This window comes from Primulina eburnea, chromosome 17, assembly GCF_022965805.1.
Source record: "Primulina eburnea isolate SZY01 chromosome 17, ASM2296580v1, whole genome shotgun sequence".
Classification (NCBI taxonomy): Eukaryota; Viridiplantae; Streptophyta; class Magnoliopsida; order Lamiales; family Gesneriaceae; genus Primulina; species Primulina eburnea.
The window spans coordinates 27,673,643-27,817,821 of NC_133117.1; the positions used below are offsets into that span (position 1 = coordinate 27,673,643).

Here is a 144,179-nt window from a genome sequence, read left to right on the forward strand (position 1 = left end):
TATTGTGTTGTTGTTTCGTTATCTCTTCACAAGCTATTCACTTTACTATATCTTATTAAGAAGAGTCTTGTAATCTGGAAAAAAGTCTTTTCCAGAACTTTGTTATATTTGTCTTATTTTGTTGTGAATCTAAGAGTTTCAGTAGGCTAAGGGTAAGTCCTAATGAAGTGGGTGTGTACAAGATTTGTACTGTAATAACCAAAGTCTTTTAGTGATACTTTCTGGAAACAAAAGAATGGGAGATGTAGCAGATATCATCTTCTAACTTTTAGAAACAATCAATGTCTACTGCCTACTGTTTTATTGTTTTCACCTCATACCATCAGATCGTTTCCGCACTTTTTGTTGTGATCTGCTGGATATTTATTTAAACAAGATAAGCTACAATCTCTAACAAGATTCTAGCACTCTTTGCAAAAACGTCCAACAAAAGAACGAGTTTATTCACCCCTCTAAACTCTATATCGATCCCCAACAAACTAACTAATTCAACAAATACAAAAAATATCATTTTTTTATGAAATTTTAGTTCTTTAGTTATATTTCAAAATTTTAAAAAGTTCTGTAGGGGGCACTGTGAAGGCCCGAAAATCCTTGCTTGAAAATTTGCGAAAAATTAAAAAAATTTCTTTTTAAAGAACTTAAATTGCCTCATCCATAAAATCAACTGATGAATCAAGTTCAATGTTTAAAAATATAGCAGCGGAAGAAAATAAAGTTTGCCAAAAAAAACAATTTAAGAATATTCAACAACGGATAAAAATGTTTGCATAAAATGGTAAGTGCTGAAAATGAGGTCCTCGGGTGCCACTACTGCCGACCCAAGCTGGCTCACTGGTCCCCGCCCTCGGCCCCCTGCTCATCAGTACCTACAACAATCAAGTCTAGTGAGTCTAAAGACTCAACATGCATATATTGTAGGTAACGAGTAAATACTAAAGTAAAATCTGCATGGGATAAAATATCGTGTCATGAGGCATACTGAAAATGACTTACACTGAGCAATTATAATACGTGCATGACTGAATTAAATATCATAGTAAAAAGTTTTGCTCCTTGGAGCCCTGTACTGAAATGACTGATAATAATTTTTCTGTGAGATTATGGTCTACGCCTGTGGCCCCCTGCAATGAACTGAACTGATCGGTAACTGGCTACCGGGGAGTATTAAACTGAACTGAACTGACCGGTCACTGGCGATCGGGTGGTACCAAACTGAACTGATCGGTCGCTGGCGACCGTGTAAAATAATGATCACATAATAGTGAATTGACCACAAGCAATATCGCATAAATCTCAAAAATAAGTATTTTCTATATTATGCACGTAATAAAATTAAATGGCAAAAAAAAATATCCTGTATTATTTTACCAACTGGATTGGATCGCTCCCAGGCTCGCTGCAACCTAAATATGCCATGAAAATATGCAATAGCTTATACTCGACCAAACTATGCAATTAAGTTTGAAAATGCGATAATTACGTCTAACGACTTCGTATTTAATCATGACTCCGAACCAACCCGAACCAACACTGAACCGACGTATAGTCATGATTAAAATACGCTCTAATGCTCCTAAAATGATGAGGGTCGAAATATAGGTGAAATGGAGTCCAAAACAAGAAACGCTCTTTCGAGAGTCAATTTGGCACATCGCACCGTAAATTCTCGTACGACCTCAAAAATGATCCGAATCACGAACGGTCAAAAACACGACCTTCCTAACTCGATGAGGCACTGTCCAGTCCAAGGCCATAGGCTAAAAGCCAACCAAGAACTCAAACGACGCCTCTGAACCGCGACATGCTTGCTGTCAAGAACATTACAGCAGCTGCATCTCTCTTTTGTTGCTTCGTTTTCGAGACTACCGGCCATTGGGGCTTGAACCACCGACCAGAGACTCTTACCAACATCCCAAGGAATGATTTGAAGCATGGCTAAGGGCCCTAGGCCAGCCACAATTTGCCTCATTCCAGCAACCAACCGAAAGTTACTACCCGAGAACAAATTCTGCACGTCGGGCTCTTGTTCTTGTTTTGCTGTCACGGATCGCTCCGGTGGTCATTTGATTGACCATGACACGATCTAGACATCCAGTGGTAGGGTATGAACCGTGGCTAAGGGCCATAGGCCAACCAAGATCCACACCCATACACAAAACTCGAACACACACATGCTGTCAAAAATCGAAGGGGCCGAGAGGGGAGGGGCTGTTCTTGCATTTGATTTAAAACCGATGCACCATGGACCAAGCCACCAAAAGGAAGACTTAGTCACGTCTTAGGCATGCTAGGGAAGTGATCTAACCATGGCTATAGGCCCCTGGGGTAGCCATGATCAGATCCATTCCTTTTTGACAGCACAACAGCAAAATAGCAACTCAAATGGCGTGAAGGGGGTGAGCTGCTGTCAACGCTGAATTCCAGCGAGTATGGTGTTGAACAAACGGACCAATATAGTCTTAATACATCCTAGTACGTGCCTAGGAGCAGCCTTGAGAGCCTGGAGTCGAACCATAACCTGTAGCAACTGAAACAAGAGAAAACCGTGAAGAGCATCATGAAAGTCGAAAAATTCTGCACATGCATTTCGAAAATGCTTGATGTAAATTTCGGTTTTCTTGTATAAAAATCATGTAAAAGTGATGTTTAAAATAATAGTAGGACTTGATTGAGGTTTGAAAGAAATCTAGACATGCCTTGGTTTTCGTTTGAATGAAAAACGAAAGAATACGACGGCTCGGGGCGGAGGAGGTGGAGTGATTTTCTTTCCTTTTCTTTTCTCTCTTCTTTCTCACAAATTCTCTCGATTTCTTTCTTGGTTAACCCTACTGAAATGCTACTTATTTCGGTGGTGTGGGAGAGGGATTAAGTGGTTAGGGGAGTGAGAGAGATGGGTGCACATTATATGGAGCAAATCAAGACCAAGTCTACCTCATTTTGAAATTTGAATTTTTGTTTGCTATCAAATATTTGTTGGGGGATTCTAGAATGAGGTGGCCGATACTACAAGAATAGGAATGGTTAGGATAAGCTCTAATATTAATTAATTAAGGTTGATCAAAATAATTAAAAAGCATGCATGCTAAACTAACAAAGAATGGGTCAAAAGAGTGAGTTGGCAAATGAATAATCTAGCAACTAAGGGGCCGAAAATTTGAAATAAATAAATGAAGGGAAGTGTTGCTTATTTACTAAATTTATAACCCTTAAAAGCCTTACTTATCCTTTAAATAATTTAGTGAATAAATCCCTGAATTAATTGAACTCAAATGAATTTATTTCTTACTCACCTCAAGTAATTAAAATAAATCCTCAACCTCCTTTTTAACTTAAATCAACTTACATGCTAGCTAAATTAAATCCTGGAAATATTTTCTAAATCTTAAATTTTATCTCTAAACTCCAACTTCAGTCCGGCCTCACTGAAATAACTGAAAGAATAAAATCAAACTGCTGGCTAAAATAATTAACTTCAAATAAATGTATTTAAATAATCATGCAATGAAGGTAATTTAATTTAAAATACTAAAATTATGCATGGCTTATACGTAGACTGATTTTCGGGTTCTACAATCCTTCCCCCCTTAGAAGAAATTTCGTCCTCGAAATTAGAACTCACCGAATAATTCTGGGTATCGACTCCTCATTTCTGGCTCAGACTCCCATGTAGCTTCCTCCTCTGAATGATTGAGCCATTTGACTTTGACTTGCTTAACCAATTTGTTCCGAAGTTTCATCTCCTGTCGGTCTAGGATCTACACTGGTCTCTCCTCATAATAAAGGTTCGAGGTAAGCTGCAAGGCTCAAAGTTCAGCACATGCGAAGGATTCGCCATGTACTTCCACAGCATGGAGACATGGAACACATTGTGTACTTTGGCCAGATTCGGCGGAAGAGCAACACGATAAGCTAGCGTCCCAACTATGTCAAGGATCTCAAAGGGTCCAATGAATCTCGGACTGAGCTTCCCTTTCTTCCCAAATCTCATGACACCCTTCATAGGTGCCACTTTCACAAAAACATGATCGCCCACTGCAAACTCTAACTCTCTCCTCCGCTGATCGGCATAACTCTTCTGTCGACTCTGAGCAGTCCTCATCCTATCACGGATCTTGACTACTACATCTGCCGCCTGCTGAACAATCTCTGGACCCAACTCTGCTCTCTCTCCTACTTCATCCCAATGAACAGGAGATCTGCACTTGCGGCCATACAGTGCTTCATATGGAGCCATACCAATAGAAGACTGGAAGCTGTTGTTATAGGTGAACTCAACCAATGGTAAGTTCGACTCCCAACTCCCAGAGAAATCAATGACGCAAGCACGGAGAAGATCCTCTAAGATCTGAATAACTCGCTCTGACTGCCCATCTGTCTGCGGATGGAAAGCTGTGCTAAACAGCAACTTCTGTGGGGACCCGGACGCTAATCAAGTTCTTAATCATAAATGGGACTAATTAATCAATTAAAAACAGGGTCTAAAATTTTTTTTTTTAAATGCGGAACGTAGTGACATACAACATATATACATATCAGTATATAAAATACAAATCCTGTATTTCAACATTTATTCAAACTAGGGTTTAAAACTAAAGTCAAGTGTTGAACCCTACATCTAGTCCAAGTCCGGTGCCACCACTCTAATCACGATCTAGCTCTTCATCTCCTCGACCCTGGACCTGTCCCACCTGTTGTCAAGTACACATACAGACAAGACAACAGCCGGATATACCGGTGAGAATATAATCCTCAGTATAAATCAATGAAACATGCAATCATATAAACAATATAAAGCATGTAATCAGGTAACATGAATATGTATCATACTCCGAAACATAAACAAGAATCTACAATACTCGTAGCTACATCATTTAAGACTAGACTCAATCCTAGTCTAGGGATCCCGGTTTCCAGATGTGGTATTCCTATATCGAATTCCGTAAAGGAGGGAACCATAATCTCTATTACTCGATATAACCAGTGCCCCGGTATTCCTATATCGAATTCCGTAATAGAAGAATTCCAACCCCTTTACTCGATATAACCAAATATGGTGTTCCTATATCGAATTCCGTAATGGATTCCATTACTCGATATAACCATACATCCAGTGTCCTGACCTAACCGTCAAGGACTATAGCTCTATCGCTAGCATCCTATCCTGAGACATCGTGCAATGTGCCGTGGTGATACCACCACTATCCGGCACGGTGTGTCACAAGACAATTCAACCAATACCTGTTGTCTAATATCAAGAGAACAAGTATATTTATCAAATCAATGCAAATATCCATGCGATAAAATAAAGTATGTGATTTAGGGAAACCCAAGTCTAAACCGACTCAAGTCCATCTCCCAATACCACATTGACTTATACCTTTCTTTGCAGTCTCGGTTTCCTGCTCAGTCGAAGTCCTGAATTCACAGTCTGTCTGGTAATGACAATATGAATAATCTTATTTCAATATACCACTCGAATCAATAACAATCTGATAATTCTTGATTTAATTCAAAATCAACGGCATAACGGTACAATCTCCATATTCCGTCAATACCAAATCACCAGATAACAGTTACAATCCATAACTCATATCCAATACAATCTATAATCAATCCATAATCCAAATCTGTCCGGTATCAACTGATTATAATCAGAAAATCATAACAATTCCATAATCAGTCTATTTCTTAATCTGACTTCGATTCTATGATGTCTACTATGTCAAGAACAACATATATGAGTTCCATTCAATTCTGACAATAGCATAATTTCAAAGCATGTCAAAACGTAGTAAAACTTACGTCCAGTTGTAGCCTACGTTGCTAGGAACTCAGTACCGAAGTCGGAATCAAAATCAGACGGACGGATCGCTCGCAAATCCAATTCTAAAACCAAGAAGCAAAGTTTCCTCTGAACTTTCGATTTTTTTTTCTTAATTTACGTTGCTGATATATATATATATATATATATATATATATATATATATATATATATATATATATATACACGACCTGCACTCGCCAAGTGGTGCTCTTCCGCGCTGCATGTCTCGCGCATATGCGCGACACTACCGGCGCATATGCGCGAGACCTACTGATCTTCGCGGTGAAAGTCTCGGCAGCTCGCGCATATGCGCGACTCGTTTCCGCGCATATGCGCGAAGCCTTCTGGAGTTTCTGCGCATGTGCGCGCAGAGTATCGCGCATGTGCGCGGACCCTTCGGGACGTCTCGCGCATGTGCGCGCGGCGTGCATGCGCATGTGCGCGGGGCTCTTCACACATACACACACTTTTCACACGTACTTGTATTTCGTGTCCCGATTAATCCTTTCGTAATCATATCAAATTATAATTCAATAATTACCGATTACTGGGATTAATTTTCCGGGCATTACATTTCTCCCCCTCTAAGATACGATTTCGTCCTCGAAATCACAAGTAATCGATCATATCAAACAGGAGTATATACAGAAACTGTATCAGAAATGTACATCAGTGAAACAATGTTGGGAATTCCTGTCTTATATCAGATTCAGTCTCCCAAGTGGCTTCTTTCATACCATGACGAGTCCATTGTACTTTCACAAGGGGAATCATTTTCGTTCTGAGCTGTTTTTCTTTACGATCAATAATCTGAATCGGTTTCTCGACATAAGTCAATGTCTCATCCAGCTCAGTCTCGTCTGGTTGAATAACATGTGAATCATCAGGGAGATATTTCCGCAGCATCGATACATGAAAAACATCATGTATTCCAGATAATGAAGGCGGCAATGCTAGTCGATAGGCACGATCTCCTATCTTCTCGAGAATTTCATAAGGACCTACATATCGTGGAGACAATTTCCCTTTCTTGCCAAATCTGACAACTCCTCTGAAAGACGAAATTTTCAGGAATACTCGGTCTCCAGCCTCAAATACCAACGGTTGTCGTCTGATGTTGGCATACTTGGCTTGTCTGTCCTGAGCTGCCTTCATTTTCTTCTGAATCAATTTTACTTTATCGGTCATATCTCTGATCATGTCAGGTCCAGTCTCAGGAACTTCAGAGATATCATCCCAATACAATGGGGATCGACACTTCTTTCCGTACAACGCTTCGAATGGAGCCATCTCAATACTAGTCTGATAGCTATTGTTGTACGAAAACTCACAAAGAGGCAATGCCTCTTGCCAATTAGTACTAAAATCAAGTACCACCGCTCTTAGCATATCTTCCAGGGTCTGGATAGTCCGCTCTGACTGTCCATCGGTCTGTGGATGATATGCGGTACTCAGATGTAACTTCGTACCTAGAGCTTGCTGCAAACTCTGCCAAAAGTGCGAAGTAAACCGAGGATCACGATCTGAAACAATCGACTTCGGCACTCCGTGCAACCTAATCACTTCTCGGACATAAACATCAGCCATCTGATCATATCGGTAGGTCATCTTGTATGGAATAAAACATGCGGATTTGGTCAGTCGATCAATCACGACCCAAATCGCATCACAACTTCGGGAGGATCTCGGTAACTGTGTCACAAAATCCATGGAAATGTGATCCCATTTCCATTCAGGAATGGGCAAACTCTGTAACAATCCTCCTGGTTTCTTCCTCTCAGCTTTCACCTGTTGGCAATTCAGACACTTGGCTACAAATTCAGTCACATCCGATTTCATTTGTTTCCACCAATACTGTGTCTTTAAATCATTGTACATTTTCCTGCCACCAGGATGAATGCTAAAACGACTGTTGTGCGCTTCTGTCAATATTCTCTGTCTCAAATCTGAAACATTTGGCACAACAATCCGATTATTCACATACAAAACACCATTTCGAACCTGATATTCCGATCGATGTCCAGATCTAACCATCGCAATCGAATTCTGTACGTTCTGATCAATTTTCTGCGCCTATTTGATTCTCAATATCAATTCTGGTTCAGCTCGAATTGCATATAATCTTAGAGGCTGACAATCCGTCTCAAAAGCTAATCCAGACAAACAGCAGTCTTCTATCAAATTCGAGACACCTATCGTCGATAAGGATAGTGCACATACCGTTCGACTCAACGCATCTGCTGCTGCATTGGACTTCCCTGGATAATATTTAATCTCACAATCAAAGTCTTTCAGTAAATCCAGCCATCTCCGCTGTCTCATATTCAGCTCTGATTGCGAAAACAGATATTTCAAGCTTTTGTGATCAGAATATATCTCAAATTTTTCACCGTACAGATAATGCCGCCATATCTTCAATGCAAAGACTATGGCTGCCAATTCAAGATCATGAATTGGGTAACGAGTTTCATGGGGTTTCAACTGTCTTGAGGCATAAGCAATCACATGCCCTCGCTGCATCAAAACACAACCCAATCCTCGGTGAGATGCATCACAATAAACGACAAATCCACCAGTGCCTGAAGGAATCGTCAACACAGGCGCACTGGTCAGTCTCTTTTTCAATTCCAGAAAACTGGATTCACAGTCTTCTGACCAAACAAACGGAGCATTCTTCTGAGTTAACTGCGTAATCGGTTTGGCAATACTCGAAAAATCTTTAATAAATCGGCGATAATATCCTGCCAAACCCATAAAACTACGAATTTCTGGCACAGATGTAGGTCTCGGCCAACTAATCACGGTTCAACCTTACTGGGATCAACTGATATACCGTCTCCCGATATAATGTGACCCAAAAACACAACCTGTTTCAGCCAAAACTCGCATTTCGACAATTTAGCATACAGCTTCTCAGCCCTCAAAATGCTCAACACAGTCCTCAGATGATTTGCATGCTCAATCATATTCTTTGAATAAATCAGTATATCATCAATGAATATGATAACAAAATCATCCAAGTATTTCTGAAATACACGGTTCATCAATCCCATAAATACCGCCGGTGCATTCGTCAAACCAAAAGGCATGACAATAAACTCATAGTGTCCATACCTGGTCCTGAATGCTGTCTTTGAGGTATCAGAATCCCTGACTCTCAATTGATGGTATCCAGATCTCAAGTCGATCTTGGAATACACAGATGAACCCTGCAACTGATCAAACAGATCATCTATACGAGGCAATGGATATTTATTCTTTATCGTTGCCTTGTTCAGTTGCCTATAGTCAATACAAAGTCTCATCGACCCGTCTTTCTTTCTCACGAACAGTACTGGAGCACCCCAAGGAGATACACTCGGTCTGATATATCCCTTGGCCAGTAAATCCTCCAACTGTTCTTTCAACTCCTTCAATTCGATCGGTGCCATCCTGTAAGGAGCTCTCGAAATCGGAACTGTCCCTGGCATTAACTCAATGCTGAAGTCTATCTCTCGAATCGGAGGTAATCCAGGAATCTCATCTGGAAAGACATCAGCAAATTCGCACACCACTGGCAAATCCACCAATGATGGGCTCGTTTTCAGTAAGTCAACTGAATATACCAGGAATCCATCCGCTCCCTTCTGCAATAATCGAGTCATATTTATTGCAGATATCAAAGGAATTCTAGCCCTAGAACCCTTACCATAAAATTTCCACTCCTTAGCCATCTCAGGTCTGAATCGAACTATCTTATGGAAACAATCGACTGTAGCCCGGTACTTGGTCAACATGTCGATGCCGACAATACAATCAAAATCAGATAAACCAAGAACAATACAGTCTAAATCAATCGTATGCCCGTCGTACTGCAGTATACACGATTTCACAGATTTCACCGATATCAAACCTGTTCCTAACGGAGACGTGACAGATACTACAGTAGCTAAGGACTCAACAGGCAATGCATGCATTAAAGCAAATCGCTCAGACATAAAAGTATGTGATGCACCAGTATCAATCAATACGTAAGCAGGATAACCAGAAATAAAACAGTTACTTGCAACTACATCATCAGGTGCATCCTGAGCTTGCTCCTCGGTCAAAGCAAACAATCGGGCCTGCTGTCTAGGAGGCTGGCTCGCGGTCTGGCCCCCTCCTGGCCTCTGCTGTGACAGAGTAGACGGTACTGGCTGAAAGGAATGAACGGCAGATGGTCGTCTACCTGCCTGAGCCACTGATCCCGATGACTCGGCTGCCTGCGATCCCTGGGCACCTCGCTGTGGACACACTCGGGCAAAGTGTCCCTGCTGTCTACAGATACGACAGCTGCCAACTACTCCTCGGCACTGATCTGTGGAATGCCTCCCTCCACAAGTACCACAGTACGGTCCTGCATAGCTCTGGCCCTGACCGGTCTGTCTAGAGCCACTCGAACTAGACGAGGTAGTCCCTGATTTCTTGAATTGCTTCCCTCTAGCCTTCAAGAAATCCTTCTTTCCGCTACCGCTGCTGCCACCTTCAAATCTAGGAGGTGGTTGTTGTCCCGGTGCTGGAAGCACAAACGAAGCCTCTTTCTGCCTCATCAGGCCTGCCTCGGCTCCCTTGGCTCTATTCAGGGCATCGGTGAAATTGTTTGGCCTTCCAGTATTCACCAGAGTAAAAATTTCAGGATTTAGGCCATTTATAAACTGGTCTGCAACGGCCTCATCACTCCCCGCCACATGATGAGCAAATCGGAGCAGTGTCGAAAACTTAGCCACATAATCCTCAATGTTTAACTGGCCTTGTTTCAGGTTTGCAAATTCGGCTCCCTTGTCTTTCCTATAAGATACTGGAAAGAATCGTAGATAAAATTCAGATTTGAATACATTCCAGGTAATAGCCGTACCTCTCTGTTCCAATGCCCTTCTAGTCGTGATCCACCAGTGTTTAGCAACGTCATGCAACTGGTGTATTATTAGTTTTACCCTCTTTTCCTCAGTATACTCCAAAGATTCAAACAGTGATTCAATGTCGTCCAACCAACTTTCACAGTCCACGGAGTTCTCCGTACCTTTCAAAGTCGGTGGATGAAATGACTGAAACCGTTTCAGCAATTTCTCCATTGCTGTAGGTGTCACATCCATGGGAGGATTCGAGGTACTCCCCTGTTCTGGCATTCTCCTCGGAGGCATATCTGAATTCAAAAGGATTAGCAATCCCAACAATAATCCTGTTTCAAGCCTCCCTGGATCATCTTACAGCTGATCCATTCCAATAATACACAATACCATATCAATAACAGATAAGTCAGGTAACATGTATTAAAGCAGTAAACATGCTAGCAATCACAAGCAAGGAAAGAAAATCTCATTCTACCCCGCTCACTAGCTCCTATCTCAATCTCAATGATCTATAGCTCTGATACCACCTGTTGTGGGGACCCGGACGCTAATCAAGTTCTTAATCATAAATGGGACTAATTAATCAATTAAAAACAGGGTCTAAAATTTTTTTTTTTTTAAATGCGGAACGTAGTGACATACAACATATATACATATCAGTATATAAAATACAAATCCTGTATTTCAACATTTATTCAAACTAGGGTTTAAAACTAAAGTCAAGTGTTGAACCCTACATCTAGTCCAAGTCCGGTGCCACCACTCTAATCACGATCTAGCTCTTCATCTCCTCGACCCTGGACCTGTCCCACCTGTTGTCAAGTACACATACAGACAAGACAACAGCCGGATATACCGGTGAGAATATAATCCTCAGTATAAATCAATGAAACATGCAATCATATAAACAATATAAAGCATGTAATCAGGTAACATGAATATGTATCATACTCCGAAACATAAACAAGAATCTACAATACTCGTAGCTACATCATTTAAGACTAGACTCAATCCTAGTCTAGGGATCCCGGTTTCCAGATGTGGTATTCCTATATCGAATTCCGTAAAGGAGGGAACCATAATCTCTATTACTCGATATAACCAGTGCCCCGGTATTCCTATATCGAATTCCGTAATAGAAGAATTCCAACCCCTTTACTCGATATAACCAAATATGGTGTTCCTATATCGAATTCCGTAATGGATTCCATTACTCGATATAACCATACATCCAGTGTCCTGACCTAACCGTGAAGGACTATAGCTCTATCGCTAGCATCCTATCCTGAGACATCGTGCAATGTGCCGTGGTGATACCACCACTATCCGGCACGGTGTGTCACAAGACAATTCAACCAATACCTGTTGTCTAATATCAAGAGAACAAGTATATTAATCAAATCAATGCAAATATCCATGCGATAAAATAAAGTATGTGATTTAGGGAAACCCAAGTCTAAACCGACTCAAGTCCATCTCCCAATACCACATTGACTTATACCTTTCTTTGCAGTCTCGGTTTCCTGCTCAGTCGAAGTCCTGAATTCACAGTCTGTCTGGTAATGACAATATGAATAATCTTATGTCAATATACCACTCGAATCAATAACAATCTGATAATTCTTGATTTAATTCAAAATCAACGGCATAACGGTACAATCTCCATATTCCGTCAATACCAAATCACCAGATAACAGTTACAATCCATAACTCATATCCAATACAATCTATAATCAATCCATAATCCAAATCTGTCCGGTATCAACTGATTATAATCAGAAAATCATAACAATTCCATAATCAGTCTATTTCTTAATCTGACTTTGATTCTATGATGTCTACTATGTCAAGAACAACATATATGAGTTCCATTCAATTCTGACAATAGCATAATTTCAAAGCATGTCAAAACGTAGTAAAACTTACGTCCAGTTGTAGCCTACGTTGCTAGGAACTCAGTACCGAAGTCGGAATCAAAATCAGACGGACGGATCGCTCGCAAATCCAATTCTAAAACCAAGAAGCAAAGTTTCCTCTGAACTTTCGATTTTTTTTTCTTAATTTACGTTGCTGATATATATATATATATATACACGACCTGCACTCGCCAAGTGGTGCTCTTCCGCGCTGCATGTCTCGCGCATATGCGCGACACTACCGGCGCATATGCGCGAGAACTACTGATCTTCGCGGTGAAAGTCTCGGCAGCTCGCGCATATGCGCGACTCGTTTCCGCGCATATGCGCGAAGCCTTCTGGAGTTTCTGCGCATGTGCGCGCAGAGTATCGCGCATGTGCGCGGACCCTTCGGGACGTCTCGCGCATGTGCGCGCGGCGTGCATGCGCATGTGCGCGGGGCTCTTCACACATACACACACTTTTCACACGTACTTGTATTTCGTGTCCCGATTAATCCTTTCGTAATCATATCAAATTATAATTCAATAATTACCGATTACTGGGATTAATTTTTCGGGCATTACAACTTCGTACCCATAGTCGAATGCAAACTCTTCCAAAACGAGGAAGTAAATCTGGAATCTCTGTCAGATACGATAGAAACTGGAACACCATGAAGTCGGACTATCTACCGGTTATACAACTCTACATACTGAACCATGGTGAAAGTCGTCTTAATAGGCAAGAAGTGTGCTGATTTGGTAAGACGATCTACAATCACCCAGATAACATTTGATCCTCTGACTGTCTTCGACAATCCGGTCACAAAGTCCATGGTAAAATTCTCCCACTTCCACTCGGGAATGGGAAGAGGCTTGAGCAAACCTGCTGGTCTCTGATGCTCCGCCTTCACTAACTGGCAAGTCAGACACTCGGATACAAAACGTCTGATGTCTCTCTTCATCCCTGGACACCAATACAACAACTGCAGATCTTTGTACATCTTCGTACTCCCAGGGTGAATGGAGAACGGGGACATGTGGGCCTCTGGTAGAATATCTGCTCGGATAGAACCACTTCTAGGAACCCACATCCTGTCTCGGTATCTCACAATACCGTCACTGACTGTATACAAGACACTACCCTTGGCTTCATCTCTCTTCTTCCACTGTGCCAATTGCTCATCTGCTGCCTGACCACTGCGAATACGGTCAATAAGAGAGGACTGGATAGTCAAGGTAGATAAACGGGGAACTCTACCTTGAGGATATGACTCTAGATCAAACCTCTGCATCTCAAGCTGAAGAGGTTTCTGAATCGTCAAATGAGCCATCACTGCGACTTTTCTGCTCAAAGCATCCGCAACTACATTAGCTTTACCCGGGTGGTAGCTAATGTCACAATCGTAGTCTTTCACAAGCTCCAACCAACGCCTCTGACGCATGTTCAGCTCGTTCTGCGTAAAGAAATACTTGAGGCTCTTGTGGTCGGTAAAGATCTGGCACTTCTCTCCATACAGATAATGCCTCCAGATCTTCAGGGTGAATACTACGGCTGCCAACTCTAGATCATGGGTGGGGTAGTTCTTCTCTTGGATTTTCAGCTGTCGAGAAGCATATGCTATCACTCTCCCATGCTGCATCAATACTGCGCCAAGACCGAGCTTCGAAGCATCTGTATACAGAACAAACTCGCCGGGTCCTGACAGTGTGGCCAAAACTGGTGCTGAAATAAGATCTTGCTTCAAAGTATCGAAGCTCTTCTGGCACTCATCGCTCCACACAAACTTCACATTCTTCTTTGTCAATGATGTGAGTGGAACGGCAATGGAGGAGAATCCCTGGATGAACTTCCTGTAATATCATGCTAGCCCCAGAAAACTTCGGATCTCAGATGCATCCTGTGGCACAACCCAATCTCTGACTGCAGCGACTTTCGCTGGGTCTACCTCAATGCCACTGCTAGAAACAATGTGGACTAAGAACGCCACCTTCTCTAACCAGAATTCGCACTTACTGAACTTTGCGAATAACTTGTGCTTCTGCAAGGTCTGCAGCACTGTGGTCAGATGTGTGCTGTGATCCTCCTGATTCTTGGAGTAGACGAGAATGTCGTCTATGAATACTATCACAAACTGGTCAAGATACGGCTGAAATACGCGATTCATGAGATCCATGAAGATCGCTGGCGCATTCGTCAGACCGAACGGCATCACAAGGAACTCGTAGTGGCCATAACGAGTCCTAAAAGCAGTCTTGGAAACATCAGCATCTCTCACCCTCAACTGGTGATAACCAGAGCGCAGATCAATCTTGGAGAAAATCGAAGCTCCCTGCAACTGGTCAAACAGGTCCTCAATCCTCGGAAGTGGGTATTTGTTCTTCGCTGTAACCCTGTTCAACTCCCGGTAGTCAATACAAAGCCTCATAGAGCCATCTTTCTTCTTAACAAACAAGACTGGCGCGCCCTATGGTGAAAAACTCGGGCGAATGAACTCCTTGTCGAGTAGTTCCTGAATCTGCTTCTTAATCTCTGCCATCTCTGTTGGTGCTAATCGGTACGGCGCTTTGGAGATCGAAGCCGTACCTGGCATAAGCTCAATGGAAAACTCCACCTCTCTCTCGGGTGGCATACCAGAGACGTCTTCGGGAAAAACGTCTAAGAAATCTCTGACAATCGGAACATCTGAGGCTGACTGGTTGGGTTCCTCGGGGACCGATACAAAGGTTGCTAGAAACGCCCGACACCCTCTATGCATGAGCTTCCTAGTCTGAACATATGGAATAATGCGCGGTAAAGGAAAGTACCTGTCCGGCTCAAATAAGAACTGCTCCATTCCAGGCGGTCGGACAAGAACAGATCTCCGCTGGAAGTCTATCAACACTCTGTTCCTAAATAGCCATTCCATCCCTAGGATGATGTCAAATTCTGGCATCGGTAGCACAATCAGATCCGCATAAACTAGATTACCGTGCAGCTCCAGATCTATATCTCGGATAACATTGGTAGCTGCCATCTCCTCGCCTGACGGCAACACTACTGAAAAGGCTATATCTAGCCCAATGGTCTTGATCTTGAGAAAGTTTGCAAAGACCTCCGAAATAAACGAGTGAGTGCCCCTGAGTCTATCAAGGCCTTGGTAGCGGAACCCGATATAAAAATTCTCCCTGAAAGATCGGAACTCTAATTTGAATCTCATAGCTACAAGAACTAAACTTATAGACATGCAAAGGTCAAAGTTCTTCTAACTTAAATTCCCAAAATAATACTGAGTAGAGCATGCAATCCTATCGCGGTTCTAAGTTCAAATCTTAATCCCGATTCCCAAAACACGGAAATTCAATAATAACTTAAAGCTCAAAAGTACCTGTCAACAACATAGTCTACGGGTTTGTTTCCGTGGCATGGAGAGCAAAAACTCTGCCTTGGGTAAGCAGATTCCTCTGAGGGCACTGCAGCAACATGTGGTCTGGACTGCCACACTTAAAACACTTTCCTGAGCCAGACTTACACGCTCCAGGATGGCGGCGTGAGCACCTGGGACAGACTGGGTGCTCAAAAGTCCTCGGGGCTGGGCATCCCTGCTGCTGCTGCTGCTGGCCTCTGTTCCTAGGCGGCCCATTAAATGGCCTCTTGTTTTGCTGCTGATGCTGATGAGAAGGAGGACGGTGTGGTACCTGGACTGGGCGCTTGCCCTGGCGATCCCTCTCGATATCCCGCATATCCTGCTCTGCGGCTAAAGCTTTGGAGACAGCCATCTCATAAGTAGTAGGGTCAGACACCCTAACATCACGGCGCAAGATCGGCCGTAGACCCACAGGAAATGCATCATCTTGGCTCTAGCATCATTCGCGATTAGGGGCACAAAATGACAGCCCCTCTCGAACTTACGGATGAACTCTGTAACCGTCATATCACCCTGTCTCAGACTCATGAACTCAGTGGTCAACCTGGTGCGCACTTCCTCAGCAAAATACTTGGAGTAGAAAACCTCCGTAAAGCGTATCCAAGTAAGTGTAGCCAAGTTCAGGGCTACTGCTGCTCCTTCCCACCATAAGCGGGCATCTCCAGTGAACAGATAGATGGCGCATCGGACTCTGTCTGCATCTCCCAGCTCCATAAACTCGAAGATGACCTCGAGGGATTTGATCCATCCCTCGGCAATCATGGGGTCAGACGACCCAGAAAACTCCTTCGGACGCATCTTCATAAACCTCTCATAAACAGCCTCGGGCCCTGTCGGCCTGGCTGCGGCTGCGGCATTGTTCCCCGCAAACTGTGCGAAGAACTGCGTCATCCCAGCTAGCTACTGGGCATTCATGTCAGGTGGAGGTGGAGGAGGAAGAGGAGGTGCCTGCCTCTCCTGTCTCTGATCATCATTGTCCTCGCGACTGTGCTCGCCACCACCTCTCGGGCGTCCAACTTGGCGTCTAGGGGGCATACTGTTCCATACATAACCCGTACGTAACTAACATGCATAATTCCATAATTTATTTTAAATGAATACTGAAATAATGAAAAGATCTGATTGTAACTATTTCATGGAAGCATGCTGTCAAAATAATTCGTGCTTTAAATGAAATGCTGAAATGTAAAACTTACAGACCGAAGACGTGACTTCGTGAGCTTCTCGTGGTCAGTAGTAGTGTAACCCTTTACAAGAACATAGGCTCTGATACCAACTGTGAAGGCCCGAAAATCCTTGCTTGAAAATTTGCGGAAAATAAAAAAAATTTCTTTTTAAAGAACTTAAATTGCCTCATTCATAAAATCAACTGATGAATCAAGTTCCATGTTTAAAAATATAGCAGCGGAAGAAAATAAAGTTTGCCAAAAATAACAATTTAAGAATATTCAACAACGGATAAAAATGTTTGCATAAAATTGTGAGTGCTAAAAATGAGGTCCTCGGGTGCCACTACTGCCGACCCAAGCTGGCTCACTGGTCCCCGCCCTCGGCCCCCTACTCATCAGTACCTACAACAATCAATTCTAGTGAGTCTAAAGACTCAACATGCATATATCGTAGGTAACGAGTAAATACTGAAGTAAAATCTACATGGGATAAAATATCATGTCATGAGGCATACTGAAAATGACTTGCACTGAGCAATTATAATACGTGCATGACTGAATTAAATATCATAGTAAAAAGGTTTGCTCCTTGGAGCCCTGTACTGAAATGACTGATAATAATTTTTCTGTTGAGATTATGGTCTACGCCTGTGGCCCCCTGCACTGAACTGAACTGATAGGTAACTGGCTACCGGGGAGTATCAAACTGAACTGAACTGACCGGTCACTGGCGACCGGGTGGTACCAAACTGAACTGATCGGTCGCTGGCAACCGTGTAAAATAATGATCCCATAATAGTGAATTGACCACAAGCAATATCGCATAAATCTCAAAAATAAGTATTTTTTATTTTATGCACGTAATAAAATTAAATGGCAAAAAGAAATATACTGTATTATTTTACCAACTGGATTGGATCGTTCCCAGGCTCGCTGCAACCTAAATATGCCATGAAAATATGCAATAGCTTATACTTGACCAAACTATGCAATTAAGTTTGAAAATGCGACAATTACGTCTAACGACTACGTATTTAATCATGACTCCGAACCAATCCGAACCAACACTGAACCGACGTATAGTCATGATTAAAATACGCTTAAAATTATGAACTAATGCTCCTAAAATGATGAGGGTCGAAATCTAGGTCAAATGGAGGCCAAAACAAGAAACGCTATTTCCAGAGTCAATTTGGCACATCACACCGTAAATTCTCGTACGACCTCAAAAATGATCCGAATCACGAACGGTAAAAAACAAGACCTTCCTAAATCGATGAGGCACTGTCCAGTCCAAGACCATAGGCTAAAAGCCAACCAAGAACTCAAACGACGGCTCTGAACCGCGACATGCTTGCTGTCAAGAACATTACAGCAGCTGCGTCTCTCTTTTGTTGCGTCGTTTTCGAGACTACCTGCCATTGGGGCTTGAACCACCGACCAGAGACTCTTACCAACATCCCAAGGAATGATTTGAACCATGGCTAAGGGCCCTAGGCCAGCCACAATTCGCCTCATTCCAGCAACCAACCGAAAGTTACTACCCGAGAACAAATTCTGCACGTCGGGCTCTTGTTCTTGTTTTGCTGTCACGGATCGCTCTGGTGGTCATTTGATTGACCATGACACGATCTAGACATCCAGTGGTAGGGTATGAACCGTGGCTAAGGGCCATAGGCCAACCAAGATCCACACCCATACACAAAACTCGAACACACACATGCTGTCAAAAATCGAAGGAGCCGAGAGGGGAGGGGCTGTTCTTGCATTTGATTTAAAACCGATGCACCATGGACCAAGCCACCAAAAGGGCGACTTAGTCACGTCTTATGCATGCTAGGGAAGTGATCTAACCATGGCTATAGGCCCCTGGGGTAGCCATGATCAGATCCATGCCTTTTTGACAGCACAACAGCAAAATAGCAACTCAAATGGCGTGAAGGGGGTGAGCTGCTGTCAACGCTGAATTCCAGCGAGTATGGTGTTGAAAAAACGGACCAATATGGTCTTAATACATCCTAGTACGTGCCTAGGAGCAGCCTTGAGAGCCTGGAGTCGAACCATAACCTGTAGCAACTGAAACAAGAGAAAACCGTGAAGAGCATCATGAAAGTCGAAAATTCTGCACATGCATTTCGAAAATGCTTGATGTAAATTTCGGTTTTCTTGTATAAAAATCATGTAAAAGTGATGTTTAAAATAATAGTAGGACTTGATTGAGGTTTGAAAGAAATCTAGACATGCCTTGGTTTTCGTTTGAATGAAAAACGAAAGAATACGACGGCTCGGCGCGGAGGAGGTGGAGTGATTTTCTTTCCTTTTCTTTTCTCTCTTCTTTCTCACAAATTCTCTCGATTTCTTTCTTGGTTAACCCTACTGAAATGCTACTTATTTCGGTGGTGTGGGAGAGGGATTAAGTGGTTAGGGGAGTGAGAGAGATGGGTGCACATTATATGGAGCAAATCAAGACCAAGTCTACCTCATTTTGAAATTTGAATTTTTGTTTGCTATCAAATATTTGTTGGGTGATTCTAGAATGAGGTGGCCGATACTACAAGACTAGGAATGATTAGGATAAGCTCTAATATTAATTAATTAAGGTTGATCAAAATAATTAAAAAGCATGCATGCTAAACTAACAAAGAATGGGTCAAAAGAGTGAGTTGGCAAATGAATAATCTAGCAACTAAGGGGCCGAAAATTTGAAATAAATAAATGAAGGGAAGTGTTGCTTATTTACTAAATTTATAACCCTTAAAAACCTTACTTATCCTTTAAATAATTTAGTGAATAAATACCTGAATTAATTGAACTCAAATGAATTTATTTCCTACTCACCTCAAATAATTAAAATAAATCCTCAACTTCCTTTTTAACTTAAATCAACTTACTTGCTAGCTAAATTAAATCCTGGAAATATTTTCTAAATCTTAAATTTTATCTCTAAACTCCAACTCCAGTCCGGCCTCACTGAAATAACTGAAAGAATAAAATCAAAATGCTGGCTAAAATTATTAATTTCAAAGAAATGCATTTAAATAATCATGCAATGAGGTTAATTTAATTTAAAATACTAGAATTATGCATGGCTTATACGTAGACTGATTTACGGGTTCTATATGCTAAATATTATTTAAATTTAATATTATGAGTTATATATTATTATCAATGCTATTATTTCATTAGTTTTCATGGGATAGTCACGATTATTTTAAATTGATAATTATTTATTTTAGTGTGCTTCATTTATATAAATTATGATTTATGCATTAAAAAAATCCATAATTTGGTTGATTTTTAAGTTATTATGCCTTACACGTGCTGGTTTGATCATATTTAAAAATTTGTTTCAGTTAATTTCTTTCTATATATTATGCTCGTTATAATTTATTATATACCATAAAATCAAATATTTCAATTTTAATTTTTAGTATATAATTGGTATTTACGTGCATATCACGTACTTCATATTAGTAACAATTAAATGCATACAGCAGATTTCAAGTTAACAAGTAACATCACATAAGAACAACGAAAACATATCACGTTACGTGCAAATACCTGCAGTATGTTACTCTATTTTCACCTTTTCCTTAAACAGAGGCTTAACAAATTACCCTATATTGTATAGCAAAAGGAATGGTACAGAAATTGAAAACAGGGGCTGCCATGTGCAATCAATCAATATATATTTCAGCAATCAAGAAATGTCTACTGCAATAGATAAGGTCATTCTAATTACCATTATTCTTTAATTCAATTTTATAGCTAGTCCTAATTATAATTAACAAGGATACCGAAAAACTTTGCTTCTTAATTCTTAACAATAAGTTCCTCACACTTGAAACCAATAGACAGAAGAGATTGATGCCAGACTACTGAACAGGTCTCAAGACCAAACATGCAACACTTTCTTCATGCTGTTGCCATATGCTTTCTTAAGAATGGGGATTAATCTCTGAGTTTCTGATTAACTTGAAACACCACCTGCATGTACATGCTTAAGTTACTGAAAAAATGCAGCTTGTCTCCACAAAGTCAAAGGGAAATCACAAGCAGAGTAGATATACATAAACGGATAAGAAGCCATGCCAAGCAGGTAGTTTACGTTTTCGTCAAAAATAGGAATCAAACAAACATCAGATGCATTAAAATATGCAGAATTTACCTACGGGTATCAACCAATGTAACATCTCATGATCTAAGTAAAAATAAGTTAAGTAACACCTCCTTAGCCCAAACAAATTGAGACTTCCTAAATGGAAAAAAAACTTGCAGCTGTAGTGGTTGCTGGTACATGCAACAGAACATTATATAAATACGCCTGCATTGCCTGGTGGCTGGTATTGATTCACTAACAAGGAAATATCCGTACTTATTTTAACCGTTATGTCCGACTTTGATATATTTAAGGCAGAACATTCTTCAAAAATATGGCACAAAAAAGTTCAACAATATCTTAGATTCACCGAAAATTACCTTAAACTCGTTCAATTTCAGAACCTACAATATGAACCTGAATAACAATAAAAAATGCTGCGATAAATCGTGTTAGAAGCGAGCTTAAGGAGCCTAAATCGGAACAAAACTAAGCTGGAACACTAACAGCAGCTTTCCGCGGCGGTTGTGAGAGATGGCTTGATCGAGAAGTTTAAAAGTTGTTGCTTCGACTGGAAACGATTTCTGCGATTCAAAGCTTAAATTAAAGCTTCAACTCATGGGCTAGGTGATTGGTGGTCAGCCGACCCATTTCCGGTGGTGTACGGGTGCAGATAGTTAAAGTTTGGCGATTGATAAACCACTAGCTTTGATATGATAATCAGCCGAGGCCATGAATTTTTCAGCCGGGAATTTGCTTCGAAGTCTTGTGGAGGCTATGATTAATCAAGCACATATTGTTCAAAATCAGGTTTTAGCCTCTTCCAAGTTCAATGTTATCTTTACCACATTATAAAAATATTTAACAAAGAGATATTTTATCATCTTGTTAGCATTAAAGCCTTCCACTGGTCAAAAATTTGTTTCCTATAGATGATTATAACATGTACTCAAATCTCCGACAGCTGAAACCAAACAAAATTAGCATTCCAAATCTAAACTTGACATCCTAGAATTGAATTAAGGCACGTTTTTTTAACCCCTATGTATCCGAGCTTTTTCCTGACTACTTCTGTTGGAGGAGGATGGTCTTTTCTCCTTGTTCGTTTCTTAAGTAAATACAAATATAGACTGTATACATTTGAACTTGACTTTCACTTGGTTTTTGTCCCATCAAGTTTCGAATTTGTAACTGTAACATCTACTAATTTTAAAAGCGCGGAAATATTTTTTTTTTATAAAAGCTTCGCAATTTCAAAATAACATTTAAAAATGATCTTAAATATTTGACAATAAAATTGGCGTAGTTTTAAAATTTCCAAACTCCTCTAAAATCAAACGTAAACAAATAAAAATCTTAAAATCGTCATCGTATAAAAAGGTTCATCTCCTCTCAAAATCTCATAATCAAAATGCGGAAAACATGTGGTCCTCGGGTCGTGTCACCCCACCAAGTCTGTCTACTCAGTGTTCAGCACCTACAGTCTTCTCAATAACAAGCTCATCTGCATCACACACGCCTAGTGAGTCTAAAGACTCAACACACCTGTACCGTTAATAACAAGTACATATACAAATCACACAGCAGTGAAAAATATCATACTCAACATATATTTCATGAACTTAAAAACATAATGTAAACGTGTCGTATAAAATCATGTCGTGTCAACTCATGTCGTCTCATATCATGTCATCTCATATCATCGTATACGTGTCAAAACAGCTCATCATGTCATTATAAACTTAAAACATTTTCTTTTACTTGAATTCAGTTCATTAGTTGTGACTTTCGTATCAGCTCTATCGTATCAGCTCTATCGATGGATCCATCTACATGTAACCGTGGTACCCGGCGGCGAGGGACATCAGCGACAGCATTACCCGTCCACTGAGCCCGGGCCTCAGCTCATCATATCATGTCAATGGAAATACGATCGTCGGGCTCCCTCTGGGGCCTTCTCCCGTAAACGGGCTCCCTCTGGGGCCTTTTCCCTCACGATATCTCCAATCATATCATCGTATACATATACATCGTCAGTCACAACCAACTCCCATCCTTCAAAAACATCATCATATTCATCACTTAATAAAAACATAAATATACGTAATTTTTCCTTTAAACCAAGCATGCAACGTATTTATCGTAATTACATAAAAATCATGAACGTGATGCATAAACATTTAAATCATGATAAAATGTGCTCAGGACGCTGCCAAGACCAAAATCTCACCTCGGGTGCAAAATGTCCATTTTGCCCCTGGAAACCCAAAAATTAGCGTTTCACCTCTAGACGTAAAATTTCACGTTTTTGATCTTTTCTTAATTCCATTGACTCTAACATGTCCCAAATAATTATTTAAGCCTACATGAATTTTCACATATTTATATTTGGCTTAAATCGACGACTTTTAAATTAATTCTTCCATATAACATATTAATGAGTTTTAATCCTGAATTAAACCAAACCTTAGCATAAAATTCTCAAATTAAAAACTTAGACTTCTAATAATTATTTGAGCTTAAATATAATTTCATCAAGCTTAAATATAGGCGTTTCAATTAATCCTTTAACTAACCTTTCGTGAGGCGACTAAATCCCGGATAAATCCAAATCTCGTTATTTTGATCCGAAGCTTACCAAACTCTTAAAAATGTCCCAAAACATATTTAAAATCATCCCTAGACATAAACTCGAGCCTATTTCATAACTTAACCGAATTGTTTTAAAACTTAGACCGAGGTCCCGATTTTTAACCCGAATCATACCGAAACTTAACAAAAACTTTCCCAACTTTTTACCACACCTTAAAAACACTTAAAAGGTCCTAACAACCCTAAAACCAGGCTCTTAAACATTCGGACCACCCCTGAAACGCTGCTAGAAAAATCCAGCAACTTCCTTACCCACAAATCATAGTACCTCATTTCCCCTTCTTGCGATCTAGCCTACTCCCGGTTGATCCAGCCCCGACTCAACCCTCCTTAGGCCATCCTAGGACCACACTACACCTACTGAACCCACGCAAAAGATTCCATGCACGCTGGAGTTCACAATTCCTCGCTAAACCTCCCTAGATGCTCGAACAAGACCCTCCTCGATCGATGCAACTCCCTCGTGCATCCTTCAAGTCCAGACCAGCAAGCTTCGAGCTCTTCCAGATCGTGACTCAGACTCATCAGAGACCAGTCCACGGCCTGGAGATGCCCTCACCCCGTCGGCCTCGCCTTTGGTCCAAGCCCCAACCCGAACGAGCCTTCCATCGCAAGAATCACTCGGCCCTTCAGCCTACAGCAACCCACAACCGATCCTAACCCCCAACCGACATCTTGACACATACAACAGCCCCTTAACACTCTAATACAGTAGCCCTTTGCACAAAAAATCAGAAAACGTGAACATCAAATCACAGATGTAAGAAACCACAATAAAACCGAAAATCCTTCATTACAAAAAACTTGGATCGAAACATTTCATGCAATCACACCACCATCAGTATATATTAACGTGTATGATGCAGAAAAAATGATAAAAAGCATGCCTGGAGATGATTTGGTGAACAAATCAAGAAGAGGGAGGCCCAAGAATATTTTTCCTTTGCCAAGAGAGTGTGCAGCCGAAGATTTCCTTTGTGAGAATGGAGGTGACCGAAGCTTCAGCTGGGTTATGATGAAACCGAGTGACTTTTGGATGGAAAAGGGGTGGGTGTCGGTTGTTGGGGGGTTATGGGTAGGTAAAGAGGTGTTTGAATTAAATAATATAGTTAATTTGAGGTTTAGTGGGCACTCATCTTGTTAATTAAATTTTTAAAAGATGTTTAAGTCCAATGAACTTAAAAATTGACCCGTTAAATTCAAACACATTCCCGAAAAATATTTTGTGCTGAAAAGATTTTGAAAATATTAGCCGAACTCTCAAAAAGTCTACCGATTCGATAAAATTTGCGTAGCGTTAAAAATAAAATCTTGCGGGTAAAAATACCCAAATAAAATCCCATTTTTGAGAAATACACTTAAAAACACTTTAACTTAATTTATAAAAATAAATCGTGCAATAAAATAATTTTCCTGAAAATTCTCCGGTCTCCGATCCTCGTTCGAACGTGAAATGGATCTAGAAATCTTAATGCATGAATTTCATGAATTAAATCCTATCATGCATGAATTATGTATAAAATGCATAAAAAGAATTAAACACATAATTAATGAAATAAACATGTATTTACTGCTTTAAAACAATTTAATAAAATACCAAATAAATTTAATAATTTGCATGCATGTGGTTCCCGTGCACTTCCAAATTTTCGGGACGTTACAATCTTCCCTCCTTAAATTGAATTTCGTCCCCGAAATTCGCTTATCCTTGATAAACAAAAAGTTTAGACTCTTAATCCTAGTAACCTAATAATCTACGCTTCCGCGGCGCTACTCTAATAAAATAATAACTTTTTAAGGTGTCCTTATGTTTCCTCGGTCCCGATTGACTCTACCCTCTAAATCCTCGTTTGCGAAACTCAACTTATAACGACCCATGGTGACCTAGTTCCATTTTTTTTATATCCTCGAATTTCATCTTTTCTAAAAATTTCTAACCGTCCGAATTTTATTGCGTCTTACTTTCTGATACTATACCCGGGATGTTCATTGACCTATTATATTCGCATTTATGTAGTTCAACTTAAGAAACCTTAGCACCAAACTTTACTGATCGACTTCTATCTTCGGCAATACACTTAAAAGTTAAATCTTATCTCAGCTCCATAACAAAATTAGCCTAAGACCCTTGAATCGAATATTTATCTTACGGCACAAAACTTACGTAACTTAACCATTTACAAGTATACCCCAAATATAAAATTGTTGCAAATCTTAAACCTCGAATAACGTTAATTTATAAAACCCAATTATATATCATCGACCTTCTACTTATATTTTAAAACCCTTCAAGTCCCAATTACATGCTTAAACTACTTTCCTCATTGAAACAAATGTCGCATTCTTAAGTATCCTCAATGCTTAATTAAGTCTAGTGTATAAAACTTAACAAGTTACTCCATGGTAGCATTATACTAACTTTAATAAATTAATTTCACTTATATCCCATAGAGTTCTAGAATTCTCATGTCAATACTTTAAATTTCTTACTCGATACAAACCTTAATATTCGTCCATCGGTAACCTATGTCGACACAACTACTTCCCTTTCGTTTTATTTCACCCACAAATTTTGTGTGACCATCTATCTCATAAACTTAAAATTCAAGCTTGCGCGACCCAAGTAGTGATAAATAGTGCAACTCCAACGCACATATCCGCTTAGTTCCAGATCTCTTAATGACTTTCAAAATTTCTCAAGACAAGGTGTCTACCTCACATCTTTCATGCGTCTATCAATTAATATAACCATCAATTATACCCAACTCTATAGAAAAATTAAGTTCCAACAAAGGTATAATCTTAACTGTTAAGATCTTGACTAAAACTTATACTATATTAAACCTTAATCCTCCAAAAATAAGTTAACTTAATGTCTAATCTTATAACTTAACTAAATGATCACTTTACCTTAACTTGTTATCACTCTAAATTCTTAATTTTTTTTTTTCCATAGCATTATTCCATTAACACTTATATTTTCAAGCCTAATATTGATTCATCCTATAATGTCCTTGATTGTCATTCTTATAATATCATAACCCAGATATCTCAAGGTTCTAAATATCCCTTCAAACTTAAATCATCAAAATTTCTTGTTATTTAAGCCATTCGATTCTCACTTACTGTTAAGCTAATCCACAAATTTCTTATCAATTGCAACATTAATTCTTAATTTCCTCAAATATTATCAAATTTGTCCTTAATCTCGAAAATTCCACCATTACTCATAAGTTCTTGGCATTACTAATTCCACTTTATAGGTTTCTCGAATTATAAATTTCAATAATTTTAAGCTTATTAAACCCAAAAATCAATTTTCATAACCTCGAAAAATTACTAATTTAACCCAAGTGTCTCTCAAAAGTTATAATTTAATCCTCAAAAATTTCATAATTTGCAATTTGGTCCTTAAAATTCTCGAAAATTACAGTTCTGGCCCTACAACTCTTCGAAATTTGCATTTTTTTTTCCATAAAATTTTCGACTTGGCCTCCTTGAACCTTAAAATTCTCGAAACTCAAAATTTAATCCCAAAGTTTGGTATCTTCGAAATAGTCCCTTAAAGTTTTATTGTTGCACTTAAGTCCTCAAATTATTGGTTAATACAATTAGGTCCTTAAAATTCTCAATCCATGCAATTCAATCCTTAGGTCCCACTAGGTAGAGCATGCATGTAGTGACCCGTTCCAGAATCACCTACTAATTGAAAACTAAGCATGCAATTACTTAATAATTACTAATCAGAGATAAAAGCGGAAACAACTAACAAATGATAGTTATACAACCCAAACGAACTCTAGAACAACTCAAAATAAGGTAAAGAATATCTGGTACAACCATGTCGAATCAAATGATACCGAAACTAAACCAACCGGCTACTCAACGTCCTCCTCCTGCTCCTCCGGAACCATCCAACCTGAGACCTGCCCCGAGGGAATGGGGTGTCCAAGATAAACAAAACCGAGGACGTGAGCGATAAGAACGCCCAGTACAAAAGTATGAGTATACAGACCTATATGAAATGCACATGCTATGATCATGATACCGGGGTAGTCAAGAAACAGGAATCACAAAAGGATCTCAACAATGCTCAGTCTAGAGGCGCCAAGTGGATAGTGTCGCGCGGTCCAACCTCTGGGTCACTGCATCCACTACAAGACAGACGTGGACCTAAAATGTCCCGGACCACCGAAGCCCTCCCGACCCGTCGGCCACTGTGTACTCTCGGTGTCCATGCGTCCACAAGACAGGGCTGAGCGGCCCCAAGATATAGCTTATCTCGAAAGAGATACAGCTCAACAGTAAAGGCTATCTCGAAGGAGATACGGCTCAACATGAAATGCAATATGCATCATAACTCGTGACATAATAGCATGCATCAAATGACATATATCAATGCACCACATAATCATGCAACACATATATGAATGTATACTCAACCAGGATATCTCGGATAGTACTTTCGTACCTCTATCACAGCAATCCTAATCCACTGGAACAACCAGACAACAGGTCTAATCCAAGCCTATTCATCAAGTGAAAACCATCACTAAACTTATCTACCAGACTTAACTAGATAATCCTGAGATAAATACTGATAAAATTCCAAACCTTCGTCCGTCGCTAGCCCGCTGATGCCGCTAGCTCCCAACTAGAGCACAGCTCTGCTACAAGACCAGCAGCTCCCCGCTAGTGCCCAAATCTCGGAACACGACTAGAACCTGTCAGAAACGACTGAAATGCTATGGAACTCTCTGAATTGGCGAGTCAAAATGAGGAAATCCGACCACTATTTATAGGCCATGTTCGGATCCTCCGAACACCACTTCGGAACGTCCGAACGCTACGTGTCCACTGGCTCTTGACAGCTCATGATCGGATCCTCCGATCATACACTTCGGACCGTCCGAACATGCACGTGTCCAGCTGCTCTTGACACCTCATGATCGGATCCTCCGATCATACACTTCGGAACGTCCGAACTCCCACGTGTCGATCAACTCTTGACACCTAATGATCGGATCCACCGAACTCACTTCGGACCTTCCGAACTCTTCGGTGCTTCCGAACCATCTTCGGACCTTCCGATCATGATTAATCACCATTAATCCGTTAATTACCCAATTCGGCATTCGGGCTACTACATTCTCCCCCCCTTAAAAGATTTCGTCCTCGAAATCAGGCTTAGAGAATGATCAAAACGAAATAACAACATCGCTATTATATCTCAATTGTTGTGAATACAACTGATATCTCGATTACAATTGAAAAACATAACATATACAAAGCACAACTCAAAAGAGCTCTGGATGTTCTGAACGCATACGACTCTCTAACTCCCAAGTGGCTTCTTCAGTGCCTCTGCGCTGCCACTGTACTAAGACAAGAGGAATGATCTTATTCCGCAACACCTTGTCTTTGCGATCGAGAATCTGAACTGGTCGCTCCACGTAAGACAAATCTGATTCAAGTTGAACTTCCGAGGGATGCAAGATGTGAGACTCATCTGCTACGTATCGTCTCAACAAAGATACATGGAACACATCATGAATACCGGACAAATACGGAGGTAATGCTAACCTGTAAGCTAAATCTCCCACACATTCTAGAATCTCAAAAGGACCAATGAATCTCGGAGATAGCTTACCCTTGAGACCAAATCTCAAAATCCTGCGAAAAGGCGAAACTCGGAGAAACACTTTCTCACCTGGCTGGAAATAAAGAGGTCGCCGCTTGGTGTTCGCATAACTAGCCTGTCGATCCTGGGCAATCTTAATCCTCTTCTTGATTACTGCAACTTTATCAATAGCCTGCTGGACTAACTCCGGTCCCTCAACATGTCGTTCACCAACTTCGTCCCAGAATAAAGGAGTACGACAACGTCGCCCATACAACGCCTCAAATGGTGCCATACCAATACTACGATGGTAGCTGTTGTTGTACGCGAACTCAATCAAAGGCAAATGATCCTGCCAAGCGGGTCCGAAATCCATAACACAGGCTCGCAACATATCCTCAAGCGTACGGATAGTCCTCTCTGACTGACCGTCAGTCTCCGGATGATAAGCAGTACTCAGACTCAGTGTAGTACCCAAAACTGACTGGAAACTACCCCAAAACCGTGAGGTAAAACGAGGATCTCTGTCACTGACAATACTGACAGGCACTCCATGCAAACGTACAATCTCCTGAATGTACAATCGAGCCATACGATCGAAAGTGAAATCCCGGTTATAAGACAGAAAATGAGCAGACTTGGTGAGTCGATCCACCACTACCCAAATAGCGTCACTATTCCTCGACGATAATGGCAAGTGAGTAATGAAATCCATCGCGATATGCTCCCACTTCCATTCAGGAATAGGTAGATTCAACAATAATCCTCCAGGTCGACGGTGCTCTGCCTTAACCTGTTGACAAACAAGACACTTGGAAACAAACTGATAAACACTGCGCTTCATCCCTTTCCACCAAAATCGTGTCCTCAAGTCTTTATACATCTTATTACTTCCTGGATGAATACTCAACTTACTTCGATGAGCATGAGATAATATCTCCTCCCTCAAATTATCATCTTCTGGTACTACAACTCGATTAGACAAACACAGAAGACCATTAGACTGATAATGGAAACCGCTATCTCCACCCGCTAACCGAGCTAATCTCTGAGTCTTGAGATCAGACATCTGAGCATCTCGAATCCGAGCGAACAAGGCTGGCTCAGATAAAATGGTAGCAACACGAATGCTCTCCATACCTTTCCGATGTTTGAAATTAAATCCCAACGAACAACAATCCTGAATAGTACTAATCATAGCACTGGTCTGAAGTGCAGAAACTCTCACTTTGCGACTAAGAGCATCAGCTGTGAGATTTGCAGATCCTGGATGGTACTTGATCTCGCAGTCATAATCTTTCAGCAAATCCATCCAACGACGTTGCCTCATGTTCAACTCAGCCTGAGTGAACAGATATTTCAGACTCTTATGATCAGTAAAGATTTCAAACTTAACCCCGTACAAGTAATGACGCCAAATCTTCAGCGCGAACACAATAGCTGCCAACTCTAGATCATGAGTAGGATACTTCTCCTCGTGAGATTTCAGCTGTCTGGAAGCATAAGCAATCACATGACCGTTTTGCGTCAACACACACCCTAAGCCTTGAGAAGAGGCATCGGTGTAAACACTGAAACCATCAGATCCTGACGGTAACGCCAAAACAGGTGCAGAAGTCAGAAGTCGACGAAGCTCTCTGAAACTATCTTCGCACTCAGATGACCACTCAAATGGAACATCCTTCCGAGTAAGTTGCGTCAAAGGTCTAGCTACCTGGGAGAAATTCACGATGAAGCGACGATAATACCCTGCTAGACCTAGAAAACTACGGATCTCAGCCACCGTCGTAGGTCATGACCAATTTAGCACTGCCTCAATCTTGCTGGGATCCACAGAAATTCCTTCCTTGGAAATCACATGACCAAGGAATACTACACGATCAATCCAGAACTCGCACTTACTCAGCTTAGCATACAATTGCTTCTCGCGAAGAATCTGCAACACAATCCTCAAGTGCTGGACATGCTCTTCCACACTATGAGAATAGATCAAGATATCGTCAATGAAAACCACCACAAACTGATCCAGAAAATCTCGGAAGACTCGGTTCATCAGATTCATGAACACCGCTGGCGCATTCGTCAATCCGAATGGCATAACTAGAAACTCGTAATGCCCATAACGAGTACGAAATGCAGTCTTGGAAATATCATCATCTCTGACTCTCATCTGATGATAACCTGATCGCAAGTCGATCTTGGAGTAAACAGAAGTACCCTGAAGCTGATCGAACAAGTCATCAATACGGGGTAATGGGTACTTGTTTTTGATCGTCACCCGATTCAGCTGGCGATAATCAATGCACAACCGCATCGATCCATCCTTCTTCTTGACAAACAAGACTGGAGCTCCCCAAGGCGAAACACTCGGGCGAATATAACCCTTATCAAGAAGATCCTGCAATTGCTGCTTCAGCTCTCTCATCTCTGACGGAGCCAGACGATAGGGGGCACGAGAAATCGGTGCAGTCCCTGGCATTAACTCAATGCCAAACTCCACCTCTCTAACCGGAGGAAAACCAGGAATCTCTTCTGGAAATACATCAGGAAATTCACAAACCACTGGAATATCCTCTATACCAACACTACCTGTGGACGTATCAATTGCATAGATGAGGTAGCCTTCCCCGCCCGCCTCTAAAGCACGACAGGCTTTCAGAGCAGATACTACTGGCATCGGAGGTCGCGCTCCCTCACCATAGAAAAACCAACTAGAGCTCTCAGTCGTACGAAACTGAACAAGCTTCTGGTAACAATCCACAGTAGCTCGGTAGGTAGTCAAAATGTCTATACCCAAAATACAATCAAAATCTTCCATCTCCAGAATCATAAGATTCGCAGTCAACTCGTTACCCTCAAAATCTAAAGGACAACCCATCACTAGACACTTGGCTAAAACCGAATGACCCATCGGGGTAGAAACAGAAAGAATGACGTCTAGAGAAACATACGGTAACTTATGACGTTTAACGAATCGTGCAGAAATGAATGAATGAGATGCTCCGGTATCTATAAGAACAAAAGCAGGAATACCGCATAAACAAAAAGTACCTGCTATGACTCTCTCGGTCTCGTCTGCAGCCTGATCCTGGTTCAACGCAAAAACTTGACCTTGGGCACGAGGTCGAAGATTCGAACTACCCACTGCCTGACCCTGCCTCCTCTGCTGAACAGTCGCCTGAGATCCAGAACCAGATCCTGCTCCACCTCGCAACTGAGGACAATTCTTCTTAATATGCCCCATCTCTCCGCACTGATAACAAGCTCCTGCGGCTACTCGGCATTGCTCCGATGGATGGTTCTTCCCACAATGCGCACAAGACTCCTTCTTCTTACCAAAGCGGAAAACACCGCTAGATCGAGATCTAGATCCAGAAGAAGACGACCCAGATTTCTTGAACGACTGAGATCGAGGCCTCAAAGTACTCGGAGGTCTAGAAGAAAGAATAGCCCTACCACGCTGGAGACTGATCTCTGCTTGACGACACCGGTTCACCAACCCATCGTACGAAGTAGGATTATCACAGACAGTGACTCGATCAAAGATCTCCTGATTAAGGCCCTGGAGGAAATGATCATACTTGGCTTCAGAACTGCCACTGATATGAGGAGCGAAGGGTAATAACTCAAAGAATTTCTGCTGATACTCATCAACAGACATACTCCCCTGCTTCAGGTTCAAGAGCTCAATCGTCTTGGCCTGGCGAAGGGCTGGAGGAAAGTACAGCTGCATGAACGCTGCACGGAAATCGACCCAAGTCGCTCTACCCTGAGACTGAACTATTGGCGCAGAATTCGATCGCCACCACCTGCGAGCACGGCCCTCAAGAAGAAAACTAAGGGTCTCCATCTTCTGCTCATCGGTGCACTGGAATGCGTGGAAACAACTCTCCATGCGCTCTAACCAATCCTCCGCATCATCGGGAGTCTCACCGCCAACTAAAGGCTTAGGCCCCATCTGCATGAAACGATGCATATCGAAACGCCTAGGACCATCCCGACGATGACGATGCTCACGATGACGTTTACGATCGTCCTGGTCACCCCATCGACCTACACTCCCCTGACTACTCCCGTCATCAAAATGGTCAGCCATCGCTACAAGATAGAATAGGGAAAATGGTCAACGGAAATCCCAAAACAGAATCTATATCCCAAAATCATACGCATGCTCTGATACCATAAATGTAGTGACCCGTTCCAGAATCACCTACTAATTGAAAACTAAGCATGCAATTACTTAATAATTACTAATCAGAGATAAAAGCGGAAACAACTAACAAATGATAGTTATACAACCCAAACGAACTCTAGAACAACTCAAAATAAGGTAAAGAATATCTGGTACAACCATGTCGAATCAAATGATACCGAAACTAAACCAACCGGCTACTCAACGTCCTCCTCCTGCTCCTCCGGAACCATCCAACCTGAGACCTGCCCCGAGGGAATGGGGTGTCCAAGATAAACAAAACCGAGGACGTGAGCGATAAGAACGCCCAGTACAAAAGTATGAGTATACAGACCTATATGAAATGCACATGCTATGATCATGATACCGGGGTAGTCAAGAAACAGGAATCACAAAAGGATCTCAACAATGCTCAGTCTAGAGGCGCCAAGTGGATAGTGCCGCGCGGTCCAACCTCTGGGTCACTGCATCCACTACAAGACAGACGTGGACCTAAAATGTCCCGGACCACCGAAGCCCTCCCGACCCGTCGGCCACTGTATACTCTCGGTGTCCATGCGTCCACAAGACAGGGCTGAGCGGCCCCAAGATATAGCTTATCTCGAAAGAGATACAGCTCAACAGTAAAGGCTATCTCGAAGGAGATACGGCTCAACATGAAATGCAATATGCATCATAACTCGTGACATAATAGCATGCATCAAATGACATATATCAATGCACCACATAATCATGCAACACATATATGAATGTATACTCAACCAGGATATCTCGGATAGTACTTTCGTACCTCTATCACAGCAATCCTAATCCACTGGAACAACCAGACAACAGGTCTAATCCAAGCCTATTCATCAAGTGAAAACCATCACTAAACTTATCTACCAGACTTAACTAGATAATCCTGAGATAAATACTGATAAAATTCCAAACCTTCGTCCGTCGCTAGCCCGCTGATGCCGCTAGCTCCCAACTAGAGCACAGCTATGCTACAAGACCAGCAGCTCCCCGCTAGTGCCCAAATCTCGGAACACGACTAGAACCTGTCAGAAACGACTGAAATGCTATGGAACTCTCTGAATTGGCGAGTCAAAATGAGGAAATCTGACCACTATTTATAGGCCATGTTCGGATCCTCCGAACACCACTTCGGAACGTCCGAACGCTACGTGTCCACTGGCTCTTGACAGCTCATGATCGGATCCTCCGATCATACACTTCGGACCGTCCGAACATGCACGTGTCCAGCTGCTCTTGACACCTCATGATCGGATCCTCCGATCATACACTTCGGAACGTCCGAACTCCCACGTGTCGATCAACTCTTGACACCTAATGATCGGATCCACCGAACTCACTTCGGACCTTCCGAACTCTTCGGTGCTTCCGAACCATCTTCGGACCTTCCGATCATGATTAATCACCATTAATCCGTTAATTACCCAATTCGGCATTCGGGCTACTACAATGCATCCTAAATAAATTCTACGTTTTTATACTTTCAAAGATCGTCGTAGTTTTCGAATCATTAATCTTTACATAGAATCCTCAAAAATTAATTCAACTAGCAACCACGAACCATCAGTAATTTCTTATAAATTCTACAAGTCCCAAAAGCATTCATAATTTTTAAGGTTAACTTATGACCCATGGGTAGAACATCAATACTACTAACCAAAAATTAATATAGTCAAATTATTTTCAACTTTTCCTAACGCCCAATAGCCAAATACTTAATTATGTCCAATTCCACCACAAAGCCAGCATGCATGAAAATCATATAATTTCTCATTTCTTGTTGTAACATGCATAAAAATTTTAAAGTATCTAATCTCAAAACATAATGACACATAAACATGTACTGCAAAGCATATATCATGTAAACATGCAGGTGATATCATTAAAAATATTTAAAACATTTAAATCATAAAAGCTTACATACTTGAGGCTTGAAGACTGAGCGGCAGAAGCTGATAGTGGCACAACCCTATACAGGACCCTTGCTCTGATACCAACTGTAACATCTACTAATTTTAAAAGCGCGGAAATATTTTTTTTTTATAAAAGCTTCGCAATTTCAAAATAACATTTAAAAATGATCTTAAATATTTGACAATAAAATTGGCGTAGTTTTAAAATTTCCAAACTCCTCTAAAATCATACGTAAACAAATAAAAATCTTAAAATCGTCATCGTATAAAAAGGTTCATCTCCTCTCAAAATCTCATAATCAAAATGCGGAAAACACGTGGTCCTCGGGTCGTGTCACCCCACCAAGTCTGTCTACTCAGTGTTCAGCACCTACAGTCTTCTCAATAACAAGCTCATCTGCATCACACACGCCTAGTGAGTCTAAAGACTCAACACACCTGTACCGTTAATAACAAGTACATATACAAATCACACAGCAGTGAAAAATATCATACTCAACATATATTTCATGAACTTAAAAACATAATGTAAACGTGTCGTATAAAATCATGTCGTGTCAACTCATGTCGTCTCATATCATGTCATCTCATATCATCGTATACGTGTCAAAACAGCTCATCATGTCATTATAAACTTAAAACATTTTCTTTTACTTGAATTCAGTTCATTAGTTGTGACTTTCGTATCAGCTCTATCGTATCAGCTCTATCGATGGATCCATCTACATGTAACCGTGGTACCCGGCGGCGAGGGACATCAGCGACAGCATTACCCGTCCACTGAGCCCGGGCCTCAGCTCATCATATCATGTCAATGGAAATACGATCGTCGGGCTCCCTCTGGGGCCTTCTCCCGTAAACGGGCTCCCTCTGGGGCCTTTTCCCTCACGATATCTCCAATCATATCATCGTATACATATACATCGTCAGTCACAACCAACTCCCATCCTTCAAAAACATCATCATATTCATCACTTAATAAAAACATAAATATACGTAATTTTTCCTTTAAACCAAGCATGCAACGTATTTATCGTAATTACATAAAAATCATGAACGTGATGCATAAACATTTAAATCATGATAAAATGTGCTCAGGACGCTGCCAAGACCAAAATCTCACCTCGGGTGCAAAATGTCCATTTTGCCCCTGGAAACCCAAAAATTAGCGTTTCACCTCTAGACGTAAAATTTCACGTTTTTGATCTTTTCTTAATTCCATTGACTCTAACATGTCCCAAATAATTATTTAAGCCTACATGAATTTTCCCATATTTATATTTGGCTTAAATCGACGACTTTTAAATTAATTCTTCCATATAACATATTAATGAGTTTTAATCCTGAATTAAACCAAACCTTAGCATAAAATTCCCAAATTAAAAACTTAGACTTCTAATAATTATTTGAGCTTAAATATAATTTCATCAAGCTTAAATATAGGCGTTTCAATTAATCCTTTAACTAACTTTTCGTGAGGCGACTAAATCCCGGATAAATCCAAATCTCGTTATTTTGATCCGAAGCTTACCAAACTCTTAAAAATGTCCCAAAACATATTTAAAATCATCCCTAGACATAAACTCGAGCCTATTTCATAACTTAACCGAATTGTTTTAAAACTTAGACCGAGGTCCCGATTTTTAACCCGAATCATACCGAAACTTAACAAAAACTTTCCCAACTTTTTACCACACCTTAAAAACACTTAAAAGGTCCTAACAACCCTAAAACCAGGCTCTTAAACATTCGGACCACCCCTGAAACGCTGCTAGAAAAATCCAGCAACTTCCTTACCCACAAATCATAGTACCTCATTTCCCCTTCTTGCGATCTAGCCTACTCCCGGTTGATCCAGCCCCGACTCAACCCTCCTTAGGCCATCCTAGGACCACACTACACCTACTGAACCCACGCAAAAGATTCCATGCACGCTGGAGTTCACAATTCCTCGCTAAACCTCCCTAGATGCTCGAACAAGACCCTCCTCGATCGATGCAACTCCCTCGTGCATCCTTCAAGTCCAGACCAGCAAGCTTCGAGCTCTTCCAGATCGTGACTCAGACTCATCAGAGACCAGTCCACGGCCTGGAGATGCCCTCACCCCGTCGGCCTCGCCTTTGGTCCAAGCCCCAACCCGAACGAGCCTTCCATCGCAAGAATCACTCGGCCCTTCAGCCTACAGCAACCCACAACCGATCCTAACCCCCAACCGACATCTTGACACATACAACAGCCCCTTAACACTCTAATACAGTAGCCCTTTGCACAAAAAATCAGAAAACGTGAACATCAAATCACAGATGTAAGAAACCACAATAAAACCGAAAATCCTTCATTACAAAAAACTTGGATCGAAACATTTCATGCAATCACACCACCATCAGTATATATTAACGTGTATGATGCAGAAAAAATGATAAAAAGCATGCCTGGAGATGATTTGGTGAACAAATCAAGAAGAGGGAGGCCCAAGAATATTTTTCCTTTGCCAAGAGAGTGTGCAGCCGAAGATTTCCTTTGTGAGAATGGAGGTGACCGAAGCTTCAGCTGGGTTATGATGAAACCGAGTGACTTTTGGATGGAAAAGGGGTGGGTGTCGGTTGTTGGGGGGTTATGGGTAGGTAAAGAGGTGTTTGAATTAAATAATATAGTTAATTTGAGGTTTAGTGGGCACTCATCTTGTTAATTAAATTTTTAAAAGATGTTTAAGTCCAATGAACTTAAAAATTGACCCGTTAAATTCAAACACATTCCCGAAAAATATTTTGTGCTGAAAAGATTTTGAAAATATTAGCCGAACTCTCAAAAAGTCTACCGATTCGATAAAATTTGCGTAGCGTTAAAAATAAAATCTTGCGGGTAAAAATACCCAAATAAAATCCCATTTTTGAGAAATACACTTAAAAACACTTTAACTTAATTTATAAAAATAAATCGTGCAATAAAATAATTTTCCTGAAAATTCTCCGGTCTCCGATCCTCGTTCGAACGTGAAATGGATCTAGAAATCTTAATGCATGAATTTCATGAATTAAATCCTATCATGCATGAATTATGTATAAAATACATAAAAAGAATTAAACACATAATTAATGAAATAAACATGTATTTACTGCTTTAAAACAATTTAATAAAATACCAAAGAAATTTAATAATTTGCATGCATGTGGTTCCCGTGCACTTCCAAATTTTCGGGACGTTACAGTAACCTTCGTGTTATCTTTCAATTACGTACTTTACCGCCGTGGAACAATTTATAACTATATCATTTTCCACGGTGTTGGGATGCAACCAAAGTCCCACATTGAAAAATCTTGTCTTTATAAGTTTAATTATGTAGATTAAAAAAATATTGCCGGCCTGCCTAATTCTCAGGCAATCATTGTTTAAATTTTATACTAACTATATTGTTAGTTGTCAGACTCGGAAACAAGAATAACGTACTCACCAGGCACAAGTGCCGGCATTCTTGTGCAAAAACACACGACTTGTGTCTTGTCCGAGATTTTTAAAAATTGCCAATTCTTGTACCTCTCTGGATTTATATATATGCATTCCCCTCAGAAAATTTGTGCTAGACAACTCCTGAACAAGCCTGTTTCCAAGAGTCATGAAGATTAAATACAAGCTTCCTAAATCTGTAATCTTGATTCTATTCTCCCTTTCACTGGCATTCTCTGATCATCCCCCTTCCAATTCTTCCACCATTTTAACTGTCCCAAGAAAATCTTTCAGCCAAGGATCAAATATAGCAAAACCTGGTTGCGAAACGAAGTGCGGAGATGTAACTGTTCCATTCCCCTTTGGCATTGGAAACAACTCAGGCTGTTCGATTGACCCCTGGTTTGACATAAACTGTGATAATTCCGTCACCCCGCCTAAACTCACCATTACACCGGATAATCTTGAAGTTTTAAACATATCTGATAGTGAAATACGGATAAAAAACTCGGTTGCTGTGAGATGCTACACAGAGTCGGGAATTACCACCAGGGAAAACCCGACAGCCATCGACCTGACAGGATCTCCCTACAGCTTTTCTGAGTTCAACAAGTTTACAGTAGTGGGCTGCGACGATTTGGCTGTGATTGTTGGTACCAGTGGCAGGAACTTTACAAGCGGATGTTTGTCACTTTGCTCACAACAGAGTGATTTACTGGACGGATATTGTACCGGGATTGGCTGCTGTCAGACCCCGATTCCGAAAGGTTTAAAGAATTTTGGATCAGCTCTCGGGAGTCTCAGTAACCATACAAACGTTTGGAGTTTTGATGCTTGTGGGTACGCTTTTGTGGGAGATCAGGACGCGTTTAAGTTTCGGGTTTCGGATTTTTCGGACGAGAATTTTCAGAACATGACGATTCAGGAAGTTCCTATTGTAATTGATTGGGCGCTTGAGAGTGAAAATTGTGAGGAAGCTAAGAAATCTGCTGATTTTGCTTGTAGAAATAATAGTGTGTGTGTTGATTCAGACACGGGTCTTGGAGGATACAGATGTAATTGCACAGCGGGGTATGAAGGCAATCCGTATCTTAGTCCAGGCTGCACAGGTTAGTAAATGTTTTTAAAATTGTTGCATATTGTTGTTTAGAGTAGTTTATATGTTTGACTTTGCAATAAAGAAATGATTGAAATTAGTCATTGAGCGTTGAAAAGGGGGTAAAAACTTATGTGAGACGCTCTCACGAGTCGTATTTTGTGCGACAGATATCTTATTTGGGTCATCCATGAAAAAATATTACTTTTTATGCTAAGAGTATTACTTTTTATTGTGAATATCAGTAGAGTTGACATATCTCACAAATAAATATTCGTGAGACCATCTCACAAGAAACCTATTCTTGAAAGGTAACCTAAAAATCGTCATAGAAAATTAATAAAAATACCCATCAAAATTAACTTCTCTCTGTTTATTTTTTAAAAATGAAATTGGCTTCTTTCTTAAGGAGGGGCCTCTTCGCAAAATTGTAAAATCATGCTTGTTCATTTAGTTTTTTCTTTTCAATATTTTGGGCTTATTGATTCTTAACAAACTTAATGTCGTTGTTTGTGACAGATATAAATGAATGTAATAGCAATCCATGTGATGCAAACGGTATTTGCACAAACACTCCAGGGAGTTTTAATTGTTATTGCAAAAAAGGATACTCTGGAGATGGAAGAAATGATAAACATGGTTGCATTGCTGTAAATTCTCAGTTTCCAGCAATAAAATTCTCCTTAGGTAATTTATTTACCAAGTTTGTGACAATATCACAAATAATATATTTGTGTATATATTATGATTCATAAGAGTGTCAAGTATAATTTAAATATTGTCAATTTTGGTATTCCAGGTTTCAGTATTGGATTGCTGTCCATTTTTACTAGTATCACATGGCTTTATTTTGGAATCAAGAAAAGAAAACTTGTTATAATGAGAGAGAAATTTTTCCAACAAAATGGCGGGTTCCTTATGAAGAAACAATCTTCGTATGTGGAGGGTGGAGTCGAGTCGAGTAAGATCTTCTCAGCAAAAGAGCTAGAAAAGGCCACTAACAACTACTCAGAAGACCGTATCCTTGGCCGGGGTGGTTATGGCACTGTTTACAAAGGAATCCTATCCGATCGGCGAGTAGTCGCCATTAAAAAATCAAGGACCATGGACCAGAACCAAATCGAGCAATTTATAAACGAGGTGATTATTTTAACCCAAGTGAACCATCGAAATGTCGTCAAGCTTTTGGGATGTTGCTTAGAGAGCGAAGTTCCTTTACTGGTTTACGAGTTTATATCAAACGGTACACTCTTTCATCACATACAAAACAGTGCTGAAGCGACTTGGTTTTCTTGGAGTAGCCGTTTGAGAATTGCAGCTGAATCTGCTGGTGCACTTGCCTATCTCCACTCGGCAGCTTCGATGCCTATTATCCACAGAGACGTAAAGTCCAGCAACATTCTTCTAGACGACTCGTATACTACAAAAATATCGGATTTCGGAGCTTCAAGACTGGTCCCTTTAAACCAAACACAAGTGACAACTCTTGTTCAGGGGACCTTAGGCTATTTGGACCCCGAGTACTTCCAAACAGGCCAGTTAACAGAAAAAAGCGACGTTTACAGCTTTGGGGTCGTTCTTGCCGAGCTAATAACTGGGAAGAAGCCCCTTTCACCTACTAAATCAGAAGAAGAGAGGAACTTAGCCACATATTTCATCATGTCCGTCAAAGAAAACCGCCTGTTTCAAATTCTCGAGCCTCGAATCTTGAAAGAAGGTAGTTTCGAGCAGTTGCAACGAATTGGTGAGCTTGTGAAGAGATGTCTGAATTTGAAAAGTGATGAAAGGCCAACAATGAAAGAAGTGACATTGGAGCTTGAAGGGATAAGGAAATCAACCCAACATCCATGGATTCAGAAAGAAGATAGAGTAGAAAATGAGGCCCTTTTAGGTGAACAATCAGGACATGCATTAGATTTGTATCCAATCAGTTTAGTCCCAGAAATTAGTCCTGGAGCACATTTTATCCAAGAAGATACAATGGACAGTCCTATGATTTATCCCATTCCCCGTTAATTGTTTGTTAGATGGTACCCAAAATCGAGTTTCAGTTTGATATGTTAATATTCTATCTAATTCTTTTACAATTCGATTCGATTCGATTCGATTTGGTCCGGTCCCTTTAGAAATATTTACGAGTTTGTGTAGATAAATAATATTTTTATTATTAAAGTGACTCGTGAACAATCGAAACCGGTTAATGTAGATTTGCACGCAATCAATTTTGGTCTCATATTGAGTTCAAGAGCGCATTCTACGTACGAAGATACTGTGAAGTGTGGAAAGTATTACATATAATATTCTTTGGGAGAATAATTTGTATTTCAAAGTTTAATAAGCACACTCTATCTTAATCTTTTTTCTTTAACAAAGTGACCAAAAGGTTATTAATTTTAGTTATTAATAAATGTTTTTTCTATTTTATTCATACGATCTAATTACATCATAGATAGTTTTTGTTTTACTTATTTTCAAATCAACTTTAATATAGCCATTTTTATTACTAAAATATACTAAGTATTTTTATGCTAATATAATTTTATGACTATTATACCTTTCAATAATTTGAGTTTTGCTACTTCATTGTTATCTTTGTGTAATTCATACAATTGACTCCATGTGTTTTTTGGTAATTGACCTCAAACAATACATAAACATTGATTTGAGGATTCTTTCAATCTTTTACTCAGTTTTTCACGATTCCATAATAATTAACTTTTAGAGGAATGTTACTTACAAATATACAATCCAAATTTTATATTTAATTCTTTTATTTGAAAAAATTACTCTCACATTTGACTTTATTTATATAGATAATTTTGATTGGTCTTCCAAACTTATATTTTTCCACATTATCTATTATAATTTTTATTTTTTTACGATCAGTTGAGATGTTTAAGTAGGTGTTTTGAATAAAAACCTAATAATTTTTTTGTCACGCCCCGATATCGAGGCGTAGATGACATCCGAAATTGTTTAACAATTTCATTGAAAATAATAAGCCTCGTAGCAAATTGCCAAAAACACGTCTAATTTATAAAATAACATCGTCTTTACATAAGTGAAATACGAGTAATGCGGAAGCCGTTCTTATAAAGAAAAGTACGAAATGCAGAAGCGAATAAATTATGATCATGAAATCAGATACTTGGTCGTCATAACTTCGGATTTCTTCACTAGCCCCAAAATTGATCTTGTTCTGTCTCTTCCACCTATTTCTCATTATTATCTTGGGCTCAAACTTTGATAGTACCTCAGTCACGGGCTTCAATACATTTCCAAATCGAGAAATCTCTTCTGGTGCATGTGCTATTCGAGATATGGGCATCACTTGGACGTGCCTAGCTGTTGCACGAAATGGTCGATACCAACCTTTATTCCTTCCTTGAGGTGGCCGACATTATGAATGATTTGGGAGGATTTTTGGTTCAAGGATTTGTGAAAGGGCTTGCATGTATTTATATGCTGATTTGTGGAACTCCAAGGGGTGGTCTTGGTCAAAAACTCGGTGCCCAAGTAGTCAGAATTTCATCCACAACCAAGAGTCACTTGGTTAACTCAAAGGTCATTTCTTACACATTAAATTTGTCTAATCTCTTTGCTATTCCCTTGGCTACAATTTTTGTTTATTTACGACATAAGAATGAAGCTTCTTTGAGATAAAGTTTCAAGTTCACGACCTAGGGGTTTGCATCCTCGAGTACTCTACTTCGCTCTTGCGGTTTTTGAGATGCCACGAGCTTTAATATGCTAAATTTTGAACAATTTAAGATGCTTTGTTCTTTGAAATTCTGGGTCCTTGCCTCCCACCCTCTTTATTGTAAGTTCCATTCTTGAAACTTGCGTTTTCTTGATCTTCAAAAAAGGTACGAGTATTGGGAACATATATTTTCTTCTAGCTCTTATGTTGCTTCTCGTTCGGTATGGTTTAGACCATTGTATCTTTAAGTTTGATATGGTCTGATGTCTTGTTGCAACAACTTTGATAGTTTCACTTCCAAAATTAGGGTCCAAAAACAGGTTGTCTACAAGTAGAATAATTTAATGAGTCTGAATGTAGTATCCATATTTAATGAGTCTGAATGTAGTATCCATTTGGAAGTTAAGGTAATTACAAGTCCACTATTATGTCTTTTGTTTTTTTAAAATTATTTTAACCTTAAATGATTATTTTTTTAAGTTCAAAATTTTAAATTAAATAGTCGAGATTAGAGAATTCACTCTCGGTATTTATATAAAGTTAGAATATATTAACATAATTGGGATCCACTTGATAAAATGGCTCTAATATATTAAATAATCATTATTTATATTATTATTATATATTATTCTCTTATTCATATATTATATACACCAAAAATTATAATGATGAACACCAAATCAATGTAATCACTTTAAATTGTTGATAATATCAAACTAACATTTAAATGGTGTCAAGAATTTAATATTATAATAATATTCATATATAATAAATCAAGGTAACCACTTTAAATTGTCGGTAATACCAAACTAATATTTAAGTGGTACCAAGAATTTGGTGTAACACATAACATCAATAAATCAAAACTCTCACTTATAAGTAGGGTATAAAAATCCTTAATAAAAGAAACTAAATATAACATAGATAATAAATAAAAATTAAATAATATAGCTAAAGATTATTACTTTATTATCATACCAAGATCTTAACTTTCATATCAACTTTAGAAGATTAGCTACTCACGATGGAACTGAAGAATTTGAAATATATGCTTAACATATATATATATATATATATTATATATATATATATATATATATATATATATATATATATATATATATATATATATATATATATATATATACTAGGTATTGGCACCTCAATATTTGAGGTGTTTACCCAGATTTATTGTGTAATATATTATGTTTCTTTTTTGTTGCATATTGGCAGTCATACTATAACTAAAAAGAAGTTATAGGTAGGATAAAACATTATAACTGAATATTAATAAAGTGTAGTTATTATAACAATATGATAATTTATACATATGTTACAGAATTTCTGCAAATATCACATACTTAAAAAGCATAAAAAGTTTAGTTATATTTATAGTATTACAAACTGATTTCATTTTTTGTCTCTAGCTGTTGAGTTGTACCTGAGGAAAACAAATCCGATAATAAAATGAGTTAACTTCTAGCACATTGATTGGGATCCAATTATAAAAATTTAATTAAATGCGAACGAAATTATTCAGAAATTCTAATCATATCATGTTAAAGAACTGAGAACTAAACAATTTGGGAGAACAAGTCGTTTAGCCTATTTAAATTTCTAATCTCGGAGTAAACATAAATTGTTGACCGTATTCACTCATAAACATTAATATGTTTTGAGTAGCTATATTATGTATTGGTTTTTTATTCATTATATCTACAAGTTAAAGATTATAAATAGTGGGCACTGATCAAAACTGGGAACGAGCTAGCTATATATCAAACATTATCTAGTTGTCAATAAGATTGCAAGTTATACACATCCTCAAATGGTCAATGGATATATCAGCAAAAAAATACAACATATCAATAATATTAGTAAAAGTTATTTATGTATTGTAACGCAAAAAAAGTAAACTGATGTAAAGAATAAAATAAAAACAATTACTATAAATGAATGTTTTATTGAATGTAATTCAGAGTTCTCATAGGTCCATATTAATTTTTTGTAATTAAACATTTTTTAGATTATAAGATAAATGTTTTACTATCGATAGGACATTTTTTTTCCAAAAACACGGTATTTTTTCCTCCCAAAAACACAAAAAGTTATGCCTCTTCTTTACGCAAAGTAAAAAGTAATAAAATATTTTAAATGATTTATTTTCTCAAATACAACGAAGACGAATTTTGTAGATCAATAACAATTAGCTTAAAACCCTTTCACAAGTACAACAAAGACTTTAAATCCCTTCTATCAAGTCCAAGCTAGATCCTTTGGTTGGCTAAGCTAAACATTAAAACAGAAACCAAGAAACCAAAAAATCACAAAGCATAAGAAAACACAAGCATAAAAAATAGGAGATCAAACTAAAAAACAATACAAAATCCCAAAAACCACTGCATAAACAACAAAAAGGCAAATAAAACGCAGGACACTGATAACAAGCCGAAACAAACAAGAACCGCCTATTCTCTTGTATTTCTGTTAGTGAACAAATCATCTGAAAACAAAATCATATACCAAGTCTGTTCATTTTAGGAACAAGACAGCAGTAGGAGTAACTCACTTATTTCTCTTTTCCACTTCCCAGCAGAAGTGAAACCGGTGCTTCAAAAACTTAAATATAAAACCCATAAGAAGAACAGATATTTTTTAACCGGTAGTACATTGTTCGAGAAAGGCTTCGACGGAGGTGAAGTAGAATACAAGGACATTGGCGATGGTGGGAGCTTTTGAGCTTGAACAAAGAACATGTACAACAAATTGAAGAGATTAAGATGTAGTTCGAATAGAAAAACTTAGAGGTAAATTTCAGGATGTGATTATTCTCTGTTGAATTGATCGAGATGAATGTGTTAAAACTTTTAAATACTTATGGGATATTTGAGATCTCTGTCTTTTATTGAGTGTAAATATTTGGAAGCGACTGCATCACCTCTCATTATATTTATTTTTTTTAAATAAGGTGACCATGTGCAAGAAATTGCTTTCTTATTGACCCGAAATGACTTATTTCTCACGACATTCGGTTTCTTACCTTTTCATGCTCTGAAGCCACACCATTCATGTTTGATCTACTGGTCTTGGTTCTTCACCCTTTGCAGAAGTTGGTTACCTAATCTTTTCTCTATTATTTATGCCCTGGGATTTTGTAAGATTGAGATATTGATATTGGACTTTAAACAAAGCTAACGTTAAAACAGAAACCAAAAATCCAAGCATAAAAAACAGGAGACCAAACTAAAACACAATACAAAAGCCCAAAAACCACTACCTAAGCAACTTGAAATTTGTATATTTATGTGTTATTTAATCTATTAATTTTTCTTATGTAATTAAAATAATACTAAAAAGTAAAAATGTTTTTCCATGCCTAATCTCACACTAAACCTACTTAAACATGAAAGTTATACGTAGAGCTTCGTCACGAACTTCAGTTTTTTAGAATTTTGAATATTTTCATGTGATTCCATAATTTCATGCATGGATGTTGTGCATTGTTAGCATTTGCTTCAAAAGTGGCATAGTTTTTTTTTTAAAAAATGTAAAAGCGGCATAATTTTTGATCTAACTATTATGATTCATGCGCTCTCTCTTAATGTAGGTATTTCTACAGCTTACCATATTTATTGTGGCGAACGACATTTCCCACATGGTTACGGTTGGTAACCTGGCCATTAAACTTGTTCTTTATTTTTACGGTGTTTTGATACTGACTCAGGAAAAATACTCTTTTTCTGCAGTTTAATATTGTTCATGGCAGTAGAGTTCTGTTGGAACATCTACCCGTCTAATGTTTACTCGTCGTTGTTGCTCCTCTGTGCCCATCTGACTATATTAGGAGGCCTCTGGAAGGCATCACCTGAACACCCTTATATGGCTAATGCAAAACATAGATTAGCAGATCTTGAAAACAAGGATAGCTGAAAACTACAAGTTCAACTTATTCCAATTTCGTTTTTATGCAAAAGAAATGGTATGTCTGGTTTTGTTTTGGAACTTTTCTCGATGCTTAAGTTAAGGGGAAAAAATGCGATTTTAGCTAAAATGTTTTATTATTGTACTAAAAATCTTGACTACCGTTCATCCGTGTGATTCCAATTTTCAAAACTTGGAAGAATTTTTGTATGAGGTATGTTTGCCCCATAGGAATTTTAAGATATGCGCCACGAAAGGGTTGCTTTGATTGATATGTATGTGGTAGTTTTAGGCTAACTTCGACTCATATATCCTACGCTTGTATTCTGAATATTAGCTGTTTGCTATTGCATCTACTGGGAAGAGGGAAACACAAGTCTTCGCAACTACCATCTATCTTTAAAGATCACATCCGTGATAGAGGAACCAATATGAAAATTCAAAGTAGCATTTATCAATCCAGAGTACTCAAGCTCTTCACACCCACCCCTTTTCACTTCCTACCAAACATGAAATGTGGTCTGTCTCACTCTCCCCGTCAGTTTCAGCCTATCAAACCACATTTGGCTTCATCAAAGTCCTAGCCCTAAAAGTCAAAAGCCTGGTTCCTTCATCTATCTTCCCTCCCTCCAAATTTTAGGTCTTCTAGAGAAGATCTCCCTCCTATCGTTCTTTCGATTACCGACTCAGAAATAAAGGATTCTTATCATATCTAAAAGTAGAGACTGAACCAGGAGTTCTTGATAAACCCTCGACGCAATTGCAACGGCGGAGGGATCCATACCGAATTATGAATTCACTTACCTTCACGTACATCATGCATCTTTTCCAAATGAAAACTACTGGAGCATATCCTGGTTTTTATCCCCATAATCCAAGTTCCAAATTTTATTTTATTTTTTGATCGGTATACTCTAAGATCCCAATTGCCAAGAGAGATATTGAGCATAAAGGAGATGGTAACCTTACCACTGCTTTGATCAGATTCTGGGAAAAAAATTGACATGAATTTTTCCAGTATATTCGTTGACAAATTGATTGACACTTCAGGAAAATCAACACATTTCACAAAAAATGGATAAAATATACAAACAAACTGCCTCCTGAAATTTTGTAATTTCGCAGCAAATTTGTCAATCGTCCAATGGATTTGTAAAAAAAATGATAAAAGCCAAAACAAAAAACTTACTAATAGCAACAATAATACGCAATTTTGGATTTTCTGGTTGAATGTACTCTTTCAGAAGCAAATCTATCAATGGAACTAATGATTAACACATCACATTAACATTAGCGACGAGTTTACGTATATCAGATTTTTCAAATGCGAAAAATTACAATTATTCCCACAATCATACTGTTATCAGATTCATACATACATGTGTATTGTATACATGGTACGTAAAAGGATAAACACCGGAAATTTTTCAACTCCTGCACCGTGTGGTGGCGATGCACGACCGAGTATAAGGATTGGATTGGGCACCTGGGCGGAAGTTGGAGTACGACGCACCTCTCCTTTAGCACGGTACAGAGTTTTCCTGAAGCGCGGCGTAGCTAATGTACTTCGAGGTCGCTAATATGCGCCGGCTGACTTCGGAATCCATGTCGAATTCTCCACCTTCGGCCATGCACTCAGCTATCGATCCTCGGCAGGTTTCTGGCTTGGAAATGGGTATCCAGCTGAAGTCACTGCCGGCTTCCGCGGATCGGAGAATCAGCGCCGCCACCAGAACGGTGGAGAGGATGAGGGGGATAAGTGGAATCAAGGCGAGGAAAACAACGGAAGAGGAGGGAAGCTGAAAAATGAGGGAACCTTGGTGCAACCGGAAGCAACATGGTGTGGTGGAGAGGAGAGCAGACCGCCAACAGTACGACGGAGAGGAGGATGGGGATAAGTGGAACCAAGGCAAGGAAAACAAAGGAAGAGGAGGAAAAATGAAAAACAAAGGAACCTCGGTGCAACCGGAAGCAACATGGTGTTGTGGAGAGAAGAGGATAGGCCACGTGATATTGTCCCTCGGTAGTCAATATGTAGTGGAGTGACGCGTGTTCTTGCTTTTGACCGGGAACTTGCAACAAACTGGCCATCACAAACTTATTCTCTCTTTTAGATATGTAGATATATACACATATATAAACAGAGTTTTTGCCAAAAATAGTAATTTCCCGCCAAAATTTATTTCTAAAAATGGAAAGATATATCATGAATATTGAAATATGTGTAATGCAATAAATGATAACTTCAATTATTGCTTTCATTGATTATATAAATCCATTTAGTTCAAATTTGAATTTAATTTATTTTTATATTAATTCAAATATAATTTATGTATTATATGTTTTCATTTTTTTCTTAAATTGAAACTAATTTCTATTGAAAACATAAACTACATTGAAATTTATGCATTGATTATATCAATCAATTTAATTTTTTATATGATTTTGTGTTACTATGATATATTTAATTTTTATTACAAACTGATAAATAAATTTTAAATAGCGACGGATTCTCAGGAGATGGCAGACATTCGCCAGGCTCTAGACCGGTCGTTACATCGTAACGATGAGCTTTGCGATACGGTGCAGACTATATCGGCGGAGAACGTCATGCTGAGAGATCGCATGACGTCACTAGAGGAGCAGGTCCGAGTCCTAGTTGCAGGCATGTCACAGGCAGCTACTGGGCATACGTCAGGAACTCGGACGTCTGTACCCGACACTTCTCACAGGGGTCGATCCCGAGCCCGTGGCGCGTCAGTTGGTCAGTCTTCTCGTAGGTACAAATTTTCACAGACTTATATTCCTCCGACGCAGGGGTACGGGGAAGACGACGACGACGACGACACGCAGTCACCTTAGATACTGTTTTTTGTGATTTATTATTATGACAGATGTACAAAACAATTTCTTCTTATTTTTGTTCTAATAATATGATTATGTTTTTTAAATTTTGTTGTCAATAGTTTTTAAATTAAACATCACAATGTATATATTTTATTTAATTTAAAAAAAATTGTAAAATATCGACGGATTATTTTGAAACGTCGCTTTATATAGCGACGGTGTTGACAATACCGTCGCTAAATAAAGCGACGGGTTGTAAAGCACCGTCGCTATATTAAGCGATGGTTGAAACCTAAACCGTCGCTATAGGAAGCAACGGTTTACACATAACCGTCGCTTAATATAGCGACTGTTGGAAATTAACCGTTGCTTAAAATAACGACGGTTAAAATTACACCGTCGCTTAAAATAACGACGGTTAAAATTACACCGTCGTTATAATATAGCGACGTGTTTAATTTAACCGTCGCCATTTTGGCGACGGTAATCATAATGAAAACCGTCGCCATAATGGTCACGGTTTCTCAGTTACAGTCGCTTAAAAAGGCGACGCGGCCCCAGGTTACGGTTAACCGAACCGACGCCAAAACCGTCGCTATAACCAATTTGCGATGGTTTTAGCGACGGTTTTGACCGTCGCTAACCTCCGCGTTTTTTTGTAGTGGTATGCATCTTATTATGAGACACATTATAAAATTTATTGGCATTGTTTTGGAATACACATAATAAATGTTAATAAAATAATTTTTTTTGGTTTATATATAATTTATTTATAATCACATATTTCATTTTTCTTTAGGAATAATAGGCTGTTGTGTATATTATAAAGATATTTTGTATATAAAATCACAACCCATTTGGATAAAGATATTGATGAAATAATTATTGTTATCATTCAAATGTGTCAACACACGTGCCATATCACAAAATTGTTTGTGAATGTGAATTTAGATTGTAATTATTGAATTTTTAAAAAAAAAAGTATTTTCCATTAATTTTATTGAACTTGATTTAAAAATATTTTTTATCACATGTTAAAAAATAATGATATATAGCTTCTAAAAATTTACATAATTAATTATGTATTAAGGTTGATGGTCGACATCAATACAATAAATACGACAAACATCATGTCATTGTCATAGGTGACACAATCTAAAATTTTGATATATGATAACGATTATTAGCCAAAAAAATTAGCGAAAAAATAGTTTTTATAATTATATTATTTTTCAATTTAAATGTCTATTCATTTTTCACTAATTTTTAATAATAATCATCCCGTGCATCGCACGAGTTAAATACTAGTATATATAAAAGCAGAGTTTTTGCCAAAAATAGTAATTTCCCGCCAAAATGTCATTTCTAAAAAAAAGAAAGATATATCATGAATATTGAAATATGTGTACTGTAATAAATGATAACTCCAACAAAATTTATTTTATTTTTATATTAATTCAATTATAATTTATGTATTATATGTTTTTTATTTTTTAATTTAAATTGAAAATATCTCTATTAAAAACATAAACTACATTAAAATTTTTGCATTGATTATATCAATCAGTTTAAGTTGTAACATGATTTTGTGTTACTATATGCAGAGTTTTTGCAAAAATAATAATTTTTAGTCAAAATGTCATTTCTGAAAAAGAAATATATGTCATGAATATTGACATATGTGTGTTGCATAAATGATCATTTCAATTATTGCTTGGATTGATTATATCAATTCATTTAATTCAATTTTGAATTTAATTATTTTTTATATTATTTCAAATGTAATTTATGTATTATATGTTTTTTATTTTTTTATTCGAAGTGAAACTAAACTCTATTGAAAACATAAATTATATTAAATTTTTTGCATTGATTATATCAATCAATTTAATTGAAAACTGTATAAATAAATTTAAAATACAAATGATTGCAATGTTCAGTATCACTCATGAAATAAATCATTCAAAAATACATTTTGCTATTTTAATTAATTTCCTATCCAAATTACTTTTTTAAAAAAGAAATACAATAATTAATTAGTTAATCTAATTTTTCTAAAAAAATATTGGTTGAATATTAAAAGTTATCACTATAACAAGGTTTTTCAATGGACATTAAATTTTCATTTAATAATCATAATTTTTTGATCTCAAATGCATATTTTTTCGAGATTACCTTGATTTGAAAGAATTAATGTATTGTAGTTTCTTCCAAAGCCATATGTATATTGTATATCCTGAATTGTCTTCTTAAAAATTCAAATAAGAGAATCCAAAAAAATTAAAAGAGATAAATTCAAAAGAGTTTCAAATGGATATTAAATTACTCTCAATATACATGTATATTACCCTCGATAATCAGAAATATTGACACTCAATGCATGCAATTCGAGATTTCCATAATTTCAAAGAGTTAATGTATGATATAATTCTGTCAAAAGCATCCAATGTATAATTGTTATCCCTTGTGATGTCTTATTTGAATTTTAAATTATAAATAATGCAAAATTGCATATTATATTAAAAACCAACTTTATTCTATTTATGTTACTAAGTTTATCTACTCCAAAAGTGAATTCTGAAATTACTAATCTTTTCAGCACCATATCTGAGTTGAATCCTTCTAAGATGTAATGTTCGTTTAAATTTAGATTTGTTCGTTGTTAGGAACAACCTACATATGGAAACTAAGACATTAAGTTTGAAATCTATCTTTCATTATCAATAAATAAAAAATACTATTCTTCTATTTATACAAAATTTTAATTATTATTTATTACTGATGTGATAATTTTCTTTTATATTACCAAGTTCACGGATATATGATAGTATAATGTCCCGTAATGGAAATGATTAAACCAATAAAAAAAGCAAACATCTTATTAGAAGACACATTTTAAAATTTGTTGACATTATTTTGGAATACACATAGTAAATGTTAAAAAATAACTTTCCTGGTTTATACATAATTTATTTATAACCGCATATTTCATTTTTCTTTAGGAATAATAGATTGTTGTGTATATTATGAAGAGAATTTGTAGATAAAATCACAACTCATTTGGATAAAGATACTGATGAAATAATTATTGTTATCATTCAAATGTGACAAACACGTGTCATGTCACAAAAATGTTTGTGAATGTGGATTTAGATGAAATTATTGAATTTAAAAAAAATATTTCTCATTAATTTTATTGAATTTGATTTAAAAATATTTTTATAGCATGTTAAAAAATAATAATATATAGCTTCTCAAAAATTAAAGAATTAAATATGTATTAAGGTTTGTGGTTGACATCAATACACTAAACACGATAAACATCATTTCATTGTCATAAGCTAACACAATCTAAAATTTTGATATATGATAGTGATTATGAGCCAAAAAAATTAATCGACATACATTGTATTTAAGAAATTTTTTTAAAAATGCGAAAAATAGTTTTTATAATTATATTATTTTTTCAATTTAAATGTCTATTCATTTTTTATTAATTTTTAATAATATCATTCCGTGCATCGCACTGGTTAAATACTAGTGAAAATTAAATGTAAAGAAATAAAGAGAGAAAATTATGAAATCAAAGTTTATTTTATAGAATGAGGGATGCTTTCCTTCATCACAATACACTCCTATTTATATGCCAATTTGGGAGATAAGATAAAATAAGATATTATTTTGTACATATAATTGGTGTAATTTTTCTTCATGATTGACTCAAACATTTATTGCATTTTGCACTCCATCTTTAACAATCATTCCAACTGATTTGATTCTTCTACATAAAACAAATGTTGTTCATAATTGAATTTTCTGAATTGTAGTAAGTTATAATATTCGTTTACTAATAATTTTGACAGATATAGTCAAAATACTCAATCTTAGTAAAACTGTAATTCTATTGGCACGAATTTCATTTGTTGCTCAATTTGAAATTAATTGTGAGAAGAATTTTATCCGATGTTTTTCTTCAATATTGTGGACATTGAAATCAATTTTATACAAGTTTAAGAATCATCACATTTTCATTTTTATAGAAAAAGTTATTCTTATTTTACCTAACATGTAAAAATAACAAAAATAATACAATTATTCAACACATATATTTTTTATACAAATTATTGTGAAACTTAAATATTTCATTTACTTTAAACTATAAAATATTATACAAAACGTTTAATAAATATACATTTTTTATATTAATCACTTAGTACTTGGTCTTTGGTGTCCACTATGCGGATAGAGACATCTTCACATTTTAGTTCCTAATTCAGGTTCCTGTCTATTGGCAATGGTTCGAATACAAGAATATGACTCGAGTTGAGGATGTATCTTATTAGCTGTGAAATCAGGAATAAATTATGAACTCTTGACATGTCTGGTGCCAAGGTCAGTAGATAAGCTAATGTTTTGACTTTTCCGAGAATCTCGAAGGGTCTGACATATCTTTGATTCAATTTACCAAATTTGTTGCATCAGGCTACTCCATTCATAGAAGAGACTTTCACATAGGCTTTTTCACATTCTTCAAACTCTAACGGTTTTCTTTTCAAATAAGCTCGGCTCTTTTGTCAATCTTGTGTTGTTTTGAGTTTATCCCAAATGATAACTACTTTATCAACAAATACTTAAACAGGTCAGGTAGCATGGTAGCTTTCTCTCCGATTTTATTCCAATATAGGGGTGACATATACTTTCGTCTATACATGACATATTAAGGAGCCATTTCCATACTTCCACGATAATTATTGTTATCGGCAAATTCAATCAAGGGGATGTGTTTGCTTCAATTTCATTTGAAGTCTATGGCACATGCCTTAAGAATATCTTCAAGGGTCGATAAACTTTTTCGCAGTTTGGGATTGACAAGTCGTGCTGAGAGTGTTCTTGGTACCCATGACTTCCTGAAAACATTTTCAAAATCGGAAATAACATTGGGCCTCTATTGGAGAAAATGCTTGTCAGAACACTATGTTTTCATACTATAGCGTCCATATACAGGGTGGCCATCTTGTCCAAATTATAATTCATATGGATATGTAGGAAATGTTCCTATTTTTTAATCAATCCATTATCCAAATCTCATCATGATTTTGTCTTTGTTTTTGGTAGTTCAACACAAGGTCCATGGAAATATGCTATCGTCTCCACTTATGTATTTCTAGTTGTTGCAAGTGTCAATTCAGTTATCAACTGAACCATAAATCACTCCAACAGTCCAGGATTCATCATATGTACCACAACTGATTCTGTAATGCCCCATATTCGACGATTGTCCTCACTGTACCAAAACAAGTCTTTCCAGCGTTCTTATGTCCTCACTCACATGCATCCTAAGAAGCTTCCCAGGGGGTCACCCATCCCAAAATGATCTCGAGTCGAGCACGCATAACTTTGGAGTTTTTATGTGATGAGCTACCGAAAAGAAGATGCACCTTCTTGATATGAGTAGTACATATCAAATCTTTTAAGCCATCCTCAACTGCACAGTCTCATACCTGAACAGTTTGGAATCCCTCTCCTTTCGGTGTAAGATCGGCTCATTCATGTTCCCTCCGCCTAGAAGCCTTCCAGGAGCCTCTCATTGTCCGTGCAACCTCATGGCACCGACGATCACCACCCGCCCTCTTTGGCCCCGGGCCTCACAGATTCCATCCAACCTTATGCTTCCTGAAACTTTCTTATTATCTGAAGCCACTCTTCAACTGTTCTCCACTCAAACGACTGTTCAATCATCCACTGCAACAACGGATCATCAAGATTAACCTCTCAGTCTATCAGTTCAAGAGAGATGGTAGCAGAAATGGCTGAGGATATAGACCAAGATGCTGCTCCAGACCAGCTTGCAGTAGTGGAATTCACACCGAAGGAAAAGGGGACAGGAAAAGTTCAGACTGAATAATTCTCACCTGAACTTCCACTATCAGCTGATGTAATGCTGGTCAGTATTTTATCAGAACTGATCAATATTGGTTCCAAAATCTCTCAAGTCAAATCTACTCAGTTGTTGTATTCTTTCAGTCTAGACACTCTGAAAGATCACACGATGAAAGACTTTAAGAAACTGGCGAAGGATGTAGCTGCTCTGTTTGAATTAGTTCGGAAAATGAGAAACGAAACGGTTAAAATCCCTACTCTACTCTCCTCCCGAGAACTTCTAAGCAACGAGATTGATTTTGTCCACAAAAGTTTCTTAAATAAAATTGACTAAGCACAAGATCATATTGTTGACGTTCCTGCTCAAGTCAGTTCAGCGGTCTTTCCCCTCACTAGATCAGTAGGTGTTGACAAAAAGGGGGAAAAATAACTGACAACAACATTAGGAACTAGCAGCAAGAAAAGGACTGAACTAGACAAAACAACTGACAAAGGATCAGCTGAGAAGAAGTCCAAGAAATGATCAAGTGTGCTAAGTCAGTTGATATTCTTCTCATCATCTGTATTTTTTTCATTTTGAAATGTTTGTACGAATTTATGCTTAATTCTTTCAAACTCTATGCAAAAAAGCCTTTTTCTGATTATGTACGAATCTGTACATTATTTTATCTACTATCAGATTAATCAGTTCATCCATTTAAGATACCCAAGTTTTGTCAAACAACGAAAATGGGTAAAATGTTAGAATATTTTAAGTTTCAGAGTTTGACAATTATTTATAAGAGAACTGAAGAAACAAATTGATCGGACAAATCGTAACTGAAAAAAGATTTAAAACTGATAACATAAAGTTCAGTAAACAAATCGATATTTAGAACTGGAGAAATTGGTTAACTAAACTTAAAGAATCTTCATCAACTGAAATATTCCAAACTGAAAGGACATCAGTTTGAACTGAAAATGCCCAATTGAACTGATCTGGTGATCAGTTAGCCACGATATCAGTTGAAGTATCAGCCGATAGACTGACAGTTCGTACAAAAGCAAAACAGGTGTGACAGAGCAGAACAGTCTGATATTTCGTACCGTTGTCAGATAAAGTCAACAACTTGAACTAAACGACGACTCAACGAATATTTGTCATTAAATGCATTCAGTAAGACCGTTGGAATCGAAGAATATATATAGCTGATCAACTCAGTTGAAGAAGATTGGTGAACATACTGAACACATTGTCGACGATCATCAATCAATTGCGATATTCTCCTCAATCATTTTTAATCTACAAATCGCACACTTACGCTCTTAATCTTATGGTATTAATTTGTAGCAGTCAAGCTACTTGTTAAGAGCGAATCTGTTTTCTGTTGTAAGAAATTTGAAAAACTAAGGGCTTCAGCTTAGCAGTATATAGGTCAAGCTGAAATGGATTATTACAATCAGTTGTAATACATCAAAGTCTTTTAGTAAAATACATATACTTGAGATAGAATGGGTGACGTAGAAGCATTTGAAGACTTCGAACATCCATAAACTTCAAGTGTTCTAGTTGATTACTTATTCAGTTTTCACAATATTCAACACTGAGTATTCAATCTATATTTCAGTCTATTTTCGCACTATAATCAATTGATTGATTTATATTGACATACAAGATTTTTGGATCAGTCATATACTGTAACGTACCGTACTTTTCATACTCAAAATTTGCGGAAAAATTTAAAAATTTTCTTAAACATAAAATAACATTCAAAGTTTGCCATAAAATATCTCAACCAAGTCCCCCATAAGACATGGTTGTTCAAATTAACTACAATGAAATTGCTCACAAAAGGTTTGCTCAAAGTTTTTCCCTCAAAACATGAAATCAGAGTAATTTAACATTTGCATAAAAACATAAACATTGCGGTCCTTGGGTTAGCCTCTCGCTCAGTCCAAGCCTGCCCCTTGGTCGCCACCTCATGTCTCCTCATCAACATACTCACCTGCATCGATCAAGTCTAGTGAGTCTAAAGACTCAACACGTATAAACTGGGAAGTAGCGAGTACTACATAATAAAACCGCATGCAACTTTAAAATAGAACATACATACTTGAACATGAATTTGCGTACTAAAACTTGAGCATACATACATAACATAGACGTGCCATAAAGTGAAAACTTGTCATAAACATACTGCATACTAGAACATACATAACTTCATCATTTTGCGTAGAGGATGTTTCAAGGCAAGTGACCCATACATAATAAATGCCTGATCAGACAAACCACAGTACTGGGCTGACAGGGACGTATCCACTGCCACATACATGAGATCTCCGTTCATAATTTAACGGGCTGGTTGGTCCTCGTTCATAATTTAACGCTTTCCAACCTCGATCTAACCCGTTCATAATTTACAGGCGGATTAGTCCCCGTTCATAATTTAACGCTTTCCAATCCTAAACATAATTTGGTCACAAGACATTTAGCATACCTCAAAAACTTAAAATATTTACTTGCACGTCACACATACTTACTTGGCGTTGAGGGATTCATTGGACTTCGATCGGAGCCGTTGCTGCACATTCTAACATGAATTCAAATGCTTAACTGATACACTTAGACATAATAATCAAGCTTACTCACGAGCTCATTTAATCCCTTAGGACGTTCTACCATTCCCATGACTCGACCTTGTAAACCATTGTACTAACCCAAGACATCGAACCTCCAAGCATAGTATAAGATTTTTCCCAAAATTGTGAAGGACACGGACCCCGTGCCTACCTCCGTATAGGGGTCCGTGCAGACTCGGGTGAGAAGGCTCGAAAGGAAAGGTGGACACGGACCCCGTGTCAGGGTTCGTCTGAGGGTCCGTCTAGACTCTGTAAAAAGACACCGAAAAGAAGCAAAGGCACGGACCCCGTGCCAGGGTCCGTGTACCTGCGGGACGTGCCAACACGTGAAAATTCTGAACCTGATATGCTTAACACCTAAACTCAATCGTACGGACTACGAATAGACACCACGAGACACTTCTTAGAACACTAAGGCATTATGTCAAACCCAAGTGAACATTAAAAATAACCCCAAGAGTAACAATCCACAACCAACAACACAATTAGGATTTCGACACCAACTTTCTTCCTACGACGCTCAATTCAAATTGGTGCCTAACGACGCGAAACCACACGTTAATAACCATCCCAACATCATAAACAAAGTACCTATACGCAGCAGCGATCACCCGTCGATTTCCAACGAAGCCTACAACACAAAAACTTCAAGAACACAATTTTCGTAAAAGTCGCAGTTTGAGCAGTTCCACGAAAATCATCATAACTCACTCAATTTTCGTCCAAAAATCTCGAATTTTATATCAAATAGAAGGAATCAAAAAGTTCTACAATTTTGTAGTTGAAAGTTTTCTCAAAATCTCGACTGAAAATTCGTAGTTTCACCCAGAACAGTAAAAACGTGATTTTTTATCCCTAAAGTGGTTTCGAAAGTGATCCCAACACAATTGCTCAAACTTCTACACATCGTACCCATGGTTTTAAGCATAAATAACAACGCATGCATAATATGACGTGATCGATGCATCAAGAACAGAATATACGTGCCTTTTGATGATAACTTTACCGAAACGGCTATACCGAAGCGGAGAAGGAAGCAAGGTTGATCCGAGACGAACGTGGCGTTAAAATCTTTGAAGAATTCACACCAGATCGCTGGAATAATAATAAGGGAGTGGGGCGGCTGCTGTTCTATTGAAGAACCCTAGTATTCTTTCAAATAAAACCTAAAGATGAGTGGTGTAGTGTGTGTTGTGGGTGTTACACGTTTTCTAGTGTGTGTAGAATGTGTGTGTGTGTGTGAGTAGTAAATTAGGAAAAATTAGTGCTAAATTAACTAAATTAAATACTAATCAAAAGTTAACACACACTAATTTAATCAAACTCCCCATTTAAAAATGATTACACACTAATTTTAAAAGTTCCAAACTCTTAAATTATTAAATACATGAATAAGGCTTTAAAAGGTTAAATACTAAATAAATTATTTAGAATGCTCCAAACCCAGCTTAAAATAAAATACCGCATTTTAAAATGCCAAAAATCGTCACCGCTCAATTCCTCGATCCCGCTTAGAATAATCGCCTGAAATATGAAACTCGCAAACCATTTTAACGTGCATCACAATAAACATGACTAATTTAAAATAATGCATTTTCATAAATCATGCACTGCTAAAAATCAATTTAAATTTAGTTAAATGATTTAATAATTAAATAAATGCATGGATTATACGTGTACTGAATTTGGGCACTACGTATACAAGACTGATTCATACTCAAAAGATTTCAAAAAACCCGAGTGTTTATTCAATCATCCTTCTAAACACTCTGAGCACATTAACCGATCCTATCATAAGCAGTGGATCGTTGTTCCCTTTGAGACAATAAATTCAAGGAGTTGGATTTATATAAAATTATAATATAGTAAATTCAAGGAGTTGAATTTATGATAATTAAAATTTGGAAAGAATAAATTCAAGGAGTTGAATTATGAACATTGATAGTTTAAAATATTAAATTCAACGGTTGAGTTTATAAAAGATTAAATTAAATGTAGTGAGGAGTATATATAATGAACTTGTAGGAGTAAAAGTCCAACATACTAAATAATTAAAGTTCTTAAAAGACTTTAATATAATAATTTATTAAACTAGTTGGCCTTGTCAAATTAATTAACTAAGCCCATTAAGTTTAATTAAAGAACCATAAATCTATAATTAAATAAATTAGGTTAAGAATTCAATTTTAAGTAAGAAGACCACAAACCCTGGCCTACATGACATGCAATTTTCGAAAAAAGGCTCTCCCCTCTCCAGTCTAATTTTCGGCCAACAAGAAAATATCATAGAGTTTGTGCCGTCAAATAATTTTTTTACCTCAAACGATAAAGTTCTTCTAAATATTCTAGTCAATTTAGAAGAGGAATAAATATTTCATTCGTGGACTCGATTTGAGAAAGAAGACTTCACGAAGATTGTTCGTAGGGAATACTACAAGAGTTATTTATCACAATCCCGTAATAGTTGGTGTCAAGTGATTATTATTTCACTAAGGATGTGTTTGGTTGAGTGGATTAAACAAAGATAGATTAAAAATCAAATATTTATCGTTAAAATTTTAAGATGTTTTAATAATCATTTTGACCCGGTTTAAGATCCAATTTTATTAATCAAATAGTTATCCATAAAATTGTATCTTAAACGAGTCAAAATAATTATTAAAACAACTTAAAATTTTAACGATAAATATTTGACTATTAATCTATCTTTATTTAATCCTCTCAACCAAACACACTCTTAAGGTATGTTAATAAACACCTTGTGAATGATTAAATTTTGTTTAAAAAAATGAGTGTTCAAAGACATTATTTGAATGTCAAACAAATTTTTAAAAATTTCTGCTATATTTTGGACACGGTAAAACCGATTTCCCAACAAACTTTTATCTTTCCACGCTTTCTTAAATGCCAAAAGGTTTATTATGGAGTAAAGCATTTTTTCTTCAATATAAATTACCAAGTCGAAAGTAATATAATTAGCTGTGATGTTGGACAAATCGGATTCCTCGTTTCTTTTTTGTTTTGGATGTTAACACAGAATGATCCAAGTCAACTTCCCAATTATATTCTAATTCAACTCGTTCTCATTGAAGTATTTTCGTATGTTAGCATGCCATTTAGTAGAACCAGAATATAATGTATTCGATAAGTTTGAATCAATCTGAAAAGTGTAAAAAAAAATAAAATTGGAGTGTCTAAAACATTTAAATCTCTAATTATTAATTAACGATTAATTCCCTTGTAAACGATTATTTTTATTATTATTTATTTATTTCGATACACACAAATATTGGTAATAAAAAGATCGACCGTTGACAAAATTGTATGGGACACAATGACGTGCACATAACATGGCAATTCTATGTAGTAACGTGCTTGCCGCCAGTTAGTCAACCCTGCGTACAAATATGAAACTAACGAGTTTACTTCCAAAGAGTTGACTCTTCGAATACTATTGGCTCTGAATTTCCCAGAAACCGAAAATGTATCCTCCAGATTATATTCCAGTAATTCAATCCAGATGAGAACATATATTTGATCGAATCAGTCGTTAAATGCTGTAATAAACACAACCATGTCGTTGGAATCCATTTTCTTCCATCTTTTATTATGCCTCCCACTGGCTCTAGCAAGAACGGATTCAAGATTTATCGCACAAGGTGACATAATCACCAAGCCTAATTGCCAAAGAAGCTGTGGGAACTTAACAGTTCCTTACCCATTTGGAGTTGGCCTTGAAACCGGCTGTTCTTTTGGCCCACGGTTCAATGTTAACTGCAACACTTCATTCGATCCTCCAAGGCCCTTTATAAACAGAGGAAACATGGAGATTGTAGACATCACGGATGGCACGATGAGCGTCAAGAACTGGGTCGGCCGACAATGCTACGTCCCTAATGGACTTGTGAATTACACCATGTCCATCAATATGACAGGGAGCCCTTTCACCTTTTCTGATTCGAATAGGTTCACGATCGTGGGGTGTGATGATTTTGCAGTGATAAAAGGATCAGAACCTCGCAATTTCAGCAGCGGATGTGTCTCGATGTGCTCCGGTCCCAAGGATGTCATCGAAGGGGAATGTAGTGGAATCGGATGCTGCCAAACTGAGATTCCGAGGGGTTTACAGCACTTTGAAACAAGCTTGATTACTATCAATAGTCATAAAAATGTTTCGTCATTTAGCCCTTGTGGATATGCCTTTCTTGGAGATTCCGACAGGTTTAGATTCAGCGCAGCAAACCTCGACGACTTGAGTTTCTGGGAAAGAGTCACGGACGAAGTTCCGTTGATTCTTGACTGGGGCATTGGGAACTCTCAAAACTGCAGTGAAGCTCAGAGGTCTAATGATTATGCCTGCCAGCAGAATAGTTATTGCGTTGAATTGGCGGATATTGGTCGTCAAGGATATCGATGCAACTGTTCGAAAGGATTTGAGGGGAATCCATATCTTAGTTCAGGCTGCACAGGTAAATATTCTCTTAGCATCTCTAACATTAATTTAAAGGTCGCCCCGAGCTGTCTACAAATGAACTGATGAATTACATGTAATTCTTCTCATTGCCAGATGTAAATGAATGCGCAAGTAATCCATGCGACGCTCATGCGACTTGTATCAACACTCTCGGCAGTCATATTTGCTCTTGCGCGAAGGGATACGTCAATGATGGAAAAGGAGATGGAGGCAGATGCATTGCTAAGAACTCAGAGTTTCCAGTTCTCAAGTTTGCCTTAGGTACTCATTTTTTATCCTCCGTGTTTTTTTCCATAGAATCTTCAATCAAATCTCCAATCGTTTTGCCAGTTTTTTTATTTCGAATTCGAAAGTAGGAATTTATTCAAAAGATGCATTATTTCAAATATGTTGACAACTATATTGGATCTTTTCATCAACGAGGCAAAACAAGTCACCTTTGCTTGATCTTTCTCAATTTGAACCCAGGCATGAGTTTCGGCTTCTTAGGCTTAATAATTGCTGCGACTTGGCTATACTTCGGTTTCAAAGGCAGGAAGCTAATGAAACTAAGGGAGAAATTCTTCCAGCAGAATGGTGGATTGCTGCTGAAACAGCAGCTTTCTTCAAACGAGGTTAGCATGAAATCGACCAAGATCTTTACTGCTCAAGAACTCAAAAAGGCGACCAACAATTATGCAGAAGACAGAATCCTAGGCCGGGGAGGCTATGGAACAGTCTACAAAGGAATCTTAACAGATCCACAACAAATCGTGGCTATCAAAAAGTCTCGGGTAATGGATCAGAACCAGATCGAACAGTTCATAAACGAGGTGATTATCTTGACTGAAGTCAACCATCGAAACGTGGTGAAACTTTTGGGTTGTTGTTTGGAGACAGAGGTCCCTTTATTAGTATACGAATATGTCTCAAACGGGACTTTGTTTCATCACATCCATAACAGCGGGGGGATGCCTTGGTTCTCTTGGGATAATCGTCTGAGAATAGCCATTGAGTCTGCTAGCGCATTGTCCTATCTTCATTCTTCAGCAGCAATGCCGGTAATCCATAGAGATGTAAAGTCGCCAAACATACTCTTAGATGAATACTACAACGCAAAGATATCAGATTTCGGGGCTTCAAGGTTAGTTCCCATCGATCAAACACAAGTGAGTACTCTAGTCCAAGGGACATTGGGATACTTAGACCCTGAGTACTTCCACACAGGCCAGTTAACTGACAAAAGTGACGTCTACAGCTTTGGAGTCGTTCTTGCAGAGCTAATGACAGGGAGAAAGCCACTCTCCAACACTAAAACAGACGATGAAAAGAGCCTGTCCACGTTTTTCTTGATGTCCTTAAAAACCAACCGCTTGTTCCAAATCTTGGATCCCCGAGTACGTAGGGAAGGGAGTTTAGAGCAACTCCAGGCCGTCGCAGAGCTCATAAAGAGATGCCTTAAGCTACACAGTGAGGATAGGCCGACGATGAGAGAAGTGGTGATGGAACTGGAAGGTTTCCGGAAGTTCTCGAACCATCCATGGATTCAGCAAGAGGTAGAGGAAGAAGTTGTGGGATTGATGAACGAGGAAGAAGCAACAGACTTGTACACTGTGACCATAAGTCCTGAGCCTAGCACTGGGCCTTACACAATGCAGCATACGGGGACTTCCCCTTTGGTCCACGCCATAAGCAGCCCACGCTGATTAGTTTTCATCAATTTGTGGTAAGAACTTTTGAAATTTATGTCTCCCAATTGTGTGTATTGCGCTCTTTATGCATTTCCCATTTCTGAAACATATTAATGAAATTACCCTTCAGTGTTGGAGAAACAATATTTGGTTCATGTGATTAAATCAAACTAATGTCTTTTTGCATGGGTTAAGTGTTTACACAACAATGTAAATATTTTGTTATTTTCGAATTAATTATTTTTTTATTAAAAATAATATATTTATCTAAAAATTTAAAAATAAAAATAAAAATATAATTGAGACCTTTAAAAAATAAGGCTATTTAAGAAAAATAAAAAAATTATCATTAAAATTATATAATTAAAGTATAATTATAATTTTAAATAAAATTTTACCGAATCAATTAAAAGTTATATAATATAATAACTTTAATTAATAGTGTAGAAGATATAGAATATCCATTAATAAATAGGAATTTTAGCCGGAGTAAACCTCCCATCCCAATATTGTGATTAATTTGTATCTCGTTAATTATTTTCATATATTAGAATAATGAAAATAAAAACTTGTATGAGATTGTCTCGTAGATTCCGGTCAATCCAATTAAAAAGATACCTGGTCAAAGATCGATCGGAACTTTATTAATTGGGTCAAATTGAAACTTGGGTGGGCTATTCACGACTTCACGTACGTTATCTCGGCTTAACTCTTTGAGAATTGCAGCACAGCGAATTCTTTGTTTGCTCATACGATTCTGAATTTTCAATTCGATTTCCAGTTTTTTTTTTTTTTTTTTTGAATTTTCGTATGGATTTAGGGTCTTATGTGATAGGATCGATTTGGGGATAATCGTTGAGCTACAATAACATAGTTTTTGAAATATTGCACACCGATGAATTAAATCGAGTTAAGTTTTAAAAACCAATCGAAAGACATTCAAAATCATCTTTCATAAAAATCGATTAAATACTTTGAAAAAAAATTCAAAGATATGCAAGTTGAATGTGTAAAAATATTTGGATTTAAGCATTTTATCAAACACTTTGTATGTAATATTTTGGTATTTGAAGAATATATAAAATTTTTCAACAATGTATCTTAAAAAACAATATCAATAATTAAATACAATAAATAAATAGACACATATTTGTTTATGGATGTTCGGAGATTAAGAACTCTGATCCTATGTCATCCCTTCTTTTACCTAAGAAAGATCCACTAGAAAACTTTGATTTATGCAACTACTTATATAAACATATTTCAACTTAGGACTTATATATCTATTGCCTAATTGAAACTCCTAACACACTTGATTACAAGCCGAAACCTCACAATCATAAACATTTAATGAGGATACATTTGATATACACATACACTATAGACTTTGAAGCTCAACTTTCATGTATGTATGTGAGTGATTGTGTGTAGAAAAAATTTATAGTGTATGTATATATCAAATGTATCCTCATAATTGGGCTTGCTCCCATCTAGCTAATTTTTTCCTATAAGCTGTCATGCTTTTTGAATCCCCTTACAAAACTTGTATTTAATCTTTAAAATGTTTTATATATAGACTCCAATATTGATATATACGTTAGATACAATAAAATGACCGCTTGGAAGGTTGTGTACGGATTCTAACACTGCGACAGTCAAATTCGCGTTTCTGGCCATTTTTCTGAAACTGAGTTGTTATTATCAGATCGAACTGATCAAACTGTGTTGATCTAGTTGTCTGATCTGGTCTGTTATGAGCTTGAGTTGTTGGCTTGATCTGAGCTGCTCCAAGTGAGCTATTGTCAAGTTAGTACAAGTCGAGTTGGTGGATTTGCTTTGTTGTAGCTCTTGATTTTTCGATTTTTGGGTAAAGTGATAAACATGAAAGTTGTAGACATTTCTCTTAGAGTTCTATGGAATCAAGAATTACTCAATTCCAAGTTCATATGAGAAAGATGTGCTTGATAGATCAGGCTACTAGTAATCTGAAACATGTTCTTCATTTTATGCAAAACTAGCAATTTCATCGTGGTTTATCAACTTCTTCTACCCCAATTAAGACTTTGACTCATGAAAATGGTTTGTCTACCGATATCTTAGATTTATAATTCATATTGAATCATTCTATTTGAATAAGTGAGTCGAGTGATATGACCAAAATACAAGAACTGCTTCATTCAAGTTGATTGTTGTTTCTGATTCCATCAGCTCAATCTTGCGATTAATATTTTGCCTAGATAAATTTGATTCAGTCTTTTTGGTGTATTGTCATTTGCACCAGTGAGTTGTAGGATATCATCTAAATATTGCAGCTCACTAGATTTTCTGTTTGGTTAATTTCAAGTTTCAGCTTCCGACTTTATATAACAATTTCACTCTTGAGTAAATATGTTAGAAATTCAATAAATTTTTTTGTTATAATCAAAATCAAGATTGTTTGTGTATTCTCAACACATTGTTTTTTTATTGGAACTCTTCGTTGTTCGGAGAATCTGAAAACAAAATTAATTCGTAAGTTCTATTTCCAAATTTGAACCGAAATCAAAAAGTTATTTGGTTTCAGATTTTGAAAGACGATTTCATAAAACTGTGGTTGGGTCTGTTGGGAAATTATACCGAAGCGACGCCGATCACGATGATAATATAGTGTCGAAAATGTCACGGAATAAAATAATCAATAAGAACACAAAGATTTACGTGGTTCACCCAAAATAGGCTACGTCCACAGAGCTACTGCTGATCTTTTATAACAAGAGAAATATTACAACAAGTATATATAACAATACACTAAATATCTCACACTCTCAGCTCGAGTATAACCGAGAAAAATAATTTCTCCAAATCACACAAGAGAATACTCAACACTAAAATGCTCTCTCTATTTTTCTAAGCTTTGAAAGCTTTTGATTTTGGGATACAATAAATGAAGGAATTGAGCTCTATTTATAACTAATTCTCTCTTAGGAATAGTCCATTTATTCAATAGATCCAAATTTTATGGTAAATTATATTATTCATTTAAATTATTTTGAACATTTTCTTTCATATCGAAAATATTCATTGAATAAAAGTGTTAAATTATTAACCAGACTATTTCCATAGCTCTGATATCATAAGAGGCTTAGAATCAAATTGAATATGATACGTGACGTTGTTTTACTAAATTTTTCCTTAGTTATTATTATTATATCAAGTATTTAACAACTTTTTATAATACATGATAATAATATATATACACATAATTTTATATCTTCATATAATGTTTATATATTGACATTAATATAGTTATACATGCAAGTTAATACATTCATAGACATATTAATTTAAATTAAATAACCATTATTTAATTCATAAAACTAACTCATTAGTTAATTGATTCTAGAAATCTCTAGAACATTTAATGAAAATTCATATTTATTAGTAGTCACAACTACTAGTACTAACATTTAATTAGTAAATTCCAAATTCACTAAATAAATTATTCTGAACTCATTATAACATCGATCAACGATCCGATAGCGCCGTTGTATCAAGGATATAAGTCTTGTCATATAATGAAAAACGAAAATTTCGAAAATCAAAACTTTCACTTACTATATTGGGCAGTTGTGAGTTTAGTGAACTTCGTCACCAAAACAGATAGTTCTACTCTTATTTCTCAATTAGCAATTAAGTTAACTTTCGTTTCTTCCATCCTTTGAAATTAACTTATAAACTCCTTTATAAGCATCATGTTTGATCTCCATCAAACTATTGTTCCAAATTCAACTCCTTGAACTTTGACTTTTCTCAACGGGAACACAAAGTCCGATACTTGTGTGACCTTCAATGGTTCATAGATATAGCTAGTCGTAGGTTCACATTTCCATGTAATTTAGAATAACATTTATTCTTATTCGGGCTTACCTAAATTAGCCTCATTCTTTTCATCAACACCTTAGTTAAGAATGTCAAAACTCGTTTCTGATTGCATCCATGATATCATGGTAAGAGCATCTAGTAACATCGCCCCATGATCTCTTAGGTATCACTGATAGTGACTTGGAGAACATTAAGTCATGATTAGCATATCCGATCGAATCTGCAACCATTTGTATATCGAGAGTTGCATATAAATTCGACACGATGTAATTTATCTTTGAGTAATAGTGTCATGGTATGCGAAACTGAGGAAACACCTTTCCAAACTGTACATTTCTTACTCTGGTCAGATATTCCTTACACTATTAACTCTTCAGACCATATAGGATATCTTTACCCGTAGGCAAACGATGAATCCCCGAATACAATACATTTGCTCTTACGTATTTCGATACTACACCCAAACTCGCCATCTGATGACCCTCAATAGAGTCGGTAAATGAATCAAAGTGCATGATAGTATGTATAACCCTTACATTGTCTCGGGTCAAAGGACTAATGGTATACAACCATAACCGCGGACTATTCCATTCGATAAGTGAGAACCACTTGGACATTTCGAGGGAGGGTTGTTCACTACATCATCATCTGATCACTCATCTGTATGAATGAACATCTCCATGCCCTTGTTAATGAAACACGACATTTACATCACAGTGCTAGTCTCGAGCTCAAGCGAAATTTATCCTTATTTTAAGTGGCTGATTCGACTAGGAACCTGTTTAGAATATACGGTACACTTCTTAATGAGTTTCATGATCTTACGTTGCGAGACATATTTCATGGTACCTATTATATATTCAAGGACTCAATAAAGTATTTAGAATATACGGTACACTTCTTAATAAGTTTCACTTTGTTGCGAGACATATTTCATGGTAGCTTGCATGGGTATACAAATAAAGTATAATGCCATAAATGAATAAAATCGTAAAATATTATTAAAATAAAGATTATTTTACATTAGACTCAATAAAAGCCCAAGTCACAAGTTGACCTGATGGACACCTACTCTAACATATACATGATATTAAATTCTTACACAATGCTCATGAGATTTGTATCAACACTCCTAGCAGTTATAATTGCTCTTGCATGCAGGGATACATTAGCAGAAGAGATGGGCACAAATGCATTGCTCAGAACTCACAGTTTCCAGTTTAGGTACTCTTTAAACCACATATTTTTTCGAGTTTATCTAAAGATTCATATTTTTTTAAATATCTAGCCATCTTTGGTATAATTAATGATGGTTGTGACTTGGCTATACATCGGTATCAAATCCAGGAAGTTTATGAAACACAATGAGAAATTCTTCCATCAGAATGGTGGGTTGCTATTGAAACAACAGTTTTCTTCCAAGGAGGTTTCCATGAAATCAACCCATATCTTTTACAATGGAAGAACTTGAAAAGGCGACCAACAGTTATGAAGAAGACCGAATTCTAGAACGTGGTGGCTATGACACAGTTTACAAAAGAATCTTGACTAATCCCCAGCAAATCGTGGAAATCAGAAGGTCATGAGTAATGGATCAGAAACAGCTCGAACAATACTAACGAGGTGATTATCTTGACTCAAATCAACCATCGAAAATGGTGACATTTTTGGGGGGGTTGTTTGGAGATGGAGGTCCCTTTATTAGTATATGAATTTGTTTCATATGGGACGTTTCATCACATACATCCTAGTGGGGGCATACCTAGGCTCTCGTGGGACAATCGTTTGAGAATTGCCAACGAATCCACTAGTACATAGTCATATCTTCATTCTTTAGCAGCAATGTGTTGGATCTCGGTTTTCTACGTGCCTAAATGCAGCGGAAGTTTAAAATTTTTATTTTATTTTGAAAAACAAAATAATATTTGGACACTCGTATGTTTTTCATAATCAAACATGTTACGCCTTAAACGCATACAAATCTCGAGGATGAGATTAATGTTTTTAATGCTGTAACATATCCCAAAGTTTTTGTTTTGATGATACCAAAACTTGGCTTAAAAATGTACTAATGTTTTATATTGAGGCATGCAGGAAATTAAGAACAAAGTTAAGTTCGGAAGATCCGAAGTTGGTTCGGACGTTCCGAAAAGGTGCCGATCAGAAGCAAAGTGGAAGCTGTTCGGAAGCTGCGAGGAGCCAGTTCGGACGGTCCGAAGACGTGATCGGACGTTCCGAACACAAGCAATCAAATCACTTGAATGCGGAGACAAATTGATCTGACTGTTGATTGAGTAAGATTTCGGACGCTACGAAGGACATGATCGGACGCTACGAAGTGTTGAAGATTTCAAATCTCTGGAAACGCGGGAATGTTCGGACGGTACGAACTTGAGTTCGGACCTTCCGAAGCTGGTCATACACTGTCTGAAAGAACCGTTCGGAAGAAACGAAGCTGGATCGGTCCCTCCGAAGCATATGTTCGGACCCTACGAAGTCAAGAACGGACGATCCGAAGTCATCCCAGAATTACGCAAATTGATTTCAATCACATCGGACGTTCCGAATCATAAACAGAAGATCCGAACCTTGGCGTCCAAGATTAGTATAAATAGGCCTTTGAGGATGCATTTTCAATCATCCCACTCCACTCTCTCTTGTCTCTTACAAAGCTTTCTACTATCTCTTGTGTGCGTTGATTAAAAGAGTTGTAATATCAAGAGAGTTGTAGAAAAAGAGTGAAAGTAATACTCTCGAGTGGGTTGTAAAGTTCGTGGCTATCCTTGGAGCCCTCAAGGCCAAGTAGACGCATCGAGGCGTGGTTGTAAAAGCTAGCTTGGAGCTCCTAAAGCCAAGTTGATATAGTGATACCTCGATCCTCATCGAGAAGGGGAGACGTAGACGATTCTTCGTCGAACTTCCATAAACATCTCTATCCCTCTTTACTTTACGCATTTACTTTACTACGCATTTATTTTACGCACTTACTTTACGCATTCATTTTATTTGTGATTGTCCCTCAAGTCTTCCGCTTGCAATTTTTGCAAACTCGTTTTAAAAACGCTAAAGGGCCTAAAAGAACCTATTCACCCCCCCCTTTAGGTTCTTCAAAACATAAGGTGTTAGAATTATACCTTCAGTAAATTAAATCACTTGGCTCCAACTAATCCGGTATAGGCGGATCTAGCTCTTGATGAATCCCTAAGAACGATCTTCAAAAACTCTTTCCTTCAATCCTTCTAATTAGGTCCACGACTAGAAGATTTGTTCCTCTTTCAAACAGCACTAGAATATTTGAAAGAAGTTTTACGTTGAGATCAAAAATTTGAGAGAGGACTCAAATCTCTTTTTCTTGAAAAAGATGGCCAAAAATTCGGAATTTTTGGTGGGTTTCTCGTGAATCACCATTGAGAAATTAGTGGAGGCTAGTTTTTTTTTTAAAAAAAAATTATGAGTGTTGATTAATTAACCTCAAACCTAATACACATATATATAAGCTTAGGGCCTATTAATTAAATCAAACACTTAATGGGCTTAATAAATTAATTACTCTAGTCCAACTAGTTTAATTAATTAATCTTTTAAAGTCCAATTAAGAATCTTAATAATATGTATGTTGGTCTTGTACTCCTACAAGCCCATTATATATATACCCATTACATTTAATTTAAATCCCTTATAAATTCAACATTTGAATTTAATATTTAAATTTTAAATTCAACTCCTTGAATTTATTACTTCCAAAATTTAATATTTAATAAACTCAATTTTTGTGTTTAATAAATTAAATCCTCGAATTTTATAAATTCAACTCCTTGAATTTATTCTCTCCAAATTTCATAAATTCAACTTCTTGAATTTACTATCTCATAAATTCAACTCCTTGAATTTATTTTCTCAAAATTTAATTATCATAAATTCAACTCCTTGAATTTACTATATCATGATATAAATTAAACTCATTGAATTTATTCTCTCAACAGGAACAAACGATCCAGTGCTTGTGTGACCCTCAATGGTTCAGGGATACAGCTAGCCGTGGGTTCACAACTCTTTGTGATTCAGGACATAATCCTTTATTCGGGCTTACCCTAGTTAGCCCCATTCTTTTCATCAACACCTTGATCAAGAATGTCAGAACTCATTTCTGATTGCACCCATCGGATCATGGTAAGAGCGTCTAGTAGCATCGCTCATGATCCCCTAGATATCACTGATAGCGCCTGCAAGAACCAGCCGATTATGATTAACGTACAGTACGGTCCCTTCATGTCATATATCCCAATCGAATCTGCAACCATTGGTTCATCGATGGTTGCATATTAATTCGATAACTATGTGATAACTATAATAGTGGCATCGCGTGTACTATTGGAGAACTCATTCTCTAACGTACATCTCATACTCTGGCCAGAGATTCCATGAACTATTATTTCATCAGATCACACAGGATATCCACACCCGTAGGTGAGCGGTGAATCCCCGACTACAATGCACTGGCTCCTATATGTGTCGCAACTGTACCCAACCTCGCCACCTGATGACTCTCCTGGAGCCGGTAAACGAGTCAAAGCACAGCCCTAACATATAGAGCCTCAGTGTTGTCCCGGATCGTAAGGACTAATGGTGTACAATCATAACCACAGACTTATCCTCTCGATGATTGATAACCACTTGGAAAGTCCGAGAGAGGGTTGTTCGGTATAATCATCACATGACTACCCATCTGCATGTTTGGACATCTCCATGCCCTTACCAAGAAACACAGTACACAACATCACAAATGATAGTCTCGAACTCAAGCGACCTTTATCCATGTTTTAGGCGGCTGAATCGACTAGGAACGAATTTAGAATATACAGTGTTTACAAATGAGTTTCAACATCGAATTATAATTCATTTGTATTAAAGCATAATCAAGAACTTTATCTATGCTAATTGCATGGGTATACAGATAAAGTATAACAAAACCATTAAAAGTTAAATTATATTAAAATAAAGATTGTTTATTACAACTTAGTCAATAAAATCCCTAGCCAACCGTTGGCTTGCAGGACATCTACTCTAACACAGTGCCGATCATCCACAGAGACGTCAAGTCGCCAAAACATACTCTTCGATCAACACTAATATCAGATTTCGGGGTTTCAAGATTAGTTCCCATTGATCAAACACAAGCGAGCACTCTAGTCCAAGGGAAATTAGGATACCTAGGCTAGACCCTGAATACTTTCATCAAACCAGTTAACCGAGAAAAACGATGTCTACAGCTTTGGAGTCGTTCTTAGAGAGCTAATGACAAGGAGAAGGCCACTCTCCCACATGAAAATAAATGTTTAATTAAAAGAGCTTCGCCATATTTTTCTTGATATCATTAAAGTCCAACCGCCTGTCCAAATCTTTGATCTATGTGTATGTCGAAAAGGGAGTTTAGAGCAACTATAGGCCGTCACTGAACTCATAAAGAGATGCCTTAAGCTACACGGCGAGGAGAGGCCGACCATGAAAGAAGTGGTGACCGAGCTCGATGGTCTACGGAAGCTTTCGAGTTATCCATGGATTCAGCAAGAGGTTGAAGAAGAAACCTGGGATGGACGAGCCTGGTAGAAGCAACAGATTTGTATCCGGTGACTATTAGTCCTCAACTTAGCACTGGGACATACACAAGGCAACATAGTCTTTGCTCCAAGCAATAACATCCCCTGCTGATAAGTTTTCAATAATTTGTGAATCGAGAATTTTTGTATTAATTGTTTATACTTTTCCTTGTATATTGAAGAGTAATCGATTTTGAGTGGGAAATCTATCATGCAATTAAAAACTAAAACTTCTAAAAAATAAAATTATTTAAATAGGATAATAACTTTTTAACAACTTCCACTGAACTCTCAATTAATTAAAAAAATTATATGAAGTTTTAAAAAATATTCAAAAAATTATCAAGAATCTAGAAGAAGCTAAAAGAATATATGCAATAACGATGTTTGTATTCTCTGTTGGGTTAAGCACGACACGTGGTGATGTGTAACTTTTTATACAAGATCATCAATTGATCATTTTGTGATCATTTAATATTGTCGGATGAATTTGAAAATTTGTCATATCAATTGAAATGATCACTTCATAATCTTGTATAAAAAATACATAACATCGCAATAGAGGATCAACATACTTAATAACGATTGCATGAATTATATTAAGTAATTATTAGTTAAAATATTTCAATCTTACGAAACAAAAATTCGTAATATAAGGCAAAAACTTGTGTGAGACGGTCTGACGGGTCGTATTTTGTGAGACTGATATCTTATTTGGGTCATCCATAAAAAATTATTACTTTTTACGCTAAGAGTATTATTTTTTATTGTGAATATCGGTAGGGTTGACCCGTCTCATAAATAAATATTTGTGAGACCGTCTCACACGAGACCTACTCGTAATATAATATATCCATATTATTTATTTACACTTGATATACTCTCTATATTTTATGAATATTTTTTTATTACAATATATATATATATATATATATATATATATATATATATATATATATATATATATATATATATATATATATATATATAAAAGCAGAGTTTTTGCCAAAAATAGTAATTTCCAGCCAAAATGACATTTCTAAAAAAGGAAGGATTTATTACTGCAATAAATGATCACTTCAATTATTGTTTGCATTGATTATATAAATTCATTTAATTCAATTTTGCATTTAATTAAATTTTATGTTAATTCAAATGTAATTTATGTATCATATGTTTTGTTTTTTGTTTTTTACTCAAATTAAAATTAAACTCTATTGAAAACATAAACTATATTAAAAATTCCGCATTGATTATATCAATCAGTTTAATTAAAAATTGTATAAATAAATTTAAAATACAAATAATTGCAATATTCAGTATCACTCATGAGGTAAATCTTACCTAATTTCAGTATCACGGATTCTAATCTGTGAGACGGGTCAACCTTACTCATATTCACAATAAAAAGTAATACTCTTAGCATAAAAAATAATAGTTTTTCAAATAAGAGATATGTCTCACAAATACGACCTGTGAGACCGTCTCACACAAGTTTTTGTCAATATTTTTTTTATCACATGTTAAAAAATAATAATGTATAACTTCTCGAAAATTAAAGAATTAAATATGTATTAAGGTTGGTGGCCGACATCAATACGCTAAACACGATAAGCATCATGTCATTGCCTTAGGCTAATACAATCTAAAATTTTGAGATATGATAGTGATTATTAGCTACAAAATTAATCAACATACGTTGTATTTAAGAAAGTTTTTTTAAAATTAGCGAATAGTTTTTATTTTTATTTTTTTATAATTATATTAATTTTTTCAATTTAAATATATATTAATTTTCACTAATTTTTAATAATATCATCCCGTGCGATGCACGGGATGCACGGGTTAAATACTAGTATATATATAAATAAATGAAATGTAAGCGGCGCGTACTTTCCAAAACCCTACGCCCAGCCAGCAGACGCTTTGCAAAGTGGAACACCAAATTATATATAAAGCAAGCTGAGCACTGTGCTCACCTCACCACCGAGTTCTAGCCCTAGTTCTTTTGCTACCTTCTTCACAATCGATAACCGCCTCAACTTTGAACTGGTACGTGTTTCCCCTCAATTTCTATACGCTACGCACCCGAGGTTTGTAGCTTTTATATATTCAATTTTATGTGTATAGGCTTTAATCCATGTCGAAAATGATATGGATTGATGTTGTTTGTTTTTGAAGGTTGAATCGATGTCGGACGAGGAAAGAGAGGAGAAAGAATTGGATCTCACCTCTCCTGAAGTTGTCACCAAATACAAATCCGCTGCCGAGATTGTTAACAGTGAGTTTCGCGCTTCATTTTCCCTTTACATGTAATTTGTGTGCGATATCGTTGGTATGTTTGTAGTTTCGGGGATTTTACAGTTGTTATTGGGAGGTTGCATTTTTTATGGCTTTTATTTTTGGGTCTCATTTTGTTTGGGGGTGTTTGATGGATTTTTGGTAAATTCTGTGTAGAGGCATTGCAATTAGTGTTGTCAGAATGCAAACCGAAAGTGAAGATTGTTGACCTCTGTGAGAAAGGAGATGCTTTCATCAGAGAGTAAGCAGTTTGATTGAATTTGAATATTGTTTTGCATATTTTATTGTAAAACTTGTTTTCTTTGTATTCAAATCATTTTTGTTTTTGAATTTCAGGCAGACTGGGAACACGTATAAGAATGTGAAGAAGAAGATAGAAAGGGGTGTTGCATTTCCTACTTGTATCTCAGTGAACAACACGATCTGCCATTTTTCACCATTGGCCAGTGATGAGACCGTGTTGGAAGATGGAGATATATTGAAAATGTAAGTTTTGCCAACTTGCCTGCACACAAATTTATGCTTTTGCCACATTCAGAGTGAAATGATTTCATCTTATCTTGAAATTGGGATTTTTGTATACCACATGATTGGTTTCTTAATTGCAGTGATATGGGGTGTCACATAGATGGCTTTATTGCTGTTGTTGCACATACCCATGTGCTTTCACAAGGAGCTGTCACCGGCCGGGCAGCTGATGTCATTGCTGCTGCAAATACTGCTTCCGAGGTCGCTCTGAGACTCATGCGGCCAGGAAAAAAGGTTTTTTTTTTCACTTTTCCTTGAACTTTTTCTTTTGTTTGAGTTTTAGTTTCTTGTTTTGACCCGTAACGGTTTGTGTATTGGTTTAATACAAGTGTTATGCTGCTGAAATATAATTGCATTTTGTAGTTTTGTTTCCTATTCGAATTCACAATTTTTGTCAATAACTGTCGCGTTTGGAAAATAATATGACTATTTCTAGTTTATAGATGGTAACGCCGAACGAAATTAAATTTCTGTTATTTTCTGTTACCTTTTAATTTAATTTTCTGTAGCCATTTGTCAAGATGATTATGCAATATTTAATTTCCTAACTTAGCGATTTGTGTGTGGCCTTAATGTGTAGATAGGTTTTTTTTTTGAATCAGTATATGTTGAAGGTGTTAATGTTGTAATCTGATTAACGATGCTATGAGGAATCTTGGATAATTTGAATGGTGATATACTTACCTGTACAAGACTACCAGTCTTCTCTTTAACAATTAATGATTTTCAAAGGTGCCCTTCTGGCATGCTAGCTAGTAATATTAATACCTAAATGTTTAATTGTTATATTAACGGAAACTTACTCGTTTATTATCTTGTCACACTTTTTGCAAGTCATTTTGGTTATTGGTTGAAATTTTGATCTTATGGGTATTATCCATTAATTTTTTAAAAACGTGTAGCTTCTTCTGAATGACAATGATTTATAAAAATGTTGATTTTATGGGTATTGTCCGGTATATTCGAATTTTTTATACTGAAATTTTGTATAGAACTGTTTAATAAATAGTATACACCAACTTTTCCCTCAATGTGTGATAGAGTCACCTTTTAAAAGGAGCTTCTCTGCCTTGCGTCTTCGGCTCCAAGGCCCATCGGCGGCTTGGTGCGCGGTGCACCTTTAATTACTATGTAACATGGGAACGCTTTAGCAATTATTTCTATAGTTGCCTGACAAAAAAATTAGAAATTACGTTTCCTCGTATTTTTTATTGATTCAATTAATCATTATTGCGCAAATTTTCTAATGTCTAGTTTTGAATTAAAGTCCCCATGAGCCGAATCCATTGGCTGGTTTTACTTTGAGAGAATATTCTTTTGAAGGGTTGAAGTTATTCTCTACGTGATGATGCTATTCATGAACGTGGATCTAGCATCCTATGAATCTGCTTAATAATAGTTACTCTGATAGAGACATTTTCTTAAATCTTCTTTGTCCATGTTTATCTGGCTAGCAATTTCAAATTTACATATTTTCGTTAGTTAACTCATATTTTTCAAAACATTTAAGTTCCACTTGACTGTTACTCTTTTCCAATTTATCTGTATATTTGTAATAAATGTTGTTAAGAACTCAAACCACAGATACAAAGAAATCTGTAATTTCATTGACTAAAACAGAAAATTACTTGAGAAATCATGAATTCGCACAAGGAGAATGACTCCTAGAGCAGAAAATATTCTAAGAGAATAAATTTATCTCCCCCTAGCAACGCTAGCAACAACTGTATAAAAATACACATCTATCCCAAAATAACTACCCCATGCCCCCTATATATTCTCACACAAAATAACTACCCCACCCATTTAATTCTATCACGTATATTTTATATGATTCCTATTTGAATCCAGCCCATTATCATTACCACTCATAAAAGCCCGTAACAACTGTTCTCCGAGATCTAGGTTATATCACCAGTAGATAAATATTTACGAGGGTTGGAAAGGCAACTTTGCCGAGGTCAGCAATTTTTTATGTTTTTTTTTTTTGATAGGAGACTATAAATTTATTAGATTAATAATAGTTGAGATTACAAGTCCCGTGGATGAGCAATCCACAGTCCATCCACCGATTGACTTACTATAACAAACTCATAAGTAAATAAAACACCAATCCCTAACTAGGTCAGATAACATTAAATGTCGAAACACCGACACACTAGTTGTCCATTTTGCAACCCTGAATCTTAATTTCTCCCATAATTCCTCGAACGAGTCTTCTTTGTCGTTGAAAATTCTGTTATTGCGCTCCATCCATGTTGTCCAAAATGTGCAATGTACGATGATGTACCAGAAAGTCCTTTTTCCCCTTCCAGTGAGTAAACCGTTCTCCATGACGAACAAATCTCTAGAAAATGCCGGGAAAACCCATTCGAATCCCAGGTGCTGCATAATCTTACTCCAGATTCCTCTCGTGAAAGAACAGTGTAGCAGCAGATGTTCTTGATTCTCCTCACTTTGCTTGCATAAGCTGCACCACTGTGGACTTAGAGAAGTACGTGGTTGTCTCTTCTGTATCCTGTCACAAGTTTGCAATCTGCCGAGAGCCACTATCCAAGAGAAAACCTTTACCTTTTGTGGGATCGGTACTTTCCAGATGTTAGTGAAATAAGGGAATGACAAAGTATTAGGACTGTTAAAGAAAGAATAGTACAGAGAACTGACAGAGAAGATGCCCGATGGATCCCCTAACCAAACCCTGACATCAACAGAACCCACACTCAAAGAAGCTGACTCTAAGAGACCTACAAGGGAAGTGAACTCACCCAACTCGACATCATTCAACCCTCTTCTAAACCTCAAATCCCACTGGAAAGATGAAAACCCCTGAGTATTAGAAACCGAGTAAAATCGATCAATAGGTTTATTAGAAGAAACTGATAGAAGGAAAAGACGTGGAAACCGCTCTTTGAAAGACAACTCACCCACCCAACTGTCTTCCCAAAATCTCAATAAATTCCCTCCCTTGAGCACCGTGCCAATCAAGTGTTGACAAGACGAGTGGGACCGAGAAATAAACTTCCAAGGGCTTCTGAAAGTGGAATTCCTCGCCTCCCTCAAATCCCAACCGTTGTCCTCAAAACCATAAATGCTCCCTAGTCCCTACCACTCTTTTCCACAACGAATCTTTTTCTACCGCACATCTCCACCACCACTTTCCTAGCAATGATTTATTCCTCATTCGAACACTCCCCAATCCTAATCCTCCAAGTTCTTTCGGTTTGCACACTTGAGTCCAATTAACAACATGGCAATGAATCTCCCCGTCAGCACCGTCCCACAAAAAATTCCTCATCAAAGTTTCCAATTGCTTTGCTACTCGTCGAGGGACCATGAAGATTGACATGTAATAAGTAGGCAATGCGCTTAGGACCGCTTTAATCAACGTTAGTCGGTTATTATGTGGTTGTCATAGCTGATGTATTTTGTCATTTTTACTTCTCATTTATAATTTCTAACTTTTGTTTTTAATTTATGGTAGAACAAAGATGTCACTGAAGCCATTCAAAAGGTTGCCGCTGCATATGACTGCAAGATAGTTGAAGGAGTTTTAAGTCATCAAATGAAACAATTTGTGATTGATGGAAATAAGGTCGTGTTAAGTGTCTCTGGCACTGATACAAGAGTTGATGAAGCTGAGTTTGAGGAAAACGAGGTGTATTCTGTGGATATCGTTACAAGCACTGGTGAAGGCAAGGTGGTCACGATGTTGGATGATTTTAACTATTATTTTTGCAATATTTAATACGTTTGCTCTAATGTTGGTCATGGAATTTATCATGGAACCTGCAGCCAAAATTGTTGGATGAGAAACAAACAACTATATATAAAAGAGCTGTTGACAAGAATTATCACCTGAAGATGAAAGCATCTCGGTTCATATTTAGTGAGATTAGCCAGAAGTTCCCCATCATGCCGTTTTCGGCTAGGTTAGTTTTGTTCTACCTGATGCAAGCTTCAAGTGTGTTAACAACTAGTCATCGTTTCTTTTAGTCAGTGGTTATAACGAGCAGGATAAAACATGGAACAGGGCTTTAGAGGAGAAGCGTGCTCGTTTGGGCCTTGTAGAATGTGTGAATCATGAGCTTTTGCAGCCGTATCCGGTTCTTCATGAGAAGCCGGGTATGATCCTAACATATTGGTGAACAAATCTTCTTCTGCTTCTGATGTATCAGGATATCTATGGTCACTTACGATTCATTTTCACTACACGTGCTTTGGTGCCTAACTACTTGTATTGCAGGTGACCTGGTTGCTCACATCAAGTTCACTGTTTTGCTAATGCCAAATGGTTCGGATCGAATCACATCGCATCCTCTACAGGATCTTCAACCCACCAAGACGGTTGATGATCCCGAGATTAAATACTGGTTGGCATTGGCAACAAAGTCAAAGAAGAAAGGTGGTGGCAAGAAGAAGAAAGGTCAGTTTTACCTCGGCCAGAAAGCTGTGTCGTTAAATTTATTAACTACCCTCCGTATTTATTTAAACAATCTTTGATTAAAAACACTTGATGCAACCCATTGCACAATAATATTTTAACAAATGGAGTTATTTTTTTACTTCAAGTTTTTACAGGGTCGTTGACCCAATTCTTCCTGCAGTAATTCATGTTCTCGTATATAATCTTAAGATTGTTTCTATATTCTTATATTCTCAGTGCAGTTTATTTTTTGTTCTTTTGCGGTGAATTGGTGGGTAATCTTTAAGTGAAATGTGTTAAGCAGGTAAGAAAGGGGACAAAGCGGAGGATGCAGGTGATGAAGAGCCTATGGACACTGCACCAAATGGCGCAGCTTCCCAAGAATGAGAGATCCAAATTTTATGTTTATTTCTGTATGAAATTTGGCCGCTCCATTTTATCTTTTGGTTGCTTTCTTGTCATGTATTGTGAATCCTGGGACTTTGAGTACTTAAAACGTTTGCCTTGTACACAGTCTTCTTGAACTTTCATGTATCCATTTTGTTTTTCAGATAGAAAGATATACCTGTTTAAATCCAGGAGTTCAATCATAACATAAACATGTATATATATGCCATGACCGAAAAATCTTGACCATTGGATGCTTCGAGGGTATTATCAAAGGATGGCATCTTATTAACCATTTGGTGTGAAACGTATTTTGAGGATGACTAAGCTGCGTCGATCATGACAAGTTACAAACTCTTGCTTTCAAAAAAGTTGTCTACAGCTGGTTAGGAAGTTCGTACCACCTATGTTATGAATGTGTTTGCTATACCTTTTATCCTTTGTTAAGAGCTAGAAAGAATAATTTATTCTTTTTTTTATGGGGGGAAAAAGGAAGTTCTAGAAGGTGGTCTCAGGTGGAAAAGCTGGGACAAATTGTGCCGAAGTAAGGTTGAGGGTGGTATGGGATTCAAACGGATTCATGAATATAATGTAGCTCTCTTAGGCAAACAAGGATGGAAATTTGTAACGGATCAACATTCTTTAGGATCAAAAGTTTTGAAGGCTCGATACTCCTGTGGTACCTTTTTAGATGCTGGGATTGGTTATAATCCAAGCTTTGTGTGGAGAAGTATTTTAACGTCCCGAGAATTATTCGAAGAGGGTTGCGTAAGCGCATGGGTTAGGGATTTCTTACTATGATATGGGAACACCCTTGGCTTCCGGATCCTATCAACCTGTATATTGAGGCAGTGAGTGTTCCAGAATTTTAAAATGCTATTGTTTCTTCTTTGAGGTCGGCAGAGGGAGATTTAATGGAAAGTTGAGCTAGTTAAAGATCTATTCAATGAGAGGGACCAAAATTTGATTTTTTCTATCCCATTGAGTAGGAGGAATTGTGAAGACACAGGGATGTAGGGCGAAGATGGAAAGGGCAAATACACGGTTAAGAGTGGATACAAAGTCTTGATGAGGAACTCTGGTACAATTCAAGATAATCAGAATATCAATTGGAAATTCATACGAAAATTACGAGTCCCTACTATGGTTCGAAATTTCTATGGCGAACACTTTCTGGTAGCTTACCAACAATGAAAGCTTTGCAAAGGCGTCGAGTAGAGGTGTCCAAATGGTGTCCCATTTGCCATATTGTTTCCAGAGGAGGTGTTCCATGTTCTGGTTTCCTGTCTAGTTGCACGTAGTGTGTGGTGTCTAACTTCGATAGGAAATCATGTCGGGTTGGATGATGAGTTTGTGGGGTGGTGGAAGTGGAACAATCAAAATTTGCCCACTTGGCTTTCCTGTCTTAGGCCACCATAGCTTTTTGGTCATGTTTTTTTTTTTTTTGAATGATCTTTTGTCATATTTGGAAATTTTCTTCTTGTCAAAGGACCACTTATCCTGATTAGTTGGTCTATATCATCTTTCTCGAGCTTTGGGCAGTAAAATATGAAATGTCTAATTCCACAGTTGAAACATAGATTATCTTCATCAACAAATTCTCTCGTGATGTGATCTTGTGTAAAAGTTTTAAAAGTTCCTTTTATTTTTTCTCAAGGGAACTTTTAAATATTATATACGTTCCAAATATAGTAGCAGTTAATCCCGTCTTTTTCATGTCACTGTCCTTTATGACAATTCTTACACTGTAGATAGTGTTCGCAGATTTCTGACAACTTAGAGACTGTTGGTACAGAAAAATAATTCAGTTTTGTAACTCCGAGTAGTATAACCGATAATTCAAAGAATGTTTATTTATTTACTCAATTAGTTTTTAATCAAGTTGGTCTTCAGCTATCAGTTTGACAGACCTTGATATTAGTTAAGATTCAAATGGATTGTGTCTTAAAATACTTCCTGTTTAACACATATTCAGTTAAGTTCAGTTTAGCTCATTATTAGTATAGTTTGGCTCAGTTTGTTTAATCATCAAAATTAATTGATCCAACATGTGTGATACATGGAAGATAATAATCATTATAAAAGTACTTATCACCATGATTCATGTTTTTGTTTCTTAACTTTGAATGATGATTAATTTTTTGTTTATTCGGTCATTTGAAATATGCCGACCAAGTGGGAGAATGTTAGATTATTCTATTTAAGTCCATAAAATAATTTAATTATATTAAACATATTTCATTAAGATAAATATGAGACATTTAAAAGAAATTAAATCAGGAATATTATCTTCTTGAGATTTGATTTACCATATCCCGAATGAATATCACCAAGATTTGCAAATTCTCGAGTTTCTTAATGATTATTTGAGAAATATATAAATAATAGAATATAGGGTTATTAAATCTATACATTTATTCAGAAAACACATTATTTATACAATTTCATAAATGTTCATAAGATATCTGTTTTATCGTGTTTGTGGGATCTAGCCAGTTCCAGTCTCATATTTAATATGAGTGGCTAGTTATTAGAATTCATTTCTGTTTATGTTTCTACATATCGATCTTTACGTATTGTGTTTGTGCATATGTACATCGAATTTAGTTATTCATTATGTTAAATTTCTACCAAATTTGGCTAAAATAATATATTTTTTAAGATAAAGTTATCTAATTAACAATCATTTGTATTCTGATGGACACAATTTTTATATAAATTAAATATATTTTAAAAAATTCATGATAAATTCAAATTGCATGATGATTGTAAGAGCAATTCACCGACCAAGCACTTGTATGCTCGGACCAGCTGCTTCGCTTCTCTTCTTGATCGCGGCTGTTATATAAAAGTGACCAAGAACATTCACACATGCACAAGTTCGAATCTATAGATGTTGCAACAATTTAACAAACAAAGATAGAGACATCACGTTTACGTGGTTCAACCAAAGTGTCTTACATCCACGAGAGAGCAGCAACCTTTATTGATAACCAAGGAATTGGAATCAATTCCAAATGCATGTCAAAGATGAAGAGTTACAGAATATATTTCTTCCTTCAAACTATCTCCAAGTTCCTCACGCTTTCTTGCTGTGATCTTCCCTCCACTTCTTGCTTCTATATCTTGAGATTTTTCCGAGAATTCTTCGAGAGCTCTTATCTCTTTTCCTGCCGCTGGACTCCTTAAAGCATACCTTGGGAACCAGCTACCGGAAGCTCCCTTCTCCCAACTGTCGTCCAATGGTTTAGCATGGAGATGTGTGTTTCTCCCCACCCCCTTTCCACTGGTGATGGCCTGTCCAATTTGTTATGGCCAATAACAAATGTTTAACTACTCTCCCCTACTCCGTTGACTAGCCAACTTGGAAGACACTTAATCAACAATGATTAATGCCAATACTCTAGAAATAACTCGGCCTCTCTATTTCGATCTTAATACAAGGGTTGATGAATGGAATCATGTTAATTCGAAAGTATTTTCACTATTTCAAAACATAATTAATCACAAGTTCTAAATGTGGATTGTGTCTTGATCTCCTATATATCTTAATTTACTTTACATTAGTATCATCGATGAAAATATATTTTTTGTCACGTGTGTGGAAATTTTCATTTTATAATTATGTCTATGCTTTTGTTAAATTAATTATATTTTGATGAATTAAAAAATGCTACCTATGAAAAGAATAAGCATTATTTTGATGTATTTTGTGTGTAAAAATCCGTTTATGTTATGCAAAGTTTGAGCAAAAATGTTTGAAACAATTTTTAGATTTCAAAAACCGAATCTGCTGTCATTTCGAATCCTGTGATTTTTGACGAGTTTTCTGGAAAAAGCTTTCAACATATAAAACGTAGTACTTTTTGATACCTTCGATTTGATAATAAATTCGTAATTTTCGGACAAGAAACTAGTGAGTTATGATCATTTTTGTGTGACTGCTTGAACGGTGTACAAATATGTTTTTTTTTTTTGAGGATTTTCGAGCCCAACCAAATGGGCGGCGCCCGAGCGGTAAGATTTTACCGCCCGAGCACCAAACTTTCTGGGGCAAAAAATATTTAATTTTTTTGTCTTGGGCAGGCATGCATAATGTATTAGTATGTTCGACGTGCAAAAAAAATATTTTATGTTTTTGAGGTATGCTAATTGTCTTATGACCAAATATGAACGGATTTGGAAGCCGGAGAACGTGTCCGGGGACCTCTCTACCCCGGTAAAGTATGACCAGTTTTGATCAGGATTGGAAAGCGGTAAAGTATGACCCGGGATCTTACGTATATGGTAGTGGACATTCCTGCCAGCCCAGTACTGTAGTTTAGTTTTATCAAGATCACTATGTTATGAGTCATTTGATTTGAAACATATCTCTATGCAAAATGATGATGATATGCATGTTTAAGTATGTATGATGCAATTACGTTTATGAAAATGTTTATAAATCGATGGACCGTCTATGGTTATGTAGGTATGTTCAAAGTTAAGTTATGTATGTGTTACTTTAAAATGCATGTGGTTTTATTATACGTTACTTGTTATTCCTAGTTTATACACGTTGAGTCTTTAGACTCACTAGACTTGATCGATGCAGGTGAGGACGAGTTTGAGGAAACAAGAGGCGGAAACAAGTGAGATGGCTCGGACTAGGTGGAGGACAAACCCGAGGACAGCTTAAGTTTAAGGATTTTTATGCATGTTATTTCATTTACTCTGATTTTAACGAATTGCTTCTTGATGTTTTAAATAAGTACTTGTTGCAAGTTGTTTACAATTTCAAATATTTGTTCAAACATTTTAATTATTTGGCATTTTGAATGAGAATTTCTTATTTATTTTTTTTATTTCCCGAAAATTTTAAGTATGTTTAAAAATATGGTACGTTAAAGGTTTGAACATTATTGCATAATGTAATTCAACATATTCCTTCATTTTTCACGATGGCCGGGTAAATCGGGTGAGTTGGGTAGGCGATTTACTGGGTCGAGTAGTTCTTCTTGAGAACACGGCAATCCGGACAGATGATATCAGGGAAGAAAGATCTACACACTTTAAGAGCAAAGAGAGTTAGCGGGGCACCACCATCACGTTGCTCACCTTTTCTCGGTGATCTTAATTGTGTAACAGAAGAGGTCCGTGGCAAACTTCCTCTCATTGGTCTTATCAGGTTGGTCCACTTGATCTTTTAGCTATTGTGCAAATTGAAAAACATGGATCAATCATTTTCATCTGTGGTATATTTGATTGTATTTATTTGTAAAAAAAGTGAAAATGGTAGTTTTCACGCACCGAGACATGGACATATGACATCGACGTTGTCTCACAATCACATAATTGTAAAACAACAAGCATCAGAAGTACAAAATTTCCAGATTAGTCTATTTATTCATAAATAGAAAACATTGCTCTCAGCCTTTAGAATTTTACTGTGTGAGTGATATGGTTGTCACTCAGTAAGATGGAGAATTGCTCTCAGCCTTTAGAATTTGTTTTTTTTACAAAAAATATAACAACAAATATATACAAAAATATTCTTATTTACTAGGGATAAACATGTATCAAAATTATGCAATGAACAAATTATTAATTCATAGCTAACTAATATAAGTGTTATATATGTTCTCTCCTCTAAAGGATGAGGTCAGGAATAAGGAAATATCTATATTTAGAATATATATTTCTACTATTAGCTCAAAAAGTTCCAGTGCTTCGAAATAAGGAAATTTGTATATTTTGAAGCATATATCTCGATTTAAAATAAAAGCCCACTTACTTTATTGTTCTTGAATAACAAAAACATGTAAAAAGATTTGACTCAAAAATGGTTAGAACTTTGCTTGAGTTTGAACAATGCTTGGACATAACTTGGACTCGATATTATGACAACACTTTTACTCGAAAATGTTGCAGAATTTTGTCTCCCTTGGTAGCTAGTGAAGTTTATAAAATTATGAAGTGTTTGATGTGGTATTGTGTGGCTTTTGTCTAGCTTAAGGTCCCTATTTATAGGCTTCCAAAGGTGAGATTAAAGGTCATCCATTCATGACCATTTATTCCTTTTAAATGCCATTATTATGCTATTATGAGTATTGTTATAAGTCCATGTATATTCAGCTGAATATGTGCCTCAGAATTCTTGTGCTTAATTGTGCAATAATTTTTCAGGTTTTCACATCCCTCCCTTCTTATTGGAACTTTCGTCCTAGAAACTTGAGTTGCCTTGAATATGACGTTATTATTCGATATGTTCAACTAGGCATTAATTGATAGTTTAAAAATTTTCGATGTAGAATCGATAAGAAAGAAAAGTCGGAATATTTTTATATGAATTAAAAAGATAATTCACGATGATTTCAGAATGGTTGGCGGAATTTGATCTTGTATTCCTTACATAAAATTGTGCTTCACTAATCCTAACGCGTTATCAAAGTCCTAATGGAATTTGGTGTCAAGATCTTTCTCCTTTGAGTCTTGAGAGTCATCTGGAGGTGTTTTTGGCGGCATCCATTGCTTAGAAAGCAGACAAGAATATAACCTAAAAAGAATATAACTCTTAATCGAGTTATGCTGATGTCATTCTATAAGGTTCTTCTAAGGTTATTAGGCTTAAGTCCCAATTTCCAGTAAAAATCAAAACATAAATGAGTGCGTTGTACCAAAATTAAATAGCACATAAGGGGGAGTTGTTTAGATTTAGAATGCTACCTACTAGCACTTTCTTTGGGTTGTCACCTTCATATTGCCTTAAAGTGTATATTCGAGCATTATGTTTGTTCTCTTTTGGTTGATTAAGAGTTGTACAATCAGTTGGATTATTTATCGGGGCTGGGTATGGGCACAGATCAAGGAGGTGGTTCATCCTTGTTGGAACATTTCATGTTCACAATCTTGATTTCGATGTTAACAAAATTAATCATTTTGTTTCTAATGACTTTATCTAAGTGCGTAGAAAGCTACCGAGCCAAAACTGAAGCTATCGAGACGCAAACTGAAAGCGCCAACTGATTGCTCAAAAATGAATCAGTTCAACCGATTGACTAGCTGATAGGTAGTTCAGCAGAAGACCTTCAGAAGCCTGACCAGCTGATGAAGAGCTCAACTGATGAAGACCCAGCTGACCAATTTAAATGAAGCAGTGAAATCAGTTATGCTGACAAGCCAACTGATTTCACCAAACCAATTCAAGATTAGCTCAACTCACGAGTTCAGAACATCAGTTAGGAACCAATTAGTTTGCAAAACACGACAAACTTATCTCAATGGAAACCAATTGTGCACATTTAAGAAAAGTAATTGTCCAGTCAAAGGACAATAATGGACGTTGCAGTAAAGCTTAAAGTCAAGACGTTCAGAATGACTGTCAGAAAGGACGAGATACAAATATCGAGGAACAGATTCAAACTGCAAGGAACACATTTGATGAGTCTTGATGAACGGTCTCGTAGACTTTATAAATACAAGACCAAGACCATCAACAAAGTGGGTGGAAAAACATATAAAAAAGTGTGCGAAGAAGAAGTGCACCCTAAACTCATATCTACTTGCATAAGCAATCCGCCCAGATTTGAGGGAACACTTCAAAGTGTTATCAGCTTATATTAGAAGCACATTTTCCTCATTGTGTGAGAACACTTTCGTATTTTATTCATAAATCAATTCTCACACCCACACACATCATCACTCACATATACATAAAATTGAGTGTAGTGATAAGCTGAGTGAGTCTTGCACAAAGACGTTAAGCTTGTGTATATAGTCTTTAACACATAGATGTTAAACAAGTGTTGGCTGGAAAGTGTTTCCTTCAGTCTAGACTAGGAGCTCAGTTAGGCAGTAGGGTAAGTACTAAGCTGAGTGAGTTTGTATAAAGATTTGTATAAATCAAGGTCTTATATTAAATCTTACCCGAGGTGGTAGAAGAGGTGACATAAGAGCAGTTGAAGTCTCTGAAAATCCATAAACATATCTTGTATATTTAACTGTTTAACTATTGTTTTCAAACTGATTTAATCAGTTCGAGTTGCTATCAGTTCAATTCTCATCATGACTGAACTGATATATGCAAGACCTGATTCCTTTATTTCAGTTATTCAGTTTACACAAGTTAAAAGGCTTTAAAATTTGTCAGCTTTCTTAACGAAGAATTATTTCGAGTGTCTTCCACTTAGTTATAAACAAAAATCGATTTAATTAATTGGTTTTTACATTTTTAGAATACGAGATATTGAAGCTCATGGAGAATATTTTGTTTGAAGCACCTTTGCAGGTGTAAGAACCACTCCTTCAATTGGTATCAGAGCTAGCTGTTCTAAGAAGGACATTTGAAAGATAATATTTTAAAATATGTTTAAAAATGTTATTTAAAATGGATTTCAAAATCCTCTTAAAAAGTTTATATAAGTTTACCGTGAGAAGAGAGAATGTCGGAAACTTAATTTCGTTGGTTTGACAAACTAAGAGATTAAATCTATTGAACTAACTGATCACGAACTAACAGTTGTCTAACTGAAGATTATTGCGCAGGTTATTTAAGGCAACTGAGTCCAGCGGAACTGAATCTACTTAGTCAACTGACTGATCAGTTGGAAACTGATCAGTTGAGATATTCAGTTGTAAGGTTACCGGCATTGATCATTCAGCTAAACACGTCATTAGTTGAAAAGGACATTCAACCGACAACAGTACAAAGCAGACTGCAACTAGTAGTGGAATGCCGCATTTAAGAATTTGCAGTGTACGAATGTCAGAAGTATATTGACGTGAAAATAAACGGATATAAAATTCAAATATTATTTAATGTTACCATTGAAGAGAAGCCTATAAATAGGCGAGAAGAGCAGTTGAGAAAACAACTCTTATCAACACGATTCATCTATTTTCTCAAGCTTGCTGTTACTCTGCTAAATTCATTACTCTCATTTGAGATTCAGAAAGGTCACAATTACCGGATTTATCCGTAGCATTTGAGGCTATCTTTTGAGAATTTTAGCACATTGTTATTATTGTGAAACTTGATCCTAGAGGTCAGTTGTGCCAAGTTTTTCAATCGAGAAAATTGAGTTGTAAATTAAGAGTTTCAGTTTTGGCATTGTTAAGACCAAACTGAAGTGGTTCTCTGTACAAGTCTTGTATTGATCAAAGTATTTTAGTGGAAATTCTATCTTCGTCATAGAAGGGGTGACATATGAGTAATTGAAATCTCCGAACATCCAGAAACAAACTTTGTGCATCTTTTACAAGTTTTTCAGTTACAATATTCTATCTTTCAGTTAGTTATATTCCGCACTTAACTGTTAACTGACTGTTATCGACTGGCAAGATTTTGAGGATCAGTTTCTCACCAAACTGATTCAAACCTTCGAAAAAGAGTAAAAAACCATGAGTGTTCAACACCCACTTCTAAATACTCCTTATCCTATAACCGATCCTATCAAGTGGTATCAGAGCAGTTGAATCTTATCTCAGAATATTCATATTATCAAACTGATCAACATGTCTTCATTCAACAAAATACCAATGTTTTACAGAGAATATTTTGACGACTGGAAAATCATAATGCAAGCTCATTTAGCTGCACAAGATGACGATATGTGGTATGTCATCACTGATGGTCCCATGAAGATTATAAAAGCAAACACCGCAGTTGCCATTACAGACGGGGCACCTCATCGAATAGAAAAGCCCAGAGATGAATGGACAACTGAGGACAAAATGAAAGCCAATCTATACAATGTGTCTAAGGATATATTATACAAAATGCTAGATAAAGTCACTTTCAGCAAAATCAAGATGTGCAAAACATCTAAGGAAATATGAGAGAAACTGATACAGTTGTGTGAAGGAAACGACCAGACTAAAGAGAATAAGCTATCAATTGCCGTTCAAAAATTTGATAACATCAAGATGAAAGCTGGAGAATCAATGAATGAATACGACGAAAGAGTCATTTGCATTATAAATGAATTAAATGCACTTGGAAAGGTGTACTCCAACAAAGATGTTTCACTGAAAGTTGTCAGGGGTCTTCCCAAGGAGTGGGATGTTAAGACAATGGCGATGAGGGAGTCAAAGGACCTAAACAAGGTTGAACTACATGACTTGTTTGCTGATCTGAAGGCTTATGAGTTTGAGCTGCAGACTAGAGAAGGAGAACCCTCAACACCAGTAGCTACAACTGCTTTAACTGCTGTCAGACTGGAACCAACTTGTTCAGTTGACAAATCTGCCGATCAGCTGAGCAATGATGCAATGTCATTGTTTGTCAAAAGTTTGGAAGGTTTATTAGGAAGAATCAAGGAAACTTCCAGAAGCAATACCAGAGAAACAATTCCAAAGAAGAAGCCTATGTTTGCTACAACTGTGGCAAATCTGGTAATTTCATAGCAGGCTGTCCTAAGCCAAAGAAGGATAGTCGAGTATCAAATGATAAGGGAAATAAGACCTTTGAGCACAAAAGAAGGACCAGGGATGACAAGAAATCATTCAAGAAAAAGCATGAAATGCTTTTGGCTGAAGAGAGCAAATCAAAGTGGGCTGAAACTGATCGTGATGAGTCAGAACCAGAAAGTCCAATCAGTTCAAGTGATGATGAAGAAAAAGTTAAGTGCTTAATGGCAGATGATGCTGAACTAGAGTCAGCAAGTGAACATGTATTTGACTTCAGCTCTACTGATTTCACACGTGAGGAACTCATTACCACCTTGCATGACTTGGTAAATGAGTATCACAAACTTTCTCGATCATTTCAGAAGGTCAGAACTGAGCAAACTGATCCCAATGACAACAAGACAGTAACTGATGAGTCAGTTGAACTGCTGAGTCCGAAAAGGGAGATTGCACAGCAAAAATCTGAAATGATTGAAAATCAAGCTTTGATATGTCAGTTAAAAACAGAGATTTAAAAAAATACTGAACTGATTCAAGCTTGGAACAAGTCGTTAGTTGCAATAACTGAAATGCAGAATTCTAAAAAATCAGTTGATGATAAAACTGGTTTAGGTTTTGAAAGTTTTGATGAAAATTCTGCAAGTGATGCTCAGCCAAAGTTGAATAAAAGCAAAGGAAAGTACATTACCTTTTTAAAATCAACTATATATGGTAAATGAATTTTCAGAACCTAGTAGACCAGCTGTTCAATTGATTGAAAGTAAGAACAAAGTCAAACGGCATGACATTGGAAGAAACCGGTCACCTAAACGGCCCAGTCGCAAAAATCAGTACTCAAGGAATGACTATTATAATTACTACAACTGTAAGCCAGTTCAGAAACGATATCTAAAGAATAGCCAGTTGAAAAAGGATACAAATCATACTGTCTCATCCTCACATCACAAACACATTGCCAAAAATTCGAGAAAAACCATTTGGAACACAGTAACTGGGAAATCAGTTATACTGATTCATGTCTGGGTTTCTAAAGGACTAATCAGTTTAGGACCCAAATGAATATGGGTACCAAAATTATATACTGTGTGTGATTGCAGGTAACAGGTACAAGAAAAGAATCAACTTGGTAACTAGACAGTGGCTGTTCATGACATATGTGGGTAAATGTAAGCTTATCCATGGTAACTTTATAGTTAAAGATGTTTTGCTAGTGGAGAATTTGAAGTATAACTTGATAAGCATCAGTCAGTTATGCGACAATAATTTCTCAGTTCAGTTTGACTGACACACGTGTTCAGTTAGAGACTCAACTGATGAGGTCATACTAACTGGTAATCGTTGTGGTAATACTACAAATTCAGTTGGACTGAACAACCTTATGCACCAGTATGTTTCATTGCTTCCAAATCTTCTAAAAACTGGTTATGGCATAAGAGATTGGACCACCTGAACATTAAATCTATTGCATATCTGAGTAATCAAGATCTTGTAACTGGTTTTCCCAAAATGGATATTTCCAAAGATAAAATTTGTTCAGCATATCAGTTTGGTAAACAAGTAAGATCTTCTTTTAAGAACAAGGATTGTAAATCTTCTTCTCGATGCTTAGAACTGTTACATATGGATATATTTGGTCCTATACCAGTCATGAGCTTAGGGGAATGAAATACACCTTGGTGGTTTTAGATGATTTTTCAATATTTACTTGGGTAATTTTTCTCAAATCAAAAGATCAAACTGTTGCACAACTGATTAAGCTCTTCAAAAGACTTTTAATGAAAAAGCAGTTGGTATTGATCGAATAAGGTCTGACAGAGGGACTGAATTCATCAATCAAAATCTTTCAACTTTTCTAGAAAATACTGGAATCAGGCATGAGCTCTCACCAGCTAGAACACCTCAAAAAAATGGTGTAGCTGAGAGAAAAATCTGACCCTCAAAGAAGCTGCTAGAACAATGCTTGCTACTTCTGGTTTCTCAAAGGTTTTGGGATGAAGCAGTAAATACTACGTGTTATACTCAGAACAAATCAATGATTAACAAGAATCATGTGAAAACACCATATGAGATCTGGCATGGAAGAAAAAGTGTGGTTTCTTACTTCAAGATATTTGACTGCAGATATTTTATTCTTGATAATGGTAAAAATAATATAAAGACCTTTGATGCTAAATGTGCAGAGGGAATATTTCTTGTATATCTTCAGTTAGCAAAGCATATTGAGTTTTTAATAAAAATGCTTTAAATTTTGAAGAATCTATCCATGTTGTTTTTGATGAAACTTTACTAACTGATAAGCTAACTGATCCAGTTGATCGATTTACATAGATCAGTTTGGAGGATGATAATGAAGAAGAAAATCATATCAATCGAAACATCCTTCAAACTCCTGAACATGAACCTGCTTCTGATAATCAGTTGGTGGAGCAAACAGATGATATTCAGTTGCCAATTGATACAGCTCCAACTGAAACAGAAAACATCCAGTTGCCAACAAAAGTAGTTGCTGATATGGAAGCAGCAAACACTGAACTCAGATGGAAGAAGTAACATCCACCAGAATTGGTGATAGGTAATCCATCTGACTTGGTAAGAACAAGAAATCAAATGCTTAACTTTTTTATTAATTCTGCTTTTGTCTCACAATTGGAACCAAAGAAAACTGACAAGGCCCTTGCTGATCCTAACTGGATAAATGCTATGCAAGAGGAGCTAAACAAGTTTACCTATAACATTGTCTGGAACCTAGTTCCAAGACCAGTTTCAAAAACTATTATATGTACAAAATGGGTGTACAAGAACAAACTGAACGAAGATGGTTCAGTTGTGCGCAACAAAGCAAGGCTAGTAGCAAAAGGATACATGCAAGAAGAAAGAATTGATTACGGTGAAACATATGCATCGGTTGCAAGACTGTAGGCAATCAGAATATTCCTTGCCGATGCATCATTCAAGAATTTTAAAGTCTACCAGATGGACGTAAAGAGTGCATTCTTGAATGGTCAGTTGCAAGAAGAAGTCTATGTTGATAACCTCCAGGTTTTATCAATAAATCTTTTCCTGGTCATGTATATCATTTGAATAAAGCTTTATATGATCTTAAACAATTCCCAAGAGCTTGGTATGAGACACTTTAAAAATTCTTAACTGATCATGATTTTACCGTTGGATCAGTTGACAAGACATTGTTCAAATTTTCTAAGAATGATCATATCTTAGTTGTGCAAATTTTTATTGATGATATCATATTTGGGTCAACTAACCCCAAATTATGTGAGAAATTTTCCAAGTTGATGCAGGACAAATTTGAGATGAGCATGATGTGTGAACTAGCATTTTTCCTTAGACTGCAAGTGAAGCAATTGGAAACTGGTATTTTTATCAGTCAAACTAAATACACAAAAGAGTTGCTCAAGAAATTTGGCATAGAATCATGTTCAGCTGCAAGTACTCCCATGAGTTCATCAGTAAAATTGGACACTGATCAAGAGGGAATATCAGTTGAGACGAAATTCTACAGAGGTTTAATAGGTTCATTATTGTACCTAACTGCCAGTCTTCTTGATATTGTATTTGTTGTCTGTATGTGTGCTAGATTTCAATCAAATCATAAGCAATCACATTTTTCAGCTGCCAAACTTATTTTAAAATATCTTAAAGGCACGCCAAATGTTGGGTTATGGTACTCTAAAGACTCTTCTTTCAATTTAGTTGGATATTCAGATGCAGATTATGCCGGATGTAAGTTTGATCGTAAAAGTACAAGTGGATCATGTATGTTTCTAGGGGACAAACTGATTTCTTGGTTCAGCACGAAGCAGACATCCATAGCTACTTCCACAACTGAAGCAGAATATCTTGCTGCTGGAAGCTGCTGTGCTCAATGCTCTGGATCCAACAACAACTGAAAAATTACGGAGTTATTGCCAAAGAATCACCCATATTTTGTGACAATACTAGCACGATTGCTATCACTTACAACCTAGTTCCTCACTCAAGTACCAAGCACATAGATGTCAAGCATCACTTCATCACAGATCATGCCTTGAAGAAGCCATCAGACTGGAGTATATTTCAACTGAACAACAAGCAGCCGACATCTTCACCAAACCACTACCCGAGACAAAGTTTTCTTACTTTTTCAATATACTTGGTTTAACTGATTTAACTTGATTATATCATGGTTATTATAATTTTTTGTAACTGAGTCTGTTATGATATTTTAATTGCTTAGTCAGTTAGTTACAAGTTTATATCATTTCAGGTGAAGTATTTTCAGTTACATGATATTCATCTAACACCAGTTTGTATGCAGAAAATTAAAATACAACGATAAAATAATCAAACATTTTATTTATTATAATTGGAGCGTAAATTTTTGACTTCCTTCTTAACATCAAACCGCCACGAGGTCAACCAACCGGTTAAAACCCCTGTGGTAGTCTTCAGGAAGCCCTATGAAATAGCTATGTGTTTCAGAGTCCACTTCTCTTTCTTCAGCATCAGCAGGTAGACACCTTCATCTGTGAAGTTGTCCACCTCATCAGCAACGCGCAAAAGCCGTCGATATTTCTTCATTTGTGCTACATGTTTGGGGGTGGCAACTGCTCTTCCTTGCTGAAGGAACTGAAGATCTTGAAGCTTTTTCCAGAATCGGAGAATCTTGTGGAAGACTTCATCTTCCATAGCAGTCTTCCCGGTCTCCAGTGCTGAATCCGTAAACTCGTCAGCCATGTCTGAAACCTTTGAGCTGCTTGCATCTGCCATTTTATCTCTTGAAATATTTAGTTGCTAATGTGTTAAGACTAACCATGTTACTCCTATTTATAACACAGTTTCAAAGCAACTGACGGGATGTAATCAGTACACTCGACGTTTCATCTTCTGAAGCATAAGATTTATTTTATTACGTAACTCTAATTGTCGCTTAATCTTTCATAATTTAAACATGCATTTATTAAGGGGGAATATCGGTTTTAAGAGGTTAACTGAGAAGACAGCAGTTAGTGAATTTTCATCTGAAATGATGCAGTCTCACAACTGATCGTTCAGTTGATAACTTAAATAATCTTCTCATAAAAGTTAACTAATTAATCGTATTTTTATTCCAAATCAGGCGACGTGGCTGTTAGTTTTCGCATTAAACGATGAATATTGTTTTAAAACGTGGACCCACTTGAACCATTTAAAATTGTACACACGTTTGTAGCACACATACACATTTTTTTTCAAATTTCCGTGGACTGACACGTGTCCAGAAATTGAACACTCACTTACATATGTACCTTTCCCCACCCCAATTCAGTTCTTCCTTACGAGTACATTCAAGCATTCAGAGAAAAATTGTATCCACATCATTCTTTTTGCAGATTCAATTCAATCAAATGGCAAACCAGATCCCAGCTCACCTCATGAATTCCATGGAAATCGACTTTGACTCAGTCTTCACTTTAAAGGATGATGGAGTCAAGAGTATCCTTTTGAAACTGGAAACAGCCGGTCTGAAGAAATTTTTGGGATTATCTTCCCAAGAAATTTATGTTAAAGAAGTTCAAGAACTCTACACCACCGGCTATGTCACTCAAGGAGGCAATATAGCATCGAATGTAAATGGTTAGTTGCTGATCATTGAGGAGGAGTTCTTCTGCAATCTCTTCCAACTGCCTGCTGATGGGCTAACTAATCTTTCTGAGGTGAAGGCATCCGACATTGAGGAGATGCAAACTACCCTCTCTGCTGCTGGTCAGAAGATCAAAGTGTCTGATCCTAAGTAGGAACTGTAGCCAGAGGTTCAACTGTTGGCTTATATTGTAGCCAAGGTCCTCTTGGCAAAGGCAGGATCATTTTCTGCCCTCACTCTAGAGAAGTTTCAAGCTATGAATGCAATCATGGCGGAAAAGAAGATGAACTGGAGGAATATCATCTTCAACATTCTGAGGAATATGTTTCATTCCTCAAAGCAGTCAAAGGGCTTTACGGTGCAACTCAGCCATGTGCTGAAGGTTAAAGGAATGGTGACTGATGATTTGGAGAAGTCATCAAAAATAAATTTATTCAATGCAAAGTCTGTCCAGCCACCTAAGCATAAATTGGACATGTCACCTGAGCAATTCATTCATGTGAAGAAGGAAATTGGGACGGAAGGAGCTCCCAAATCAATCAAGAAAGCAAGGAAGAAGGCTCAAAAGAAGACAATCAAGCGCAAGCTGATTGTCAGCAAAACTGATTATGAGAGGATTCCTTCTCCCAAAGTTGTGAAGAAGCCACGGATTTTGAAGACCAAGACTACTGCTGCAATTGGAACCATCCCAAATGATCGACTGATGCAGTCAGGAGCTGAACAGCCTATTAAGGATGTCCCACTGAAGGCTATTCCAGCTGAATTCTCAACTAAGGATCAGTTGCCACTATCTGCCATCTTGCCAAAGAAGAAGGTCATTGAATCTGGTGACAAGAATAAGCTTGCTGGAGTTAAGGCTCCATTAATCACTATTACTGGCTACACTTCCTTACCTCCTGCCAGACCTAAAGGGATAGTGATCAGAGAGAAAATTGATGCAACAACAACAGGGTTGAGCATTTCCCATGTTCTAACTGATTCCAAGGGCAAAAGGAAGATGCAAAGAGAACCCAGACCAACCAATGTGATTGAAACTCACATTGATCTCATATGGCAAGAGATCAATGAATTTTCAGTAGAGAAACTCAAAACCTACTATGAGTGGGTAAAGTTCAGAACTGAATATTTGATAAACAGCTTCAGTCGAAGATTAAACTGAAGAAGTTTATTGAACTAGAGGCTGCTGTTCTGAGAGTAGTCAAAGCTTCAACAGTTGTTCAGGCTCTATAATGCAAGAGTTATTTGTTTGATCAGTTGCGAGCCAAGAAGCTTCAAAAGATTGTTGCTGAGTTGCGTCAAAGTTTTGATCCTTCAAATCCAACTGCTTTCAATGACACAGCAGTGCACAATCAGCTGGACTCAGATCTTCTCTGCTTACAGATGCAAATAAAAAATTGAGAAATGGATCAAGAATTGATCATTCCAGCAACTTCACAAGACTTTCCAACTGATGAAGAGCCAGCTGGACATCCAGTTCAAAAGCCACCCAAAGACTCAGCTGTTGAAATCTCTCCAAAGGCAACTGAACCTTCCCCATCAGTTGCTCCTCCATATTCATCTTCAGCTCCTCAATCTTCAACTGCTAATCCAACGCCATATACTGAAGCTGAATTATCTCTGGAAAATCTAGATGAGGTAATCAAATCAGTAACCTCAGATATTCAGCTGGACAATTCTAGATCAGTTGAAGACGTGCTTAAAACTGAAGAACCAGTTGTTCAAGCTGTTACTTTTGAAGAACCAGCTGAGGTGTGGGGACCCGGACGCTAATCCTTTTCTTAGTCATCGTTGGGATTTAATTATCAGTTCTGATAAACAGGGTCTAAAAATTTTTCTTTTTAAAATGTAACTGCGGAAGGTAATGGAATCTAAACAATATACATTTCTGTATAAAAACTACAGTTCAGTAGAAAAGTACAATACTGTACAACCTAAGTCTAAGGTTCAATTACTAAATTCAAGTAATAAACCAAGTCTGCTACAAGTCCGGAATCACCACGCTAACTCGTCTTCTCTCATCGTCATCTCGACCCTGATCCAGCCCCACCTGTTGTCATGCACACATACAAAACAAGACAACAGCCGTATAACTCCGGTGAGAATAAATCCCAGTATAAAACATGGTAAGCATGTATATAAACAAACTAATTCATAAAACATGCGATCATGTGTAAACACAATATATTTCATAATCTATGAAATTAAGCATGCAACTCAAATCAGATAAACATGCATATAAAAAATCTAAATCATAAAACATGCTAGCACAACTGAAAGCAATAACGATGGGTTCCATGATCTAGGAGCCACATCCATATAAGCATGAAGTCCTAATCAAATCATGTCTAGACTTGACTCGATCTATAACTCTAGGGATCCCGTAATGAATAAGACGTCAATGGCTGTTACCTACTCAACCGATCGTGGTAACTGTACGTCTTATTCCTAGACTTCGGCCATGGCTGTATCGTGGTGCTACAATAGGACAATGCCTGCTCCTATGTACGATACACCGAACGTCTAGAAGTCTGACAATGACTGTCAAGACTTTCCTATCTTAACTGCAATGAATAACAATCTGTAAACAAAGCATAATCATATTCATAACTGAATATCACAATTATTTTACATGCTTGAATACAATTCTATAATCAAAGCATAATCAGGTAACAATATAAACAATAATCTAGTATGTGATTTTATTGGGAAACTCAAATTAATCTAATTTGAGTTATGCTTCCCAAATATCACATGAATTATACCTTTGTCGTCCCTATCTGACGAAAACGATGACCTGTATCCAAATCTGTCCATATCAAATCTGAAATGACAATATCAATACGCTGTATCAGTGCATAACTCAAGACACACCCTGTTCTGATCAATACTCTACTCAGTACATAATCTGATCAATATCTGAACAAGATACAATCTGATTCATATCAACGAAATATCACGATGAAATCTAAATCATAACTGAATCTGATCAATTTAAATCAACTGATGTTTCGACGGCATAACAATACAACCTGCATAACCCCGTCAGTTCTGAACATCACAAATATAATACTGGAATTCATAACCTGTGTCAATACAATTCAAAATCTGAATACTAACACAATTCTGGTATAGAATCTCAATCAATTTAACTCTGAAAGTCATAACAATTGCATAACCAGTCTATTCTTTAATCTGACTTCACTTATACACTGTCTAGTGTAGCAGAAACATCATATCTGATTCATATTCAATTCTGACCATATCGTAAATTCAAATCATGTCTAAACGTAACAAAACTTACGTCCAGTTGTAGCCTACGCCGATAGGAACTCGGTACTGAAGTCGGATTTAGATTCTGATAACCAGAGCACTCGCAACCCAAATCAGAAATCAAACTTGCGCTCCCTCGTTTCCTTCTTCTTTTCCCTTTCTGAATAATTGAGATACATATGTATATATATATATATATAGACACGTTGCCTTCAATAGACCAAGTGGCAATTTGAGAATCTGCATGCCGCGCGCATATGCGCAACGCTTTCCGCGCATATGCGCCCATGGCTCGGGACGCTACGCGCATATGCGCGCAGACCGTCCGCGCATGTGCGCGCATGCCTCGGCCACCTCCGCGCATGTGCGCGAAAGGTTCTGCCAATCTCGCGCAAGACTCGCGCACCTCCACGCGCATGTGCGCCCTCTCACTTCTTGCACACACATTTCACACCTTTATCATGTGTCCTAGTCCGCTCCGTTCCGTCTATAATCATCTCGATTAATTCTATAAATCATTTCAGATTAATCTCAATTTACAGTAAGCATATCCAAATCATTTCAGATTACGGTAATTAAATTCTCGGGCATTACATTTCTCCCCCTCTTAGATCGGAGTTCGTCCTCGAACTCACCAACAATCAATTCAAGTCTAACAAAAGAAATTCGTAACAGAGTTTAACATCCAAACTCGTCGCACTAACATCATTCTGAGGTATCTTTCTTTAATCAGTCTCTGATTCTACTCTGAAATCAGAATTCACCAAGTAACTCGGTCGGATAACACTGGCTATACAACATCTGTATATGCTACTCTGCAATCCATAACAAATCAATACCACCTGTAGTTGTTATCCTATCTGTTTCTTCCAATCAAAGACGTATTCTATCTTTGATTTCCAATACCAATTGTCATCATCTGACATTGGTTTCCTAAATCTATCTATTCTGAACTATCTTGATAACTATTGTCATACAGTACCTCAAACAGTGACAATAGATCATAACAACTAGTACTAACATCCAGTACTAAAGCTCTACCAATATCTGTCAAAATCCGAATAATACACTCTGACTATCTGTCAATCTGTGAATAATTTGCACAAAAGAGCTTATGATATACTCTATCACAAGTACAACTCCATCAAAATCACAATCTGATATCATCTAATTCTTACATTCTCGTCAATCTGACTATTTCTTTGACATTGATCTATGCCATCTGGTTCTGTTTGTACGTAATCTGGTACAAACTGATAGATATAGATTGAGTAATCTGTCAATCATAATCATATCATAATCTAAAGAAAATGGCGGTAATTTCATTACGAAAGCCATAGAAATGTACTCCCATTTCTATTCAGAACTATACAAAATCTGTAATAATCTTCTAATTTCTATCTTTTTGTCTTCTTCTGTTAGCAATTCAGACTTGTCAGTACAATTTCTGCCAACATTTCTGTACAAATTCTGTGACAACTAATCTGATCTGTCTATATCACCACTATCTGTTCGAATAACGCACATTCACAACTATCTGAATGAAAACTGAATCCATAACAGTTCGGTTCTGACGTTATCTGTGAATTCAGATTCGAACCATCCTGTATAAACAATTCAGTTAATAACATAAAATAAAGAAGAAATACCTACCTGGTATTCGGCTCTGACTATCAATATCAAAATCTGTAACCAATTCTGAAACATTCTGATATCATAACATAATCAGTCTCATATAACACAAAATCAAATATCTGTTATTCTGACTGATGCTCTGTTCTGATTATTACAAACAAATTCTGAACATTCTGATCACATGTCTGACTGTTTACACTAATCTGTATCAAACACTGATTCACAATAACATGAATATTACATCAGATTCAGAATAGAAAGAACCGATACAGATCTAGTACTCATAAAACAAAGATTGCGGCAACCCTGATGATTCTGACTACTGATCAATCTTCACAGCGCCTAAATCATCTGCCATATCTCATCTGCAAATAGACTATGCTCTCAACCAATATCAGATGTCTCAATTACTGATTTAGAGCAAGCACAATACGCAAGCAGATATAACAAATAAGGAGATCAGAGAATAAGAAAATCTGTAAAACTTAGCAATTCTGACTTTCTGACATTTTTGCTAATTCTGATATATCTGTTACCTGTGTCGTTTACAGTCGCTGATTCCTGTCTCAACCGTGCAAATAAATCGGTATACACACTGCAGATATCACCTATTCTGAATACAATCTGTTTTAATTATGATTCATACTCGAACAATTTCTGTATACAAGAATCATAATTCTGAAATCTGATCTAGGCAAACATCAGCTAACTTGTATAATATTGACCAATCTGTCAATACTAAACTCGATTTCAGTGGGTCTACTGAATACATAAGGATGCAATCTGCTCCTTTCTGTACTAATCGAGTCAGATACAATACAGATATCAAAGGAATTCTAAATCTAGAATCCTTATTGTGAAATCTCTACTCATCAGCCATATCTGGTCTGAATCTTGTACTTTCCTGACTGGAATTTATACTGGTTCTGTACTTGTTTAGCATCTTAACATCAATAATGCGGTCGAATCAGAAGACACAAGTACATTATAATCTAACTCGATCTCATTCTTATCTTACTGTAGTATATAATATGTCACAGAAATCTCTGATATCAACAGTTCCTCAACAAGCTAGGAAATCAATACTACAGTACCACTAGACCCAACAGATACAACATATCTCCATACAACTCAGTCAAAGATATTCTTAACAAATGCATTAGTATATATCAATACATATGCAATCTAATCATAAGGAATAGTACCTGTTGTGGATTCTGGATCTGTGTTTGCAATTGAACTATGTTCCCTACAATCTTCGGGAACGCTTCTGGGGACAGACTTTAGCAAAGTGTCCCGGCTGTCCACAAATATTGCATCTACCAGTCACTCCCTGGCATTGCTCGGTGGGATGTCTCCCTCCGCAAGTACTGCAATATACTCCAGTATAACTTGGACCAGAAACACTAGAGCTAGATGAATCGCTTCCTAGCTTCTTGAATGGCTTCTTTCGAGCTTTCAGCACATCTTGCTTCCCACTCGTACTGCCGTGATCATATCGAAGAGGGGATTGCTGTGTCTGAAGTGGCTTCACACACAACCTTGTCAATTGTCTAATCAGACTCGCCTCTGCTCTCTTTGCCCTACTCAGGATATCAGCAAAATGGTAAGGTCGTTGCAAATTCATAAACGCAACTACCTCCGAATTCAGCCCTCTGATAAACTGATTCACTACAGCTTCATCATTTCCAGCTATCTGAGGAGCAAAATGCAGTAGAGTAGAGAATTTAGCAATATATTGGTCAATGTTCAGCGGCCCTTGGCTCAAATTCTCAAACTCTAATTTCTTGTCTTCTCGGTACGAAGCTGAGAAAAATCTTCGATAGAATTCAGTTCTGAATATTTCCCACGACATCACTGTACCTCTCTGTGCCCACATTCTTGTACTGGTAATCCACCAACTCCTGGCGGCTTCTCGTAACTGGTAAGGCACCATTTTAACCCTCTGTTCATCTGTACAGTCAAGTAAATCGAACAAGATTTCTATATCATCAAACCAGTTCTGACAATCTTCAGATGTCTCGGTACCATTCAGAACCGGCTGCTGTAATAACTCAAATTCTTTCATCTTTTCTTCTAACTGAGTTTCTGATACATCTCTCTGTTCAGACGAAGTACTGCCCTTTTCTGAAATTCTTCGAGGCGGTATATCTGAATATCAAATAGATTAGTACACCATCTATACAATCTGTCTCAGCCCTCCTCTGATCATATACCTCTGATTCAGAGTCGGTTCTGATCCAGGCTTAGTAATTACATGCTGCAAACAACTCAGATAACAAGCAACATGTAATAGGGAAAGCAATAAATCATGCTAGCACCCACAATGTAGTCAACATTGAAAGAAATCTCATGCTAGCAATCACATGCAAGGAAGAAAATTCAATCTACCCCGCTCATTCCCTTCTATCTCAATCTAACTCAGTCTAAAGAATCTATCAGTTCTGACTATCTCAATCTAAAGGATCTATCGCTCTGATAATCTAAATCTAAAGGAACTATCAGCTCTGATACCACCTGTTGTGGGGACCCGGACGCTAATCCTTTTCTTAGTCATCGTTGGGATTTAATTATCAGTTCTGATAAACAGGGTCTAAAAATTTTTCTTTTTAAAATGTAACTGCGGAAGGTAATGGAATCTAAACAATATACATTTCTGTATAAAAACTACAGTTCAGTAGAAAAGTACAATACTGTACAACCTAAGTCTAAGGTTCAATTACTAAATTCAAGTAATAAACCAAGTCTGCTACAAGTCCGGAATCACCACGCTAACTCATTTTCTCTCATCGTCATCTCGACCCTGATCCAGCCCCACCTGTTGTCATGCACACATACAAAACAAGACAACAGCCGTATAACTCCGGTGAGAATAAATCCCAGTATAAAACATGGTAAGCATGTATATAAACAAACTAATTCATAAAACATGCGATCATGTGTAAACACAATATATTTCATAATCTATGAAATTAAGCATGCAACTCAAATCAGATAAACATGCATATAAACAATCTAAATCATAAAACATGCTAGCACAACTGAAAGCAATAACGATGGGTTCCATGATCTAGGAGCCACATCCATATAAGCATGAAGTCCTAATCAAATCATGTCTAGACTTGACTCGATCTATAACTCTAGGGATCCCGTAATGAATAAGACGTCAATGGCTGTTACCTACTCAACCGATCGTGGTAACTGTACGTCTTATTCCTAGACTTCGGCCATGGCTGTATCGTGGTGCTACAATAGGACAATGCCTGCTCCTATGTACGATACACCGAACGTCTAGAAGTCTGACAATGACTGTCAAGACTTTCCTATCTTAACTGCAATGAATAACAATCTGTAAACAAAGCATAATCATATTCATAACTGAATATCACAATTACTTTACATGCTTGAATACAATTCTATAATCAAAGCATAATCAGGTAACAATATAAACAATAATCTAGTATGTGATTTTATTGGGAAACTCAAATTAATCTAATTTGAGTTATGCTTCCCAAATATCACATGAATTATACCTTTGTCGTCCCTATCTGACGAAAACGATGACCTGTATCCAAATCTGTCCATATCAAATCTGAAATGACAATATCAATACGCTGTATCAGTGCATAACTCAAGACACACCCTGTTCTGATCAATACTCTACTCAGTACATAATCTGATCAATATCTGAACAAGATACAATCTGATTCATATCAACGAATATCACGATGAAATCTAAATCATAACTGAATCTGATCAATTTAAATCAACTGATGTTTCGACGGCATAACAATACAACCTGCATAACCCCGTCAGTTCTGAACATCACAAATATAATACTGGAATTCATAACCTGTGTCAATACAATTCAAAATCTGAATACTAACACAATTCTGGTATAGAATCTCAATCAATTTAACTCTGAAAGTCATAACAATTGCATAACCAGTCTATTCTTTAATCTGACTTCACTTATACACTGTCTAGTGTAGCAGAAACATCATATCTGATTCATATTCAATTCTGACCATATCGTAAATTCAAATCATGTCTAAACGTAACAAAACTTACGTCCAGTTGTAGCCTACGCCGATAGGAACTCGGTACTGAAGTCGGATTTAGATTCTGATAACCAGAGCACTCGCAACCCAAATCAGAAATCAAACTTGCGTTCCCTCGTTTCCTTCTTCTTTTCCCTTTCTGAATAATTGAGATACATATGTATATATATATATAGACACGTTGCCTTCAATAGACCAAGTGGCAATTTGAGAATCTGCATGCCGCGCGCATATGCGCAACGCTTTCCGCGCATATGCGCCCATGGCTCGGGACGCTACGCGCATATGCGCGCAGTCTGTCCGCGCATGTGCGCGCATGCCTCGGCCACCTCCGCGCATGTGCGCGACTTCATCCGCGCATGTGCGCGAAAGGTTCTGCCAATCTCGCGCAAGACTCGCGCACCTCCACGCGCATGTGCGCCCTCTCACTTCTTGCACACACATTTCACACCTTTATCATGTGTCCTAGTCCGCTCCGTTCCGTCTATAATCATCTCGATTAATTCTATAAATCATTTCAGATTAATCTCAATTTACAGTAATCATATCCAAATCATTTCAGATTACGGTAATTAAATTCTCGGGCATTACATGAGGAGCCTAATTTTGAACAACCTGAAGATCTAGCTCAGTCAGAATTTGTGATTGAATAGGAAGTTTTGGACCAAACTGTACAGACAGTCTCTCAACCAGCTGAAGAATCAGTTGTTGAGCCAACTGGAGAAGCAGTTGTCGAACCAACTGAAGAACCTTCTCCTAATTATGCTCTTCAATCTGTCTCGTCTCCTCCCCAGGACCCTACAACTGAAAATATTTGAGAGATAGTTGTACATATAACAAAACCAACTGACGGTGCGATGGTAGTATTTACTCAAGAAGAAAGGGAACAGATTCCAGAAACTTCCGGAGCCATGTCTCCTAGAATTTCAGACACTGACGCCCTCTTTGAAGCAATTCAAACCGTTCAGTCGAACCTACTCAGTATGATGAATGCTATCTCTGCAATACAATCTACTCCGCTTGCAAATACCTTGAAGCTCAATTCAAATTATGAGTTTACAACAGACAGACTAAATAAACTTAACAAGAGTGTAACTGCTCTTTATATCCAAACTGAAGAAATCAAGAAAGATAGATTGTCGACTGAATCGTTACTTCTAGACTCAAGCACTAGTTGGCAGATGATTTGACTTTCTTGAAGAAAAGGTCACTAAAAGGATTGACCTGCTGCAGAACATTATGATGAATGCAGTATCGGATATTGCAGCAGATGTCCGCATATTAACAAGGAAAGTTGATGTACTTGACAAAAAAAGAGAAATTATTACAGAGAGACAGAAGAAGACAAAGGAAAGAAGAAGAATGTATGAAGATCAATTGACTTCAGTTGAATGGTTGAAGACTTGAAGATTCTGTATTCTTTATTGTTTTTACGAATCTGTACATAAGATTATATACTTATTTCATTCTTTGTACTAATCTATACATTGAAAAAGTTATTTTATCTATATGAAATTGAAGATTATTTCAAGTTCAGTTGATAAGTTCATACTTTACAAGTTTTGTGAAACACCAAAAATGACGAAATTTTTGGAAACTTAATTTCGGTGGTTTGACAAACTAAGAGATTAAATCTATGAACTAACTGATTACGAACTGACAGTTGTTTAACTGAAGATTATTGCACAGGTTATTTAAGGCAACTGAATCCAGCCGAACTGAATCTACTTAGTCAACCGACTGATCAGTTGGAAACTGATCAGTTGAGATATTTAGTTGTAAGGTTACCAGCATTGATCATTCAGTTGAACACGTCATCATTGAAAAGGACATTCAACCAAAAATAGTACAAAGCAGACAGCAACTAGTAGTGGAACGCCGCATTTCAGAATTTGCAGTATACAAATGTCAGAAGTATATTGACGTGAAAATCAACGGATATAAAAATTCAAATATTATTTAATGTTACCGTTGAAGAGAAACCTATAAATAGGCAAGAAGAGCAGTTGAGAAAACAACTCTTATCAACAGGATTCATATATTTTCTCAAGCTTGATGTTACTCTGCTAAACTCATTACTCTCATTTGAGATTCAGAAAGCTCACACTTATCGGATTTATCCGTAGCATTTGAAGCTATCTTTTGACAATTTTAGCATATTGTTATTACTGTGAAACTTGATTCTAGAGGCCAGTTGTGCTATGTTTTTCAATCGAGAAAATTGAGTTGTAAAATAAGAGTTTGAGTTTTTGCATTGTTAAGTCCAAACTGAAGTGGGTCTGTGCAAATCTTTTATTTATCAAAGTCTTTTAGTGGAAATTCTATCTTCGTTATAGAATGGGTGACGTAGGAGTAATTGAAATCTCCGAACATCCAGAAACAAACTTTGTGCATCTTTTACAAGTTTTTCAGTTACTATATTCTATCTTTCAGTCAGTTATATTCCACACTTAACTGTTAACTGATTGTGATCGACTGACTAGATTTTGAGGATCAGTTTCTCACCAAACTGATTCCAACCTTCGAAAAAGAGTAAAAAACCGTGAGTGTTTATTCAACCCCCCTTCTAAACACTCCTTATCCTATAACCGATCCTATCAGAGAAGATTGTTGGATCTGCAATAACATTGTAGCCACTTCTCTCGACTCCTTATTTTGTTGTTTTAGCAACTTGCAAGGTTTTGAGTTCAAACTGACAGCAAAACAGCTAAACTGATCGGTGGAAAAGATTTCAGTTGCCAGCCTACCAGTTCAGCTGATCAACAGACGAATCCCAGCTAAACTGAAATGCTGGATGATTAAGAGCTTAATCATCAGCAGTATACAGCCGCTTCATTGTCATATCAGATCAAATTAGATCATCAATGCAATTCAACATCAGTTGAGTCCAGTTTGAGTTAGCTCGACCGAGATAGCATAGAGATCAAGTTCAAGGCAAATTAGCTGCTCTTCTGGCAAAAAGAGACTCAAGGTCGATGCAGCATTTCAAAGCTCTCAAGGAAACCATTTATTGGTATATTTAGTTTCATTATGTATAAACAGACTGATACTTGATGTTGTTTAAAATTTGCTATTGTAGTAGCAATTCCCTTACAAATTTTGGTGAGCTTAATGTATAATATAAGGGACGCTTATTTGATCAAATAAACATCATGTTTATCCAGTTGATTTCTATGTAACTGAACTTATATCTCAAAATTTGTTGCATAAACTGCTTTAATGTTAAAAGATGCTAAAACTTCATTAAATCGCGTAAATAATTATATTTTTAAGGGGGAGTTTTTAACTCAGTCCTTGACGAGGAGTTTTCTTATCCCTTGAACAGAAAATGCTTTAAACTTGTTTTTAATTCAGTTCATGTGGGGGAATTTCTTTTAATTATCCATCGAACTGAAATTTTTAATTTTTGTTTAAATGTTATTGATTCTCAGAAAGATGGAGAGTCAGTTTTTTTTTTAAATCGCTTTATTTGCTCAAGTTTTTTGATTACCAAAAAGGGGGAGATTGTTGAAACATTTCATGTTTGCAATCTTGATTTTGATGTTAACAAAACTTGTCATTTTGTTTCTGATAACTTTATCTAAGTGCGCAGAAAGATACAGAGCAAAAACTGATGCTATCAAGACGCAAACTGAAAGCACCAACTGATTGCCCAAAACTGAATCAGTTCAACTAATTGACTAGCTGGTAGGTAATTCAGCAGAAGACCTTCAGAATCCTGGCCAACAGATGAAGAGCTCAGCTGACCAGTTCAACTGAAGCAGTGATATCAGTTCTACTGACGAGCCAACAGATTTCACCAAACCAGTTCAAGATCAGCTCAACTGATCAGTTCAGAACATTATTAAAAACCGATCAGTTTGCAGAACACGACAAGCTTATCTCAATGGAAACCAGTTGTTCGCATTTAAGAAAATTAATTGTCCAGTCAAAAGAAAATAATGGACGTTGCAGCAGAGCTTAAAATCAAGACGTTCCAAAATGACTGTCAGAAAGGACAAGACACAAATATCAAGGAACATATTCAAATTACAACGTAAACAGTTGATGAGTCTTGATGAACGGTCTCGTAGATTCAAATTGCATAAAAATTTGTGCATCTTGAATTGATGGTTCTGTTGCGAGTACTGGCTAGGATTAGGATGCTTGTTCTTGTTTTCTTCCTCTCGGCATTTAATGTCTGTCTCAGCTCTAATGGTTGCTCCCATCAAATCAGCAAACTCATGGGTTTGTAAACTACAAGAGCTGATTGAATCCTGCTGCTCAAACCTCTCTTGAAACGATGCATCTTCATGGTCACATCCACCATGATGGTCGAGGCATACATTCCGAGGTCGTTGAACTTGAATTGTATCCACTACAGTCATATATGGAGGTTGAGTAATGTGGGGACCCGAACCTAATTCGTCTTTTTAATCGTCTTTGAGATTAATTGGATCAATTAATTAATTTGGGTGTAATTTTTTTTTTTTTATAAAAATACTTAAGTGCGCAACATATCATAGTTAATCTTATTTCATTTAGAAGTCAAGTGCAATATCTACACATGATCCGAAGTACAAGTCTTATACAAAATAAATTCATAACCAACTAGTGTTCAACAACTACATCAAGTGTTGAAAATCAAATCTACTTCTAAGTCCGGATCTCCAATCTAATCTTGATCTCTCATCCTCTTCTTGACCATGATCCTGTCTCACCTGTTATCATGCACACCTACAAACACAACAACAGCCGGATAACTCCGGTGAGAAGAGAATTCCCAGTATAAACAACGTATACATGCATTTCATATAAACATATACAAAAGCATATAACAGTTATCAACATATATCAAATCTGAAAGACATGAATCGATATAAAACTGTAAATCAAACTCTTTGACATTTAATCTCTGACTCGACTCTTCTCTAGTCTAGGGATCCCGGTTCCCGGACGTTGGCACTTTATATCGAATATCTGCAATAGGAGTCGATCTACTCCTAAGCACATCGATATAAACCAAACATCAAGTGTCTTGGCACCTCATGGTTTTGGGAAACTGAAGTCGAATCTAACTCGAGTCGTATCTTCCGGTTTAACATTGATTTATACCTTTCTTTTTGTAGGTCGAAGTTTTGAATTCGAAGCTGTCAATACTCAATCTGGCAATGACATTCGAAATATACAATATCACCATTCCATTCAAACAAGACATCTCAATCTTATCAAATTCTGATGGCACAATGGTACAATCTCGAAATACCGGCAATACATTATCAATAGACATCAATCTCAATAACTCATAATCAATCAACAACACAATCTGATACCAAATCTATATAATCTCAATCGAATCAAATTTGAAAAATCATAACAATTTCATACGGTATCCGTTCCTCGATTCGGTTTCGATTATATCATTATCACAATCTCAGGAACGCATAATATTAATCAAACTCTGATTCCTCTAATATCAAATTTTTGAATCATATCAAAACATAAGTAAAACTTACGTCCTTGTGAAGCCTTTGTCGAGAGGAACATAGTATTGAACTCGGATCGAAATTCGGACGGGTGGATCTTGCACAAATCAAATTCTAAGATCAAGAATTTGAGAATTTCTCCAGGGACTTGTCTCGTTCTTTCTTGCCACCATTCTGAAGGGAAGGGAAGTTATTTGATATATATATTTCATGCATGGTAAGGTACGTGTGGCTCATTCTTGGTTCAGCACGTCTAGCGCATGTGCGCGACCTTCCCCGGCGCATATGCACGAGACCTACTGGTCTCTGCACATCAACATCTTCTTCTCACGCATATGCGCGCCTTGCCCCGCGCATAGGCGCGAGACCTACTTTCTCGGCACTTAGATTCTTCACATACTCGCGCATATGAGCGCCCTATCTCGCGCATATGCGCGAGGTCTTCTGCCATGCTCGCGCATATGCGCGCCTCTTCTCGCGCATATGCGCGAGGTGTTCTGCCCTCGCACATACAAATCATACTCCATTCTTTTTCCACGTCTTTCCTCGGTCTGTTCCTTTCCTAATCACGTCAATTTATCACTTAATCATTTCAGATTAAATAATATAATCTTGAGCATTACAATTCCACCCCTTTAAAATTTGATTTCGTCCCCGAAATCACAGGCAATCAAATTAGATAAGGAATATATATATAACAGAAGCTAAATAGAAAACTCACATCAGTGACATAATTCTGGGAATTTCTGTTTCATGTCTGATTCAGTTTCCCAAGTAGCTTCTTCAATTCCATGACAACTCCACTGAACTTTTACAAGCGGAATAGTCTTCGTTCTGAGCTGCTTTTCTTTACGATCAAGAATCTGGATCGGCTTTTCAAAATAACTCAAAGTCTCATCAAGTTCGGCCTCTTCTAGCTGAAGAATATGAGAAGCATCAGGAAGATACTTCCGTAGTAAAGATACATGAAAGACATCATGTATTCCAGATAGAGATGGAGGTAGAGCAAGTCGATAGACACGATCACCTATCTTCTCCAGAATCTCATACGGACCAATGTATCGTGGAGACAACTTCCCTTTCTTGCCAAATCTGACAATGCCACTGAAAAGAGAAATCTTCAGAAATTCTCTGTCTCCTGCCTCAAATACCAACGATCGTCGTCGAACATTATCATATTTGGCCTGTATATCCCGAGCTGTCTTCATTCTCTGTCGAATCAGCTTCACTTTCTCCATCATATCTCTAATCATATCAGGCCCAAGTTCTGGTACCTCAGAGATATTATCCCAATAAAGAGGGGATCTGCACTCCTTGCCGTACAACGCTTCAAACAGAGCCATCTCTATACTCTTCTGATAGCTGTTGTACGAAAACTCACAAAGTGGCAAATAATCTTGCCAACTAGTGCCAAAATCTAGCACTAAAGCTTTAAGCATATCTTCCAATGTCTGGATAGTCCGCTCTGACTGTCCGTCGGTCTGAGGATGATATGTTGTAATCAGATGTAACTTCGTACCTAGAGCTTGTTGCAAACTGTGCCAAAAGTGTGAAGTAAACCGAGGATCACGATCTGATACAATCGACTTCGACACTCTATGCAATCTGACCACTTCTCTGACATAAATCTCTGCCATCTGGTCATGTTTGTACGTCATCTTGTACATAATAAAACATGCTGATTTGGTAAATCTGTCAATAACGACCCAAATCGCATCACAACCTCGGGAGGATCGTGGCAGCTTCGTAACAAAATCCATGGAAATGTGATCCCATTTCCATTCTGGAATAGATAAGCTATGCAACAGACCTCTTGGTTTCTTTCTTTCTGCTTTCACCTGTTGGCAATTCAGACATTTGAATACAAAATCTGCAATATCTGCTTTCATCTATTTTCACAAAAATTGTTTCTTCAAATCATTATACATCTTTCTGTCACTAGGATGAATACTGAATCGAATACTGTGTGCTTCTGTCAGAATATGTTGTTTCAAATCTGAAACATCTGGCATGGAAAGACGATTATTCACATATAACACATCATTATGAACCTGATACTCTGATCGATGCTCTGATCTGACCATCACATTCAAATTCTGAATATTCTGATCCACTTTCTGAGCGTCTTTAATTCTCAAAAGCAGCTCTGGTTCAACTTGTGTAGCATAAAGTCTCAGAGGCTTACAATCTGTTTCAAATACTAATCCAGACAAAAACCAATCTTCTATCAAATTCGAAACACCAATCGTCGATAAGGATAAAGAACATACCTTTCGACTCAGTGCATCAGCTGCTGCATTTGACTTTCTCGGATAATATTTAATTTCACAATCAAAATCTTTAAGCAAATCAAGCCATCTTCGTTGCCTCATGTTCAGTTCTGACTGTGAAAATAGATATTTCAGACTCTTGTGATCAGAATAAATCTCAAACTTCTCACCGTATAGATAATGTCGCCAAATCTTCAATGCAAAGACGATGTAAGCCAAATCAAGATGATGAATCGAGTAGCGAGTCTCATGTGGCTTCAATTGTCTCAAGGCATAAGCGATCACATGTCTTCGCTGCATCAAAACACAACCTAATCCTCTGTGAGAAGCGTCACAATAAACAACAAAATCACCAGTACCTGAGGAATAGTCAACACCGGAGCATTGGTTAGTCTCTTCTTCAACTCTAAGAACTGGATTCACACTCCTCTGAGCAAACAAACTGTGCATTCTTCTGAGTCAGCTGAGTAATCGGCTTAGAAATACTCGAAAAATCTTTAATAAATCGTCGATAATAGCCTGCTAAACCCATAAAAATGCGTATCTCTGGCACTGATGTCGGTGTAGGCAATTTGATCACATCTTCAACTTTGCTAGGATTGACAGAAATACAATCTCCAGATATAATGTGTCCCAAAAATAGAACCTATCTCAGCCAAAACTCATATTTCGACAGCTTTGCATACAGTTTCTCAGTTCTCAGACTATTCAACATAATTCTCAAATGTTCAGCATGATCAATCATATTCTTAGAATATATCAGAATATAATCGATAAAGATAATCACAAAATCATCAAGATACTTCTGAAATACACGGTTCATCAAATCCATAAATACAGCTGGAGCATTCGTTAAACTGAACGACATGACTATAAACTCATAATGGCCATACCTGGTTCTGGAAGCTGTCTTTGGTATATCAGAATCTCTAAATCTCAGCTGATGATATCCAGATCTCAGATCAATCTTGGAATAAACAGAAGAACCCTGCAACTGATCGAATAAATCATCAATACGAGGCAAAGGATATTTATTCTTTACCGTAGCCTTGTTCAGTTGCCGGTAGTCAATGCAAAGTCTCATCGAACCATCTTTCTTTCGGACAAACAGTATTGGAGCACCCCAAGGAGAAACACTCGGTCTGATGTAATCCTTGGCAAGTAAATCCTCAATTGATCTTTCAATTCAATCGGTGCCATCATGTATGGAGTTTTTGAAATAAGAAAAGTACCTGGTATCAATTCAATGATGAAATCTATATCTCGAACTGGAGGCAATCCCGGAATCTCATCTGGGAAGACGTCAGCAAATTCACATAGCACTGGAAAATCTGCCAATGAAGGGCTCGATTTCAGTACATCTACTGAATACACAAGGAATCCCTCTGCTCCTTTATGTAATAATCGAGTCATAAATAATGCAGATATCAAAGGAATTCGCGATCAGGAACCCTTACCGTAAAATTTACACTCTTCATCCATTTCCGGTCTGAATCTTATGATTTTCTGGAAACAATTTACGGTAGCTCATTACTTGGTTAGCATATCGATACCAATAATGCAGTCAAAATCAGACAAACTGAGTCTCATGGCCATCATACTGCAGTATACAATGTTTAACAGAATTCACTGATATAATACCTCTCCCCAAAGGTGAAGAGACAAATACTACAGTAGATAAAGACTCAACAGGCAATGCATGTGTCAATGCAAATCTCTCAGAAATAAAAGTATGGGATACACCCATATCTATCAATACATAGGCAGGATAACCACAAAGGGAATAGTTACCTGCAACTACATCATCGGGTGCTTCCTGTGCATGTTATTCAGTCAAAGCAAACACTCTGGCCTGCTGTCTCGGAGGCTAGCTAACAGTCTGGCTTCCTCTTGGCCTCGGCTGTGACTGGGCAGGTGCTGGCTGGAATGAGTGAACAGCAGATGATCGTGTATTAGGCTGAGTCACTGAGCCAGATGATTCTGCTCCCTGGGATCGTTGAGAACCTCGTTGTGGACAAGCTCTGGCAAAGTGTCCCTGATTTCTACAGATGTTGCAATTACCAAACACTCCTTGGCATTGCTCTGTGGGATGTCTCCCTCCGCAAGTTCTAAAATAAGCCCCGGTATAACTCTGGCTCGGTCGTGAACCACTGGAGCTAGATGAACTGCTTCCAGATTTCTTAAAATGTTTCCCTCTGGCTTTCAAATAATCTTTCTTCCCGCTGCTGCTACTGCCACTCTCAAATCTGGGAGGGGGTTGGTGAAACTGAGTAGAAGATGGTTGTTGTTGCTTCGGTGCTGGTGTAACATACGAAGCTCCCTTCTGTCTAATCAGGCCCGCTTCTGCTCCTTTGGCTCTGTTCAAAGCATCGGAAAAATTATTCGGTCTTCAAGTATTTACCAGTGTAAAGATCTCAGGATTCAATCCATTGATGAACTACTCAGAAGCAGCTTCATCATTCTCAGCCACGTGTGGAGCAAATCGTAACAAGGTAGAGAACTTGACCACATATTCTCCAATGTTCAGTTAACCTTGTCTCAGATTAGCAAACTCCGCAACTTTGTCTTTTCTGTATAATACTGGGAAAATTCTTTGATAAAACTCAGTCTTAAAAGATTTTCCAAGTAATGACTGTACCTCTATGGTCCAAAGCCCTCTTGGTTGTATGCCACCAATTCTATGCAACGTCATGCAACTGGTGGCCAATCAATCTGACTCTTCGCTCATCTGTATAATCCAATGAATCAAACAACATCTCAATATCATCAAGCCAGCTCTCACAGTCAACTGACGTCTCAGTTCCTTTCAGAGTTGGTGATTTAAACGACTAAAATCTATTCAGTAATGTTTCCATCGGGGTTGCTGTAACATCCATCCGATTAGTCGAGGTACTGCCGTGTTCTGGGATTCTTCGAGGAGGCATATCGGATTATCAAAAGGGTTAGTAATCAAATCTAACAAATCTATCTCAGTCCTCCTCTGATCATCTTAACTCAGATCAAGAATCGGTGCTGATTCATTCTCCAATAATACATATTTTAAATGAACTCAGATAATCAGGTAAACATGTATTAAAGTAGTAAAACATGCTAGTACTGCAAAAGCAGGAAAGAAAATTCAATCTACCCTGCTCAATATCTTCTATCTCAGTCTAAGGAACATATTGCTCTGATACCACCTGCTGTGAGGACCCGAACCTAATTCGTCTTCTTAATTGTCTTTGGGATTAATTGGATCAATAAATTAATTTGGGTCTAAATTATTTTTTTTAAAAAAAATACACAAGTGCACAACATATCATAGTTAATCTTATTTCATTTACAACTCAAGTGCAATATCTACACATGATCCGAACTACATGTCTTATACAAAATAAATTCATAACCAAGTAGTGTTCAACAACTACATCAAGTGTTGAAAATAAAATTTACTTCTAAGTCCGGATCTCCACTCTAATCTTGATATCTCATCTTCTTCTTGACCCTGATCATGTCCCACCTGTTGTCATGCACACATCCAAACACAACAACAGCAGGATAACTCCGGTGAGAATAGAATTCCCAGTATAAACAACGTATACACGCATTTCATGTAAACATATACAAAAGAATATAACAGTTATCAATAACTTGTATCAAATCTGAAAGACATGAATCGATATAAAACTATAAATCAAACTCTTTGACTTTAAATCTCTGACTCAACTCTTCTCTAGTCTAGGGATCCCGGTTCCCGGACGTTGGCACTTTATATCGAATCTCTGCAATAGGAGTCGATCTATTCCTAAACAGATCGATATAAACCAAACATCAAGTGTCTTGGCACCTCTGCCGAAGACTTGGCACCTCTGCCAAAGACTCGTTCTCGATATCTATCTTCTATTCTCTGCTTTTCTATAAATCAATAGAATAAGCATACACATTCAATAAATTCAAAGGTATTAAAAAAATACAAATAAGTATGTGGTTTTGGGAAACTCAAGTCGATTCTAACTCGAGTCGTATCTCCAGATTTAACATTGATTTATACCTTTCTTTTTGTAGTTCTGACAAAGTCGAAGTCTTGAATTCAAAGCTGTCAATACTCAATCTGGCAATGACATTCGAAATATACAGTATCACCATTCCGTTCAAACAAGACATCTCAATCTTATCAAAGTCTGACGGCATAACGGTACAATCTCGAAATACCGGCGATACAATATCAATAGACATCAATCTCAATAACTCATAATCAATCAACGACACAATCTGAAACCAAATCTGTATAATATCAATCGAATCAAATCTGAAAAATCATAACAATTTCATACGGTATCCGGTTTCGATTATATTATTGTCACAATCTCAGTAATATTAATCAAACTCTAATTCCTCTAATATCAAATTTTTGAATGATATCAAAACATAAGAAAACTTACGTCCTTGTGAAGCCTTGTCGAGAGGAACACAGTACTGAACTCGGATCGAAAATCGGACTGACGGATCATGCACAAATCAAATTCTAAGATCAAGAATTTGAGAATTTCTCCAGGGACTTGTCTCGTTCTTTCTTGTTGCCATTATGAAGGGAAAGGAAGGTATTTGATATATATATCATGCATGGTAGGGGACGCGTGGCTCATTCTTGGTTCTGAACGTCTCGCGCATATGCGCGACCTTCCCCGACACATATGCGCGAGACCTACTGGTCTCTGTTCATCAACATCTTCTTCTCGCGCATATGCGCGCCCTGCCCCGCACATATGCGCGAGACCTACTGTCTCGGAACTTAGATTCTTCACATGCTCGCGCATATGCGTGCCCTATCTCGCGCATATGCGCGAGGTCTTCTGCCATGCTCTCGCGCATATGCGCGAGGTGTTCTTCCCTCACACATACAAATCATACTCCATTCTTTTTCCACGTCTTTCCTCGGTCTGTTCCTATTTATCACTTAATCATTTCAAATTAAATAATATAATCTCGGGCGTTACAAGTAATGTTTTCAGACTCACTTAGCTTCTGTAGTCTAATCTCAGAAGGATAGTACTACTTCAAAAAAGCTTCTCGAAACCATGGCCAAGTGATTGGCCCAGTTACTTTCATGGTTGGTTAAATCGTCTCCTATTAGTTTCTTGTTTTATCCTCCCACAATGGTGTTCTACATTCACCTTAAGTCTTTCACGGACTTTGAGTAATTGAAGTTGGGTCTCAATCTGTTTGAGCCAGTTGTGAGCAATTCTGGATGTGGTTTGCCATTGAATGTTGAAAATCGATTCTTCCTTAAGGATTTGTAGTGATACTTGATCCCATTTTGAGATAAGGGTTGAGGTGGTGGCTGATTGGTGTTTGGGGGCATCAATCCTTGGAGCGTCGTTGCCACAATGGTGGCTATACGTTGGTGGATGTGGTGATGCATTCTCTTCGATGTTGATATTGTCATTGCGATTGTTATGGCGATTAGCATATCGAGGGTTAATTGTTGCGATGAGGTTTTTTGGCCATGTTCTACAAGCGTACAAGTTTCTACGACATTTGTTTGCCAATATATAAATGAGTTAAATAATGATCACAAGTCATAGTGGTCCAAATATTAAATCAATGAAATTGATCAATGATTAAATTTTAATTTATTTTATTCCAATGAAAAGGGAAAGCTATACAAATAAAAGTTTTAGGAAGTGCAAAAGAAAAGAAAACATGAAAGAAAACAAATGGATTATAAACCTTGTTATAATCAGTGATCAAGACAAAAGAATGATTTAGAAAAATCCAAAATGTTAAGGATAAGTTAAATACACCGAAAGTAGCATCCATCAAGCAGTTTCAAGTATTCGGTGCAATACAAGGGTCAATCGAGATTTTTTGAGAAATTTAAAAAATTTGAAAGTTCAGAGATTTTGATATAGATGGATATTCTACGTCATAAGGTTTCTTGAACATTTTATGGAATCCGATTCTAAGATTCAAACAAAAGTTATGGGTTCTAAATATTTACAAAGTTGAAGCGCAACATAGACACTGAGGTGCCTGAAAAGTGGCTCCGACAAGCTAAGGCCAATGTGCTGAGGCACTTTCTGGTGGCGCAGAGGCATCTAACCCTTGAATTTTTGGCGCTAAGGCCCCTGATCTGCGCATTTTCACAAAAAACTAGGTGCTAAGGCACCCAAATTTCTCTCAACCAGATTATAAACCTAACGGCTATGATGTCACTTAAATGTCGCGCTACGAGACCAGGACGTATGACATCGGCATTTTCTTACAATCACAAAATTATAAAACAACAAGTCTCATAAGTACATAATTTCCAAATCAGTCTATTTAATAATCACAAAATATTTCACAATATAAAATATTAACTATGTTGCAAAAGCATATAACTTGAAATAAACAGATAACAAAAATGAAACTTAAACAATGAAAATGGTCTTCTCTTTTCTTTCATCCCCATAACTGGGTTTGTTCTTCATCCTCTAATCATTTTTCATTCTTATCTGAGAGAATGAGTGAGTGATATGGTCATAACTCAGTAAGTATGGAACATCCTCCGAATATTTAAAATCAATTTTTTGCAACAAAAACAATAATAGTAGATATATACAGAAATATTCTTATTTTTCATGAATAAACATGTGAAAGAATTATCCACTGAACAAATTATGAATTTTATGGATAACTCATATCAATCTTCTATATATTCTCTCCTCTAAGAGGTATGATAGGAATCAGGTATGACATGAATCAAGTATGTTCAGAATATATATTTCTATATATGATTAGTTCACAAAGTTTTAGTGGTTCGTAAATACAAATTTTAGAAATCATATTTTGTAATGCCCAAGAATTATAGAATTGATAAACTATGCCACGTTTTATTCGGTTGCCCAAGAATTATAGAAATAATATCAGACTTCGTAAATACAAGAAAAACTATGCCACGTTTTATTCGGTTGCATGCAGTATATATATGATAGTTACACGTGGTTTCTCTCAGAATTTCAAAAAAGGGTCGAAGGTTGGAGAGGAAAAATCCTTATGCCTTTTAGATTGTGATTTCGAAGAATCCGTGCATCAGAATTCGAATCCGAACGCAGTATCGAACTCCTCTCGACTCGAGCTACACAAGGACGTAAGTTTTATTACGTTTTGAGATGTTTTGTAATTATGATGTTGTCAGAATTGAATATGAATCAGATATGACGTTTCTGCTACCGTAAATATTGTATAATCGATGTCAGATTGAAGAACAGATTGTTTCTGTATTTGTTATGAATTTCAGAGTTGATTTGACTAAGATTTCATGTCAGATTTGTATTGTTATTGAGATTATGACTGATATTGTTATTGATTACGAAGTCTGATATTATATCTGTGATGTTTAGACTGACGGGGTTATCGAGACAGTATTGTTATGCCGTCGAAACATCAGTTAAATTAGATTTTTCAGATTCAGATATGAATTCGATTATATTGTGATATCATTGATATGAGTCAGATTGTATAGTGTTCAGATATTGATCAGATTATGCACTGAATTGAGTATTGATCAGAACAGATTGTGAATTGAGTTAGTCATTGATACTATGTATTCGATATTGTCTTTCAGATTGGATATGGACAGATTTGACTTCGAGACTTCGTCTTCGTCAGACCGGGACGACAAAGGTATAATTCATGTGATATCTGGGAAAATATAACTCAAATCAGATCTCATTTGAGTTTCCCAATAAAATCACATACTTGATTATTGTTTATCTTTTGATATAATTGTGATTTGTTTATAGACTTTATATTCAAATCCTTTGAAATGAACATGCTTTGTTTACAGATTGTTATACATTGCATTTGAGATAGGAAAGTTTGACAGATAGTCAGACTTCTAGACGTTCGGTGTATCGTTACATAGGAGCAGACACCCTCCTATTGTAGATTATTCGATACAGATATGACCGAAGTCTAGGAGTAAGACGTACGTCACCCCGATTGGGAGGGTAGGTGACAGACAGTGACGTCTTATTCACCCCGGGATCCCTAGAGATATAGTTGAGTCGAGTCTAGACATGATTTGACTAGAACTGCATGTGGTTATGAATGTGGTTTCATAGACTATGAAACCCATGTTTATTGCTTTCAGTCATGACAGCATGTTTATATGACTTGATTTAAATTGCATGTGTATCTGAATTGGGTTGCATGCTTATTTTGATTTGATTTCATAGATTGTGAAATCTATTACTTTTGAATATGTTCATGATAGCATGTTTTATGATTTAGATTGTTTCTGTACATGCTTACCATGTTTTATACTGGGATTTGTTCTCACCGGAGTTATCCGGCTGTTGTCGTGTCTGTATGTGTGCATGGCAACAGGTGGGGCAGGATCTGGGTCTCGAGCTAGATGAGAGATTGATGATAGCGTGGAGATCTCGGGCGATGAAGATTTCTAGTGTTTGCTTATTAGACTTGTACTACTGATATTTGTAGTTGGTATTTAAACACTAGCGTATGAATGTACTAGACAGACTTGTATGTACATTATGTTGTCTAATTAATATAGAGACATGTTATGCTTTAATTATGCATTTGAATTTATGTTAAAAGCAAAAATTTGACCCACATTTTCGAGCAAAGATCCAATAAATCCCAAAAGAATTGAGTTAGAGCCCGGGTCCCCACAACAGGTGGTATCAGAGCTATAGATCCTTTAGACTGAGATAGTCAGAACTGATAGAATTTATAGATTGAGTTAGAAGGGAATGAGCAGGGTAGATTGAATTTTCTTCCTTGCATGTGATTGCTAGCATGAGATTTATGTCAATGTTGACTTACATGATGTGTGCTAGCATGGTTTATCCCTTTCCCTAGTACATGTTGTATTATATCTGAATTGATTTCAGCATGTAAATACCAAGCCTGAATCAGAATCGATTCCAGATCAGAGGTATATGTTCAGAAGAGGGCTAAGATAGATTGTATAGATTGCGTACTAATCTGTTTGATATTCAGATATACCGCCTAGGAGAATTCCAGAAAGGGGCAGTACTTCGACTGAACAGATAGATGTATCAGAGACTCCGATAGAAACGCAGATGAAGAGATTTCAGTCGTTTCAACCGCCGATTCTGAAAGGAACTGAGACGTCAGTAGATTGTGAGAATTGGCTTGAGGAGACAGAAATGGTGTTTGAATTCCTTGGTTTCACAGATGAGTGTAGAGTTAACCTGATTGAGAACCAATTGCAAGAGACTGCAAGAAGATGGTGGTTACTAACCAAAGGAGCTTTAGAACAAAACCGTTCAGTGATTTCGTGGAAGATTTTTAAATTTTAATTCTATCAAAGATTCTTCCCTACATCGTACAGACAGGATAGAAGTGCAGAATTTGCAAACCTGAGACAGAATCAGATGAGTATTGATGAGTATTTGGCTCAGTTCTTCACCTTATTACGTTTTGCCCCTCTTGTGGCTAGGAATGATGATGCGATGTCTAGACAGTTCATTCAGGGATTGAATCCAGAAATACGTACATTGGTGAGTGTGAAGCAATCGAATAGTTTTGCTGATACATTGAACAGAGCCAAAAGAGCAGAAACGGTTCTGATAGGACAACAGGGAGCATCGTTTGATCTTCCAGCACCGAATCCACAACAACTGCCTTCCAGAGTTGAGATTGGCAGTAGCAGTGGTAAAAAGAAAGAACCATTGAAGATCGAAAAGAAACAGTTTAAGAAATTAGGAGGTGGACAGAGTAGTTCATCTAGCTCCAGTGTTTCCAGTCCGAGTTATACTGGAGTATACTGCAGAACTTGCGGAGGAAGACATTCCACAGAACACTGTCAAGGAGTACTTAGTAGATGCAATGTCTGTAAACAGCCGGGACACTTTGCGAGAGTTTGTCCTCAAAGAAGTTCCCGAAGATGTTAGGGAACAGAATTGTTAAAGAATCACGACTGAGAAGTAGCTTCAGAACGCATAACAGGTACTATTCTTTTATGATTATGATGCATATGTATTGATATATATACTAATGCATTTCATATGATTACATTTGATGGGGTAGCATGGAGATATGATGTATCTGTTGGGTTTGTTTGTACTGAAGTATTGATGTCCTTTCTTGTGGAGGAAATGATGATATCAGAAATTTCTGTATATATTGTATACTACAGTGAGATGAGAATGAAATAGAAATAGATTGTGATGTACTTGTGTTTCTGATTTGAACGCATTATTGATATGCATATGCTGAACAAGTACAGACATATTGTAGAATTTTTCCCGAAAATGGTAAGAGTCAGACCAGAGATGACTGATCAGTGGAAATACCACGATAAGGATGTTAGATTTAGAATTCCTTTGATATCTGTATTGTATATGTGACTCGATTAATGCAGAAAGGAGCAGATTGCATCCTTCTGTATTCAGTAGATCTACTGAGATCGAGCCTAGCATTGGCAGATTTTCCAGTGATATACGAGTTGGCTGATGTTTGCCCAAATGAGATTTTGGATTTGTTGTAATCTCAAAAGATAGACTTCAGAAATTGAATGTAGATCAGGTAGTGTGTGTATGTTAAATTCAATACAGAATGATATTGAATATAAAGAATAATACTTACCGAATTGAAATAATTGAATATTTGAAGATTGTAGTGAATATTCTGAGAAGTAGGATTATTGTATGCAGAAATTATTCAGATAAGAATTCCGCTTGAAACAGATTGTTTTCAGAGTAAATGAGATCTGATGTTAGTATATAGATTGACTTTGATACAGTTGAGATTGCAATCAGTGACAGATAGGATATCGATATTAGAAAGGTCAGAAATTTCAGAAATGTCAGAATTGTCAGAAATGTATTATGTCTGATTTGACAGATTATCTTATTCGATTATTGCTTTATATCTGCAGTGTATTGTTATTGTTCTAAATCAGTATTCGTGATATCTTGTATTGGTTGGGGAGCATATTATATTGGCAGGTGATATATAGCAGTTGATCAGAATGGCATGAAGATTTGATTGATTTGTCAAAATCGATAGTATTGTTAGAACTTACAATCCTATATATTGACTAGATTAGTATAGATTAGTGTTATTCTGAATCAGTATTGATACAGATTTTATGAACCGTTGAGAGTATATACAGTTCAGCTTGTATCAGAGATGAATTCGAGAATTTCAGCAGTTCAGAAACGTGATCAGAGTGGTCAGAACAGTATTTCGATAATCAGAGCAGAGTATCGGTCAGAGAAACAGATATGTAATTTTGTGGTCTGTATTAGACTGATTGTGTCATGATATCAGAATGTTTCAGAGTTGTATAACAGAGTTGATATTTATAATCAGAGCCGAATACCAGGTAGGTATTTCTCTTTACTTTTTTATTATTAACTGATTGTTATGCCGAATAGTTTGAAGTTGAAATCACAGATGGTGTCAGAAATGCGCTGTAGTGACTTCAGTTGTCATGTTTGTGACTAAGAATGTATGATATTCGAACAGACAGTTTTGGTATAGACAGATTAAGTCAGTTGTGACAGAGTTGTACTGAAATTTTGACAGAAATTGTACTGAACGGTACGAATTGTCAACAGATTAAGACAAAAATCAGAAGATTATCATAGATATGTATGTTTCTGAAAAGAAATGGGAGTGCATTTCTATGGCTTTTATAATGAAATTACCGCCATTCTCTCCAGATTGAAATATGATGTGATTGTGATTGACAGATTGTTCAATCTATATCTATCAGTTTGTACAAGATGATGTACAAATAGGACCAAATGACGAAGATCGATGTCAAGAAATGATCAGAGTAATCAGAATATTGAGATAGATTGTATCCGATTGTGATTTTTGATTGATTTTGTTTGATTGGTACTCGTGACAAAGTAGATCCTGAGCTCTCTCTTAGATTGGTTTACAGATTGACAGACGGTCAGAATGTATTATTCAGGTATTGAAAGATTTTGGTACAGCCTTAGTGCTGAATGTTAACACTAATTGATATGATTTATTATCCCTGCGTGACAATAGCTATCAGTTTATCAGATAAGTAATGAGATAGTTATAGACAAGACAATATACAGTGAATACTACCGATTTCTTTTGAAGAAGATTCGAAAGAAGAGGAAGATAGTTCAGAATGAACAGATTTAAGAAACCAACGTCGAATGATGACGATTGGTATATGAGGCTGATGATGGTAGATGTCCTTGATTGGGATAAACAAATTTGATAACAAATGCTGGTATTGCTTTGTTATGAACTATAGATGGGCATATACGGATGTTGTATAACTAGTAATGTGAGATTGATTCTGTTAGAATCATTGTGTAAAGTATTCTGATATTATACTTAGTGAATTCTGATTTCAGATTAGAATCAGAGATTGATTGAAGAAAGATACCTCAGAATGATGTTAGTGGGATGAGTTTGGATGTTAAAATCTATTATACATTTCTTCTGGTATATCAGAATTGATTGCTTGTGAGTTCGAGGACGAACTCAGATCTAAGAGGGGGAGAAATGTAATGCCCAAGAATTATAGAATTGATAAACCAAGAGTATTAATCTTCGTTAACGTGAGACTCGGAAGATATGAGAATGCATGACAGGCAATGAGGGAAGAAAAGACATGAGGAATTGGACTTTGCAAGACCGCACCTGCGCCCAGAACAGGAGTGCACCCACGGTCATGCAATTGTGGATTTTTGCAAGAAAGGTCGAAGCATCACCGCACCCGCGGTGCCAGACATCACCGCACCCGCGGTGCATGGACAGTAAGTTGGCAAGAAATTCCGTAGCAGCACCGCACCCGCGGTGCTAGTCAGACCGCACCCGCGGTGCACACACCGCACCCGCGGTAAGATGAAGACCGCACCCGCGGTCTTACGTGCAACAAGAAAAACTATGCCACGTTTTATTCGGTTGCATGCAGTATATATATGATAGTTACACGTGGTTTCTCTCAGAATTTCAAAAAAGGGTCGAAGGTTGGAGAGGAAAAATCCTTACGCCTTTTAGATTGTGATTTCGAAGAATCCGTGCATCAGAATTCGAATCCGAACGCAGTATCGAACTCCTCTCGACTCGAGCTACACAAGGACGTAAGTTTTATTACGTTTTGAGATGTTTTGTAATTATGATGTTGTCAGAATTGAATATGAATCAGATATGACGTTTCTGCTACCGTAAATATTGTATAATCGATGTCAGATTGAAGAACAGATTGTTTCTGTATTTGTTATGAATTTCAGAGTTGATTTGACTGAGATTTCATGTCAGATTTGTATTGTTATTGAGATTATGACTGATATTGTTATTGATTACGAAGTCTGATATTATATCTGTGATGTTTAGACTGACGGGGTTATCGAGACAGTATTGTTATGCCGTCGAAACATCAGTTAAATTAGATTTTTCAGATTCAGATATGAATTCGATTATATTGTGATATCATTGATATGAGTCAGATTGTATAGTGTTCAGATATTGATCAGATTATGCACTGAATTGAGTATTGATCAGAACAGATTGTGAATTGAGTTAGTCATTGATACTATGTATTCGATATTGTCTTTCAGATTGGATATGGACAGATTTGACTTCGAGACTTCGTCTTCGTCAGACCGGGACGACAAAGGTATAATTCATGTGATATCTGGGAAAATATAACTCAAATCAGATCTCATTTGAGTTTCCCAATAAAATCACATACTTGATTATTGTTTATCTTTTGATATAATTGTGATTTGTTTATAGACTTTATATTCAAATCCTTTGAAATGAACATGCTTTGTTTACAGATTGTTATACATTGCATTTGAGATAGGAAAGTTTGACAGATAGTCAGACTTCTAGACGTTCGGTGTATCGTTACATAGGAGCAGACACCCTCCTATTGTAGATTATTCGATACAGATATGACCGAAGTCTAGGAGTAAGACGTACGTCACCCCGATTGGGAGGGTAGGTGACAGACAGTGACGTCTTATTCACCCCGGGATCCCTAGAGATATAGTTGAGTCGAGTCTAGACATGATTTGACTAGAACTGCATGTGGTTATGAATGTGGTTTCATAGACTATGAAACCCATGTTTATTGCTTTCAGTCATGACATCATGTTTATATGACTTGATTTAAATTGCATGTGTATCTGAATTGGGTTGCATGCTTATTTTGATTTGATTTCATAGATTGTGAAATCTATTACTTTTGAATATGTTCATGATAGCATGTTTTATGATTTAGATTGTTTCTGTACATGCTTACCATGTTTTATACTGGGATTTGTTCTCACCGGAGTTATCCGACTGTTGTCGTGTCTGTATGTGTGCATGGCAACAGGTGGGGCAGGATCTGGGTCTCGAGCTAGATGAGAGATTGATGATAGCGTGGAGATCTCGGGCGTTGAAGATTTCTAGTGTTTGCTTATTAGACTTGTACTACTGATATTTGTAGTTGGTATTTAAACACTAGCGTATGAATGTACTAGACAGACTTGTATATACATTATGTTGTCTAATTAATATAGAGACATGTTATGCTTTAATTATGCATTTGAATTTATGTTAAAAGCAAAAATTTGACCCACATTTTCGAGCAAAGATCCAATAAATCCCAAAAGAATTGAGTTAGAGCCCGGGTCCCCACATATTTTAAACACATACAATATATATATGTTGTTTGAATTTAAAATATGTATATCAAGTTAAAACAAAAAGCACACTTACTTGATTGTTCTTGAATATGAAAAAATGTAAAAGGATTGACACAAAAAACAGTTAGAACTTTTCTTGTGTTCGAACAACGCTTGGACAGAATTTCGACTCGATATTATGGCTGCACTTTTCTCGAAAATGTTGCAGAATTTCATCTCCCTTAGCAACCAGTGAAACTCGAAAAATTATGATGTATTTAATATAGTATTGTGTGGCCTTTATCTAGCTTAATATCCCTATTTATAGTCCTCCAAAGGTGAGCTAAAAGGTCATCCATCCATGATCATTTATTCCATTTAAATGTTATTGTTTTGCTCTTATGAGGATTGTTACAATTCCATGTCTATTCAACTGAATATGTGCCTTGGAATTCTTCTGCTTAATTGTTCTACAATTTTGTAGGTCTTGACAGTAGTCACCTATTTATTTTTTTATTTGAAAGAACAAATGAAATTTTGCTGAATTAGTAATCAGTCGTGCATAAACCGTGCCATGTATGTTGTTAGGACCAATGGAATCCGGATATCTCCACACTGGTATGATATTGTCCACTTTGGGTTTTAACCCTCATGGTTTTACTTTTGGAACCACCCAAAAGACCTCATACCAATGGAGATATCATTCCATCTTTATAAACCCATGATCTTTCTCTAGATCTTCCAATGTGGGACTTGGGTTGCATCCCAACAATCCTCCCCTCAAACGAAGTTCCACTATTATTCTCATGGTCCGAGCCTCCCCTCAAGCCTTATTCGTCCTCCAATCGAGGTTACTCCACTTCACTGCATTGGAGCGCACGCCTTACATGAATCCTGGGAGCATTAACCACCCCGAGAGTTTAATCAAGGATTTTTACCGGGAGCCCTTACCTCCTTCGTTTAGGTATCGAGGATTCCACCCACACGGCTTGATCTAGACCATGGCTCTGATACCACTTGTTAGGACCAATGGAATCCGGATATCTCCACACTGGTATGATATTGTCCACTTTGGGTTTTAACCCTCATGGTTTTTCTTTTGAAACCATCCAAAAGGCCTCATACCAATGGAGATATCATTCCATCTTTATAAACCCATTATCTTTCTCTAGATCTTCCAATGTGGGACTTCGGTTGCATCCCAACAGTTAACATTAAACTTTACATCAATCGTATACAATTATTTACTTCGCTATTAATCAAATAACCAAAGTAAATGCAGCCATAATAACAAAAATGTAAATTCGTACCACTATATTACTTCTACAGTTGGAGTAAACTGTGAAGTCATAGATATCAATTGCTTCATTTTTTGACGCCACACATGAAGTAAAAGGTGTATTTTACTTCGTCGATGTATATTACCTGAGAAGTAATATGTAATCATTTGTTTCGTCATTTTACGAAACCGATGAAGTAAAAGAAGTTTTCTTACTTCGGAATCGGTCCAACTTCGAACCGGTTTTGAATCATTGAATCGGCCAAAGACTTCGTTTTTTTACGGCTTACGACTTCGATTTTTAGGTAAAGTAAAAACATACCTTTTTATTTCACTTCTGTCTACTTCGGTAATTACATGTCTACCACTTCGGTTATGTCTGAAGTAAAAAACTGAGTTTCTACCAACACCATTGGAAAAAATGATAGGATGGTGTCGTGTAGAGAATATTAGCGATAAAATTACATATTTGAGATAATAATATGTCTGTTTTGTTGTACGGTGGGAGATTACAGCAATGTGTTTTTATCATGTACACCAAGTTGGAGACGACGCGGCTTGACTACTATAAACGGAAGCAGAGAAAAATTCAATAGATGTATCAGGGAATAGTTGATACATTCTTGGTAGAGTTACTCCTGGAAGTGAAATTGGTCACCATGTTGTTCTTCCTGCATCATTCATTGGAAAACCTAGAGATATGCATATGAGGTATCTTGATGCGATTGCTTTGGTTAACGCATTTGGCAAACTTGTATGGCAACTTTATGAATTCGATCTGAATAAGATGTCTCCTCCAGTAATTTCGATTGTTTAAATGAAGCGTGAGTTTTCATGTCATTTTCTTTGTGGAGGCTGCATTTTTTTTTTTACTATATTTGTATATTGCGAGCCATCCAATGTTATGATCTTGTGTATTTTTACGAAAAAATTTTGGATTGCTTTCCGAGGGACGATATTGTTGGTGATGTCGAGTTGTTGACTGAGACTAAAACACATTGTTGGATCTCGGTTTCTCATGCCCAAACGCAGCGGAAGTTTTAAAATTTTTATTTTATTTTGACAATCAAAATACTTTTTTCAGCACTCGTATGGTTTAATAAATAAACATACATAGGATGTTTAAAACTTTTACTTTTAGTGAAAGATTCACAAGGCTCCAACTATTCCGGGATTAACGGAAATAGCTCTTGATTTATTTCCCACGAACTTTCTTCAATGCTCCTTTTCTTCAATCTTCGAATCAGGTTGTGGGGCCCTTAACTCCTAATCGTTATTACAACACAATCTGATTAGGGTTAATTAATTACAGCGGAAAACGAGTTTAAATTTTCTTTACAATGAGCCCTAAATATCTCTTCTATAATTTGAATACTAAAAATAGTAATTTAATCCCATATCGGAAAACACGCACACACATAATCAAAACCAATCACATACAAACAATTCATATTCTCGGGACATGCCCCGGTATATAGATACATATACATATAAACTGGGAAAAAAAACATAAAACCTCAGCTCAACAGTGACTCCCTCCAGAAGCATCCTCTGGTCTCCTGATATCCTGGAGTACCTACTATTGTCCACACACAAAGACAACAACAGCCCCCCTTGGGGGTGAGCAAAGCTCTGTATGGAACAACCATCATATATACCAACACGTATCTAAACAATGATATATGATATGCAATGCATGTATGTCGTGGAGGTATCAGGTCAAATGCCCATCCACTGAGCATATCTTAGAATAAATCGAATAGCTATCAAATCAATGCTCGAGCTGGCACACCGGCCTCAATCAAGGATACTCATATGATAACGTCGACAAAGCGTCATCAAATTCCAAATCTCAATAAATCATCGGGGCCACTAATGTCTATATTTTAAGGGTAATATAATACCAAACATAGCATTGTGTTCACAAACCCCAGAATTAAATCAAATCATATCAGGGAATCCAAGGATCATAGCTCAATGTGTATGTCATGTATCGATGTATGCATCAAACGATGTGTGTTAACAAAATATTTATTTTATACATCGATATTCCAATCACAATGTCATGTATGCCACATCAAGTCATCACATAAGGCATATAGACACATATTCCCAATCCAATTAATCAAACATATATCATATAATACAGATACCTGTCGTATGTTATCAGGTCGCAACATACCTCAATTCTTCGTTTCCAGTTGATGTAGCTTTAAGATTTCAGTATAAAAACTCTATCTACATCAATAACACATTAATTTCAATCAACAATATCATTCAAATTCAATAATATAAGTTTCACATATCTTTTGAAACTTCAAAAATTCATATCAAATCGAAAGCAGAACATTATTCAATTCCAACTTCAAAACATAGTTTCTTGTCAGGTATTTTACCGCATATATAACCGGCAAATAATTCTTCAATCTCAATCCAACGATTAAAATTCTCAAATTATAATAAATTGAGAATAATTCAAAATAACATCACTATAATCATCTCTTCTTCGTTAAAATCATACACTATTCAAAAATCTTCAGTTTCTGTATGATTTAACAATTTATCGGATTTATTCAAAAAATCGACGAATTTCAAACATCACCAAAACTATGAAATTTATACATCAAATCGAAGACCTCGTGTCAATTATCCTAGAACTGAAGTCGGTTCGTCGATTGGATAAACCGATAAGTTGCACGATCGAAAAGAAAAATCAAAAGCATATTCTTACTTTCGTTCTCTCTGCAACTTTCGAATGATTCAACATTCGATCGATATTTATCATATAATATAATATATATTATTTAACATTTTAACATCGATATATCTCTTTGGACCAATCAAACGATCAAATTTTCCAAAACACAAAACATGAAACTTATATATCTTTGAGTTTTCTACGTTATATATTCAAATCTCAAATCATTTAGACTTCATATGACCCAGATATGTCATATTTTATTATTTAAAATTAATTCATTATTTTTCAACTTATTTACGAAAATGCCATCAAAATAAATTGAATATTTTCAACTTATTTACCAAAATGCCATCAAAGCTATTTTATTTTCGAGGTCTAACATTTCTCTCCAACTTAAAAGATTTCGTCCTCGAAATCTCAAAAATCTCTATATACATAACATTGGCAAACATATAATATGTCACAAGTTATAGTACATATCAAAACTAAAATCAATAAATGGATCACTATACATTGAATACAATGAAACAAGTGGAATAGAATCAAACAATTGCGGATATTATTCTCGAATCTTGCTTTCCAATTTCCACATTGACTCATTCACACCATGTTGTGTCCATTGCACTCGAACTGGCGGAATCGATTTATTATGCAATACTTTCTCCTTCCGATCCATAATGCAAACAGGTTGTTCAACATAGGAAAGAGAAGGATCAAGTTCAACCTCATCAGGTGCAAGTATATGTAATGGATCTGGTTCATACTTTCTCAACATAGAAACATGAAATACATCATGAATGGCATATAGAGCTGGTGGTAATGCCAACCGATAAGCAAGATCCCCAACTCGATCAAGGATATCATATGGACCAACATATCGAGGTGATAACTTCCCTCGCATGCCAAATCGAACAGTGCCTCTGAAGGGAGATATTTTCAAAAACACTTTATCACCTTTCTGGAATTCTAAGGGTCTTCTTCGTTTATTCGCATAACTCGTTTGACGATTCTGAGCAGCTTTCATCCGCTGTCGAATTAACTGAACCTTATCATTCATTTCCTGTATCATTTCAGGTCCAGTCAATTGTCTTTCACCAATTTCATCTCAAAGTAACGGTGACCTACATCATTTCCCATATAAGGCTTCAAACGGTGCCATACCAATACTCGTTTGGAAGCTATTATTATAAGAAAATTCTACCAATGGTAAGGCATCTTTCCATCCAAACTGAAACCCAGCACAATCGCACGTAACATATCCTCTTAACATTTGAATTGTACGCTCAGTTTGGCCATCGGTTTGACGATGATAAGCAGTACTCATAGCCAAACGCGTACCCATCGCTTCTTGGAAACTAACCGAGAATTTAGAAGCAAATATAGGATCACGATCTGATACAATTGAGACTAAAACACCATGCAGTCTCACAATATTCTCGATGTATAAACGGGACATTCTCTTATAAGGATAAGTCCAATCATACGGAATTAAATGTGCAGATTTCGTAAGCCGATCAATAATAACCAAAATAGCATCACAGCCCTTGGGCGAACGAGGTAAATGAGTCACAAAATCCATAGCAATATGTTCCCAATTCCATTTCGAGATTTCAAGACTATAGAGTAATCCTCCAGGTTTCATTCTCTCGACTTTCACTTGCTGACAGAAAAAGGCATTTCGAAATAAATTCAGCAATGCTCTTCTTCATACGTCTCCACCAGAATTGGGGTCTCAATGTCAAATACATTTTTCGACCTCCAGGATGAATACTGTATTTACTACGATGTGCTTCACGAAGAAGGGCGGATTTAAAATCAGAATCATCAGGAACTACCAGTCGACCATTAAGTCGTAAAGAAACATCAGAAGAAATCTGAAATCCAGACTGATGTCCTGCAGATACAAGTTCTTTCGACTTTTGGAAGTGAGCATCGCTTCGTTAGGCCTTCTTATTTTCGAGATTAAGTCCGGCTCAATTTGCAATGCTGAAACAGTGACAGAATTCCAATTCGAGTGAAAAGTCCAACAAGAAGTACATATATCCTCGTGTACTTTGGCGACATTGACAGATGCTAACACAAAATCATGCACCTTACGACTCAGGGCATCCGCAGTAACATTCACCGATCCGGGTGATACTGAATCTCACAATAAAAATCCTTCAAGAGATCCATCCACCTGCGTTGCCTCATATTCAAATCAGATTGAGAAAAGATATATTTCAGACTCTTATGATCTGAATAGATAACAAACTTTTCTCCATACAAGTAATGGCGCCAAATCTTCAAAGAAAACACAATGGCTGCCAATTAAAGATCATGAACAGGATAACGAGTTTCATGAGATTTCAATTGACGAGACGCATAAGCAACCACTTTGCCATGTTGCATCAGAACAAAGCCCAAACCTTTACTTGACACATCTGTACACACCACAAATCTTCTGGTACCTGAGGGAATAGTAAGCATAGGTGCTGTGGTCAATCTCGTCTTCAATTCAAGAAAACTAGCTTCACTTTCATCTAACCAAATGAATCGTTGATTCTTCTGTGTTAGTTGAGTAACAGTTTTGGCTATTTTCGAAAATCCTTCAATAAAACGACGATAATAACCAGCTAAACCCATGAAGCTACGGATCTTAGGAACATTCGTAAGTCTCGGCCAATTCAATACGGCTTCAACCTTAGCAGGATCAACAGATATGCCATGTCTCGAAATGACGTGGCCTAAAAATACCACTTTGTCCATCCAGAATTCACATTTGGACAATTTAGCATATAAATGTCCATTGCGAAGAGTTTGAAGTACCGGTTTCAAATGTTGAGCATGCTCCTTTTTCGATTTCGAATACACAAGAATATCATCAATAAATACAATAACGAATCGGTCAAGGTAATCTCGAAAGACACGATTCATTAAATCCATAAATATAGTAGGAGCATTCGTGAAACCGAAAGGCATAACCAAGAACTCATAATGGTCATACCTCGTACGTAAAGCAGTTTTAGGCACATCTACTTCTCGAACACGTACTTGATGATACCCAGAACGAAGATCAATCTTCGACTATACAGAAATACCCTGAAGTTGATCAAATAAATCATAAATACGAGGAAGCGGGTACTTATTTTTCACAGTAACCCGATTCAGTTGCCTGTAGTCAATACACATTCGCATAGTACCATCTTTCTTCCGAACAAATAAAACTGGAGCTCCCCAATGTGATACACTCGGTCGAATATATCCCTTATCGAGAAGATCATGTAATTGTTCTTTCAATTCTTTCAATTCCAATGGTGCCATGCAATAGGGAGCTTTAGATATGAGAGCAGTCCCTGGCACAAGATCAATGCTAAACTCAACTTCTCGATGAGGAGGAAAATCAAGAATCTCATCGGGAAATACATCCGAGAAATCTTTCGTAACAGGAATCTCAGATAAACAAGGCTCTTTCTTAGAGACATCAATAGCGTAGATAAGATAACCTTCATCTCCGCTAGTCAAAAGTCGAGACATTTTCAAGGAAGATATCAATGGAATTTTGGTTTTGGAACCCTTGCCAGAAAAATTCCACTTGGGTCCATCAATCGGTCGAAATCGAACCACTCCAAGAAAACAATCAACAACATCTCGATTTGTCGTCAAGATATCCATGCCAACAAGACAATCAAAGTCGTGCATTAGGAGGACAATCAAAGTCGTGCATTAGGAGGACAATCAAATTCAAGAACATCACATTATCCTCGTATATCAAAACACAATTATGCACAACTTGCTCAGACAAAATAATCATTCCTGCTGGTGTGGCTATCGACAAGGTATTATACAACGGGGTACACTCAATACCGTGAGATGCAACAAATGCATGAGATATGAATGAGTGAGATACTACTGTATCAAATAAAACACGTGCAGGATAATGGAAAAGCATGCAAATACCTGCAATTACACCACCAGGAGCTTCTTTTGCCTGATCCTCAGTCAAGGCATACACTTTGACTTGAGGAGGGCCACCTCTAAATCTTGGCCGGGGTTGAGACGGAGTCGTACCCCTATTCGGACATACACGAGAGAAATGACCTTCCTTTCCAGATTGATAACAAGTACCAAACATAGCTCGCCACTGCTCGATAGTATGTTTGCCTCCACAATAACTACAATAAAGAGCAATCACTAAACTCTCTCTCTAGGATCCGCTACTCGAAGAAGATAAAGAAGCAGAACCAGTCTTCTTGAACTTATTACCTACACAAAGTAGGCTGCTGAGCTGACATTGGAGGTGGAGGATTATACTGTGGACCTCCTCGCCTTAGTCCAGCCTTGGCTCGTTCAACTGCTTCTGTGTAGCTCGTAGGCAAACCAGAAATGACAAAAATATATATAGCAGGATGCAAACCATTAAACCTGTTATATTTTGCTTTTGCATTCGCAGCTACATGAGGCGCATACTTCAACAAGGTAGAAAACTTCGAAGCATATTCTGCAACAGTCATCGTTCCCTGTTGCAAACTATTAAATTCATTCTCTTGGGCAGTATAATAAGAAAGAGGGGAATACTGCTCCAGAAACTGGGCCTTGAAGACATCCCATGTGACTTAAATCCCGACCTTTTTCAATCCAATCTCAGCGGCTTCCCACCAAGATTTTGCTCGGTCTTTCAAGTGATAGAGAGCAAGTTTCAGTCTCCGAGCCTTGGAATATTCAACAATATTAAACAAGTGCTCAATATCCTTCAACTAGGCCTCTGCTCTTTCAGCACTCTCAGTGCCAAAGAACCTCGGTGGTTTCAAATCCTGGAATCGAGCAATCACTAAATCAATGGACAATCCTTCAAATTGTCCAACTATCCTCTCAGTACTGCTACTCGCAGTTTCATTCGTGGGATCCATCTAGAAATCAAATGATGAATATCACAAATCAATATCAATTTCACATCATCATCATCATCTCATATCATCAATCTCATCAATATCTTACTCAAACTAAATCAAGTAAGAGCAAGTAATACAAATAAATCAACCACATACGCACAATTCATTTGTGCCTATTCAAGTATACACAAGACTAAATCGAGCATTCCCAGCTATGCTCTGATACCACTCCGTCGGGGCCCTTAATTCCAAATCATTATTACAACACAATCTGATTAGGGTTAATTAATTACAGCGGAAAACGAGTTTAAATTTTCTTTACAATGAGCCCAAAATATCTCTTCTATAATTTGAATAATAAAAATAGTATTTAATCTCATATAAGAAAACACGCACACACATAATCAAAACCAATCACATACAAACAACTCATATCCTCGGGACATGCCCCGGTATATAGATACATATACATATATACTGGGAAACAAAACATAAAACCTCAACTCAACAGTGACTCCCTCCAGAAGCACCCTCTCTGGTCTCCTGATATCTTGGAGTACCTGCCATTGTACACACACAAAGACAACAACAGCCCCCCTTGGGGGTGAGCAAAGCTCTGTATGGAACAACCATCATATATACCACATGTATCTAAAAAATGATATATGTTATGCAATGCATGTATGTCGTGGAGGTGTCAGGTCAAATGCCCATCCACTGAGCATATCTCAGAATCAATCGAATCGCTATCAAATCAATGCTTGAGCTGGCACACCGGCCTCAATCAAGGATACTCATATGATAACGTCGACAAAGCGTCATCAAATTCCAAATCTCAATCAATCATCGGGGCAACTAATGTCTATGTTTTAAGGGTAATATAATACCAAACATAGCATTGTGTTCACAAACCCCAGAATTAAATCAAATCATATCAGGGAATCCAAGGATCATAGCTCAATGTGTATGTCATGTATCGATGTATACATCAAACGATGTGTGTTAATAAAATATTTATTTTATACATCGATATTCCAATCACAATGTCATGTATGCCACATCAAGTAATCACATAAGGCATATAGACACATATTCTCAATCCAATCAATCAAACATATATCATATAATACAGATACCTGTCGTATGTTAACCGGTCGCAACATACATCAATTCTTCTTTTCCAATTGATGTAGCTTTAAGATTTCAGTATAAAAACTCTATCTACATCAATAACACATTCATTTCAATCAACAATATCATTCAAATTTAATAATATAAGTTCAAATATCTTTTGAAACTTCAAAAATTCATATCAAATCGAAATCAGAACATAATTCAATTCCGACTTCAAAACTTAGTTTTTTGTCAGTTATTTTACCGCATATATAACCGGCAAATAATTCTTCAATTTCAATCCAACGATTAAAATTCTCTAATTATAATAAATTGAGAATAATTCAAAATAACATCACTATAATCATCTCTTCTTCGTTAAAATCATATACTATTCAACAATCTTCAGTTTCTGTATGATTTAACAATTTATCGGATTTATTCCAAAAATCGACGAATTTCAAACATCACCAAAACTATGAAATTTATACATCAAATCGAATACCTCGTGTCAACGATCCCAGAACTGAAGTCGGTTCGTCGATTGGATAAACCGATAAGTTGCACGATCGAAAAGAAAAATCAAAAGCATATTCTTACTTTCGTTCTCTATGCAACTTTCAAATGATTCAACATTCGATCGATATTTATCTTATTTTTTTAATTTTTTTTATTTTTTTTATATTATATTGTATTATGTTATATTATATTATTAATATATACTATTTAACTTTTTAACATCGATATATCTCTTTGGACCAGTAAAACGATCAAATTTTCCAAAACACAAAACATGAAACTTCTATATCTTTGAGTTTTCTATGTTATATATTCAAATCTCAAATCATTTTGACTTCATATGACCCAGATATGTCATATTTTGTTATTTAAAATTAATTCATTATTTTTCAACATATTTACGGAAATGCCATCAAAATAAATTGAATATTTTTCAACTTATTTAACAAAATGCCATCAAAGCTATTTTATTTTCGGGGTCTCACACATGTCCACGACTAGAAGATTTGTTCCTGTAACGCCCCGAAAATTTAAAGGTCCACGCGAACCACATGCATGCAATTATTAAATTATTTTGTATTTTAATTAAATGTTTTAATTGCATAAATTAATTATGTTATGCATATTTTCATGTTTAAATTATATTTTCTATATGGTTGCATTAAAAGTGTAATTTTAAAAGTTAATCGAGTTGCGATCGAGGAATGGAGACCGATGGTTGAAAAATAGAAAATGTTTTTGATTAAATAATTGTTTTTAATTATTTAAAATATGGTTGATGGTTTTTCATATTTTTGAAAATAATGGGTTTTGGAGGTGATTTTATACGTCCGGATGTAAATTTTATCTATGTTGGTTTTTCAACTAAAATACGAGCTTTTTAGCAATCCGGCTAATAAATTCACAAATTTATTTAAACAAAAACCTAGATAATATTTTATTAAATCCTAATTAAGACTAATGATCTTAATTTAGTGGTTTAATAGGCCAAAAAGCCTAGTTAGTAAACTAATTAGTATTTATTAAGCTAAAATTCTACACTTTGCAAAAGAAAACTCACGCCTCCCACTTTTTAATTCTGAAAAACTCTCTCCCAACTCACAACACACACGGCACTACACTCTTAGCTTTTGGAAGAGAAAATTCGAAGGGTTCAAAGGAAAGCAAGCCAAAGGTTTCGCTCAATTCTTCGTCGTCAACGTCAATTCGTGCGTATAAAATGCAAGGGCATGCCATATTTATTCCTTTTCTCATCTTTTACACCATAGTAATTATTTAAAATTGTTTTGCATGAAAACAAGTTACACTTTGTATTATTTTCGTTTTTATGCATCTACTTGTCTAAAATCATGAATTAATGCATCAAAACATGATTTATATGTTCATGAAGGGGCTGCCATGATTAGGGGATGTTGATTTTACACGCCTAAGGTGTAAGACCCGAGAATTTGATTACCGTGATATGAAATAATTTGATGATAATTGAGGTGATTATAGAGGGAAAGTATTACATCGGAAAAGACGAAAGAAAACACAAATTATGTGCGAGGGCAGAACACCTCGCGCATATGCGCGACGAGGATCCGCGCATATGCGCGTGAGTGGCAGAAGACCTCGCGCATATGCGCGAGAATTGTGCGCGCATATGCGCGAGCTGTGCGAGAAGCCAAGGGGAAGTCCAGAGTAGTTGGCGCATATGCGCGACATGGACAGGCGCATATGCGCGACAGCGTGAGCATGGCAGAGAAGTTGGCGCATATGCGCCGGATGGAGGCGCGCATATGCGCGAGTCATGCAGAATGAAAAATCGACACTTGATTCATCAATTCAATGTGTAGGTATATATATATATAAATATATATATATATATATATATATATATATATATATATATATATATATATATATATATATATAAATCCTTCCTTCCTCAGTAATGAAAAGTTGAGAAACGAGGAAGAAAGGAAAAGCATCAAGCTCCGTACGTAGAATTGTGAGTTACGTGAAATCCAACCGTCTGATTTTCAATCTGACTTTAGTATCGTGTTCCTAGCGACAACAGCTACAAAAGGACGTAAGTTTTATTGCGTTTTGATATGATTTGAAATTATGATATTGCCAGAATCAGATACGATTGATATATGTTGTTCTTGCAATATCAGACATCGTATAATCGAAACATGATCGAAGAACATATACCGTATGAAATTATTATGAATTTTCAGTATTGATTTGATTGTGAGTAGATTGAATTGATATCAGAGATGTGCTGTTATCGATTATGAGGTGTTGGGATTGATATCTGGTTGATTTTGTATTGTTGGGTATATTGATATTTTTCATACTTGGATCAGACGAGTTGTTGATTCGTATATACTAATATTGTATTGCCAGTATTGCGAGATTGTACAGATTTGAAATTATGATATGTTATTGTTAAGATTATGGGTTGTACTAATATTAATTATGAGTTGTGTTATTATATCTGTGATATTGAGATTGACGGGGTTATCAAGACTGTATTGTTATGCCGTCGAAATATCAGTAGATTGATTTTGATCAGATTTAGTATTGATTGAAATTGTATCACGATATCGTTGACATTGATCAGATTATGTCTTGATTTGCGTATTGATCAGAACAAGTCTTGAATTGAGTTGTACATTGACACAGTCTATTCGATATTGTCATTTCAGATTTGATATGGACAGATTTAACTTCGAGACTTCGGCTTCGTCAGATAGAGAAGACAAATGTATAAATCAATGTGGTACCGGGAGAATGACTCGAGTAAGATATACTTGAGTTTTCCTAAATCACATACTTATTGTTATTATGTACATTGATTTGAATTAATATGCTTGTTCAAATTGATTTATACAAAGCATGTATTCGACGAGTATTAGATGAGTGATCTTGTGACATAAGTGCCGCTAGTGATGGAATCGTCACTGGCACATTGAACATTTTCACAAGATAGTGAATTGGCGATAGTGCCAAAGTCTGTGACGGATAGGTCAAGACACCGGATGTTTGGTTATATCGAAGTGGATAGAATTGGAGTTTCTTCTATTATTGATGTTCGATATAGGAATACCAATGTCTGGAAACCGGGATCCCTAGACTAGGATTGAGCCTAGTCTGAGACGTGGAGTCACGAGTCTGATTAATGATTTGATATTGATTATGTTTCAGATTTTGATATATGTTATTGATATCTGTTACATGTTTTTATATTTTTTATATGATTGCATGTCTCGTTGATTTATACTGGGATGTATTTCTCACCGGAGTTATCCGGCTGTTGTCGTGTTTGTATGTGTTCATGACAACAGGTGGGAAAGGATCAGGGTCGAGGAGATAAAGAGAGAAAACGTGATTAGAGTGGAGACTACTAAAACGTCCTCATCTTTTATATGCTTTAAAAGTACTAGAAATTTTTTTTTTTTTTAAATCTCTCGCATTTTCGGTCATTGCATGCACATGCACATAAAAATAATCTTGCACCATTTTAAAGTAAATCATCCAACTAGTATTTGAAAATTGAAAGGTAATAGTCAAACCAGAAATCGTAAAACGTTTTACCAAACCTAAAAAGCAATAAATGTTGAAAAGTGTAGCCCATACTAAACTCTCCAAAACCTCTCAAAAGCGTAAATAAATGGTCTTAAAATCTTTAAAAGAAATCATAAAGCGTAATGCGGAAAATAATGCGCTGGTCCTCGGGTTGTGTGCACCTTCAGTCCAGTAGTATCACCCGTCAAATCCTCCCTCAGAACCACCTACATCCATCACACCTAGTGAGTCTAAAGACTCAACACACCATAATCTTTATAACGAGTAATACGTAATACAGTCAAACATATAACGGTGAAAAATACTTGTACTTAAAATATCGTTTTCATGAAGATGCACAAATTTAATCATAAACATTTTCGTAAACATTTTTCATGAT

At 36.9% G+C, this 144,179-nt stretch overlaps 3 protein-coding genes, 1 long non-coding RNA gene and 1 pseudogene across 6 annotated transcripts; all 5 read left to right on the forward strand.

Annotated features, from left to right (window-relative positions):
* The first annotated feature begins 21,545 nt into the window (after nt 1-21,545).
* LOC140818238 (wall-associated receptor kinase 2-like) lies at nt 21,546-42,253 on the forward strand. 2 transcript variants are annotated; one of them, XM_073178142.1, is made up of 4 exons: nt 21,546-22,077; nt 39,087-40,215; nt 40,722-40,889; nt 41,002-42,253. In XM_073178142.1, the coding sequence occupies exons 2-4, from the start codon at nt 39,276-39,278 to the stop codon at nt 42,216-42,218; spliced, it is 2,325 nt and encodes a 774-aa protein (XP_073034243.1). In that variant the 5' UTR covers nt 21,546-22,077; nt 39,087-39,275; the 3' UTR covers nt 42,219-42,253. The 2 variants fall into 2 exon arrangements, with proteins under 2 accessions (XP_073034243.1, XP_073034244.1); XM_073178143.1 differs by lacking the exon at nt 21,546-22,077 and having other exon boundaries at nt 39,015-40,215.
* A 5,207-nt stretch (nt 42,254-47,460) lies between these two features.
* LOC140818771 (uncharacterized) lies at nt 47,461-48,025 on the forward strand. Its single transcript, XR_012115052.1, has 2 exons — nt 47,461-47,566; nt 47,649-48,025. It is a non-coding gene; the product is annotated as an uncharacterized lncRNA (long non-coding RNA).
* Nucleotides 48,026-62,619: 14,594 nt separating this feature from the next.
* LOC140818579 (wall-associated receptor kinase 2-like) lies at nt 62,620-65,461 on the forward strand. The gene is made up of 3 exons (XM_073178581.1): nt 62,620-63,638; nt 63,737-63,904; nt 64,112-65,461. The coding sequence occupies exons 1-3, from the start codon at nt 62,744-62,746 to the stop codon at nt 65,326-65,328; spliced, it is 2,280 nt and encodes a 759-aa protein (XP_073034682.1). The 5' UTR covers nt 62,620-62,743; the 3' UTR covers nt 65,329-65,461.
* A 3,799-nt stretch (nt 65,462-69,260) lies between these two features.
* On the forward strand, nt 69,261-74,870 carry LOC140818006 (wall-associated receptor kinase-like 1; annotated as a pseudogene).
* Nucleotides 74,871-76,654: 1,784 nt separating this feature from the next.
* On the forward strand, nt 76,655-82,601 carry LOC140818430 (ERBB-3 BINDING PROTEIN 1-like). 2 transcript variants are annotated; one of them, XM_073178382.1, is made up of 10 exons: nt 76,655-76,823; nt 76,953-77,052; nt 77,229-77,313; nt 77,409-77,558; nt 77,681-77,834; nt 81,082-81,297; nt 81,393-81,529; nt 81,631-81,722; nt 81,844-82,023; nt 82,328-82,601. In XM_073178382.1, the coding sequence occupies exons 2-10, from the start codon at nt 76,962-76,964 to the stop codon at nt 82,408-82,410; spliced, it is 1,188 nt and encodes a 395-aa protein (XP_073034483.1). In that variant the 5' UTR covers nt 76,655-76,823; nt 76,953-76,961; the 3' UTR covers nt 82,411-82,601. The 2 variants fall into 2 exon arrangements, with proteins under 2 accessions (XP_073034483.1, XP_073034484.1); XM_073178383.1 differs by having other exon boundaries at nt 76,663-76,864.
* The last annotated feature ends 61,578 nt before the right edge of the window (nt 82,602-144,179 follow it).

What these genes read in the sequence shown, in the direction of transcription:
- LOC140818238 (XM_073178142.1), top strand. Translation starts at nt 39,276, where the DNA reads ATGAAGATTAAATACAAGCTTCCTAAATCTGTAATCTTGATTCTATTC. An exon ending in TCTTAGTCCAGGCTGCACAG is followed by an intron (nt 40,216 to 40,721) that starts GTTAGTAAATGT and finishes TGTTTGTGACAG; the next exon opens with ATATAAATGAATGTAATAGC. An exon ending in AGCAATAAAATTCTCCTTAG is followed by an intron (nt 40,890 to 41,001) that starts GTAATTTATTTA and finishes TTGGTATTCCAG; the next exon opens with GTTTCAGTATTGGATTGCTG.
- LOC140818579 (XM_073178581.1), top strand. Translation starts at nt 62,744, where the DNA reads ATGTCGTTGGAATCCATTTTCTTCCATCTTTTATTATGCCTCCCACTG. An exon ending in TCTTAGTTCAGGCTGCACAG is followed by an intron (nt 63,639 to 63,736) that starts GTAAATATTCTC and finishes TCTCATTGCCAG; the next exon opens with ATGTAAATGAATGCGCAAGT. An exon ending in AGTTCTCAAGTTTGCCTTAG is followed by an intron (nt 63,905 to 64,111) that starts GTACTCATTTTT and finishes ATTTGAACCCAG; the next exon opens with GCATGAGTTTCGGCTTCTTA.
- LOC140818430 (XM_073178382.1), top strand. Translation starts at nt 76,962, where the DNA reads ATGTCGGACGAGGAAAGAGAGGAGAAAGAATTGGATCTCACCTCTCCT. An exon ending in ATCATGCCGTTTTCGGCTAG is followed by an intron (nt 81,530 to 81,630) that starts GTTAGTTTTGTT and finishes AACATGGAACAG; the next exon opens with GGCTTTAGAGGAGAAGCGTG. An exon ending in GGTTCTTCATGAGAAGCCGG is followed by an intron (nt 81,723 to 81,843) that starts GTATGATCCTAA and finishes CTTGTATTGCAG; the next exon opens with GTGACCTGGTTGCTCACATC.